This window comes from Bufo gargarizans, chromosome 9 (genome assembly GCF_014858855.1).
Source record: "Bufo gargarizans isolate SCDJY-AF-19 chromosome 9, ASM1485885v1, whole genome shotgun sequence".
NCBI lineage: Eukaryota > Metazoa > Chordata > Amphibia > Anura > Bufonidae > Bufo > Bufo gargarizans.
This window is the reverse complement of record NC_058088.1, coordinates 196,790,067-196,934,245: the sequence shown is the minus strand read 5'-3', so window position 1 is coordinate 196,934,245 and position 144,179 is coordinate 196,790,067.

Genomic DNA, 144,179 nt, shown 5'->3' with positions numbered 1-144,179 from the left:
TCTTTTGTTTGGAGAGTTGGTTATTTTGCAGTCCACCTAGGCTAGGGAGTGGGGGGGGGGGGAGAAGCAAAAGTAATGTACGGGTATGGGGTTAGTGTGTGGAAAGATGCAGGTAGTAACTAAGTGATTAGTGGAGAAAGCGGACGTATGAGCCCTGCTGTCAGGCAGGGGTATGTGAGAGTGAGTTACCTTCAAAAAGAAAAGGGGGGGGGGGGGTGTAAGCAAAGACAATAACTGTCCTGACCAACAGTGCACAAGCATTGCCTCCTAAGAAGCAAACAACATGTCTGAAACAGACCATATAAACTCGGTATAAAGATCATATTTAAAGATGTCGCCCACACTCCTCATATCTCCAAATGCCAAAAATATATTAATGGTGTATCGTGAAATGAGCGATGTGAAGAGCCACTCCACCTGGCCGGCTATTGTGGGATAGATGGTATGGTGTAATAGGTTTTCTGATGGGCTCAAAAGATTACATAAGCCCTTTTAAAAAAAATCCATTTGTCCGTAAATCGGATGGCAAATTGGACATCAAGTGGACAATATGAGGCCATCAGCATACATCCCAACATCCCTCAAAAGCAGGGGCTAGAAATAAGGAGAAATAAAAAGAACTAAAAAACTAAAAAAGAGAAATATGACTAGTCATACATGCAAATGTGAGAGAGCTAAGTCAGAGTCAGAGCTAAGTCAGAGTCAGAGCTAAGTCAGAGTCAGAGCTAAGTCAGAGTCAGAGCTAAGTCAGAGTGTTCTTTACCCAAACTGATAAATGTAACAGTAGTATGATTTGTGGTCAATATAAATGCAAACCGTTCATCTGTCTACAGAAAACAGGCCGTTGTGACAGATTAACGTTGAGGATTGGTGTAACCCTCTAGACCTCAATCAAGTCATGGTGGCAGTATGATACCTTTAGTAAAACCAACAGTCCCATTCAAGCGGGGTCGAGGGTGTTTTGAGGAGTGCCTTGTCCTGGGCGTTGGCGCTTGCTCTTGGAGGCCCGCTGCCATGGTTCCTGTATCGGTATCGCAGGCGGCATGGTGATGTTCGTCTCCACTGGCCTCCAGGATGGGATCTCGATCGGCTCTATATCCAGCAGTGACCACAACTTGGTAAGGTCTTTAGGCATGTGAATCCGTATCCGTCGACTGTTGTGCGTAATGGGGACTAAAAGGGTACAGCCAGGAAAAAGCTATGTTTTTCTGGCATAGCTGTTCAAGGAGGGGTCTAAGGAATCTCAGTATGGAAGGAGCCACATTTTGGTAAAATGTAAGTTCTGGGCCTTTTCTCTTGGCTGTGTCCACATATGAGAGAAGGCCGCAAATCACATCCCTGGGGGGTTCGGTCAGAGGCGGCTTAGGTTTGAGGGATCTGTGGATTCTTTCAATGGTTACCACTTGGGCCGCAGTTTCTCCTATTAGACCCTCGAATAGTCCGCTGACCACGATTCAGGTAGCCCTTTAATGTGAATATTGCGCCTCCGGTTTTCTTGATCCTCAATTAGGGTTAGCGCTTTGTTGATATGGGCCAGATGCTCTGAAGCTCGTGATTCCAGGGCTGCTGAGTCTGCTATCATGGCGGCGCTCGTGTACTCCAGGCCCTCCACTCTTGCTCCCACATGTTTAATTTCGGTCATAGTCTCAGATAGGTCACGCTTACGCAGCTGCTAAGCTGGTCTGTGTCTTCTTCGCTCTCAGGTACTGCCAAGTCACTAGGCGCCATCTTGGGTGGCCGCGTCTGCGAGCTCCTGTTTTTTTGCTGCAGGAATTTCTATGTGTCTGAGGAGTGCTTATGAGCAGGTGGTGTATCGGCAGTGTCCACCCGCCGGTCCTCGCCACACTTGACCATGTCAATTCCAGGCTGCTTGCAGGGACTGCAGTGGAGGAGCTCGCCCCTCACACGTCTTCCCCCATGCGCCCCCCCCCCCCCCCACATTCAGGGTTTACACTGTGAAGTGAACATTGTTACAAACACATGTAAAGATTGTATAATGTTCCACGGCTGAAGGAGTGATGACGGACGTGAATGACGGACTGAAAAGCTCAGAGTCTCCGCCGGCTCAGGAAGGTTTCCTCACATCATGTGAATCATGCACAGACCATAATACAGAGCGGCTTGGATGCAGGCTCCCAGTAAACGCCATACATAGCGCTCCGCTGGTGTCGGGGTTCACATACTTTTGAATGCACTTTATATGGTCCATTGGTCTATTACAATCTGACGTATCATCTGACGGATCCATTGGTTTTTATGTGGCCCTTTCTGCTTGCTCTGATATTTGGTTTTGGAAATGCAGACTGTGGTCTGACCTGCTACACTAAATGGAAATCCTTCTGCTGTCCCATCAGTGGCTCAGGGTGGCATTCTATCCTCCATGCTTTATACTCCAGCTCTGCTGTGAATCAGGACACGAAGAGAACATTAGAGCGAAATTATAAAACAACTGAACTTCCAGAAAGGAAAACATCAAGAAACCTCTGCAGACAAGTAGTGTTGAGTGTGAATATTCGTATTGTGAATTTTAATCGAGAATATCGCCACTTCGAGAATTCACGAATAGTGTTGAATATTCTAATCGCGAAATTATCGCAAACATATTACATTGCCAATTTTCGCAATCGAGTAAACAATGCCTGGAGATCACGAATTCTCAAATTTGCAAATTTATGCCGAATATTCGGACAAACATTTGCTAAATATTGCGAATTAGAAAATTGCCTATGCCGCTGCTATGCCGCTGAGACAAGCAGGTGAGAGGAGCCGGGGACATGACGTTCACATGACACTATAGAGGACTCTTCAACGTAATGTAAAAGATGGGACCAGAGATGTGTCTCAGCCTTAAAGGGATTATCCAGCCCTTTAAAATGGATGGGTTATGCTTATCCCTTCTGGGGGGCGATTTCCATTCCTTGTGTTATTTGCTTTAGTGGACGGATCAGCCGGACGCCCAGAAACTGATTTCCACTTCCACCCAACATGATTAATACACGATGGATGCAATAAAAATCAAACCCAGGAAGGAGCATGAAGAATAAAAACAAGAAAACAGACAAGTCCTGATTGAAAACCCGTCCACATGGATGAGCGGAGAACGAGCTCTGGTGACAGGGAACAGATTACTCAGGAGATACTCGCCTACCTGCTCCAGCCTGGTCCCAATTGCTAGAGCTAGTGTTATACGGCTCCTGGATCCTGCAAGGGCTGAGAAGGATGAGCTCTTCCCTGAGGATTCATTCTTCAAGACACAGCTCCATCCTTCTGTTCCCCTCCAACATCCTGACTCCAGGTGAGAAATCACAGCTGACGCCGAGAATCAATGCATCTAAGCAAGACAAATGCTGCTGGCCAGGACATGACCCAGCCGGAGGAACGTAGACCAGCAATGGGGGGCTAGGTGTCAGGGGACCTCACTACAAGTGGGAATGTCTGAGGGTCTGTAAGACGTAGACCAGTAATGGGGGGCTAGGTGTCAGGGGACCTCACTACAAGTGGGAATGTCTGAGGGTCTGTAAGACGTAGACCAGCAACGGGGGGCTAGGTGTCAGGGGACGTCACTACAAGTGGGAATGTCTGAGGGTCTGTAAGACGTAGACCAGCAATGGGGGGGCTAGGTGTCAGGGGACCTCACTACAAGTGGGAATGTCTGAGGGTCTGTAGGATGTAGACAAGCAATGGGGGGGCTAGGTGTCAGGGGACGTCACTACAAGTGGGATTGTCTGAGGGTCTGTAGGACGTAGACAAGCAATGGGGGGGGCTAGGTGTCAGGGGACGTCACTACAAGTGGGAATGTCTGAGGGTCTGTAAGACGTAGACCAGCAATGGGGGGCTAGGTGTCAGGGGACGTCACTACAAGTGGGAATGTCTGAGGGTCTGTAGGATGTAGAGAAGCAATGGGGGGGCTAGGTGTCAGGGGACGTCACTACAAGTGGGAATGTCTGAGGGTCTGTAAAACATAGACCAGCAATGGGGGGCTAGGTGTCAGGGGACGTCACTACAAGTGAGAATGTCTGAGGGTCTGTAGGACGTAGACAAGCAATGGGGGGGGGGGGGCTAGGTGTCAGGGGACGTCACTACAAGTGGGAATGTCTGAGGGTCTGTAAGACGTAGACCAGTAATGGGGGGCTAGGTGTCAGGGGACGTCACTACAAGTGGGAATGTCTGAGAGTCTGTAAGACGTAGACCAGTAATGGGGGGCTAGGTGTCAGGGGACGTCACTACAAGTGGGAATGTCTGAGGGTCTGTAAGACGTAGACCAGCAATGGGGGGCTAGGTGTCAGGGGACGTCACTACAAGTGGGAATGTCTGAGGGTCTGTAAGACGTAGACCAGCAATAGGGGGCTAGGTGTCAGGGGACGTCACTACAAGTGGGGGTCAGGTCTGCATTCTGGACCCTTCTTCTACTCAGTAAAGCCCAGCCCCAGTGGACCTTGTTTCTCAGGAAAAGTCATCAATATCAGTTAGGCGGGAGTCCAAATCCTGGCAACCCCCGTCGATCAGGGTAGGTCAGGGTAGGTCATCAATATTAGAAAACTAGACAATCCCTTTAAGACTGGACATCCGGTATTCCTTCCTTCAGAACCCCCTCTCGGCCAAGCATGCATGTGTTTTCTATACTAAGAGGGGAATAAGCTGCTGTTAGACTTCTATTTCCTGCTCCAGACTTTACTGACCCCTCCTGACTCTTGTGTCGTTCCCCCTCCACCCAAACACTCTGTCCTCCTCTGGACTTCTCTGTCCCCTCCAGACTTCTCTGCCCCCTCCAGACTCCTCTGTCCCCTCCAGACTCCTCTGTCCCCTCCAGACTTCTCTGCCCACCCAGACTCTTCTGCCCCTATCCAGACTCCTCTGTCCCCCTCCATCCCCTCCAGATTCCTCTGTCCCCCTCCAGACTCCTCTGTCCCCTCCTGGCTCCTCTGTCCCCTCCAGACTCCTCTGTCCCCCTCCAGACTCCTCTGTCCCCCTCCAGACTCCTCTGTCCTCTCTAGACTCCTCTGCCCCCCTCTAGACTCCTCTGCCCCCCTCTAGACTCCTCTGCCCCCCTCTAGACTCCTCTGCCCCCCTCCAGACTCCTGTCCCCTCCTGGCTCCTCTGTCCCCTTCTGACTCCTCTGTCCCCTCCTCCCTCCTCTGTCCCCTCCAGACTCCTCTGTCCCCCTCCAGACTCCTCTGTCCCCCTCCAGACTCCTCTGTCCCCCTCCAGACTCCTCTGTCCCCTCCTCCCTCCTCTGTCCCCTCCTGGCTACTCTGTTCCCTCCAGACTCCTCTGTACCCCTCCAAACTCCTCTGTTCTCTCTAGACTCCTCTGCCCCCTCCAGACTCCTCTGCCCCCCTCCAGACTCCTCTGTCCTCTCTAGACTCCTCTGCCCCCTCCAGGCTCCTCTGCCCCCCCTCCAGACTCCTCTGCCCCCCTCCAGACTCTTCTGTCCCCTCCAGACTCTTCTGTCCCCTCCAGACTCTTCTGTCCCCTCCAGACTCCTCTGCCCCCCTCCAGACTCATCTGTCCCCCTCCAGACTCCTCTGTCCCCCTCCAGATTCTTCTGTCCCCTCCAGACTCCTCTGCCCCCCTCCAGACTCCTCTGTCCCCCTCCAGACTCCTCTGTCCCCTCCTCCCGACTCTTCTGCCCCTTCCTCCCTCCTCTATCTCCTCCAGACTCCTCTGTCCCCTCCTAGCTCCTCTTTCCCCCTCCAGACTCCTCTGCCCCCTCCAGACTCCTCTGTCCCCCTCCAGACTCCTCTGTCCTCTCTAGACTCCTCTGCCCCCCTCTAGACTCCTCTGTCCCCCTCCAGACTCCTCTGTCCTCTCTAGACTCCTCTGCCCCACTCTAGACTCCTCTGCCCCCCTCCAGACTCCTGTCCCCTCCTGGCTCCTCTGTCCCCTCCTGGCTCCTCTTTCCCCCTCCAGACTCCTCTCTCCCCCTCCAGACTGCTCTGTCCCCCTCCAGACTCCTTGGATGGATGAATGCTACATGATGGATGCTGGGAGGATTAAGGACTCCCTAGTATGGAGTCCGGCGTGGGTGACTGCACGCAGTGTACTGCTGAGATACCAATTGCTTGTTACGCTATTCAGATATCGCCATCTTCTATACCAGAGAGCAGTGTATTGCTGGAGCCCAGTTAAGCTGTGCGTGCAGCTCTGGATGTGATTGGAGGATAAGAATACCACTCATAACCTGCACAAGTAAAGCATTTTCTTCAAGGCGAGGAGCTCTGTATATAAACATTGTAATGCTGATACCTGCGCTCTTACAATCTTGTCTCCTCTCAGTATGAATCCCCAGGTCCTGGCGTAATACATCAATATTAGAATAAGTGAGCAGCGGATCCTGGATGGGGATTGAACCTTATAACGCTATCCTTCACTCCACCGACCTCAGTGCTGCGGGCACAATCAATACCCCATGTAGGTTCGCAGCCCTTTACATGATAATTATGTATTTTTCCGTTAACCAGGCAGACAGGTCTGACCAGCAGCAACGTTTTTCTGCTTTTCTGTTTTACATTGATTTCCCATTACGGATGAAGCTGGAAAATCAGCAGCATTCTGTGGACGTCCTTAACGGGCCCAAAAATGCTGAAAATAAGAAGGAACAAAGAATTCCGGGACTGTGGGTGCAGGACCCCCAAATGGAGGAGTCACTGCCAGCTTTACTACCAGGATGGAACCGAATCCAGTCGGCACTGGATCTTGGAGTAAACTCCACGTGGACTGTATGAAGGAATCCGGCAACCGTGTCTTGCTTCAAAGTATATTCTTTTTGTTTTTTAATCATTCAGTGTGTAATAAAGACGCGTTTCGGCACAAAGCCTTTCTCAGTCAGTACATAATCAACGTAATACAACGCCTTGATATATAAAACACAATGGATCGCTCCCGAGTGACGTAGCGCCCCCAGCAGTAGGCGGTGATTATCACAACACAAATCAGTAACAAGGTTTCACTTTCATATGTAGCAATAATGAACAAAGGATACAGTGTTGTCATCCATAGAGATGTTCAGCGCGACGATAAGGTCTACGGAGAAAATGAACATCTCAAAAGAAAGACAATAAACCAGAAACATCAACAGAAAAAGTATTTTTTATAAATCTGTGTTTGAGACCCTTGGGATGTGTCGTATTCAATGTGTGAATCCAATATGCTTCCCTGCGTAATAAAAGTTACGGTAGATAAGTTTAATAAGGTTTGGCAACCCTGGGATACTTTCTTTGATAACAGCGATTAATACCCTCTTCCCCTTTTTGTATGTCTATCCTTAAGTGTCTTGTCTCCTATTTTTGTCTTTATAGTATATATTATCATATTAGAGTGTGGGTATTAGTTACCCGGCTATCAGGATTTATTACGACATGATGACATTCGATTGGGATTGTTAGGATTACTACTTTGAAGATATATCTGTATTGTCATTCCTGCTACTTTTTCCATTTAAAATGTTTGATTGTCAAATGTTTACATGAAAAAATTGTAAACGTGTACTTTTATTACTGTACCTTTTCTTCAATAAAAAGACAGATATGCAAAAAAAAAAGTTTCTTTATGTCACCTCCGCTTCTTGGTCTTTTGATTTGCATCAAAACTTGGAATCTCAGTTGTGACACAGAGTTTATATTTGTCAAAGTGGTGGGGAAGCGGTAATAATTAGATTTGTGCTTACATGTCCTATCTCTCGCTGTCTGCATTGTTTCCCCTATGTACAACAGACCACAGTCAAATAAATGACATTTGTGGACTCGCATGTGAAAAAACCTTCCATCTTGAAGGCTTGTCCCGTGTGGGGATGATAAAATTCCGGGCCTTTAATGACATGAGAACATTGAAAACAATGGAGGCACGGAAATGTGCCTTTTTTATTGTTCTCAATGTACTTTGTCTCGATGTTTTCTTCTTACTTCCCAAATCAGCATGTACTAATTTATCCCTAAAACTGGGGTTCTTTTTATTACAAATCAATGGAAGATTTTTAAATTCTTCAACATCAGGATAGGCCTTGGTCATGCCAATGTTTTCTAACCATTTAATAAAAACCAGCATTGTACGGATGAAATGTATGTATAAATGTTATCCTCTGCGGTTTATCCTTTACGGAGACATGAGATTGTAGATCTGATTTTGCCTTGTCCAAAATGGATTTGGGATAGCCCCTCTCAATAAATCTCAGTCATCTCCTCTAATCTAAGGCCCAGTCCCATTGGGTCAGAGACTACACCTTTAATTCTCTGGAATTGGGATTTTGGTATCGCCGAAGGGGGATGAGCACTAGGATAATGGAGAATGCTGTTCCTGTCAGTCTCCATTCTGAACAGATCAGTTGACAGGTGACCGTGTTCTTTTTTCATTACAGTGGTGTCCAAAAAACTTACCATCTGCTTGTCAAAAGTGATGGTAAATTTCAGACCTTCACATACAGTATTTAAATAGTCAAAAAAGGAAAGGAGGGACTCTGTGGCCCGGAGCACACGCAAAAAATGTCATCAATATATCTCTTCCATTATATTGTTCCGTGGTATATACATATGACTCCTCAAAAGATTAGCGTAGGGCGGGGCCACATTAGAACCCATCGCGGTCCCGCGGCGTTGCAAGTAATAAGTGTCCTCTAACATGAAATAATTCTCAAACAAAACCAAATGCAACATCTGTAGAAAAGAATTCTTGTAGTATGCCCGAATACTGGTTCGCAATAACTCCACCACTGCCTGTATTCCTCCCTTATGTTCTATCGACGTATAAAGACTCACAACGTCTATGGTCCCCAACCGGCTTTCGGGAGGGATAGAGTGAAGATCCGCAATGGCTCTCAAGAAATGTGATGTATCCAATAAGAAGGATCGCGTGCTCTTAATTAATGGTGTCAATATCTTTTCCAAAACAATTGACAAGGGAGACAACATTGAATCCACCGAGGCCACAATCGGGCGACCAGGGGGGTCTCCAATAGTGTTTTGTGCACTTTTGGAAGTACGTATAGTACCGGAGGAACAGGTGATTGATTCATCAGGAAATTCTGCATCTGATCGCCAATGACACCCATATTGCCATAGTGAAAAATAGGATCTGATAAGTTTCCGTGTCCGATAACTGACGCATCACTTCCTGCACATATTTATTCCTGTCCATAACCACTATGGAACCCCCTTTGTCCGCAGGTTTTACAATCAAGGGTTTATCCTCCATCAATGCTCTAATGGCTCCTCTCTCTTCTGCAGTTATGTGACATTTGTAATTCGCCTTGCTTATCAGAATACATCAGCCTCTCAGCTTCCTTAGAAACGAATTGTATACGTGTCTCCACCGGATGGTATGTTTTCGGTGGCATAAAGGTACTCTTCCACCGTAAACCTAAGTCTGTTAGACTTAATCGTCCTCTTACCATATCTTCCCCGGTATTAGCTGATGCATTCATTATCCCTGCTCTGGGCTCAGAGACATGGGCCTTGAGTCGAACTTTACGAAAGAACTGTTGCAGATCAGCGTCTGGTTGGAAGCGATCAAAGTGAGTGTCAACGTTTCGTGCAACGCCCTCATCTGATCAGGGTCAAGATTCTTGGATGATAAGTTTATGACCAATGATTTATTCATACCTGGGAGCGGGTCTGCACCCATCATCACAGCTGTACCACCGGTGTTCGCGGCCCACCCTACGCCTCTTCCTTGCGGGCGCCTCTCCGGAAAAAAGGACGGGATTCTTGTGAGCCAGTCGATTCACTCCCAGAGCTGGAGGAATAAGATCCCGGCTTCGTGAATCTTCTGTATCCAGGGCGCGTTCGGGCCGAGGTGTCCTGCCATCTGTATACCCCGCTAAGGATATAATCCTCGTTGTCGCGCAAGAACTTGGTTCTTTTCTTTTCCTCGGTGTCCTTTTTATAAATGGCAATATGAGCATCCACTGTTTCTTTCAATGTATTAAACTCCTCAGTCGTCAATGAGTCTATCTGTTCTTTAATCTCCGCAACTGACTTCTGATTCCTCTCTATTGTTATTAGCATCAAGTCTCTTCAACATTTATTGATAATTTCTTTCAAAATCACTAGGATATTTAGTGTCCTTCTGAAAAAAGGTCGGGCGCAAATGAACCCGCAAACCTCTAGGGATCCTATTCAGTTTACAATACTCCGCTAATGTGCTGGCGTGCAATTCATAGGAGGTCAACCTCCTGAGTTCCCTCTCCCAGCTTCTTTTTTCTATATTTAGAAAGTCCGTAGAAGATGTCACTTGTGAAAGGATCCTTGTAACATCCGCATCATCAAAGCTCAAAGTAGATGGTATAGTCGTCATCTGTAAAGATCGGTGCACGAACTCAAAAGGTACAAAGTGGAACAGAATCCAGTCGGCACTGGATCTTGCGTTTGTGTTGCAGCAGAAAGGATTAAACTCCACATGGAATGTATGAATCGCGGCAATTTTAATCATTCAAGGTGTAATAAAGACGCATTTCGGCGCTTCCCCACCATTTTGACAAATATAAACACTCAGTGTCACAACTGAGATTCCAAGTTTTGGAGCAAATAAAAAGACCAAGGAGCGGAGGTGACATAAAGAAACTATTATTACGCAGGGAAGCATATTGGATTCACACATTGAATACGACACATCCCAAGGGTCTGTCACGGATGGTGTAACAGAAAACAAGAAGTTACAAATGAGGATCCGACTGGCTTGATCCGAAACTAAAGAACAAAAGGGTGACCCCTATTTAAGCCCTGAAACTCTCCCTGTCTTCTCAGCCCATGCAAAGATCTCTATGATAGAAAATTGCATGCCCTCGTGCCTCGACTGTATAACACCTGAACACCCTATAATAGTGAGGGGACACGACCACCGGCTCCCTACACTCAATACGGAGGGAGTCAGGGTCACCTGGGATCAAGCAAACAGGAAAACACAAATAAATGAACAGACTTATCTGTAGAAGCATCAGTTGTAGCATCCAGCATGGGCACACTCCAGGAAGTTGTAAACCGCCCGCATACCTGTTGTCGGCGGCAACCGCACTTGAGGCAAACAACTAAGTGCCCCCAGCTGCGGTTGACACAACACCCAGACCGCGGGCAACTGCATGCGGCTCCCAAGGAGTCATGACCATAACCATGGGCGTGACAGGATCTCAACCAGGATTATGAGATTACACGTTTATAAAAAATACTTTTTCTGTTGATGTTTCTAGTTTATTGTCTTTCTTTTGAGATGTTCATTTTCTCCATAGACCTTATCGTCGCGCTGAACATCTCTATGGATGACAACACTGTATCCTTTGTTCATTATTGCTACATTGTACCTTGTTACTGATTTGTGTTGTGATAATCACCGCCTACTGCTGGGGGCGCTACGTCACTCGGGAGCGATCCATTGTGTTTTATATATCAAGGCGTTGTATTACTTTGATTATGTACTGACTGAGAAAGGCTTTGTGCCGAAACGCGTCTTTATTACACACTGAATGATTAAAAAATAAAAAGAACATACTTTGAAGCAAGACACATTGAAGCAAGATACATTGAAGTACACAGCTTTACTACCAGGTCCTAATTCCAAGGTGGCATTATGGCCACATTTCTATTTTTATTAAACATACTTGCCACAAAAAAAACCTTTTGGATTTATTAATGTCTGGGACGTTTTCAGACAAAATCATGGGTTTTGGCAAAGGTTCTTGTGACTGCTTCCCCTTTAACAAGCCGCTCCGGCTGTGCAGAACCATTGTCCACTTCATTAAGGGAATGAGATTGGCGAGAGCTCGTCGTGGCACGTGGGGAGCCTTGTAGTCATCAGATGCAGACAGACCTACTTTACTTGACTGATTACACGCGGAGGAGCTCGGACTAGAAGCTTTGCAGCCGCCATGGACGATGACAAATAAATGAGTTTTGGGAAGAGGCTGGATGGAAAATTACCTGCTTTTTGTCTTCTTTGACCTTTTAAAATCAGCACTAATAAAGCAGGAAGAGCAGGAAGGTGGGAATCAAAGAGCGGGTGATTAATAGGCGGCAGCCCCATGCTGCGGTCACCCCCAAGCGTTCTCCACCACTATACAGGAAGGTCTCGGCTGTTTTCTGATGATCAAAAGACAAACAACCCAAAGCCAATGAGGCGGATACAAAGACGAGGGAAGCTGCGGCTCCGATCTGTCGCTTAAAGGTGTCTTTCACACAAATGGAATGAAATGAAATTCAGCTCTGCTACATCTGTCACATCACAAAGGAGAGGAGATCTGAACACAGGGGTGACACGTCAGGGTGGCTGAATGCAGGGCCAGGTATTGTAAGAGCTGAGAAGTACAAGACTGATGTCATCACACTATACAATGACCTAATCCTGCAGACTGAGCGTGATGTCATTAATGGCAGTATTTGACATTGTCTGTGGTTTGGACGTGTCTGCCGGACCATGCTAATATATTTCCAATCAGTAATGGCTAATGACCCATTTTATGCTTCAGTACTGGTGAGTAGTGATGGATGAACATCGGCCGGGACGATTTGCGGTGGGCCCCATTCACTTTAATGGCAGGTGAACCTGAAAAACCTTCAGGTCATATTTGCAGCCACCAAATACTAGAAGTGCACAAATCGTCCCACAACATGGACAGTGACATACCAGAGGGGGATCAATAGCAAAAATTCCCTGATTAAAATGTATTTTAATCAGGGTCCATTTTTATGTGTCTTAAAGGGAAACTCTCAAAAATGTGCCCTTCTGGAGACTAGAAAATTTTTATTTTAGGCCACGGGAGTACAGGTCGCAAACATTAGCCATTCACCAGACAGAAAACATCAAGTGAATATGTGGCTGGATGCCTATTAGACAGTCATTGGAAAACAATTTTACTGCAGGCCAGTGGAGTACAGGCCCCAAACGTTAGGCATTCACTGGACAGAAAATATCAAGTGATTATGTGGCTGGATTTATATTAGACGGTCATTGGATATTAATTTTACTGCAGGCATAAGTTTAAAAAAACTAAAAATATAAAATTGGATTAAAAACATGGCTAACTAAATCCCCCTCTTGAATAAACCCCAAATGATAATAGGTGAAATTCGATAATATGTGGTCGTCACAGGTGTTGAATTCCTTCGAGGCCCCAACAATTAGGCATTCGCCGTACAGAAAAGATCAAGTGATTATGTAGCTGGAGGTCTATTAGACGGTCAATGGATATCAATTTTACTGCAGGCCAGTGGACTACAGGCCCCAAACATTAGGCATTCACCCGATAGAAAACATCAAGTGATTATGTGCATGGAAGAACATTAGGCGGTCACCATATAACAATTTTACTGTTGGCCAGTTACATTACAGGCCCCAAAAATTATGCATTCACCGTACAGAAAAGATCAAGTCATTATGTGACTGGAGTTATATTAGACGGTCATTGGATATAAATTTTACTGCAGGCCAGTACAAATACATGTCAATGCTCTTCTTGCTCTTCTTGCTCCTACTCCCCCCCCCCCAGGTACCATCCTCCTCTGACTCCTCTTCAGACTCCTGCTGAGTTGTCTCAGATGGAGTGGCCCCCCTGGGAATTCATTCAGCATTGCGACTTCCTCATCTTCCTGCTCCTCGACGGCTTGATCAATGACACGATGCAATGCAGAAAGAAGGTGTAAGGTGTGGCAGGCGCCGCACTATGAAGTGCCTTTTGCGCTGTGGTATTAGAAGAACTCTGATATCTCTGACTTTTAGTCTAACCAGACCGTCTGTTACTCTGCAATTCCTCTAGCTCCGTTCTATGGAAACAGTAGGTTTAAAGTGCACACCAAATGCTTGAAATAACTTCATTAACTTCAACTTTTCTTCATATAACACTGCCGCCTCAGCAGCAGATAGTCCATGTACTAAACACGTGTTGAATAAAGTATCACAAAATGGCGGTATGCATAAGATGGTGGTTCAACTGTTCAATCTTGTCATTCAACATAAAATGGTGGATATATTTCTCTCTTCAGCATCTGTACTCTCACTTTAAGTTATTTAAGCACTTTATGATCTCTCTGACAGGTATATCTGAGGTCTAATAGTTTACTTGCTGAATTTTGTCACAATTTGCAATATGCAGTTAGCAGTAACTATTTGCATATACAAGGTGGCGTTCCAGTGCGTCGGGCAGTCACAAATCAAACGTCTGATGGGCAGGTGGTGTCGCCACTGAACATCAGCAAGGCGAGCCATGGCCGTATAAGAACTTCTAAAATGGGCAGAGATTTTCCTGGCCTGCCGCAATACGTCCTGGACCCCGGGGTATTTGGCAACGAATCGTTGCACGACTAACTTCAGGACGTGTGCCATGCACGGCACATGTGTCATCTTGCTCTCTTTCAGCACGCTCAGCAGATTGGCACTGTTGTCGCACACCACTTTACCAACTGTCAAATTGAGCGGGGTTAGCCACTGATCGGCCTGTGACCGCAGAGCTGAAAACAGTGCAGGACCGGTGTGGCTCTTGGCTTCCAGGCACAACAGCCGCAGCACAGCATGGCAACGTCTCTCACCTGGCACATCGAATAGGTTCTGGAGAGATTGGGGGGTACAGCCGAAGAGGTGGTAGCAGTGGAAAAGAAGGAGTCAGCCGAGGAGGAGACTGAGGATGGAGTAGGAAGATGAGAAGAAGAGGCAGGCCCGCATGCAATCCATGGCGGTAACACCAAATCCCCACGGGTGCCACGGGTTACATGCTTGACAGCCGTCAGAAGGTTATCCCAGTGGGCAGTAAAAGTTATGTACCTTCCCTGCCCATGTTTGCTAGACCACGTTTCTGTGGTCAGATGTATCTTGGCACCGACACTGTGTGCCAGAGATATATTCACTTGCCCCTGAACGTGTCCATATAGCTCCGGGATGCCCTTCTGGGAGAAATATTTCCTTCCGGGCACCCTCCATTGCGGTGTGCCAATGGCCACAACATTTTCTAAAGGCCTCCGAGTCCATCAGTTTATACGGCAGTAGTTGGCGGGCTAGCAGTTCTGACAAGCCAGCGGTCAGCCATTGGGCAAGAGGGTTATCCGGCGTCATCAACTTTTTACATTTGAACATTTGGGCCACGGAAGCCTGCCTTGTGCCAGATGAACGCGACAACGGCACGGTGGAAGGTGGAGGACAAATAGAAGGAGAGAGGAGAAGAGGCAGGACGTGGAGCACCGGGAGTGTGGCTTTGTGGGTTCTGACGGCGTTGCTCCCATTGGGCTTGGTGGTGGGAGGCCAGGTGCGTTCTTGAGGAGGTCGTCCCTAGGTGAGTGTTGGGCTTACCGCGACTTATGCGTTAACAGCAGAGGCTGCAGATGGAAACACTATTGTCAGAAGCTGACACGTTAAAAAAAGCCCACACTGCAGAGCCATGTGCCGGCGTCCTGGGAGCGCCAGATGTGCATGGTGGATGGCTCGCTCCAGATACATTTGCAGTCTGCTTTTTGCCTCCGGTGCACTGTGAGTTCTGCCTGCTTCTCCTCCCTATCTGCTGCTCCGTCTCTCCCTTTGAACTCCCATCCTCTTCCTCTCTTGTGGGCACTCACGTGACGTCCATTGACACGTCATCATCGTCCCCTTCACCACCACTGACGTTAGAGATCTCGGAGTAGGCAGCAACAGCGGGGACCACCCTCCTTGGGCTGATCTGGGTACTGTCGTCAGACCGCTGGGTGGCGGCCGGTGCTACCTCCTCTTCCTCATCCGATGCCAAGAATGGCTGCGCATCGGTAAGGTATAGGAATGGATGGGAAAATAATTCCTCTGGCTCGAGTGGAGGGGCTATGGTGGTGGTGGTGTCTTTGGGGGTGCACACAGCAGAGAGTGAGGAGGGTGCAGATACAGAGGATGAGGAGGGTGCAGAAGCAGAAGGCTGAGTGAGCCACTCAACCAACTCTGGTGCGTCCTTTGACGCACCTTCTCCAACTTCCACTTAGTCTCCGGCCCGGTGCACCTGCCCGACCCCTACTACCCCTGTGGAACGGCCTTTCCTCTGCATGTAATTTTCAAAATGACCATGTGACAAAGTCCCTATAGAAGAGCAGTGTTTGTGGAAGCTGATATATAGAACCCTTTAATGATTATTTGCTGAAAGCAGGTATATCAAACCCCTAATTAGTTTTTTTGGGCGCAACAGGTATATCACACCAGTTGCAATTAGTTGTTCCAATAGCGTTTGTCCCTCTATATCGCTGCGGTATCTCAGCATAACCGCACACAACTGCTGCACAATACACATGCACTATAATATACTTTCTATGTTAGAAGTATATTATAAGTATATCGCACCCCTCTGTGTATCACACCTATCGATAGCACACCTATACCAGTCCTTAAAAGGACTTTTGTGGCCCTATTAGCCAGCGTTTGGTGTCCCTAACAGCCTGTCCCTGCCCCACACAGCAACCTCCCCCTACACTGGCAAAACACTGAATGTAACATGGCGGCCAGATCAGGTTTATTTATAAGGTGGGGGGGTGTCCATGTGCTGGAACGTCTCCATTGGCTGTCCTGTACCACTTGATGGATGTGTCATGGGTCAAAGTTCAGCACAATGCAAAAGAATATGGCGCCGGCGGACATAACCATATGTTCGCCTGTTCGGCGAACCGCGAACGAGCAAAGTTTGCCACAAAACCACCGCTGGGTGAAACGCAAGGCCATTTCTACTGGTGAGATGTTCAGTATCACTCAAGTCTATTCAACCATCATGAAGATTGGGTCTAATTTTCACAAGAAGCATCGTATTTTCTGAGTGTTGGTAGAAGAACCTTAAAGGGGTAGTTCAGGATCAGATAAATATGGCTGCTTATTTTTTCTTTGCAGAAACTGTGCCATGCCGGTCCTCTGGTTGTATGTCGCATTGCAGATCCAACCCATTCACTTCAACAGAGCTGAATTATGGAAGCTCTCATTAGTACATAAGGAACGGGCGCGGTGAATGCAGCGCTCCTTGTACGGGCTCTGTAGCCGCAAGCTGTGACATGTGCACGGTGTGAGGACGTCGGAGAGCTCTGGGACCTCACACTGTGTGTCGTCGGGTCACTGCACAACACAGCAGGACGAGCAGGAGCGGCGGCCGGACCAGGAGAGGCAAGTTGATTATTATTTTTTCCCCCTGGTCTGAGGTTTGATTGGGGGTCTTATAAACATTTGAGGTCTCATCTGAGATGTCTTATAAACATTAGGGGTCTGGTCTGAGGTCTGATTGAGGGCTTTATTAACATTGGGGGTCTGATCTGAGGTCTGATTGGGGGTCCTATTAACATTGGGGGTCTGATCAGAGGTCTGATTGGGGGTCCTATTAACATTGGGGGACTGATCTGAGGTCTGATTGAGGGCTTTATTAACATTGGGGGTCTGATCTGAGGTCTGATTGGGGGTCCTATTAACATTGGGGGTCTGATCAGAGGTCTGATTGGGGGTCCTATTAACATTGGGGGACTGATCTGAGGTCTGATTGAGGGCTTTATTAACATTGGGGGTCTGATCTGAGGTCTGATTGGGGGTCCTATTAACATTGGGGGACTGATCTGAGGTCTGATTGAGGGTCTGGTCTGAGGTCTGATTGAGGGCTTTATTAACATTGGGGGTCTGTTCTGAGGTCTGATTAACATTGGGAATCTAACAGGGGCTCTAAGCTGTGGTTTGTTGAAAAATATATTTTTTCTTATTTTCCTCGTCTAAAACCTACCTGAGTCTTATGGTCAGGTGCGTCTTATAGAGCGAAAAATGTGGTAATCATCCTGGAGTCTTGTAGGAGTCACTCAACCCTCTAATTCTCTCCTAGCTATTGCAGGAGACAGAGGCTGAATAAAGCGATGCAGTGCAACGGCTACAGACATGGATAGGGCAGAGTCCGGTGCATTCTGGGCAGCAGCCATGCTGTCTCTGTATTGAGGCTGTCAGTGTGCGCCCGCTCTAAATCAATCGGGTAATGAGACAGATACGGGGTAATTACACACTGGGTTTGTTTGTCTTCTCCAGCTCCTGTCTCGCTTTAATAATAAATAAAAACCGCTGGTTATGAATATGGAAGACGCTTCACATTGTGCAGCTCGCTGTCTGCTCTTTGTAGTCTTACAAACAAAGCCGAAGCTGCTGCATCTTCTTCCAGAAAGCCTGTGTACAACCGGAGGCTCCATGGAGAACAGACATTGCCCAGAGTGACGGGGATTTACAGAAGCCTCTCTGAAATTCACACTAGACTCTTCTGAGGAGACAACAAAGTCACTAAGATACAAATCTGTAATTCTTCACTTTCCTGGGACACGTCTTGAAAGTTTTACACAGAGCCAGAAGTTGGAGGATGAGAATAATTCAGGTGAAGCTGTAAGTTTGATTCACACTGGCTCCAAAGTCAACAAATCTAAATTCTACCTAGTAGAAGATTGCTATTATTTAGCTGTTTTTACGTTTTTTTTTTTTGCTATTTTTTAAAGTTTCTTGTCACACTGCTTCTGCATGGAAACTGTCAAAAAGCTGCTGTTGACAGATTTACTATTCGTCTGTTACGACTGTAGGTAGAGACAGACAAGGACAGTGAGGCCTAAGGCTAGAACCCAGCCTGCTTTCCCTACCTACTTGCAGTATTAGCCCTAGAGAGCTAGACTGCAACTGGTTGATGGTCCCTATGCTATTTAAGTGCAGAGATGGACGAACAAACAAAGACAGACAAACGCAAAACCAGAGTCGTATCAAAATGGGTCAGAACCAGACGGGCTATACCAAACGAGAGACAGAGAGTGGTTAGAAGACAAACCGAGATCAGAACCAGACGGAATACGCAGTACCAAATGAGAGATAGAGAGTGGTCAGAAGACAAGACGAGATCAGAACCTGACGGAATACGCAGTACCAAATGAGAGACAGAGTGGTCAGAAGACAAGCCGAGATCAGAACCAGACGGAATACGCAGTACCAAATGAGAGACAGAGTGGTCAGAAGACAAGCCGGGGTCAGAACCAGACGGAATACGCAGTACCAAACGAGAGACAGAGTGGTCAGAAGACAAGCCGGGGTCAGAACCAGACGGAATACGCAGTACCAAATGAGAGACAGAAAGTGGTCAGAAGACAAGCCGAGATCAGAACCAGACGGAATACGCAGTACTAAATGAGAGACAGAAAGTGGTCAGAAGGCAAGCAGAGATCAGAACCTGACAGAATACGCAGTACCAAATGAGAGATAGAGAGTGGTCAGAAGACAAGCCGAGATCAGAACCTGACAGAATACGCAGTACCAAATGAGAGACAGAGTGGTCAGAAGACAAGCCGGGGTCAGAACCAGACGGAATACGCAGTACCAAACGAGAGACAGAGTGGTTAGAAGACAAGCCGGGGTCAGAACCAGACGGAATATGCAATACCAAATGAGAGATAGAGAGTGGTCAGAAGACAAGCCGAGATCAGAACCTGACAGAATACGCAGTACCAAACGAGAGACAGAGAGTGGTCAGAAGACAAGCCGGGGTCAGATGCATGAGCAATCTGGGGTCAGTTAGCTAGTCTACTACCACTAGTAATGGTACATGGCCAGGAAGGGATTCTACATCTGTAGAGCACAGAGTCCCTGGATCAGAACCTGATAGAAACACTAGCACAAAGAAATCGAGCCTCTGAGCAATCAGCCCACTGCTACTCTCCCCCAGCACACAGCCTCTGCAGGGATAAACAGAGCATTGCATCTTGTTGCTAAGGATGCGGTTGCGCCATCAGGGGGCGTGGCTAAGCAGCGCGGCCATGCTGAGGAACGCGCCACTGGAGTCCAGATAGCTAAGTATGAAGACCTCAGTAACACAGATATATGGTTGCTAACACGTAGATACCCAACACAATATATATGGGTTCAGGTATTTAAGTGTAAATTAGTTGAATTCTCTTTGGTCTTCACATAAGCCGCAATTACAATAAAAAGAAGTTATAATAAGACAAATAACTACCCTACTTGTTGATAGTTTCCAAGTATCATAAAAAAAAAAAAAATAATGAAATGCCATACAGATAGAGGTGGTTACATTTTCCACCTCTGCAGCCATAATTATTTGGACATGAAACATCCGGGAAGTTAAGTTTGTAGGGCATCTGTCAGCAGTTCTGTCCCTCCGACACTGGCTGACCTCTCACATGTGCTCCTGGCAGCTGAAGGCATCTGTGTCGGTCCCATGTTCATATGTGCCCATATTGCTGAGAAAAATGAGGTTTTAATATGTGCAAATGAGCCTCTAGGAGCAACGGGGGCGTTGCCGTTACACCTGGAGGCTCTGCTCTCTCTGCAGTTGCTGTGCCCTCTGCACTTTGATTGAAATGGCTGCCTTCCTGTCAATCAAAGTGTAGGGGGTGCAGCGGTAGCAAAAAAAGGGGGAGTCTTTAGGTGTAATGGCAACGCCTCCATTGCTCCTAGAGGCTCATTTGCATAAATTAAAACATCATTTTTCTCAGCAACGCAGGCACATATGAACATGGGAAGATGCCTTCAGCTGCCGGGAGCCCATGTAAGAGGTCAGCCGGTGTCAGAGGGACAGATCTGCTGCTATGTGAGGAAATCGAGCCAACCCTGAAGCTATCCCCAAGATACAATATACGTACATTAGAAACTTTGTAGTTAAATATAATGGAAGCTTGAAGAACATTAAACAATGTAATTCCCAGATCTGCAAAAAGTGATTGCATTCCCTTTATCAGCAATTTCTTGGAGGCGGGCATAATGATTGGCATGGAGTGACCACTGTCCCCGCTAATGAAGCTCAAAGCCGACCAACGGAGATGGTTTGGTTGCTGTAGATACTTTACAGCTTTATTCATGAGATTCCTAGGTGATGTGGCTCCAGCAACCAGTCCATTTCACATCACTTGGGTCTGCAGCTCCAGCACAGAGCTGGTGGCAAAGGATGGGTGAGGACTTGGCAGTGCCAACCAAATGAGAAGATACAATAATCAGCATTTCATAGCGGACAGTCTATCCTCAACATCATTACTTCTTTAACCTGCAAAACTGGGGACGGAATTAGCTTTTTGAAGACTGAATGAGCATTCCCAAGACCCAAGATGTCCTGTCTCCTCAGTCGTCCCTTGGTGTTGAGATCCTCGAGGCCGCAGGCTCCGAACGTCTCCCTTTCTTGTAGATGTCAGACCTAACACACTGGTAATTTGCAATTGATCGCTGTAAGCAAGTCCCTTGATGTCTTCCCAACACCCCAACGGGCTTTTGATCAGACTGTCTTGTGCAGCGTGGATGTCAGCAAGAATCCATGTTTTAATGGCAGAATTAATCTTCCAGCCCATTGATCTTCTGAGGAGCGGATGTCACCATATTAACCACGTGCGGCGAGATATTTACTAATCACCACTGCTCTGCTTTCACGCTTTTTTCAAATCGCCGGACACCTCCGCTCCCCCGATTACAGCGAGGCCTATGAATCATTAAGCACAGCTCGTAGCGGCACGTCGTAATTCTTGTCCTCTTGTTAACCAGAATTAGATTCCAGCCTTTTATTGTGATCAAGATGAGGCAGAGATAAAACTGAAAAGCAATGAATGTAATTATAAGGAGACGCTGGGAGACATTCGCATCCTACTCAAGGCTTTGCAGGATAAATGATTCGCACCCCAGATATTAATGGGAAATTGTAGGGAAACATCAATGGGATATGCTGATATATATTACCCAGCATGCCTTGCCGTAACTCTCTGTAAATCATACTTGGACATAGTGGGGTAAACATTGCTGCGGTGCCTCCCCTCACAGCCCCAATCACCTTCATTTCATCGCCCTATTTAATATCATCTTTGGTAATTCTTCAGAAACCTCTCCATGGAGAACGTGGTAATCCAGCGCGGTCATCTGATTCATGGAGCAAGGAAGAGTAAGAAGCCGGAGGCTCTAAGGGGGATAGGTCATCAATGTCAGATTGGTGGGGGTCCGACTCCCAGTACCCAACTGATGAGCTTCAAGGGGACGCAGCGCTAGACCACAGACATGTTTTTCTTCGTCTGCATACTCAATGTTCCAAGTAATTAGGCACCAATTGCAGCAAATCTGCCAATTAATTTAAAAAGTTGCAGGTTTCGGGAGCCAGGAAGTCCAGCAGGACATGGATTACCATCGACAGCACTTGAGAATCACACACTATGTGAAGCCCACTACTCCATGGAAAGACCTAATGGTCTGTGAATAATTGAGGGAAAACTGCGAGCTCCGGCGCCGCCTGGATGAATAACAGAGACATTTGAGGGCACTGTGGTGGTGTCGTCTCTACATCTGTCCATGCTTGCATCTTATGCCAGGTGATTCTTCCCGAGCCAGGATCTGCTTCCAAGACGTGTGATTTACAAGGCAGGAGCCGTGCCATTGTTCTACGAGACAATACCAATTTGCCTGATTAAAACCTCAATGCCATCTGCTTGTGGTACCGTCGGCGGACGGGAAACTTGTTGGTCTGGAACAGATGGATCTTAGCTACTTGTACTGTGTACAGGTAGTCAATGTCACATGGCGCTGGACATATGACAAATGAACAATACTATATGGTGCAGTGACTTTACAATATACTGTTCATCTTTACCGAGATGAAGGCGACATAAGCGTCTGCATTAGGGAACTGCTCATACAGCAACTTCCTATTGTACTGTGATGACCAGATTCACCCCGTTACGAGCCATCCGAGAAGAGAGCCAGGCTGCGGTCAGTGCTCTACACAGCACAGGTCACCATTTATGGCAGCCTGTACTGTGTCTACTGGGCAGAAGGTAACACCGTCTATCTGCTTGTGAGCGAAAAGCAGAATCTCTGGGAATGAGATTTTCTTTTCGACATATTCCTCAATGAATGCAAGGCTCGGAATTCTAATAGGAAGACTTGGTTAAAATATGATCCACAGGGACATATCTTAAGGTTATGTCAAATTTGTATTGTTTCAATGTATCTAAGATTAAAATTGAAACAACTTTACATACACTCACCTAAAGAATTATTAGGACCACCATACTAATACGGTGTTGGACCCCCTTTTGCCTTCAGAACTGTCTTAATTCTATGTGGCATTGATTCCACAAGGCGCTGATAGCATCTTTAGAAATGTTGGCCCATATTGATAGGATAGCATCTTGCAGTTGATGGAGATTTGAGGGATGCACATCCAGGGCACGAAGCTCCCGTTCCACCACATCCCAAAGATGCTCTATTGGGTTGAGATCTGGTGACTGTGGGGCCATTTTAGTGCAGTGACCTCATTGTCATGTTCAAGAAACCAATTTGAAATGATTGGAGCTTTGTGACATGGTGCATTATCCTGCTGGAAGTAGCCATCAGAGGATGGGTACATGGTGGTCATGAAGGGATGGACATGGTCAGAAACAATGCTCAGGTAGCCCATGGCATTTAAACGATGGCCAATTGGCACTAAGGGGCCTAAAGTGTTCCCAGAAAACATCCCCCACACCATTACACCACCACCACCAGCCTGCACAGTGGTAACAAGGCATGATGGATACCTGTTCTCATTCTGTTTACGCCAAATTCAGACTCTACCATTTGAATGTTTCAACAGAAATCGAGACTCATCAGACCAGGCAACATTTTTCCAGTCTTCAACAGTCCAATTTTGCTGAGCTCGTGCAAATTGTAGCCTCTTTTTCCTATTTGTAGTGGAGATGAGTGGTACCCGGTGGGGTCTTCTGCTGTTGTAGCCCATCCGCCTCCAGGTTGTGCGTGTTGTGGCTTCACAAATGCTTTGCTGCAGACCTCGGCTGTAACGAGTGGTTATTTCAGTCAACGTTGCTCTTCTATCAGCTTGAATCAGTCGCCCATTCTCCTCTGACCTCTAGCATCCACAAGGCATTTTCCCCCACAGGACGGCCGCATACTGGATGTTTTTCCCTTTTCACACCATTCTTTGTAAACCCTAGAAATGGTTGTGAGTGAAAATCCCAGTAACTGAGCAGATTGTGAAATACTCAGACCGGCCCGTCTGGCACCAACAACCATGCCACGCTCAAAATTGCTTAAATCACCTTTCTTTGCCATTCTGACCTTCAGTTTGGAGTTCAGGAGATTGTCTTGACCAGGACCACAACCCTACATGCATCGAAGCAACTGCCATGTGATTGGTTGACTAGATAATCGCATTAATGAGAAATAGAACAGGTGTTCCTAAGAATTCTTTAGGTGAGTGTATAGTCTTGGTCATAAATGTCCTATTGCATGAAGCTCCAGTGCAATTCTATGCATCTCCAGGGTAACAGACTACAGACTGCAGTGCAGTTATACTTTCTTTCATCTGTCCCCCACTTCTTGCTAACCTACTGGAGGACTGAAAATAACAATTTTTGGAACCTATGCACATTTAAGTAGCAGGCTATGACTATACTATATGAACAGTACATGATATACAGAAGTTATAATCCTGGTACACAGTGAGGAACAGAAGTATTTGAACACCCTGCCATTTTGCAAGTTCTCCCACTTAGAAATCATGGAGGGGTCTGACATTCACATTGTAGGGGCATTCCCACTCTGAGACACAGAATATAACAAAATAAAATCAGGAGATCACATTGTATGATTTTTAAAGGATTTCTTTGTCTTGCTGAACAGAAGTATCTGAACACCTGAGACGATCCGTGTTAATATTTGGTCCAGAAGCCTTTGTTTGCAGTTCCAGAGGTCAGACGTTTCCTGCAGTTCATCACCAGGTTTGCACACGCTGCAGCAGGGGTTTCAGTCCTCCACACCGATCTCCTCTACATCTGTCAGGTTTCGGGGCTGTTGCCGAGCAACACAGAGTTTCCGCTCCCTCCTAAGAGGTTCTATTGGATTTAGGTCCGGAGACGGGCTAGGCCACTCCAGAACCTTGATATGCTTCTTACGGAGCCACTCCTTGGCTATCCTGGCTGTGTGCTTCGGGTCGTTGTCATGTTGGCAGACCCAGCCACGACCCATCTTCAATGCTCTGACTGAGGCAAGGAGGTTGTTGCTTAAAATCTCCCAATAAATGGCCCCATTCATCCTCTCCTTAATACAGTGCAGTCGCCCTGTCCCTTCCACAGAAAAGCCCCCCCAAAGCATGATGTTACCCCCCCATGCTTCACAGTAGGGATGGTGTTCTTCGGATGCAACTCATCCTTCTTTTTCCTCCAAACACGATGAGTGAAGTTTAGACCAAAAAGTTCTCCTTTGGTCTCCTCTGACCACATGACTCTCTCCCCGGTCTCCTCTGGATCATCCAGATGGTCATTGGCAAACTTCAGACGGGCCTGGACATGTGATGACTGGAGCAGGAGAACCTTCCGTGCAATGCAGGATCTGAAACCATGACGGCGTAGTGTTCCACCGACAGTGACCTCTGACCTGTGGTCCCCGCTCTCTTCAGGTCATTGACCAGCTCCTCACTTGCAGTTCTGGGCTGATTCCTCACCTTTCTTATCATCAGTGATACCCCACGAGGTGAGATCTTGCATGGAGCCCCAGTCCGAGGGAGACTGACAGTCGTCTTCAGCCTCTTCCAATTGCTCCAACAGTTGATCTATTTTCACCAAGCTGCTTGGCAATTGCCCCGTAGCCCTTTCCAGCCTTGTGGAGGTCCACAATTTTGTCTCTGGCGTCTTTTGACAGCTCTTTGGTCTTGCCCATGTGTCACGGATGGTGTTACAGAAAACTAGAAGACACGACTTGATCCAAAACTAAGGAACAAAAGGGTAAGCCCTGTAACAGCCCTAGCTCTCTCCCTTACTGCTCAGCCTATGCAAAAATCTGAATGGTAGAAAATTGCATACCCTCGTTCCTCGACTGTATGACACCTGGACACCCTATAATAGTGAGGGGACATGACCACCGGCTCCCTACAATAATTAATACTGAGGGAGTCAGGGTCACCTAGGATCAAGCCCACAGGAAAACAGAAATAAAGAAACAGACTTATCTTGTGGATGCAGCAGTAACAGCTTCTAGCATCAGCACACTCCAGGAAGTTGTATAAACCGCAAGGTAAGGCAGTATGCGGAGGAGATATATAGGGAGGCAATCACTGCTAATAGATGACAGCTGGGAGAGGGAGGAGAGATGTCAAAACGAAAGCAAAAAAAAAAGAAGATTATGCAGAAGGTACTGAAGAACGTCTAACAGAACTTCTCAAAGATCTGGTGGTGACACCATGGTAGTAGTTGGCGTCTGACTGACTGTAGGGTGGACAGGGGTCATTACAGAGCTCAGACGGGTGCGACTAAGTTAGATTAATGAGTGGAGTAGAGGTGGGCTTTATAAAGGTGCAGTAACAGGTCTTTGGGGGCCAGAATTCTTGCTGTTTCTCAGGTGTTCCGATACTTCTGTTCAGCAGCAAGACAAAGACATTCTTTAAAAATCCTACAATGTGATTTCCTGATTATTTTTTTTATTCTGTCTCTCAGATGGGAACGCACCTACAATGTGAATGTCAGACCCTCCATGATTTCTAGGTGGGAGAACTTGCAAAATCGCAGGGTGTTCAAATACTTCTGTTCCTCACTGTACATTAAAGACCATTGAGCAAAGGTTTCCAGATTTAAAGGGTTTTTTCAACCTTGGGCGCTTTTCTGGCACACCCTTCAGTGTGGCCTGATCTCTGGAGGGAATCATATTTACCTGATGCCCGCAGTTGGGTTTTTTCTCCTTCACCGCTGCTGCAGATTGCCAGTCTCCCTGTGTCAACATTCGGTTTGATGCATGTAATCTGCAGCCACTGACCGGCCACAGTGGTGATGTGTGCCCCATGCGTCATATGACCGATTGACAAGATGCATGGAGGACACAAACAGCAAGAAAAGCAAAATGCGGATGCAAGGGGGGTGCAAAGGAGCTGGAACCCAGCGGCAGGATCAGGTAATATGATTCATTCCATACAGATGTAGCAGGGTTAACACACAAACTCTTAACTCAACTTTATTAACTCATCGCGTTATCTTGAAACAAAAGCCATTGGAAAGCAATTCAAGGTGTTTGCTTAACTCACTTAGTTTAGATAACACGTCTCATAAACCATGTGTTGTATGTCTGACCACAACAGGGATCTGTCTGAAAAGCCCCCGAGGGTGAACAAGGAAAATGACAATGTTTATTAGGTTACACCCCCGAGCTTGCAGAGTTGCTTTGCACTTGACCTATAGATGTTTATAGGGGAAACCTCCCACTTGGTATAAATCTATAACTTTTTAAAGGCTATGTAAACCTTCAGAGGCAATTTATTTATGATTGCATGTTACTCATTTTTGGCTAAAAATCTTTTTTTTTCAATTGGCCTTTATTAAAAATATTGAGCTGTTCTGTCACAAAGGGTTAACTATTTTTCTAACTGTCTGACTGGTACTTTCACTTTGTGAGGTCATCTAATAAACCTGCTAAACTACTAAGAGGTCATAAACACTTATGTAAGCCACAGTCTCAGCAGTAACAAAAGAAATGAGCTATAAAGAGTGTTTAAGAGGTCAGATATCAGAGATAAGGAGTCAGTCTGCTCATGGCCTGACGGAAAAGACAGAGAATCCAAAAGGTGTTTCTAGAGCATGTCAGCGCTGTACAGAAAAACGGGAGCCATATTTTTAATAAAGAACAATTTAAAAAATTATTTTTAGCTCAAAATTAGTACAATGTAATAATGAACAAAATTGCCCCAACGGTATACGTAGTCTTTAACGTTACATGCTGTTCAGTATGAGAGGCGCTAATGTTAAGGGTAATGTCACGACTGAGGATGGGGGAAACCCTCAGCCGTGCGATGCTCTGAAGATGTCCGGTCGCTACTCGGCCAGGACGACAGAATTAGGGAGCAGGTCACTTCCTATTGCGTCCCTAACACTGACCCTGTCTCCTAGCCGTATGAGCCGACCCCGATGGTAGGAGGGCTCATACTCTGGAACCTAATAGTCCCTAGAAGCCCTCAGGCTGGCCCTGAACTAGGAGGAGGGTAAGACTACCTATTGCTCCTAGGCACGGAGGAACAGGAGTCTCACTGGCCAAGCAGCAAGGAGAAGGGGAACATGAGCAGACCTATGAATATGACAGGTGAACCAAACAGTTCCACACTAACCTGCCACAGCCTTGCTGACTGGAACCCGTGCTCAGAAACGCTGTCCACACAAACATTAGACAAACAGCACACACATAAGGACACACAGGAACCAGGACATCCATAGCTGCAATAAAAACCAAAAGCATAGGACATCAACTAAACATCAGGGATTTGGATTTATGACCGGAAGGGTGGCCTTTACTGGAAGGATGGTAACAGGATACCAGGAGGACGACTCCAGCAACATGCATGGAGTACCCCCACCAGCTTCTGCCATCCAGCAGGAAGCTAAACAACCCAAGCGGCCACACCCACACACACACTAGGAAAGGAGTTTAACCCTTCCATCACCAAACCAGGTGTCACTTAAAGGGGAAGTGTACAGACAACAAACTCCCTTTCACCAAACAAAAAGTGAACACTAAAACCACACGTTGCCAGAGGCAACCGCATGCTGTGACAGCGAGTGCCTAGCAACCGCTCAGGCCACTCCACTGCCAACAACCTTATGTTGCCAGCGGCAACCACACGTGAGGCAAGATACAGAACCCACACGTGTGGAAGACAACATAAGACAAACCGCTGACAACAGCATGCGAACCAAGGAGTCACGACCATAACCAAGGTCGTGACAGGTAAATGATCCTAAAAAATCTCATGGGACGAGGGACGTTCAATAAGTTATCTACCTGAAAAGTTTTCAGAGAAAACTGAATTTACTAATTTTCAATGTAATCCCCCTTGACTTCAACACACTTATTCCACTTCTCCTCCAGTGATCGGATGGCCTCAGAATGGAAGGAGACTTCTTGCTGCTGCAGGAACCCTGGTACCACCCTTTTACTGCATTATCATCAGGAAATCGTTGCCCACTCAGATTCCAAGAGAAAGTAATCACTGGGAGCCAGGTCTGGATGGTAGGGGGGATGGTTAATGACTGGGAGCCAGGTCCGGACTGTAGGGTGGATGGTTAATAACTGGGAGCCAGGGCTAGACTGTAGGGTGGATGGTTATTGACTGGGAACCAGGTCTGGTCTGGAGGGTGGATGATTGATGGAGAAGTGAATATCATTCAGTTTACCTTACTCAGCTTCTGCTGAAAAGAACAGAACAAAATGGCTTCCACAGACAAAATGGCTCCCATATCTGGCTTTAGCTTCTGTTAACTTCAAGCAAGCATTTTCAAGCAAACAAAGACTAACTGCTTCACCCATCTGGGAAAAGGGGTGGGGGGCGGGGGAAACTTCCTCTCTGCACACGGATGTGGCAGAAAATAGATATATGTATCTATGCAGTGCTTTCGGCCAACAGTGAAGATATACACCACCCTACATTTCCCCCACTTCTTCCTGTTCTATATTTGCTACCCTATATAATGTCTGTTGTTCCGCAATAAAGTGAAGTTACTTTGACCATACCTGAGTCAGTGTGATTTCTTCTGTGCATGCACATATACCAGAAAAAACATTCTAATTTGGAATAACAGACCAAATCCTTGCCCTGTTTAGGGGTAACTTTAACATGGTTAATGACTGGGAGCCAGGTCTGGATGGTAGGGTGGATGGTAATGACTGGGAGCCATGTTTGGACTGCAGGGTGGATGGTTAATGACTGGGAGCCAGGTCTGGACTGCAGAGTGGATGGTTAATGACTGGGAGCCGGGTCTGGATGGTAGGGTGGATGGTAATGACGGGGAGCCAGGTTTGGACTGCAGGGTGGATGGTTAATGACTGGGAGCCTGGTCTGGACTGTAGAGTAGAAGGTTAATGACTGGGAGCCAGGTCTGGACGCTAATGTGTGGATGGTTAATAACTGGGAGCCAGGTCTGGATGGTAGGGTGGATGGTAAGGACTGGGAGACAGGTTTGGACTGCAGGGTGGATGGTTAATGACTGGGAGCCAGGTCTGGACTGCTGAGTGGATGGTTAATGACTGGGAGCCGGGTCTGGATGGTAGGGTGGATGGTAATGACGGGGAGCCAGGTTTGGATTGCAGGGTGGATGGTTAACGACTGGGAGCCAGGTCTGGACTGCAGAGTGGATGGTTAATGACTGGGAGCCGGGTCTGGATGGTAGGGTGGATGGTAAGGACTGGGAGCCAGGTTTGGACTGCAGGGTGGATGGTTAATGACTGGGAGCCAGGTCTGGACTAAAGAGTGGATGGTTAATATCTGGGAGCCAGGTCTGGACTGCAGAGTGGATGGTTAATGACTGGGAGCCGGGTCTGGATGGTAGGGTGGATGGTAAGGACTGGGAGCCAGGTTTGGACTGCAGGGTGGATGGTTAATGACTGGGAGCCAGGTCTGGACTAAAGAGTGGATGGTTAATATCTGGGAGCCAGGTCTGGGCTGTAGGGTGGATGGTTAATAACTGGGAGCCAGGTCTGGGCTGTAGGGTGGACGGTTAATAACTGGGAGCCAGGTCTGGGCTGTAGGGTGGACGGTTAATGACTGGGAGCCAGGTCTGGACTGTAGGGTGGACGGTTAATGACTGGGAGCCAGGGCTGGACTGTGAGGTGGATGGTTAATGACTGGGAGCCAGGGCTGGACTGCAGGGTGCATGGTTAATGACTGGAGCCAGGTCTGGACTGAAGAGTGGATGGTTAATAACTGGGAGACAGGTCTGGGCTGTAGGGTGGATGGTTAATAACTGGGAGCCAGGTCTGGGCTGTAGGGTGGACGGTTAATGACTGGGAGCCAGGTCTGGGCTGTAGGGTGGACGGTTAATAACTGTGAGCCAGGTCTGGGCTGTAGGGTGGACGGTAAATGACTGGGAGCCAGGTCTGGGCTGTAGGGTGGACGCTTAATGACTGGGAGCCAGGTCTGGACTGTAGGGTGGATGGTTATTGACTGGGAGACAGGTCTGGACTGTAGGGTGGATAGCTAATGACTGGGAGCCAGGTCTGGACTGTAAGGTGGATGGTTAATGACTGGGAGACAGGGCTGGACTGTAGGATGGACGGTTATTGACTGGGAGCCAGGTCTAGACTGGAGGTTGGATGGTTATTGACTGGGAGCCAGGTCTGGACTGTAGGGTGGATGGTTAAGCTGCATGAAGCCACATGCCCTGATAGCAGCTTGTGATTTGTGAGACTTAGGAGCTGGAGCATTGTCGTGAAGCAGTAACACACTTGCCGACAACTTCCTGCAGTGTTTTTCTTTAATTGTCTCATGTAATGCCTTCATTGTTGAAGCATAGGTGTCTCCAGTAATTGTTGTCTTGTGTGTCATGAATTCTAGCAATAAAACGCCTTCTGTATCCCAAAAAACTGCTGCCATGATTCTTCCAGTTGACTGCTGCACACAAAATTTCTTTGGATTTGGTGACCCCTTGTGCTTCCATTGCTGGACTCTTATTTGGTCATGGTCATGGACCCATGTTTTATTACCCATAATAATTTGAGAATGGAAGTCTCCTGGATTTTCTGTCTAAATTCTCTTGGCTAAACAAGTTTTTTGCTCAGGCATCAACATTTGTGGCACCCACCGGGAACTGACCTTTGACATCATCAAAACATCATGATTAATATTGGAAACTGTGACAACTGAAATGCCTAATTCATGAGATATAACACTGACTTTGACCCGATAATCTTTCCAAACTATGGCCTCCACTTTACGGCACATTTCCTCTGAAGATCCTTTAATCACAGAAAGAGGCTCCAAATCTCTCACTTTCTTTGTAGACCCACACTGTACTGCACTAGCCATCCTGTCACTTCCAGTGCTTTCATCAGACTGAACTGCTGCTGTGTGTATTGCATGTCAAGACATGTCTCAACCTGCACAATGACCGAACATGCAGGGGTTGTGTAAATCCTGTAGGTAGTGAGCCCTGACCTAGAACCCAGTCCGCTTTCCCTATCTACTTGCAGTACAAGCCCTAGGCAGCAAGACCGCAACAGGTCAACAGCTCCTGCACTACTCACGTGCAGAGACAAACACCAAGAGACAAAACAACACAATAACAGGGTCGTACGTAAATGGGTCAGAACCAGACGGATAACAAGCTGAGATCAGAACTAGATGGATAATGCAGTACCAAACGAGAGACAGAGAGTGGTCAGAAGACGCTGTCTGTCATGTCACCAGGGGGCATGGCTTGGCAACGCAGGTAAGTTTGTGACAGGTAGATAACTTATTGAATATCTATCGTAAAACAAGAAATAACCCAGATAGGAGTCCTTGACTCTCTTATGTAAGATCAAACATGGCATTAATTATTTAGCCACCCCCACTGATTTATTAATGGTCTTTTCCTAATAAGGGAGCAGAGTACTGACATCTCTATTCTTATCTGTCCCTGTCATTTAAAGAGCAGTGGTTAGTGGGAGCAACCCTATTACACAGGCATACTGCCGGATAGGGCTGATCCTGTCGATTAAAATGCTACCAGTCTTGTGAAAGTCATTTGCAGCATTCCTGAGAAAGATTAAGACTTTTATTCTTTATCAAAATTAACACTTCAGTGCACCAAGGGGTGGAGCCTAGCCGCTGGGTGCACTCAGCTCCTCAGCTCTCCAGGGCAGCCCATGTCCTCAGCCCATCCCTCAGAATAAGAATAAGTGTCCATGTCACGGTGGGGAGTGAGGGAAACCCCCCACCGTACAATGTAAAGAGATAACCGGTAGCTGCTAGGCCAGTACGCCGGAATAAGGGAGCAGGTCACCTCCTAAACTCCAAACTGTATGAGCCGACCCATAAGGTAGGAGGGCCCATACGCTGGAACCTCAGAACCCTGAAATCCCTGAATTTCCCTGAGGTTAGGAGACAGGGACAAGAGACAACCAGGTTCATCTAAGACACGGATAACCCACAGTCTCCACAGGCCTAGCAACAAAGGGAAAGGGAGAGACCGTACACAGCAAGAGGATCGGCAGGTAAGAACAACAAGACAACTCACTTACCTGCCGAAGCCTCCACAACTAGAACCCAAGCATAAGTACAGGAGCCCACACACCAAACAGGACACCGTACAGACAACACCGCACACAGGAATCCAGCATACCTTATACTGCCGGGCCCCATACAGCACTGCATACAGACTAATGGTTAACCCCTCTGGGAAACCAGCCGCCTCACGGAGGTATCAGCATACTGGGTAACGTATAGCATACATGCAGGGACCAACACCAACAACAGCCTAGACATGTAGCAACCAACAAAACGCTACACACACCCAGAACATAAACCCACACCACACATACAACAAGTGAGGGTAAAGGTACAAGGAGGGTACATAAAGGAGGACAATTTATGTTCCATAGGGTGGCCCTCAAGGACTGGGCTGGAACATCCAGGCAAGGAGCAGAGCTCCAACACCAAGCCAGGCTGTAGTACAACTGCACCCAGCCAGCAAGCCACAGGTATATAACAAGCCTGCGGCCATGCCCAGGACACACTCTTATCCCCACTAGCTAGAAGATTAACCCCTAGCACACCAAACAGCAGGGAGGCACACCTTAAAGGGGAATTGCATGTGCAAACCAAAAACTACATGTTGCCACCAGTAACGAGTCTGCACAGCAATCTTGTCACGGTCAAACAACAATATGACCGTGACAGTCCACAACCGATGTACACAAGACCAGTATCGCTGTAATCAGCAGAATCAGCCCTGCCAGGTAGCATACTTAGTTTAATAAGATTGATCCTTCTGGAAGATGAAGTTGAGTAGATGTCCATACCTTAGAGCTTTTTGGACGATATTACCCTATAGTGATCTAAGTTTACTTAAGGAGAACTGCTAGAGGAGGGGGTTTATTGTATTTTGTCCTTGGCTGGAAGATATAATACAGATGCATTATGCCCTGGTGACACTGACCAAAAAGACCATTCAGGGTTCAGTCTGATTCAAGAATGGACACAAGATGCACAGAGGACATTTCTCCACAACGAGGGTATGAGACTACTGAGGCTTTGCGTCATATAATAAGGCCAAGACAAAAGTTTACTTCTCAGCCTGCAATTCCCTCTCATATACCAGACGGCTCGCCATTCATTATCAAGAAAATCTCTGGATGGCTGGAAAGTGTCCTTAAACTCCTTCAGGACACATCGCACCTACTAAATAAACTTTCTAAAACAGGCAGAACTATGCTGGCCACCATGGATGTGGAATCTTCATATTCCAATATTCCACACCAGGATGGATTAAAAGCCCATAAGGTTTTTATGAAAAATAAAGGAATTTGCACTGAATCTGTGGTGGAACTTACAAAACTCATGCTCATCCATAATTACTTTTCATTTGGTGACATACAGAAGACTGGTACAGCAATAGGAGGCAACATGGCACCACAATATGCAAACCTGTTAATGGCCAAGCTTGAAGGTGACTTCTAATCATTTGGCCTATTATCATAATCACCTGGAATGAATCTGAACGGCTAAAACTATTCCATGGACGCTTCAATCAGTTTCATACCACCATCAGTTTAACACTCAACTACTCCTTTACTGAAATAAACTTGTTGGACACCATCATCAAGATACAGAACAAAAAACAGAGACATGGCTGTACCAAAAAACCAACTGGCTGCACAACAGGGACAGTTTACACCCCAAACATTCAAAAACTCCATCATCTAAAGTGAAGGTATCAGATACAATTGCATATGTTCAATCCCTACAGACAGGGAGGAACATCTTAGAAATCTCAAAAAGATATTTTAAATCAGGAATACCTTCCAACTAGAGTGGAAAATCAAATTACCAGAGGCACTAGATTACCCAGGAGTGAGCTACAATACAATACAAGAAAACCATTGGGTACCTCTAGTAGTCACCTACAACCCAAACCTGGAGAGTCTAAGGAGGGATGCTCAGAGACTACATCCAGTACTACAAAAAGATGACTGTTTGAAATCAATATTTTCAGACCCCCACTCCTGTGCAGCCCCATAATCTCAGAAACATCATTGTCAAATGCTCACTGCCCTCTCCAACAGTAGGATTCCCCTCCAACCAGACCAAATGTAAGACCTCTCGATAGATAATGACCACTGACAAGGTACATGTCCCCAATACACATCAGAACTACAAGATCCCAGGTACCTTCACCTGCACCATGCCAAACATGGTCTACTTGATTATATGTACCAAATGTCCTACTGGGCGTCTCGGTGTTGGTGAAACTGGCCAAAAACCTGACCTCCGATGAATGAACTCTCATCGCCACATAATAAAAGAAGATAGGAAAGATCTGCCTGTATCGAAACATTTTTGCAACTTTGACCACAACATCATCACAGACAAGAAAGTCTTGATATTAAAATGGAATTTCAAATCTAAGGAGGACAGGATGGCCTGGGAGTAAAGCTCACGACGCCCTTAGATACACTCCGATCGGGAATGGATGTGTCTCATGTGGCTTCTTCACATTCATGGACTGGATATACATCAAGGTGTAATACAACTTTCACACTCCTTATCTGTAACTGCTACAATGTATCACTGCAAATGTTTCCTCCTCCACTCATACTGATCTGATGTGAATCTACAGATACTGTGTAATAACCTGCCTGAAAGAGAGACCCGAGCAGTCTCGAGAACTTGCAATGTTGTCATCATCTTTTCAGTTAGCCATTAAAAGGTATCAACCACTGAGGAATCTAATCAGACAGCTCACCATACACTCTCATACATCAGACAGCTCACCATTCACTCTCATACATCAGACAGCTCACCATACACTCTCATACATCAGACAGCTCACCATACACTCTCATACATCAGACAGCTCACCATACACTCTCATACATCAGACAGCTCACCATTCACTCTCATACATCAGACAGCTCACCATACACTCTCATACATCAGACAGCTCACCATACACTCTCATACATTAGACAGCTCACCATACACTCTCATTCATCAGACAGCTCACCATTCACTCTCATACATCAGACAGCTCACCATACACTCTCATACATCAGACAGCTCACTATTCACTCTCATACATCAGACAGCTCACCATACACTCTCATACATCAGACAGCTCACCATTCACTCTCATACATCAGACAGCTCACCATTCACTCTCATACATCAGACAGCTCACCATACACTCTCATACATCAGACAGCTCACCATACACTCTCATACATCAGACAGCTCACCATACACTCTCATACATCAGACAGCTCACCATACACTCTCATACATCAGACAGCTCACCATACACTCTCATACATCAGACAGCTCGCCATTCATACATCAGACAGCTCACCATTCACTTTCATACATCAGACAGCTCACCATTCACTCTCATACATCAGACAGCTCACCATACACTCTCATACATCAGACAGCTCACCATACACTCTCATACATCAGGCAGCTCACCATTCACTCTCATACATCAGACAGCTCACCATACACTCTCATACATCAGACAGCTCACCATACACTCTCATACATTAGACAGCTCACCATTCATACATCAGACAGCTCACCATACACTCTCATACATCAGACAGCTCACCATACATACATCAGACAGCTCACCATACACTCTCATACATCAGACAGCTCACCATACACTCTCATACATCAGACAGCTCACAATACACTCATACATTAGACAGCTCACCATTCATACATCAGACAGCTCACCATACACTCTCATACATTAGACAGCTCACCATTCATACATCAGACAGCTCACCATACACTCTCATACATTAGACAGCTCACCATTCATACATCAGACAGCTCACCATACACTCTCATACATTAGACAGCTCACCATTCATACATCAGACAGCTCACCATACACTCTCATACATCAGACAGCTCACCATACATACATCAGACAGCTCACCATACACTCTCATACATCAGACAGCTCACCATACACTCTCATACATCAGACAGCTCACCATACACTCTCATACATCAGACAGCTCACCATACACTCTCATACATCAGACAGCTCACCATACACTCTCATACATCAGACAGCTCACCATACACTCTCATACATCAGACAGCTCACCATTCACTCTCATACATCAGACAGCTCACCATTCACTCTCATACATCAGACAGCTCACCATACACTCTCATACATCAGACAGCTCACCATACACTCTCATACATCAGACAGCTCACCATACACTCTCATACATCAGACAGCTCACCATACACTCTCATACATCAGACAGCTCACCATACATACATCAGACAGCTCACCATACACTCTCATACATCAGACAGCTCACCATACACTCTCATACATCAGACAGCTCACCATACACTCTCATACATCAGACAGCTCACCATTCACTCTCATACATCAGACAGCTCACCATACACTCTCATACATTAGACAGCTCACCATTTACTCTCATACATCAGACAGCTCACCATACATTAGACAGCTCACCGTTCATACATCAGACAGCTCGCCATGTGCCCTGATGCATATTATTGGCTGCCCATCTGCTCTCTTAAAGGGACATGTAGGCCATGTGATTATGACCATCATGCTGCATTCATAAAACATAAGCATATTATTATACTCCATGGAAGGCTCGTCTCCTACCAGCTGCATCTCTTTCTGGTATTTACCGAGATTACAGATTTAGGGGGAAAAGAAGGCATCACTGCAATTTCTATGGAACATGTTAAACCAGTGAAATCTCACAAGCAGAACATCTTCTGGAAGCGGCGGGCAATTCACATTAAGGGTGTCGCTAAAATGCCATTATGCCGCGCTACACTGGTTTATGGCATAGCTCAGTAGAGTAGTTAAGCTTATGAACAAGTACGTAGAGCTATGAAAAATGCAATAACCGTTCACAAGAACAGTGTGGCTGCTTTTATGGAACGCGTCTCGGAAGATATTCCACCTGCAAGAAACCTCACCCAGGGCTGCAAAGATCTGGAAAGAATCAATTACACATAACTGGGCTTAGAATACCCCCTACAGCTACTGCCGGACTCAACATCCAGGCAGGTGGAGGACTTTTGGAACAGTCGGACCACTTCACTACTGGGCACTACTGAAGAACATGGGACTTGGAATGAGTCCTTAGAACAGGGAACTGCTATACGGCTATTCTCTGGGTAACCCAGAGGGTAAGATGCAGCCCTTGCACATGGCACATGCTAATTCTGACCTCCACTATGACCCCTGGTTTGTGCATTTTTTCCCCAACAAAATTTTGGCGCAGTTTGGCACATTTAAGCCCCACCTCCTTTCCACTAACCCCACCCCTTTTTCAAACAAGTTACCCTTGTGCCAAATTACACCACTTTTATTTTAGATAGGTTCTAGGCACAGACACATTAGTGAATCTGGGCCTCTATCTTTAATGTTAATGGGTTTGTGACACAAAGAGACAAATTCCTAAAAATGATCCCTTTTTCCATTGAGTCATATGAAGCGGAATCAATCAGTTATTCTCACAAAGCAGACACTGGGTATTAGAAGCTGCGGCACGCTCTTTACAGGACGAGACACAGCCCAGACACAAGCACAAAAATCCCAAATCTCCAAGAATCTACTGCAGATGAGAAATCCAAATGACACAATATCTTGGGAGGAATGAGAGAAGTGGAGATGTAAGCAGCAGATCCGTGCTCACAGGCGCCTACACAGGGAGCGTTGGCTGCGCCAGGGATCACCGCTGCGCTAATACAGCAGCTGAGCTGAATTTTAGGAAGCCTGTGTCTAGACTCAGCTCTGCCCACGCACATCTTAATTCATCCCAAAGAAAAGATGGGGCTTGACGAAGAAGATCTCGTTCCTTCTGAGGAAATTAAATCCCAGGCAAACAAGAAAATGTTTCAGTCTGAAGAGGTTAAAAGACGCCTTGATTTTCAGAAACATTTTTCTAGTCTTGCAGCATCTGCTAGCTTCAGCTGTGTCTGACAGTGCAGAGAATGTGCTGAGATTTTATTTAGACTTTCTTTATACAAGACAATATGGTCCCGGGGATTATATATACAGTCTTGGCTCAATGTGACAAGTTGTGAAAAATACGAGCTACATTGTCCGCACCACAATCCATGTTCTGTACACTTACCGACACTGCCAACATGGACACCTAGAACTTCTTCTTACAGGTTCCTCTCAACGAGCCTGGAGACTGATGGAATAGAGACACTGCCAAGATCGAAACCTCGAACCTCTTCTTACAGGTTCCTCAGAACGAGACTGGAGACTGATGGAATGGAGACACTGCCAAGATCGAAACCTCGAACCTCTTCTTACAGGTTCCTCTGAACGAGACTGGAGACTGATGGAATGGAGACACTGCCAAGATCGAAACCTCGAACCTCTTCTTACAGGTTCCTCTGAACGAGACTGGAGACTGATGGAATGGAGACACTGCCAAGATCGAACCCTAGACCTTTTTCTTACAGGATCCTCTGAACGAGACTGGAGACTGATGGAATGGAGACACTACCAAGATCGAAACCTAGAACTTCTTCTTACAGGTTCCTCTGAACGAGACTGGAGACTGATGGAATGGAGACACTGCCAAGATCGAAACCTAGAACTTTTTCTTACAGGTTCCTCTGAACGAGACTGGAGACTGATGGAATGGAGACACTGCCAAGATCGAAACCTAGAACTTCTTACAGGTTCCTCTGAACGAGACTGGAGACTAATGGAATGGAGACACTGCCAAGATCGAAACCTAGAACTTCTTCTTACAGGTTCCTCTGAACAAGACTGGAGACTGATGGAATGGAGACACTGCCAAGATCGAAGTCTAAAACTTCTTCTTACAGGTTCTTCAGAACGAGACTGGAGACTGATGGAATGGAGACACTGCCAAGATGGACACCTAGAATTTCTTCTTACAGGTTCCTCTGAACGAGACTGGAGACTGATGGAATGGAGACACTGCCAAGATCGGAACCTAGAACTTCTTCTTACAGGTTCCTCTGAACGAGACTGGAGACTGATGGAATGGAGACACTGCCAAGATCGAAACCTAGAACTTTTTCTTACAGGTTCCTCTGAACGAGACTGGAGACTGATGGAATGGAGACACTGCCAAGATCGAAGTCTAAAACTTCTTCTTACAGGTTCTTCAGAACGAGACTGGAGACTGATGGAATGGAGACACTGCCAAGATCGAAGTCTAAAACTTCTTCTTACAGGTTCTTCAAAACGAGACTGGAGACTGATGGAATGGAGACACTGCCAAGATGGACACCTAGAATTTCTTCTTTCAGGTTCCTCTGAACAAGACTGGAGACTGATGGAATGGAGACACTGCCAAGATCGGAACCTAGAACTTCTTACAGGTTCCTCTCGACACTGTCATGTGACACTGCAACCAATCATTGGTCACAGGAGTGCTGCGATACAGATGGTGATTGGCTGCATCAGGCACATGTCCGTGCCAAGAGGGATCAGGAAAGAGACTGCTAAGCAGCATGGAATCAGTACGGTCATTTTGACTTCTTTTACACCATTTTGAGTGTTGTTTTTTACATTATGAGGCTGGATAACCCCTTTAAGGACAAATTCCCTGGGTGATAAGGAATAAAGGCCATTCCATAAGGGCCAGCAATGAAGATCCAAACTAAATCCCAGTGTATTCACATTCATAGGAATGGGTCACGTATGAATGACCAGAGATGCAAGAAAGGAGTATACAAAGCGCATTACATGCAGTCCAACATTAAATCCATTTGTCTAATTTGTATTTGCACCAAGAAAATGGATTTCGTCAAGTGTTTGAGCACGGTACCCCGCATTTATATATCTGCCTGATGTCACTATGTGATCAGTCCAGAGTAGTCGGCTTGTAGCAGGCAAACAGGATGACTCTTTGCAGTCGTGACAGGGACCAGCAGAGGTAATAAGCAAAATGAAAAGTCTCCATTAAATGCCTTGTTGCTAATCTAAAGGGTGCTCTCACCATGGTCCTCTCATCCAATCCATTGATTTCTTGCAAGGGATCATTAAGTATTTAAATGGAGACTGATGTGCCGTCCTCGTCTTCAGCGCGAAGTCTTAATTCTTCGTAACTACCAGAAAAATCATTAGTCCAACCACAGTCATTAATGAAGTCATAAATCATTATGGGAATAATTCTCTCTCAATTGGATTAGATTTTCAATGATTGTGTTTCCGCATCACCTACAGAAGATAGAGCCCCGCTCATTATGTCCATGGTTCTAGAGGATTCTCAAGATACTACCTGTAGATAACCTTCCTGGGCCACGCTGAATGATTGCACGGATAGCGAGGGAAGATAATCTCAGCCATGGATGTGGATTAGAGGTCACCAACCTGTAGCTCTTCTGCTCTTCACTATGCAGTTTTAATGGGAAGAATAACTACCCTGGAAGCCACAGGTTACATACCACTATGCCAGAATTGGTTTTCTTTGGGGAAATAATGAAAATATCACCTATCCTTTGAATGTGTCACCTAGTTCCCTTGGTTCTTCTCTTGGTACTGACTCTTGGTCTGCCTTCTGACTACAATTCCAGCTCATCCTAGTTCCATTGATGACCCCAGGCTATGTTCCTCACCCTGATAAAGAGCACCAGCAGCAATCAGAGGATTCTAACCTGATAACCCGACTGGGAAAAAAAAACTATATCTCCTTGCAGGGATTATCGGTGAAAAATTGGGAGATTTTTTTAAACACTGGATCCCAGTCTAGCCAGCGTCAAACCGATTGCAGCATAGAGCATCCACTGCTCTGGTAAGAATGTAAGACAGCCTGAAGAAAAAAATTAACAGACACAAAACTAAGTCCACCGTACGGGCTTTCTATCGCCCTTGTTCTGCAGTCTATGGCATATTCCTGTTTGGGGTAACAGAGACATCCAATGTAACATATTTTAATAAATTTGAGGAACTTTCCATAGGAAAACTGATGTGACTGTAGCAGACCCGTGTGCATGTATATGGGTATCCACAAAACTCGAAGGCTGTACGGAGCAGTTATACGGCCTCGTGCATGAGGCCTGGAGATGTCAGATTTGGCTTAAATTCTTCTTCTTGAAATACATTATTTTTGCAGTTTTCTTCACTTATTTGAACAAAAGCTAAACTTCAGACGAGATGAAAACCAGATGATCTGAGCGTCCTGTGAAGAGTCTCGTCGGCTCATTAACGTGGGAGAAGTTATGAGAGATTTATCTGACTTCACGGCGCAGAGCGTTAACCTTGCCAGTGTCAGAGACATGAAACGTCTGAGCGAGGAGCTGAAGGAACGCTTCTGAATACAAGAGCGGACTCAATGTCCACATCACAACCTCTGACACGTTGCATGGAGCTGACAGCTCTTCATTTCACACTTTCCTTTGTCTGGAAACAATTTGGTTCTATTTTAGAAATCGTCAGAAAGATAAAACGTGTTACGAGCGGTTCATACCCACGTTTTCTATAACAGCGAATACTGGATAACACGACACAAAAGAGAAGATAATAAAGCTCAGAGCGGCCAGTACTATCCATCCACTGATATAAACATGCCATCTACTTTGTCTCAATTCAACCTTTGCCTTGCTGGCTCAAAACCATCAGATCTGGTCCTGAGGGTCTGTTACAATGTATCAGTGTAGACAACCCTCTGAGATAAGAGTAGAAATACCTGTTCAGTCCTAGAATCCAGGCGGAAGTCATCATTTACCCTGATACAATCTACCAACAAACTAGGCGGCACTTAGAGCAGGAGAATGGTTATATTCACTGACAGCAAGAAGAGCCTGGAAACAGTGAGAAACAAACCCAAAGGTGGGGATTAATAAAAGGCTATATACTACGGGTCAGCAACCTCCGGCACTCCAGCTGTTGTAAAACTACAACTCCCAGCATGCTGCATTCAGTTCAATGTGAGTTTCAAGAACAGCTGATAAATGTGCATGCTGGGTGTTGTAGTTCCACAATTACTGGAGTTCACTGGCCCCTTTTTACACACTAGATATTTTGCGTACAAAGGTTGCAAATATTTTGGCAAGTGATATTTTGCAAAAAAAGTTTTTGACTTCTTTTCAATTCTATCCCACACTTTTTTTTTTTTAAGGATAGCAAATGAAATCTTAGGCTTAATAAATCCGGCCCCAAAGATGAGAAAACCGCAGGACTCTACATGGAATAGCGAATAAGAATTATTTACATAAATGGGGTTTCTAACCTTGATAAATGGTTGGAGTCCGAGCCAGGAGTAGGTAGACTGAAGCAGCTGTTGAGCATGGGCCCTCTGCTCTCTTCGGGCCCCCACCAGTCTAGTGTTTACCACCCATCCCTTGGAGTCATCTTTCAGTCTGGAATACCCCTTTATGACTGGATGAACTTGCTAATGCTTGGGCAACATGGTGGTATACAGTTTAAGCAAGTTGTGCAAAAACTGCAGAGTAGCCAGGATCTCGATGCTTCCATGTGGTAAAAACCGATGTGGTCAACCCTGCAAACATCACAAAAAGTCCTTTGCATAGAAAAACACTGAAGCTGATTTGTGCAACTTGACTACAATGCTGCATTGCCTTCATCCCGTCGGCAAGGTGGAGGTTACCGTTGGGTAAGTGCAGGTATAATTCCCGCTTTTTATGTGCGATTTCTTACATAACTTCTTTTTGCTGTTTCTGCTACGGTGAATAACAGAACATGTTCTTCAAGCACTCGGAGCATTATTATTTCATAGATAAAAGCTTTCCAACCAGGCATTTGCCAGACACATTTAATAAAGCACTTGGCAGTCAACGGGGCTGCCCCACTTCTGAAGTACAAAAGAAGACACTTACGTATCAGAGCCAAGGAAATTAAGATTTCATTCTGGCCATAGCCCGTCGCTGATTTATAATAGAATAACTGCTGCAGAACAAAAAAAAATCTTTGATGCCGACATAATATACTCGGTCAATGGAATACATTAGCGGAGAGCTGCCAAACCACCATAGAGAGAGGGGACACACTCACAGGAGGGGGACATGTTTGCCAACTCAATTTACATGAAAGCGGGCTGAAAGCATTTTCTAGTAGCCACCAAAGTGGGCCCCCAATCAAATCCTCTACACACAGTGGAGGGACCAGATGACCATGGGTGCTTCCACTGCTGCATCGCTGTAAGCACAGCAATCCTTAACAGGACACCTTATACGGGGGGTTTCTAGGCACTGGTTGTAGAAAGCGAAGTTGTTAAAGCTGTCATCCTGACTATGGGCCCAACATAAAATGGAATGAACTTCAGAGAAAACTAAATGCCATTGATTTCTAGTTGGCAGCAATACATTTAGGGCTAAAGAGTTAAAACCTGATTTGTTTTGACCCTGCAGAGCTGCTATATTTCCTCCATAGGCCAAGAAACCGGCATCATCAGCCCAGCATGTTAAGGACACCACAAACCTCATCTCATATCTCAGTCTCCAACTGATGTGAGTGTCATGGTGGGAGAATAAGAAGAAGCTGCTGTCATGGTGTTGGGGTGGAAGAATAAGATGAAGCTGCTGTCATGATGGGAGAATAACATAAAGCAGCTATCATGGTGTCAGGGTGGGAGAATAACATAACGCTGCTGTCGTGATGGAAAAATAAGAAGCAGCTGCTGTCATGGTGGGAGAATAACAGGAAGCTGCTGTCATGATGACAGGGTGGAAGAATAAGATAAAGCTGCTGTCATGGTGGGAGAATAAAACTAAGCTGCTGCCAAGCTGGGAGAATAAGAAGAAGCTGCTGTCATGGTGGGAGAATAACAGGAAGCTGCTGTCATGATGACAGGGTGGAAGAATAAGATAAAGCTGCTGTCATGGTGGGAGAATAAAACTAAGCTGCTGCCAAGCTGGGAGAATAAGAAGAAGCTGTTGTCATGGTGTCAGAGCGGGAGGATAAGAAAAAGCTGCTGTGATAGTGTCAGGGCGGGAGAATAAGAAAAATCTGCTGTCATGGTGGGAAAAAGCTGCTGTCATGGTGGGATAATAAGAAGCTACTGTCATGGTATTAGGGTGGGAGAATAAGAAAAAGCTGCTGTCACGGTGGGAGAATAAGAAGCTGCTGTCATGGTGTCAGAGTGGCAGAATAAGAAAAAGCTGCTGTCATAGTGTCAGGGTGGCAGAATAAGAAAAAGCTGCTGTCATAGTGTCAGGGTGGGAGAATAAGAAAAAGCTGCTGTCATGGTGGGAGAATAAGAAGCTGTTGTCATGGTGTCAGAGTGGGAGTATAAAAATAAGCTGTGGTCATTGTGTGAGAATTAGAAGCTGCTATCAGGGTGGGAGAATCAGACCATGCTGTCAAGGCGTCAGAGTGGGGGAATAAACAGAAGTAGTTGTCATGGTGGGAGAATAATAAGAAGCTGTTGTCAGGGTGGAGAGAATGTGAGAGTAGTTTAGCAATTTGGGTGAGGAGAAAGGTAGCCCTCATAGTTCACTTGCTGGTTGCCAAATTGAGGTGCTACAGTATACCGGACAGAAAGGACACAGGAGACAGACATCGAGTCCTCCTGCCTTAGAGCAGTTCTCTGCATCCAGCTTTATTTATACCTCTAGTTGTGTAACAAGTCATTCAACTAGATATAGTTATAGTGTATGAATGCATCATAATAACTGTCACATTGGCATGTACCTAACCTGTGAGCGTATCCAAATCTTGATTTGGTAGAGTGATCTTATCTACCCTTTGGAGAACAGGATCTGGTAGAGTGATCTTATCTACCCTTTGGAGAACAGGATCTGGTCCTTGGGAAGCTGGATTTTATTAACCAGAGTCAACAGAAGAAACATCTGAAGAATCTACTGTAACCCCTTAGTTACTCTCACATAGAATAAGAAGCAGCAGTTGTCATGGTGGGAGAGTAATAAGAAGCTGCTGTCATGGTATAAGGGTGGGGGAATAAGAAGAAGCAGTTGTGATGGTGGGAGAATAAGAAGAAGCAGCTGTCATGGTATCTGTGGGGAATAAGAAGAAGCTGATGTCATGGTGTCAGGGTGAGGGAATAAGAAGAAACTGCTGTCATGGTGTCAGGGTGGGGAAATAAGAAGAACTTGTGGTCACAACAAAGTTTTATAAATTACCTTTAGCACAGAAAAGAAACACATGAAGTCTATGCGGAGCCACGCGTTGTCTTCTAAATAGTAACTTTCCTGCACCCAACAATCACACTGGAAATCAGAGGCAACCACGAAGGTCACAGAGCACCTACAGCCGGCGGGGCTCTCCGTAATCTGGGACTCTTGTATTCCTCCTCCTGTTTCCTGGTTTCTGGATTATTTACATATGTACAGAGAGGACCTCGGGAAGCATCAGCGCCCTACATTTATTTCATCCTTCAGCTGCTTTAATATTTAATTACATAGGGCACCTTTTAAGAAGCGGCAGAGGAACGGATGTGCCGCCCAATAAGAATAAAATAGTGCCAGATAAAAGATGTTTATTAGCCCTGAGACTCGTATCGTATGTAAGGAACTCTGCAAGTGAAAACCTATTTATTGAAGTGTATTTCACATGGTAATATACAGCGATGGAGAGCGCGATGCAGGGAATGTATACTGAATAAAGATGGAGAAAGCGAGAACGCGGCGCCAAACTTTATTAAATTATCAGCCTAATTCTGATTTATGAAGAGCAGTACTGGGGTGAAATGATTACATCTGCAGAAGTTACTAAAACGCTACAAAAATATTTTCTACATAGATTTATCTCACTGCAAAATCCCATATAAAGCTACATATACTAAAACAGCCGCTCCTCTTCTCAAAACCCAAGACATTTATTGCATTTTTTGGGCCTATAAAACTTTTTTAACATCTAAATTTTAGTGAGTTTTATCATCAAAAACAGAATGTAGTTTTGCAAAATACTTTACTAGTCATTTCTTAATTAAAGGGGTATCACCACCCCAGGCACTCTTGCCTGAAATCAGAATACACATACTATGTGGCAGCCAGCGGACGCTAGGCTTATAATAACAGATGCCCGGCTGTTGACAGTTTCTGTAACCCCAGCCACCTCAGGCCACCGCATATGATGGCGGTATTCCCCTTTAATCCACACACCTGCAAACATTACAGGCTAGATAACAACCACCAACATGCAATATGTCACTCAGAATGGCAAATTTGCTATCCAAATATTCACAAGTTCTGGAACCAGGCAGCTCAGGATGAGCAGGAACCCCAGTGAAGGCCTTGTGCACATGGCAGATGTATTACAGACCCGCTGGCACATTGTGTGCTCCAGGATGACGTCTCCAAGGAGGACATAACTCCGCTGCACAGTTCAATGTGGTTCACTGGTGCAGCCATGTGACAAAAACTGTATCATGATAAACGCATCTGGGTTTTTTGCAGTGCAGTTCGGGTCTGCAAATTAACTATGTAGGCATGGACCACACTGAATTAGGCTACATGCACACGACCGTATGTGTTTTGCGGATTCATTGTAATAATGCCTATACTTGTCCGAAAACTAGAAAAAAATAGGACATGCACTTTTTTTTGCGGAGCAACGGAACGGACATACTTATGCGGACAGCACACGGTGTGCTGTCTGCTTTTTTTGCGGACCCATTGAAATGAATAAGTCTGCATACTATCCTCAAAAAAAACAGAACGGGCACAGAAACAAAATATGGTCGTGTGCATGAGGCCTTATGCTGCTGACTGACACTGAAGAAGGTGATAGCGGGCAACGTTAGCCACGTGCTTGTCACGGCAAGTGGGGATAAGAGGAACACCAAGTAAACAAACAGCAACAGGTAAACAGACCAGGCCCCAAAGCTAGGGAGGAGGGAATGGTAACCTCCTAACAATCCCTGAGCCTCTCCCTGACTGCTGACAGTATGAGCAAGTCCTGATGGTGAACGAACTCATACGCTGGAACCTAAGCACTGCTGACACTGAAGCAAACCCTAACTTAGGGAGCGGGGAATGAGACAGCCGCTACCTTCCACCGTGAAGGGACCAGCGTCTCCCTGAGACCTAGAAGCAACACACGCAGAAAGGAAACAACAGGGAGGACTTAGCTAGAGACGAGCGGGAAGTAGAGGATCCACAAGTAACCAGTATAGAACTCCAGAAGGAAAATATAAACCGCAAAGTCAGCAGTAAGAGGCGGACTTCAATAGAGTCTCTAAACAGCTAACGAGCAGAACCTGTGGAGAGGTGGGATCCTGCCCTCAACAACAAACAGAAAGACCTGTCAGATAGACTCACGTGCTGCAAGTCTATCCGATCTTCTCAGATCTCTCACAGGGCCGGCAGCGACAGTGCTGTGCACCAAGGAATCCACCCGCCGGGCCAGCTCCATGAAGGAGAAAAAGGTGGTCTTTGATGAAGACCTGTAGATCAGCATAACACAATCTACAGGTCCAGATAGTTACGCAAGAAGATGAATCGATGGATCTGGAAAGGACTCAAAGACTCTTCAGTCCTGCAAGATGACCACTCCGAATTGGCCCTGGTTATGCTCTCAGGTACCGGTCAGCTATAACCAGGGCCTCGCTCCCAAGTCACTGCTCATTCTCCGCAGCTTAGGGCTGAACTGTATGAAACTCATTCATGTCACCAGTGATATATGGGGTTTCTGCAGTGGTCATTCCCCTCCATGTAATCAATTCATTAATTATAATAGCCTCATTTAAAGCTAATTTGTCAAAAAATGAGTTCTGATTACAATATACGATTAATCACGGTGACAGGGAGATGTGACTTAGACGCCAAACAGCATTCTCATCCATATTTCATTGGCATGTTCCTCCCATATAATAACAATCCCACAACATTGGCACCAGTGTAATGACAGGTAGGGAAAAGTGCGGCCCCCTACTCCCCCCACACCACTGTTCCTACCTACTTACACGATTCCTCCTAAATGATGGCCACGACTTGGCGATGGTCACTGACTTGACTAAGAGCAGGGGCCTAAACCTAATGCGTTAAAAAAGTAGTCAGACAAAGAGGTCAAAACCAAACAGGCAAAACAAGGACCAGATCAGAACCCAAAAGCCAAAAGTCAAATACACAGCCAAGTATAGAGAAGAAATAGCCAAGAAATAGAGTCGGAAACAAAGTCAGCCGGCATCGCAAGGTCACAAACTACCAGAGTCTAATACTAAGCAGGGTACAATGTCAAGCAAGGTCAAATACCAGGAGGTCATGTTAGAGGCAAAATCAGAAGACCTTGGCAAAGTCAGAGAAACAGGCAAAATGTCTGTGATAACAAACACACAAATAGCCAGCGAGGCAGAGAAGCCAATCAGGCCAGCAGCTGCCCGTCTAAACAGCCCACCCTCAAGACACACCTTGATAGGTCAACCAGCCCCACTCTCAGCGGGACTGGTGGCTGTAGAAACAGGGCGACACCGGTGGTGCCACCACAGTGTGGCAATGCTGTCATGGGAGAGCAGATTGGCGAGTACATGACACAAAGGTCTAGTATGACCTCATGGGGGGAACAAAGTGTAAAATAAAAAAAATTTAAGACAAAAAAGATAATTAAAAACCTGTCACCACATATTGCACCTGCAGTGGCCGGGTTTGGGACGGCCCCAACGCTGCGCTGGGTCCCCCAGACACCGTTGAGGTGTCACCACGTGTTGCTGCTCCCCAGAAGGGATGGTAAGGCATGGTGCACCCCAGTGGGAAATGAGTCCAGAGAGTCGGGGTCTGCAGTATCCAGTGTGCTTCTTTACTGGAGGGATTCAGGTGCAAAACAACACACAGGTGAAGCATAGGGCTGTCTTCTCCGGTCTCCTCCCTGAGACGAGGCATAGGGCTGGCTTCTCCAGTCTCCTCCCTGAGACGAGGCATAGGGCTGCCTTCTCCAGTCTCCTCCCTGAGACGAGGCATAGGGCTGGCTTCTCCAGTCTCCTCCCTGAGACGAGGCATAGGGCTGGCTTATCCAATCTCCTCCCTGAGACGAGGCATAGGGTTGGCTTCTCCAGTCTGCTCCATGGCAGAAAAAGGGTTTGATGCTGAGAAAAGGCCTGAGCTAGCTGTCCCTCTCTCTCTCTCTCAGAAGGCTGGTGCCCTGATCAAAAGCTGGAAGCCCATGGTCTGTAGCTCAGCAGTCCGGGTGGCTCCTTGGTCACAGGGCTAGTGATCCATGGTCAGTGGCTCAGCGTTCACATCTCAGCGTCTTCTACTGGTCACTCAGTAGACTGGCAGAGTCTCCCCTCCAAGCACTGGTCCCTGACTGCAGAACACTAGGCGCTCTGACTGCTCTCCTTATATACCATTTCTAGCTAGACTAGAACCTTCTAGTGGGAGGGGTGGAGTGGAGATACTCGGCACAAACAGATACAATGTTACACTTTCCATCTGTCATAGACTTACAATAGCGCTTTAATGATACTCAATGGCAATGAAGCAGCAGATTTTCCAGACAAAAACAAGTTTCCAGACATAAGAACTGAGCTAAACCAAGCATTCAAAAGGCCAGTCTGTCTGGTTTTGGTGGTAAACATCGTCTGGCTTTTGCCATCAAAAACATGCTCTTCTTCAAACCCTATGTATGGCAGCTGTGGAAAATTACCAGTTTCCTATTCAAAGTCCTAGCAGTCTCTCAGTGTTCATTAACCCTTTCCACTGAGTCATGTAAATACAGTGATAATGAAGAAGATATATATCACAGCATACATATAAAATGTTATTACACAGTACTAACCAATGCAAGTTAACCTTTTTCAAATGAAATAAAGTAAGAAGTTTATACCTTTGCATAGGGAAAATAGACAAATGTCCACAAATGTCCAAGTACCCCCTGCTCCAGGGCACTGCACACCTACTAGCCCTGCCCCCAGCCATCATAACCCACAACTCAAGTGTAATGGAAAGGGGACATAAAAAAATATATATTTTGGGTCCACGTTGTGCTAGTAACAAAAATTATAATGTGAAAAACAGACCCAAAAAACATTTCCCCCCCCCTTTTTTCCTAAAAAAAAAAAAATTTCAAAAAAATAAAGCCTCAATAAAGCCTCATGTATTGCCAGAAAAGGTGCAAAAATTATTTACATAACTGAACAGAAACAAAGTTATGGGTTTCAAAGACGATCATGTTTACTTGTGAAGGGAGATGTTATAGACCATCCAATGAAGTAAGTGAAATGAGACTGATATCAGGAGGAGGAGAGGCTCTGAGGGTGCCGCAGATGATCAGCTAGCCCGGGTCACTGAGATTAATGGGACAGGGCACATGGTAATTACCAGGGGATTGATCCGCCGTTTCATTACTCGCAGTGCAGCATATGGAAATTAATTAAAACTAAATTAGATTTTAATTATTAGGAAGTGCAGTCCTTATAAAATCCTCTGCATGTGAGGGCATTGCTGCAGACGATGTCTTTCTGGATTTGTCTGGATGGTTGGATGTTTTTACAGTAATGGAGGCAGCGATTCCACATGGGACCAGGATTTACAATCATCTCCTTACAGGGTTACTAAACTAACTAAACCAGTGGCAAATATATAAACCCACGAACCGTGGACAGTGATCCCGAGTGGCATCAGGACAATAAGTGCCAGTGAACAGGACTGAGACGCCCCGGATTGACAGAAAGATCCAGAATTATATGAAAATGTATACCTAACCTATATACAACATACAGGCGATCGGAGCAGAGGCCGAGCGCTGACACTTATTACATTCCCTGCTCACAGCGCTGTCATTACATGCCAGAAGCAAAACATTAAATGTGCGCTACACAAAGGTCACTGACATCAGCGCGTACTCTCGCGCTGTCTTTTAAACAACCTGGGTGCGGTTGCCATAGATACATGTCAACAAACACCTCCTGGTAAACATCATTAAAACCAACCAACTGTTGTAATTCTAAATCAATAGTAGAACCCAGAATTCACAGGAAAACGCTCAGATCATTTCTACCCCTCAGACCGCACTTCCCTAAGGCCTCTGTCCGTAGGACCCATCTGGCTTCCTTCTGCAGTAATAGACGCCTGTCCCCCCCTAGTGGTGGATGAGGGACTAGTTCAATGCCAGCAAACTTCAGTGTTTTACAACTACCGTCATGTGTGATAAATCTAGGGCAGCCTTCTCCTGATTGTACAGAGTCAGGCTACTCTCACACTGGCATTTTGGTTTCCGTTTGTGAGATCCGTTCAGGGCTCAGCGGTCAAAAACGGATCAGTTTTGCCCCAATGCATTCTGAATGGAAAAGGATCCGCTCAGAATGCGTCAGTTTGCCTCCGATCAGTCTCCATTCCGCTCTGGAGGCTGCTTGCAGCGTTTTGGTGTCCGCCTGACGATGCGGAGGCAAAACGGATCCGTCCCCATCGACTTACATTGTGTTACGTCTTGGCTATGTTATACGTCTTGGCTATGTTACAGATAATACTAACGGATCCGTTCTGAACGGATGCATGCGGTTGTATTAACGGTGCGGATCCGTCTGTCCAGATCCAAGACGGATCTGCACCAAACGCGAGTGTGAAAGTGGCCTTAACGTACCAAATTGTCCATATGGGACAGATCTTTTAACACTCGCAGGCTGAAAGCTGTTGTGGTGTACTAGGGAGTTGGTCGCCGTGGGTTTACGAAAACCCCTAGTGACCAACTCGCCACCCACCACCTCTACGGACACATCCAAAAATTCAAGGCGCTTACCTCCATAATTAAGGGTAAAGAACATGCCCATACTATTACTTTCATTCAAAAAAGGAACACAATCAGCCCACGCAGCCTTAGTGCCGACCAGACCATGACGATGTCGTCCACGTAGCGTAAGAACAATTTAATATGACAAAGGTGTGGATAACTGGTGGAAAATATGTAACGGTCCTCTAACCTAGCCAAATAAAAATTGGGAGTATGCATAGCGGTACCGCACCTCTGCCGATAACACTGATTCCCAAACTTAAAAATGTTGTTGGTTAAAATAAAACATAATGCCTCCCTAATAACATTTTACCTGCGTTCTCCAGGACGTCGAGGACCTCCTGCCACTGACAATCACCAATGACAGGAGTAAGTCGTTGGTATCCCGTAGATAGGCAGGGGCACTAACCAAAAGGGGCCTCAATAACCAATCAATATACTTGGCAAGCGGTTCAGTCACTGAGCCAATACCCGCCACGATGGGGTGGCCGGGAGGTCGGCTCCAGGACTTGTGAACTTAGGCAAGAAATACCAACAAGGTCTAACGGGAAACAGTGGTATCAGTTTCTCGTCTTTTTTACTAGAAATACAATCCTTCATAACGTACTTCTGTAATAAGCTCCTCAGCTGTTGTTGTACACCCGGTAAAGGGTCCTCCCGTTTCATTTCATGCGTCTTTTCATCTCTTAGTTGTCCATGGGCCTCCATAATGTAATCATCTCTGGTCATCAGAACCTCGTTCCCCCTTTATCGGCAGGCTTCACCACCATATCCTCATAGGACATAATCCAATTCAAGGCTAATTTTTCCTCCTTACTGATATTATCAGAAACGTTGGGGTATAATAAAGCCTTTGTGTCCTTCAGGACATGGTGGTGAAAGATGTCTACATTACTTCCAGCCGGTATCGGGGGACAGAACGTGGATCGGATGCCACCCCGGAATTCCTCAATATCCTGTTCTCCCTGGGGCTCTGAGACAAAAGGGAAATCTGTCAAAAATTCTAGACATAACCGTTCTTCATCTTTTCGGAGATATTAAACCCTAAAGGGTCAGGCTGCACTGGGATATCACTGTCTAACTCGTTCCATTCTCTGGGGGACATCCTTCAACATCTTATGCAAGTACATTTTTCGTACAGATTTAAACAAGTCGATCTCAAAACCCACAGGGTTGAACTGTCTCCACGAGGCTGTATCCAAGCCCTCGATTGAGGACTGAGATACAGCCCGGAGTCCAATCGTACCCGTGAGGTTAATCACCACATTGTCATCTATATCAGGTATCACTGTCTCCACGAAACTTGCTTCCTTCTGCGAGCCGACTTTCTGACCGCCTTCTGTTTTCCTCCGGCCCCTTCTGATATTTCTTCTGAAGGGCCTGGAGGCTGGGCAGCGCCACCAGGACCTATATGGTTACCCACGTCATCCGACAGATCTGAATCCGTGGTCCAGTATTCACTCCTGGTATGGTTGCGGAATCTCTTTTTAAACTGTGTCTTTCTATTTCGGTTGAATACTCTCCCCGTATCATGATCCTGCTTATCTCTTGAAAACGTGTCTTTTTCCTTTCTTTGACCTCTGCTTGTGTAACCACCAGCTTCTTATTCAGCTTCTTATCAAAGTTGAGTGATTGGGAATCAGTTAGCCGTGTTTGTAACTGGCTCCGGGCTTTGTTCGGATCCTCTTTTATCTGGATATATTCCATCTCATCTCTGCGCAACACCAAGTCCAACACTTGAGTTCTATCAACACTGGAAATGCTTTCTCTCCTGATGACCTAAATCATTTTACTGCACGATCTGACAAAGACAATGAGCTGCCGATCATCGGATTAGCCCAGAAGAGGCTCCATCATGTTCCCTGATGCTGAGAGCACATGAGGTCGAATGGGCCTTAAGCCACATTAATCCCCACAAAGCAGCCGGCCCAGATGAAGTTCCTGGAAAGGTCCTAAAAACTGTGCTAAACAGCTGAAAACTGTGTTTACCAGTATGTTTAACAGCTCACTAGAGACGGCCATTGTCCCCACTTGCATGAAGTCCTCCACAATTGTCCCAATTCCAAAACAGGCCGGGGTGAAGACCCTAAGTGATTATCGCCCGGTGGCGCTCACTCCTATTGCTATGAGGCACATGAAGAGCAGGATCTGCACCTCCACGGACCTATACCAGTCTGCTTACAGAGCACAAGGGTCGGCTGAGGATGCTGGCCCTTCACACCTGGAGCAGAGACACAGCGATGTGCGGACGCTGGTCATTCATTACAGCCCCACCTTTAACACCATCCCTCCCAAAGACTTGGGTCTCAGCTCACACCTGTGCAACTGGATACTGGATTTTCTTACAAAAAGACCACAAATCGTACAATGGGCAGCCCTTCTCTTCCTCCTGAACACTAAACACCGGGGTCCCACCGCAAGGCTGTGTGCTGAGCCCTCTCCTTTACTCCATCTTCACAAGTGACTGCAGACCTATTCAATATACCAATGACACGACCGTGATGATAGGCCTAGTCTCCAACAATGATGGAACAGCCTATAGGAAAGAGGCCGAGAACCTAGGGAGACGGAGGAAGAACCTCACACTCAATACCAAGAAAACAAAGGAGCCGATTCTGGGACACAACACCATTAGCATTAATGGTGGAAACGTGGAGGTAGTTAGTTTTAGATTCTTGGGAGTTCACCTGAGACCTTGTAACACTAACGAGTCACATGACACCGGGGAGGGAAAATGGCTAATTGGGCACATTTTGTCAATTTTTACTTAGGAGTGTACTCACTTTTATTGCCAGCAATTTACCAATTACCGGTAATGGCGGTGTGTTTACTTATTTTCAGGACACACCACATTTACACTGTAAGGGTCCATTCACACGTCCGCGGACCGCACATGGCCGGCACTTTAAATAGAAATGCCTTGTCTGCGGACAAGAATAGGGCATGTTCTATTTTTTTCCGGCCCCATTGAAAATGAATGGGTTCGGATCGGAAAGTGGAGTCCGGACCCATTTTGCGCACATGTGAATGGACCCTTATACAAGCTGTACACTGACTACTTAACATTGTATCAAAGTGTCCTATCTTCAGTGTTGTCCAAAAAAAGATATGATAAAATATTTCAAAAAATGTAAGGGGTGCACTCACTTTTGTGAGATACTGTAGATCGAGTGTACATAGAAAGTGAAGTCACTATATATATGTATGTATAACTTACTTCTCCTGTATTATACTCCAGAGCTGCACTCACTATTCTGCTGGTGCAGTCACTGTGTACATACATTACTTATCCTGTACTGATCCTGAGTTACATCCTGTATTATACTCCAGAGCTGCACTCACTATTCTGCTGGTGCAGTCACTGTGTACATACATTACTTAACCTGACCTCAGTTACATCCTGTATTATACTCCAGAGCTGCACTCACTATTCTGCTGGTGCAGTCACTGTGTACATACATTACTTATCCTGTACTGATCCTGAGTTACACCCTGTATTATACTCCAGAGCTGCACTCACTATTCTGCTGGTGCAGTCACTGTGTACATACATTACTTATCCTGTACTGATCCGGAGTTACATTCTGTATTATACTCCAGAGCTGCACTCACTATTCTGCTGGTGCAGTCACTGTGTACATACATTACTTATCCTGTACTGATCCTCAGTTACATCCTGTATTATACTCCAGAGCTGCGCTCACTATTCTGCTGGTGCAGTCACTGTGTACATACATTACTTATCCTGTACTGATTCTGAGTTATATCCTGTATTGTACTCCAGAGCTGCACTCACTATTCTGCTGGTGCAGTCACTGTGTACATACATTACTTATCCTGTACTGATCCTGAGTTACATCCTGTATTATACTCCAGAGCTGCACTCACTATTCTGCTGGTGCAGTCACTGTGTACATACATTACTTATCCTGTACTGATTCTGAGTTATATCCTGTATTGTACTCCAGAGCTGCACTCACTATTCTGCTGGTGCAGTCACTGTGTACATACATTACTTATCCTGTACTGATCCTGAGTTACATCCTGTATTATACCCCAGAGCTGCACTCACTATTCTGCTGGTGCAGTCACTGTGTATATACATTACTTATCCTGTACTGATCCTGAGTTACATCCTGTATTATACTCCAGAGCTGCGCTCACTATTCTGCTGGTGCAGTCACTGTGTACATACATTACTTATCCTGTACTGATTCTGAGTTATATCCTGTATTGTACTCCAGAGCTGCACTCACTATTCTGCTGGTGCAGTCACTGTGTACATACATTACTTATCCTGTACTGATCCTGAGTTACATCCTGTATTATACTCCAGAGCTGCACTCACTATTCTGCTGCTGCAGTCACTGTGTACATACAGTACTTATCCTGTACTGATCCTGAGTTACATCCTGTGTTATACTCCAGAGCTGCACTCACTATTCTGCTGGTGCAATCACTGTGTACATACATTACTTATCCTGTACTGATCCTGAGTTACATTCTGTATTATACTCCAGAGCTGCACTCACTATTCTGCTGGTGCAGTCACTGTGTACATACATTACTGATCCTGTACTGATCCTGAGTTACATCCTGCATTATACTCCAGAGCTGCACTCACTATTCTGCTGGTGCAGTCACTGTGTACATACATTACTTATCCTATACTGATCCTGAGTTACATCCTGTATTACACTCCAGAGCTGCACTCACTATTCTGCTGGTGCAGTCACTGTGTACATACATTACTTATCCTGTACTGATCCTGAGTTACATCCTGTATTATACTCCAGAGCTGCACTCACTATTCTGCTGGTGCAGTCACTGTGTACATACATTACTTATCCTGTACTGATCCTGAGTTACATCCTGTATTATACTCCAGAGCTGCACTCACTATTCTGCTGGTGCAGTCACTGTGTACATACATTACTTATCCTGTACTGATCCTGAGTTATATCCTGTATTATACTCCAGAGCTGCACTCACTATTCTGCTGGTGCAGTCACTGTGTACATACATTACTTATCCTGTACTGATCCTGAGTTACATCCTGTATTATACTCCAGAGCTGCACTCTCTATTCTGCTGGTGCAGTCACTGTGTACATACATTACTTATCCTGTACTGATCCTGAGTTACATCCTGTATTATACTCCAGAGCTGCACTCACTATTCTGCCGGTGCAGTCACTGTACATACATTACTTATCCTGTACTGATCCTGAGTCACATCCTGTATTATACTCCAGAGCTGCACTCACTATTCTGCCGGTGCAGTCACTGTGTACATACATTACTTATCCTGTACTGATCCTGAGTTACATCCTGTATTATACTCCAGAGCTGCACTCATCTATTCTGCTGGTGCAGTCACTGTGTACATACATTACTTATCCTGTACTGATCCTGAGTTACATCCTGTATTATACTCCAGAGCTGCACTCACTATTCTGCTGGTGCAGTCACTGTACATACATTACTTATCCTGTACTGATCCTGAGTCACATCCTGTATTATACTCCAGAGCTGCACTCACTATTCTGCTGGTGCAGTCACTGTGTACATACATTACTTATCCTGTACTGATCCTGAGTCACATCCTGTATTATACTCCAGAGCTGCACTCACTATTCTGCTGGTGCAGTCACTGTGTACATACATTACTTATCCTGTACTGATCCTGAGTTACATCCTGTATTATACTCCAGAGCTGCACTCACTATTCTGCTGGTGCAGTCACTGTGTACATACATTACTTATCCTGTACTGATCCTGAGTTACATCCTGTATTATACTCCAGAGCTGCACTCACTATTCTGCTGGTGCAGTCACTGTGTACATACATTACTTATCCTGTACTGATCCTGAGTTACATCCTGTATTATACTCCAGAGCTGCACTCACTATTCTGCTGGTGCAGTCACTGTGTACATACATTACTTATCCTGTACTGATCCTGAGTTACATCCTGTATTATACTCCAGAGCTGCACTCACTATTCTGCTGGTGCAGTCACTGTGTACATACATTACTTATCCTGTACTGATCCTGAGTTACATCCTGTATTATACTCCAGAGCTGCACTCACTATTCTGCTGGTGCAGTCACTGTGTACATACATTACTTATCCTGTACTGATCCTGAGTTACATCCTGTATTATACTCCAGAGCTGCACTCACTATTCTGCTGGTGCAGTCACTGTGTACATACATTACTTATCCTGTACTGATCCTGAGTTACATCCTGTATTATACTCCAGAGCTGCACTCACTATTCTGCTGGTGCAGTCACTGTGTACATACATTACTTATCCTGTACTGATCCTGAGTTACATCCTGTATTATACTCCAGAGCTGCACTCACTATTCTGCTGGTGCAGTCACTGTGTACATACATTACTTATCCTGTACTGATCCTGAGTTACATCCTGTATTATACTCCAGAGCTGCACTCACTATTCTGCTGGTGCAGTCACTGTGTACATACATTACTTATCCTGTACTGATCCTGAGTTCACATCCTGTATTATACTCCAGAGCTGCACTCACTATTCTGCTGGTGCAGTCACTGTGTACATACATTACTTATCCTGTACTGATCCTGAGTTACATCCTGTATTATACTCCAGAGCTGCACTCACTATTCTGCTGGTGCAGTCACTGTGTACATACATTACTTATCCTGTACTGATCCTGAGTTACATCCTGTATTATACTCCAGAGCTGCACTCACTATTCTGCTGGTGCAGTCACTGTGTACATACATTACTTATCCTGTACTGATCCTGAGTTACATCCTGTATTATACTCCAGAGCTGCACTCACTATTCTGCTGGTGCAGTCACTGTGTACATACATTACTTATCCTGTACTGATCCTGAGTTACATCCTGTATTATACTCCAGAGCTGCACTCACTATTCTGCTGGTGCAGTCACTGTGTACATACATTACTTATCCTGTACTGATCCTGAGTTACATCCTGTATTATACTCCAGAGCTGCACTCACTATTCTGCTGGTGCAGTCACTGTGTACATACATTACTTATCCTGTACTGATCCTGAGTTACATCCTGTATTATACTCCAGAGCTGCACTCACTATTCTGCTGGTGCAGTCACTGTGTACATACATTACTTATCCTGTACTGATCCTGAGTTACATCCTGTATTATACTCCAGAGCTGCACTCACTATTCTGCTGGTGCAGTCACTGTGTACATACATTACTTATCCTGTACTGGTCCTGAGTTACATCCTGTATTATACCCCAGAGCTGCACTCGCTATTCTGCTGGTGCAGTCACTGTGCACATACATTACTTATCCTGTACTGGTCCTGAGTTACATCCTGTATTATACTCCAGAGCTGCACTCACTATTCTGCTGGTGCAGTCACTGTGTACATACATTACTTATCCTGTACTGATCCTGAGTTACATCCTGTATTATACTCCAGAGCTGCACTCACTATTCTGCTGGTGCAGTCACTGTGTACATACATTACTTATCCTGTACTGATCCTCAGTTACATCCTGTATTATACTCCAGAGCTGCACTCACTATTCTGCTGGTGCAGTCACTGTGTACATACATTACTTATCCTGTACTGATCCTCAGTTACATCCTGTATTATACTCCAGAGCTGCACTCACTATTCTGCTGGTGCAGTCACTGTGTACATACAGTACTTATCCTGTACTGATCCTGAGTTACATCCTGTATTATACTCCAGAGCTGCACTCACTATTCTGCTGGTGCAGTCACTGTGTACATACATTACTTATCCTGTACTGATCCTGAGTACATCCTGTATTATACTCCAGAGCTGCACTCACTATTCTGCCGGTGCAGTCACTGTACATACATTACTTATCCTGTACTGATCCTGAGTTCACATCCTGTATTATACTCCAGAGCTGCACTCACTATTCTGCTAGTGCAGTCACTGTGTACATACATTACTTATCCTGTACTGATCCTGAGTTACATCCTGTATTATACTCCAGAGCTGCACTCACTATTCTGCTGGTGCAGTCACTGTGTACATACATTACTTATCCTGTACTGATCCTGAGTTACATCCTGTATTATACTCCAGAGCTGCACTCACTATTCTGCTGGTGCAGTCACTGTGTACATACATTACTTATCCTGTACTGATCCTGAGTTACATCCTGTATTATACTCCAGAGCTGCACTCACTATTCTGCTGGTGCAGTCACTGTGTACATACATTACTTATCCTGTACTGATCCTGAGTTACATCCTGTATTATACTCCAGAGCTGCACTCACTATTCTGCTGGTGCAGTCACTGTGTACATACATTACTTATCCTGTACTGATCCTGAGTTACATCCTGTATTATACTCCAGAGCTGCACTCACTATTCTGCTGGTGCAGTCACTTGTACATACATTACTTATCCTGTACTGATCCTGAGTCACATCCTGTATTATACTCCAGAGCTGCACTCACTATTCTGCTGGTGCAATCACTGTGTACATACATTACTTATCCTGTACTGATCCTGAGTTACATCCTGTATTATACTCCAGAGCTGCACTCACTATTCTGCTGGTGCAATCACTGTGTACATACATTACTTATCCTGTACTGATCCTGAGTTACATCCTGTATTATACTCCAGAGCTGCACTCACTATTCTGCTGGTGCAGTCACTGTGTACATACATTACTTATCCTGTACTGATCCTGAGTTACATCCTGTATTATACTCCAGAGCTGCACTCACTATTCTGCTGGTGCAAGTCACTGTGTACATACATTACTTATCCTGTACTGATCCTGAGTTACATCCTGTATTATACTCCAGAGCTGCACTCACTATTCTGCTGGTGCAGTCACTGTGTACATACATTACTTATCCTGTACTGATCCTGAGTTACATCCTGTATTATACTCCAGAGCTGCACTCACTATTCTGCTGGTGCAGTCACTGTGTACATACATTACTTATCCTGTACTGATCCTGAGTTACATCCTGTATTATACTCCAGAGCTGCACTCACTATTCTGCTGGTGCAGTCACTGTGTACATACATTACTTATCCTGTACTGATCCTGAGTTACATCCTGTATTATACTCCAGAGCTGCACTCACTATTCTGCTGGTGCAGTCACTGTGTACATACATTACTTATCCTGTACTGATCCTGAGTTACTATCCTGTATTATACTCCAGAGCTGCACTCACTATTCTGCTGGTGCAGTCACTGTGTACATACATTACTTATCCTGTACTGATCCTGAGTTACATCCTGTATTATACTCCAGAGCTGCACTCACTATTCTGCTGGTGCAGTCACTGTGTACATACATTACTTATCCTGTACTGATCCTGAGTTACATCCTGTATTATACTCCAGAGCTGCACTCACTATTCTGCCTGGTGCAGTCACTGTTACATACATTACTTATCCTGTACTGATCCTGAGTTACATCCTGTATTATACTCCAGAGCTGCACTCACTATTCTGCTGGTGCAGTCACTGTGTACATACATTACTTATCCTGTACTGATCCTGAGTTACATCCTGTATTATACTCCAGAGCTGCACTCACTATTCTGCTGGTGCAGTCACTGTGTACATACATTACTTATCCTGTACTGATCCTGAGTTACATCCTGTATTATACTCCAGAGCTGCACTCACTATTCTGCTGGTGCAGTCACTGTGTACATACATTACTTATCCTGTACTGATCCTGAGTTACATCCTGTATTATACTCCAGAGCTGCACTCACTATTCTGCTGGTGCAGTCACTGTGTACATACATTACTTATCCTGTACTGATCCTGAGTTACATCCTGTATTATACTCCAGAGCTGCACTCACTATTCTGCTGGTGCAGTCACTGTGTACATACATTACTTATCCTGTACTGATCCTGAGTTACATCCTGTATTATACTCCAGAGCTGCACTCACTATTCTGCTGGTGCAGTCACTGTGTACATACATTACTTATCCTGTACTGATCCTGAGTTACATCCTGTATTATACTCCAGAGCTGCACTCACTATTCTGCTGGTGCAGTCACTGTGTACATACATTACTTATCCTGTACTGATCCTGAGTTACATCCTGTATTATACTCCAGAGCTGCACTCACTATTCTGCTGGTGCAGTCACTGTGTACATACATTACTTATCCTGTACTGGATCCTGAGTTACATCCTGTATTATACTCCAGAGCTGCACTCACTATTCTGCTGGTGCAGTCACTGTGTACATACATTACTTATCCTGTACTGGTCCTGAGTTACATCCTGTATTATACTCCAGAGCTGCACTCACTATTCTGCTGGTGCAGTCACTGTGTACATACATTACTTATCCTGTACTGATCCTGAGTTACATCCTGTATTATACTCCAGAGCTGCACTCACTATTCTGCTGGTGCAGTCACTGTGTACATACATTACTTATCCTGTACTGATCCTGAGTTACATCCTGTATTATACTCCAGAGCTGCACTCACTATTCTGCTGGTGCAGTCACTGTGTACATACAGTACTTATCCTGTACTGATCCTGAGTTACATCCTGTATTATACTCCAGAGCTGCACTCACTATTCTGCTGGTGGAGTCACTGTGTACATACATTACTTATCCTGTACTGATCCTGAGTTACATCCTGTATTATACTCCAGAGCTGCACTCACTATTCTGCCGGTGCAGTCACTGTACATACATTACTTATCCTGTACTGATCCTGAGTCACATCCTGTATTATACTCCAGAGCTGCACTCACTATTCTGCTAGTGCAGTCACTGTGTACATACATTACTTATCCTGTACTGATCCTGAGTTACATCCTGTATTATACTCCAGAGCTGCACTCACTATTCTGCTGGTGCAATCACTGTGTACATACATTACTTATCCTGTACTGATCCTGAGTTACATCCTGTATTATACTCCAGAGCTGCACTCACTATTCTGCTGGTGCAGTCACTGTGTACATACATTACTTATCCTGTACTGATCCTGAGTTATATCCTGTATTATGCTCCAGAGCTGCACTCACTATTCTGCTGGTGCAGTCACTGTGTACATACATTACTTATCCTGTACTGATCCTGAGTTACATCCTGTATTATACTCCAGAGCTGCACTCACTATTCTGCTGGTGCAGTCACTGTGTACATACATTACTTATCCGGTACTGATCCTGAGTTACATCCTGTATTATACTCCAGAGCTGCACTCACTATTCTGCTGGTGCAGTCACTGTGTACATACATTACTTATCCTGTACTGATCCTGAGTTACATCCTGTATTATACTCCAGAGCTGCACTCACTATTCTGCTGGTGCAGTCACTGTGTACATACATTACTTATCCTGTACTGATCCGGAGTTACATCCTGTATTATACTCCAGAGCTGCACTCACTATTCTGCTGGTGCAGTCACTGTGTACATACATTACTTATCCTGTACTGACCCTGAGTTACATCCTGTATTATACTCCAGAGCTGCACTCACTATTCTGCTGGTGCAGTCACTGTGTACATACATTACTTATCCTGTACTGATCCTGAGTTACTTCCTGTATTATACTCCAGAGCTGCACTCACTATTCTGCTGGTGCAGTCACTGTGTAGATACATTACTTATCCTGTACTGGTCCTGAGTTACATCCTGTATTATACCCCAGAGCTGCACTCGCTATTCTGCTGGTGCAGTCACTGTGCACATACATTACTTATCCTGTACTGGTCCTGAGTTACATCCTGTATTATACTCCAGAGCTGCACTCACTATTCTGCTGGTGCAGTCACTGTGCACATACATTACTTATCCTGTACTGATCCTGAGTTACATCCTGTATTATACTCCAGAGCTGCACTAACTATTCTGCTGGTGCAGTCACTGTGTACATACATTACTTATCCTGTACTGATCCTCAGTTCCATCCTGTATTATACTCCAGAGCTGCACTCACTATTCTGCTGGTGCAGTCACTGTGTACATACAGTACTTATCCTGTACTGATCCTGAGTTACATCCTGTATTATACTCCAGAGCTGCACTCACTATTCTGCTGGTGCAGTCACTGTGCACATACATTACTTATCCTGTACTGATCCTGAGTTACATCCTGTATTATACTCCAGAGCTGCACTCACTATTCTGCTGGTGGAGTCACTGTGTACATACATTACTTATCCTGTACTGGTCCTGAGTTACATCCTGCATTATACTCCAGAGCTGCACTCACTATTCTGCTGGTGCAGTCACTGTGTGCATACATTACTTATCCTGTACTGATCCTGAGTTACATCCTGTATTATACTCCAGAGCTGCACTCACTATTCTGCTGGTGCAGTCACTGTGTACATACATTACTTATCCTGTACTGATCCTGAGTTACATCCTGTATTATACTCCAGAGCTGCACTCATAGCTCCCAGTATGCAAATCACAAGGGCAAGCTCTGTGCAGACAAGGAGACAATGTTGGCAGAGTTCAGCTCTGAAGCCTGTAGAATTTACATTACATGCCGGTTTCCCTATGATTAGGCCATGGGCATTGCTAGGGTCTCAAAAGATCTGGGGCCCAAGCCCCAATGCATATGGCCCAATTCTCTGAGTCGACCAAACGCCCTCTGCAGTGCCCCCTGTAGTTATATTCCTCTGTTTACTGTCCTCAGAAATTATAATTCCCCAGCACCACCACCATGAAGTCCCATGTAAATAACATCACCCCCTCAATATTCAGTCCCATGTAAATAACATACCACCCCAGACACCTTTAACATACAGTCCCATGTAAATATCACTCCCTCCCACAGCCACCTCCAACATGCAGTCCCATGTAAATAACATCACTCCACCTCACTGCCCCATATAAATAACTTTCCCCCCTTCAGCCCTAACATACAGTCCCAGTTAAATAACTACAACTCCCATCATTGCTCTGCCTCTCCCTTCACTTCCCTCTCCTCATGTAGCAGACCTCACCTCCGCCTCTTCCCAGGACTTCTCTTCACTGCTGAGCCCTCCTCTCCTGCACTGGTCACATGACGGTGACATCATCCCGGGTCCTTTTCAGCTACTGCATTCAGCACTGATCACATGACCTGTGACGTCATCACAGGTCCTTCAGCTCTTGCAGGGCATTAGATTCCATTGCATTGCCGTCCTGAGGCAGGCAGGACATTTGGGGCCTGGGACAAAACATCAGGGGCCCGGGCCCCGAATGTTTTGACCTAGCAATGCCCCTTGATTAGGCAGCATATGAGACACTAGTAACATACTGTACGTTTTCATGTGTATATGTGTTTCTATTCTGTGGCGCTCTTCCGGAGTCGCAGTCATGTCTTCTGCACATCTATCCGGATGTCGTGCGCCCATCGCACAGTGTGGCATTAGAGGATATCTTCTGCCAGGTGTTGGCACGTGCCAGCGCACTGGTCAGACGATTTGGTGGCAGAGACGCTCCGCAGCAGCCGTTACGTAGATTCCATTTATAAAACCTTCTATAAACGACTGAAATGCGGGAGTTCAGAGAGAACACAATGAACTCCTCCGATGAGTGGACAATCAGACGTGTGCGGAGCCGTCTCGCACAGCTTCACACCCCGATACTTGGCTTTCAGAACACGGACACATTAAGCTGTGTGTCCTCGGCACAGAGGTGACACTTCCGCGCACCGAGTCTCATGGCTCCGGGGTGGATCAGCGCATCTGCAGAATAAGAGCTTCTCCTGTACGGCGAGGGTCAACGAGAAGCCATCACTACGCTGCACATTGACCGCGGCGTAATACAGCACCCGCAAAGTAAATCCGATCTGCCCGATCTCCTGTGTGCAGCCGGCGAATTGTCTGGGTGACTCCGCCCCTTACATATAGCTGTCCTTCCCATAGACTTGAATGGGGTTGTCAGCATCAACTGAAAATCTGCAACAAAAACCGCACTAAAGCCACGAAAAATAGTGAGGATTTTTGTGCTGTTTTTTTTCAGATTTCTTGTGGATTTTCTGCACCCAAATCTACATTGTGTGAATGTACCGTAAGAGTGCAGAGAGCGCCATCCAGCTCCGATATACCGCCTCCAACGTGAAGAGGACGGGTCAGACCTGATATAACACACAGTTCACACCTGGGCCTCTCCTTCTAATGGCAGCGGAGCGTCCAGAGGTGATATAACACAGCAGCAAATGATGGAATCAATAAGCGGGTGCACGGGCTGGGGGCGCAATGCAAAAGGCGAGAAGACCATCTGCCCTGGCGCGGTGGCCCTCACTCCAATGGGCCCCAACGCTATTCCGCTCTGGAAGCAGCCTTGGACAGAAGAGAGCACGGACATTAGGGTTTGTTCATACGACCGTGCAGTATTTTTGCGGTCCGCAAGTTGTGGATCCGCAAAACACGGATGCCGCCTGTGTGCCTTCCGCAATTTGCGGACCGGAACAGGAGGCCCATTATAGAAATGCCTATTCTTGTCCGCAAAATGGACAGGAATAGGACAGGACTCAAATTTTTTTGCGGGGCCACGGAACAGAGCAACGGATGCAGACAGCACACAGAGACCCATTGAAGTGAACGGTTCCGTATACGGATCGTATGCAAAACGCAGAAAACGGCCTGTATACGGAACGCAAAATATGTTCATGTGAATGAGCCCTTAAGGAGGTGAGACTGGTGGGGATCTAACCACTCACTCACCTGTCATCACGCCTATTACATTTAGGCCTCATGCACATGACCGTTCCGCAAAACACGGATGGCGTCCACGTGCGTTCCGCAAATTGCGGAACAGCACAGACAGCCATTGATATAACTGCCTATTCTTGTCCCCAAACAGACAAGAATAGGACAGGTTATATTTTTTTGCGGACCACGGAACGGAGCAACGGATGCGGACAGCACACGGAGGGCTGTCCACTTCTTTTGCAGCCCCATTGAAGTGAATAGGTCCGCACCCAAACCGCAAAAACTGCGGCTTGGATGCGGACCAAAACAACGGTCGTGTGTATGAGGGCTTGTAGACATCTGCTGGAGGGACCGTCCACAGAAACCACCACGGCTCACAAAAACATGGTCTCCGAGGGGTGTAAATGAGCCGTCACCCTGACACGGTGTTATCTGCAGCCGGGAATCCTCCATGGTGGCTCCGGTGTCCACACTGCTCCATACAGTCCTGGGCCCCCCGCGTATGATCTAGGGCTTTCACGCCACATTTGTTGCTTTCACGCCACATTGGTTGAGTATTTTCTTTTCTACAATAACCTTTCTGGATCATTTCCGCGGAGATGTCCTGGCAGTAATACTTGACGCGTTCATGCTCGGGGCGACCTCTGCCACCAGGGATATTGTCGGGGGACGTAATCCTGCACACGAAGATGGAGAACGGAGATGTCATCCTTAAAGGAGGCTGGTCCTTCATGTGGACTTCTTTACAACATGCCCGAGCTCCGGGCCTCCTCCGCGGTTGTCTGCTGACGCCCCGAGCGTGGTTATTACTCTAACAACCCGTACATTGTGTGCCAGCCTCTACCGCCTGATAGAACCCCCCCCCCCCTTATTTCCTCTACTTTTTACAGTTGCAGAAAGTTTCGCCTCCATCGGAACCTCCGGGATTTGTTGGTAAAGGCGCGGCGAGCCTCGGCCTAATCCTTCCTCCAGCATCTTCTAGTCGGAGCCCCTCTCCCTCTATGTGGAATGTAAGCCAGGAAGTTTATTTCAGCATCTGCTGCTTCGAGTGCGGGTTACCATGGAAACAGCATCTGGCGACCAGCGCGCATTTCCCAGCCAATAAATAAATAACAACAGCAGCGCGGACGGCGGAAAACGCTTTTGTTGAAATTGTGTAGGAAAAAAAAAAAGGGGAATTAAATCCTCGGATGACAAAGTAATTTTATTTTAATCCCCCGGAGCCTGAGGGGGGGTTCTAATAATTTACGGCACGCCGTCGGCACCGCCTCCCGGTGTTTGTATTTTGGTGGAGATATCTGCGCTGCCGCTGCCCGCTGCTCCAGCCGCTTCATGAGGGATTGATCTGATTGTAAAGCCTCCCCTGCAGAGAGCGCAGGCCATTAAGACTGAATTAAAATGTGTGAGGGGCGAATGCCTCCCACCTGCCGGAATCCTTCACGGAGCACGAATCCCACCGCTCGCCGCTCTGCACACGTTTCCTATTGTCGAGCTTTTTTTTTTGTCTTTTTTACATTTGTATTCACTTTTCAAGGAAACTAGTAATACCGCAGTATAGAAGTGTGCGCATTGGGTTACGGCAGGAACTGAGCGGAGTTGTAAGAAGTAGAGGCTAGCCATCCAAATACCGAGGTCAGGACACCAAAGCCCATCAGGGCGGGCACCCGGGGAGGGGCGACGACTGTACAGACCGGACATTCATACACTGCCGCAGCAAACTTTCATTAGAATCACGGGTTATTAACTTAAAGGGGGTGTCCGAGTTATTTTTATTGATGACCTATCATCAGTATCAGATCGGCGAGGCCCGATACACGGCACCCCCACCGATCAGCTGGATGAAGAGAAGGCTGCGCTCGTGTCTGCGCAGCCGCCTCTCATTGTTTACCTGTTCACCGTCCACATTGCAGCGGCGATCACTGTAAATACATCTAAGCCATCCTATTCACTTCCATGGACGGCTCTGTAGTAGTCACCTCTACGGACGGCTCTGTAGTAGTCACCTCTATGGACGGCTCTGTAGTAGTCACCTCTATGGACGGCTCTGTAGTAGTCACCTCTATGAACGGCTCTGTAGTAGTCACCTCTATGGACGGCTCTGTAGTAGTCACTTCCATGGACGGCTCTGTAGTAGTCACCTCTACGGACGGCTCTGTAGCAGTCACCTCTATGGACGGCTCTGTAGTATTCACCTCTATGGACGGCTCTGTAGTAGTCACCTCTATGGACGGCTCTGTAGCAGTCACCTCTATGGACGGCTCTGTAGTAGTCACCTCTACGGACGGCTCTGTAGTATTCACCTCTATGGACGGCTCTGTAGTATTCACCTCTATGGACGGCTCTGTAGCAGTCACCTCTATGGACGGCTCTGTAGTAGTCACCTCTATGGATGGCTCTGTAGTATTCACCTCTATGGATGGCTCTGTAGTAGTCACTTCTATGGATGGCTCTGTAGTAGTCACCTCTATGGACGGCTCTGTAGTAGTCACGTCTATGGACGGCTCTGTAGTAGTCACTTCTATGGACGGCTCCGTAGTAGTTACTTCTATGAACGGCTCTGTAGTAGTCACCTCTATGGATGGCTCTGTAGTAGTCTCTTCTATGGACGGCTCTTTAGTAGTCACCTCTATTGACGGCTCTGTAGTAGTCACCTCTATTGACGGCTCTGTAGTAGTCTCTTCTATGGACAGCTCTTTAGTAGTCACCTCTATTGACGGCTCTGTAGTAGTCACCTCTATTGACGGCTCTGTAGTAGTCTCTTCTATGGACGGCTCTGTAGTAGTCACCTCTATTGACGGCTCTGTAGTAGTCACTTCTAAGGACGGTGTCAAACAAATAAACTCTAGTGGACACTGTAATGATGATAGTGGTTGTCAGCCGCCTGCATTCTTTACAGCTTGACAGAAAGCAGTGATCTTACGATGGGGAGTAACTGAAGCACAGAGCTCATTAGGACGTTGCAGAACTTCTCGTTCCACTGTGTTTTGGAATAAGTGACCTAGGACTGAATGGCTGGTGCTGCGTCCGCGGCCTCTTCTATCTTCCCTGCCTGTCCCTTTTCCATTTTCCAGCAGTGCAGAGACATGAGAACAGAGATTATTATTTCAATATCATCTCATGAGTATTCTGCAGACTCCTCCATGAATCCCTCGCCGGCAGAGCTCCGGCAATATGGTGCCGGGCAAATCCTTCTAAAGCCTTTTATTTTAGATTACAAAAAACCTGGCGCACAGCTCGGGGAGGCAGCCGCTGCGGACGGATAGAAGTAATCATTACCACGGGCCCCACAGAGGGGTTAGCGAACAGCCAACATAGTAAAGCGCCTAATACAGGGGGGCTCCGAATACTCCCCGGACCTCAGGGTCGGACACAGCGGGAATCTGAAGGATCCTACATGATGCACGGACACAATAAGGAGCATTTATCCAATACTATATTATGTCAGGCACAGACCCTAAAACAGTCGCATCACTAAAGTCGCCGTCCGCGCTGGCATCATCCAATCACAGCTGACTATATGGGAACTACCTGCCCCGGCGAGGAGACCTCCGATAGATGGGACCCTCCTAGGTCCAGAATACGTCCCCACAATCTGCTCTTTATTTACATGGTGCACACGACTGTCATACTCCATATGTTCGGTGCTTGCCGAGCGCCATCACGCGCTGTGGGGGACAAGTCTGGAGAGGCGAGCGCTCCTGTGATCACCCAGCTTTCCCAGAACCATGAAGGACACACCTCGCTCATTACATAACGAGGCACTCGGTGAGAAGCCATGTAAACGAGGACAAGTCAAGGACTTCTGCCGATCCTTCTGTTTTATGGGGTCGCCCATCGCAGGTGATAAACCGCCTGTGCTGGAAATGCAGATCCTCACCAGGCGAATGAGGCTGAACGGCGACTTTTAAGAGTTCATCAACCGCCGCAGGGAAAACACTTACGATGCACAGAAATTAACGGGCGACTCTGAATCGCTGCGTGAGATGAGGGTCATAACACTTTTACTGCACATGCCGTAACCCAGGAATTGGATGCGTGCAATGTACGGATGCCTGGACCATAAACGGCCTGTGATTCCCTGCACCGTCCGGGCGCCGTTACCGTCTATTTCCAGCTCACGTCTGCGGACAAACAGGAGAAGCAGAACAAGTTTATTACTTTCGGTTATGGATTTAATGCTGCAGGACTCACAATGTATTTCGTGGGGTCAGGTGGGGGCAGCCAGCCAATCAGGGAGCTCTCCGCCACGGCCGTTACTGGAAGGCCTTTACTTTTATTGATTATAATAAAAAAAAGATGCAGCGAGTGACAGAGCGGACGACACCACCGGGAAATCCGGCAGCTAATAAACACATCAAAAGCAGTGTTTCCAGCCGAAATGAAGCCATAAATATGGATATATCTGTACATAATGTACAGCGGATATAGGTCAGGGGACTGCGGCGCGGAAATCAATTACTGCTTTATTGATGCTCCTTGGCATTTATGTCCCGGGGTCGGCAGAGGCGCCCGAACATTACCAGGGGTTGCATTTTAAGAGCATTTGGTCGACCTGGCAACAAAACCTAGAACAGCGGCTCCGTCTCTGCTCCAAAAGATTAATGCTCCGAGGAGAAGAGACGCAACACCTTTCATACCCGGCAGGGTTATCCATGCAGATGGGTGACCTAAATTCACCGCCCTGAATACGGAGGCGAGGACTCGGTGCACAGAGCAGACCTCGCAGGCTCGGCTATCACATATAAACCAGAAGGTCACATACACTATATAAAAGACACTAGGCATGTTCTTCTCAATATCTGACATGACACTAGAATGAACCTTTCCCGGTTTTGGTCGGTTAGGATTACCAGAATTATTATTATTTGCCAAATGCCAGAATAATGAGAGAGAATTTTTTAAGGCATTTTTATTACTTTCTGCAAAGTCAAAAGTTTACATACATTTCATTCATATTTGGTACCATTGCCCTTAGACTGTACGACTTGGGTCAAACATTTTGTATATCGTTCCACAAGCTTCTCAATAGTTGGTCGGTATTTGGGCCCATTCCTCCTGACGGAACCGGTGTAACGGAGCCATGTTTGTTGGTCGCTGCCTTTTCAGCTTTGCCCATACATTTCCATAGGATGAGATCAGGGCTTTGTGATGGCCGCTCCAGAACACTGACTTTGTTATCCTTAAGCCGCTCTGTAACCAGTCTGGCAGTACGCTTCCGTCATTGTCCATTTGGAAGACCCATTTCTGTCCAAGCTTTAACTTCCTGGCTGATGTCTTGAGATGTTGCTTCAGAATTTCCACATAATCTTCTGCCATCTATTTTGTGCCCCTGTCCCTCCTGCAGAAGCACAACCCCACAACATGATGCTGCCGCCCCTAATTTCACAGTCGGGATGGTGTTCTTAGGCTTTTCCTCCAAACGTAACCATGGTCATTATGGCCAAAAAGTTGAATTTTTGTTTGGTCAGACCACAGGACACGTCTCCAGAAATGTAGGTCTTTGTTCCTGTGGTCATTTGGAGACATTGATCTGGCTTTTTTCTGTTTCTTTTGGAGTAATGGCTTCCTCCGGGCAGAGTGGTCTTTCAGTCCAGGCTGATACAGTCCTCGTTTCACTGTTGATGGTGACACAATCTCACCAGCTTCCACCATCATCTCCACATGGTCTTTTGCTTTTGTTCTTGGGTTGATATGGACATGTCGGACCAAAGCACGTTCATCTCTGGGACACAGAAGCCGTCTCCTTCCTGAGCGGTATGATGGCCGGACATTCCCATCTTGTTTGCACTTGTGTAGAATTGTTTGTACAGATGAACGAAGCATCTTCAGGGTTGAGCCAGACTTGTGCAAGTCCACAATTCTCCTCCTGATATCGTGGCTGATTTCTTTAGACTTTCCCATGATGCTGCATGAAGAAGCAGTGTGTTTCATGTCTGCATTTAAAGGGACTCTGTCACCAGTTTCTAACCCCCCCTTTTATAACTATTGTTCTCTCCATGGTGCCCTTGTCATTACAAAGCTGTTGTTATAAGATAAATCCGCCGTGTAGTTTTGATAAAAATCGCTTTTATCTAACCTGTCAATCCTCTGGATAAGGTGCCCAGGGCGTTTCTGAAGGTCTGAATCTGCCGCTCTCCGCCGCCGCCGTTGGTGCCCAGCTCCTCCCATGATCCTTTCAGCGCCACCTCGATGTAATGAAATCCGCCTCCGGCTCTCCTCAGTGCCCCCTCCTCCTTTTCAAAGATCCCGCGCGTGCGCACAGGCCTGTGCCTGATGCGCCCGTGCGGACTTTTAGATTCTGCCTCATGGAGCGAAGTGTGCATTCGCGCGCGTTTGCGCATTCGCGCGCGTTCGCGCATGTTCGCGCGCGTTCGCGCATTCGCGCGCGTTCGCGCATGTTCGCGCGCATGCGCACTTCGCTCAACGAGGCAGAATCTAAAAGTCCTCACGGGCGCATCAGGCACAGCCGGAGGCGGATTTCATTACATCGAGGTGGCGCTGAAAGGATCATGGGAGGAGCTGGGCACCAACGGCGGCGGCGGAGAGCGGCAGATTCAGACCTTCAGAAACGCCCTGGGCACCTTATCCAGAGGATTGACAGGTTAGATAAAAGCGATTTTTATCAAAACTACACGGCGGATTTATCTTATAACAACAGCTTTGTAATGACAAGGGCACCATGGAGAGAACAATAGTTTTAAAAGGGGGGGTTAGAAACTGGTGACAGAGTCCCTTTAAATACATCCACAGGCGTGTCTCTAACCAACAAACAGAAGCTTGCAAACACATGACATCTGTCACAAATGGTAGGGATAAGTGCAGCCCTAAGCTCGGCCCACACCACTATCCCTACCTACTTGCACGGTCCGATGGTGTACAACTGGGCGGCGGTCCCTAGCTTAAGTACATGCAGGGGCTTACAGGGAGGAACAACAGTGGAGAAAACAACAAAGCTAGGACAGAACTCACAGAAGTGAACACTAAGCAGAACACAACATCAAGGTCAATACTCGCCGAGGTCAGAACCAGGAGACCACGTCAGTACTAGGGGAAACACTAAAATCAACGTCAAATACAAGCCGAGGTCAGGAGTCAGGAGGTAACACAGGATCAAGAGTCAAATTCAAGCCGAGGTCGAGTTCACAAAGTCACACATGCAGGCAAACGCTAGTGAGGTTGAAAGACCAATCACAGGCAACCAACAGATGAGTCACGTGACGTGGCCAGCATCACGTGACTCTCATCAAGCACCTCAGTGCAGCTGAGCACCGATTCATTCCCATCAGCGATCAGCTCCCGAGCTGCTCATTGCCTAGGGGATGGAGAACGCTGGCCACGCCGAAGAGGTTCTCCCCGCCGTCACCATGGGAACGAGGATGCCGGCCACGTCCTCGCTCCACACAGACGAGGTGCCGGCGGCGCTGTAAGGAGAGCGCGCGTCGCCGTCTCCCCTTTACAAGATCATCATATGGGCAGTCCAGAATTGTTTAAAGGCACAGTAATCTTAGTGTATGGAAACTTTTGACTTTGCAGAAAGTAATAAAAATGCCTTAAAACACTCTCTCATTATTCTGGCATTTGGCAAATAGTAATAATTCTGGTAATCCTAACCAACCAAAACCAGGAAAGGTTTATTCTGATTTCATGTCAGATATTGAGAAAAACATGCATAGTGTCTTTTATATAGTGTATGTAACCTTCTGGTTTGAACTGTATATGTTCCTACTATAACCAGGACACGTATAACACCCCCCATCCTGGTCCTAGCTGGAGCTTCATTACTCTATGGGGGAGCAGACTGGAGCCGCACCCAGGAGTGACGGACCCCAACGGGGACCCTCTACTGAATCCACATAATCCCAGCGATGCACCTTCCGAGCCACCATTCTGACAGCCAGGAAGCTGAGATTCGGTGAGCTGCTAGGTTTAAGGAGTCATGGTGATACTTTTACCCGGCATAGACAAACAACCCCCCATATCTCAGCTTCCTGGAGGGATATGAGGACTTACAGCAGTCGTATTGAATGTGGCGGCTGCAGTTCTCTACGAGGCAGAGACAGCGGTCGCACAGTAAATCGGCACTGCGGACCCTTCATTCTCAGGACCCCACCGATCATACACTGACGGACTGTCCTAGCAACAGACCATCACTTTATATCATGGAATAACCTTTTAATTCCATGACGACGACTTCCCATTAAGTGTATGAAGCAGTTCTTCTCATTTGGTCGCCTCGTACTAATTGCCCGTCTGGTTACGGCCGCTCGCGTCGTACATCACAATCCATAGTCATGAGGAGTGACGGTAATGCTCCTATTAGCCGCTAATAGCCGTCCTTTCTCCCAACTTCCATTTCCCAAACCCATAGAAGAGTATTTTTGCGAAAGTCGCAAAAATGTAAAGTTCGCCATTAATCCCCAGTCGCTTCTCTAACACGCGGCCGTCCTCTTCTGGGGCGTCTTTCGTAGCTATAGATGACGTCCAATTACAATGAATGACTGGAGATCAGCCCGAAGATATCCCATCGCTGTAATCCACGGGCCGAGTTCAGCTCAGACAGGATCTGGCCGTTCCGGGCTCACGGCTTCAGTCTCCCTGCTGCAACTCCGGGGGAAACAGACGTGACAACGGCTGACACTACCGTCACAGGGCAGAATAAGACATGACCCGCTGACGCCATCTGCGTCATCGCCAAGCAGAGCGAGATGACCAAAACCAAGACATGGCCCCTAATGAATAACCAGGAGCTCACAGACTCCACAGGACGTCACTCTCATCACCAGGCTACAGAGCCTAAAGGCCACCTGCACACGTTGCGGACCGCAATGTACCGCAGCGCATTACAGTATCAGCAAATCTTGAGCATGGGAGCTCTGGCTGGTGCACGGCCGCCCATGGACTTCCTCCATCGAAAGGGGCTAAATCTGCAGGAAGATGCAGTTCATAATGCAAAAGGGCGTCAGCCTCGACCTTCGAGTAACAGCAAAGAGGATGAGATTTTACAGAATATCCTCCACGCACAGCAGAAGAGATCTGTGGTGGACACTAGTGTGGATATGAAATCTGCAGCTCGACAGTTTATGCCGATTATTGCGCCCTTAAAGGGGTTGTCCCCCGAAAATTTTTCTACAGTTTTCAAACCAGCACCTGAATACTTTTGCAATTGCATGAAATTAAAAACTTTGCATAGACACCAAACTATTCAATAAAATATATCTGTACAGCGCCACCTGCTGCTTGTCTGTGACTTATTTCTTTGTCCTGCTCACTGGGCTGGCCGCACGTGCTCAGATTCATCCTTTATTGCCTCCTGAGCTGTGATAGGCAGAGCATGGACACGCCCCCAGAGCTGCAGCAGAAAAGACACTCCCCCAGAGCTGCAGCAGAAAAGACACGCCTCCTAAGCTGCAGCAGAAAAGACACGCCTCCTAAGCCGCAGCAGAAAAGACACGCCTCCTAAGCCGCAGCAGAAAAGACACGCCTCCTAATCCGCAGCAGAAAAGACACGCCTCCTAAGCTGCAGCAGAAAAGCCACGCCCCTAGAGCTGCAGCAGTAAAGACGCCCCCAGAGCTGCAGCAGAAAAGCCACGCCCCTAGAGCTGCAGCAGTAAAGACGCCCCCAGAGCTGCAGCAGAAAAGACACGCCCCCAGAGCTGCAGCAGAAAAGACACGCCTCCTAAGCTGCAGCAGAAAAGACACGCCTCCTAAGGTGCAGCAGAAAAGACACGCCTCCTAAGCTGCAGCAGAAAAGACACGCCTCCTAAGCTGCAGCTGAAAATCCACGCCCCTAGAGCTGCAGCAGTAAAGAGGCCCCCAGAGCTGCAGCAGAAAAGACACGCCCCCAGAGCTGCAGCAGAAAAACACGCCTCATCAGCTGCAGCAGAAAATACACACCTCCTAAGCTGCAGCAGAAAATACACACCTCCTAAGCTGCAGCAGGAAAGACACACCTCCTAAGCTGCAGCAGAAAAGACACGCCCCCAGAGCTGCAGCAGTAACGACACGCCTCCTGAGCTGCAGCAGTAAAGACCCTCCCCAGAGCTGCAGCAGAAAAGACACGCCCCCAGAGCTGCAGCAGTAAAGACATGCCCCCAGAGCTGCAGCAGAAAAGACCTGCCCCCTGAGCTGCAGCAGAAAAAGCCCGCCCCCAGAGCTGCAGCAGAATGGACACTCCCCTTGAGCTGCAGCAGTAAAGACACGCCCCCAGAGCTGCAGCGGAATGGACACTCCCTCTTGAGCTGTCAGCTGGATATAAATGTAGCAGAGCAATGAATGGGGAGATCTCTGGATCCGTGTGAGGTCCAGGGCTGGATCCATGTGAGGTCCAGGGCTGGATCTCGCTTTATTAGAGGGTGTTCTGTATGATGTCTGATTTTCATTTTGTACATTAGTCATGGGATCCCCCCCTTTAATTGCACAGGCCCTAATTGAGCTCCCATATTGGTACATGGGCATTCTCAATAGGATGCTGTTTAGATGCCCCATACTTTAAACTCTCACTCTTCTGCATTAGGACACAGCTATAATCAGTGGCACCAGCTCAGACGATTATCATTTGGATCCTGATGCCACCTCCCTCTTGATGCTTTACACTGCAGCTCTGCTTCTTCAGACTGGCTCCTCCAAGCTCAGCAGAACGGACAGAATGAGCATATAGTACAGATGTGGAGCCTGAGCAGTCGGCCCCATCAGAGGGAAGCTTCTCGTGTTATCGCTTCTGCAGCTGCGCTCTGCGACGTCTCCGCTGGGCTTTTTTTCACAATCCCATTTACAGAAGTCGTATGTGAGCAGCACTGTGACCCCCATGATCAGTAAAGCTGTCAGAATGGGAGTTATAGTACAGCATCGCTCCGTGCAATGTGCTCCCAAGCTGCAACGCAAAGTGTCCCTGCAACTTTAATTAAAATGTTGGCAGCTGCGGACGAGGGTCCTGCTGCGGCGTCTAATAAACTCGGGAGGTGAACAAAGTTCTGAATGTAAAGATATGAACTTGAAATTGACTAAAAGAAACAAAAAGTTTGAATCCTGAATAATGTGCGGAGGGGGTTTGTACAATGGCGGTCCTTACCACAGGGACTTACGGATTATCCCTGCCGTGTCGGCTGCACTGAATGCGGATCCGAGGAACATCAAACTGCACATCTGTAGACAAATCCAACACGTGTGAACATGGCCTTATTCAGAGAGGACTGATACATTGTAACAGAGTGCAGCAGTGATGGATGCCACGTGTCACCGCCATTTCCTGCATCCACTATTATTTCAGAAATCCTCATCCGTTCTCTGGACACGAGGCAGCAAACAACCTGGTCACTGACCTGGGCGCGGTGGACGTGGAGGGGAACATTTCGGAGGTGGGAGCGCCGATTCTGCTATTAGTAAAGAGGCGGAGAACCCCTTTAATTACAAAGGTATATCCAAGTTGGTACTTCAGCGTGCTCGCCAACAACAAGGAGACCGGCGCCAATACCCAGGGGTGACGTAGATCAGTGTAACACGCTGGGCCTCATTAATCTAAATACAGCTGCACGACACGAGCGGCCATCAATCGTTACGGCCGTGGGAGGCAGATTTATTCTGGGCCGGTAAACGCTTCTCTCCCTGTGTGAATACCTAAGGCCGCTCGGCCGCTGGAAATCACATGATGGGGGGGCGATCCCGGGACGAGGCAGACATGACAGGTCCTACAACAGGCCCCGGGACACACAGCGAGATCTCGCCCTCCGCCTCCTGCGCTCTCAGCGCCCTGGTAAATGCTGCTGCGAGAAGCCACAAGAACCAGAGGACAACACTGCGGAGCCGCCGCACGGAGGGGCGGGAAGGACTACAGCCATTACAGAAGGTGTGCGGCCAGGAACCTGGGACCGGTGACCAATCAGCACCTCACGTACTATTCTGCAAGGTGTGCGGCCAGGAACCTGGGACCGGTGACCAATCAGCACCTCACGTACTATTCTGCAAGGTGTGCGGCCAGGAACCTGGGACCGGTGACCAATCAGCACCTCACGTACTATTCTGCAAGGTGTGCGGCCAGGAACCTGGGACCGGTGACCAATCAGCACCGCACGCACTATTCTGCAAGGTGTGCGGCCAGGAACCTGGGACCGGTGACCAATCAGCACCGCACGCACTATTCTGCAAGGTGTGCGGCCAGGAACCTGGGACCGGTGACCAATCAGCACCTCACGTACTATCCTGCAAGGTGTGCGGCCAGGAACCTGGGACCGGTGACCAATCAGCACCGCACGTACTATCCTGCAAGGTGTGCGGCCAGGAACCTGGGACCGGTGACCAATCAGCACCTCACGTACTATTCTGCAAGGTGTGCGGCCAGGAACCTGGGACCGGTGACCAATCAGCACCTCACGTACTATTCTGCAAGGTGTGCGGCCAGGAACCTGGGACCGGTGACCAATCAGCACCTCACGTACTATTCTGCAAGGTGTGCGGCCAGGAACCTGGGACCGGTGACCAATCAGCACCGCACGTACTATTCTGCAAGGTGTGCGGCCAGGAACCTGGGACCGGTGACCAATCAGCACCGCACGTACTATTCTGCAAGGTGTGCGGCCAGGAACCTGGGACCGGTGACCAATCAGCACCTCACGTACTATTCTGCAAGGTGTACGGCCAGGAACCTGGGACCGGTGACCAATCAGCACCTCACGTACTATTCTGCAAGGTGTGCGGCCAGGAACCTGGGACCGGTGACCAATCAGCACCGCACGTACTATTCTGCAAGGTGTGCGGCCAGGAACCTGGGACCGGTGACCAATCAGCACCGCACGTACTATTCTGCAAGGTGTGCGGCCAGGAACCTGGGACCGGTGACCAATCAGCACCTCACGTACTATTCTGCAAGGTGTACGGCCAGGAACCTGGGACCGGTGACCAATCAGCACCTCACGTACTATTCTGCAAGGTGTGCGGCCAGGAACCTGGGACCGGTGACCAATCAGCACCTCACGCACTATTCTGCAAGGTGTGCGGCCAGGAACCTGGGACCGGTGACCAATCAGCACCTCACGTACTATTCTGCAAGGTGTGCGGCCAGGAACCTGGGACCGGTGACCAATCAGCACCTCACGTACTATTCTGCAAGGTGTGCGGCCAGGAACCTGGGACCGGTGACCAATCAGCACCTCACGTACTATTCTGCAAGGTGTGCGGCCAGGAACCTGGGACCGGTGACCAATCAGCACCGCACGTACTATTCTGCAAGGTGTGCGGCCAGGAACCTGGGACCGGTGACCAATCAGCACCTCACGTACTATTCTGCAAGGTGTGCGGCCAGGAACCTGGGACCGGTGACCAATCAGCACCTCACGTACTATTCTGCAAGGTGTGCGGCCAGGAACCTGGGACCGGTGACCAATCAGCACCTCACGTACTATTCTGCAAGGTGTGCGGCTAGGAACCTGGGACCGGTGACCAATCAGCACCTCACGTACTATTCTGCAAGGTGTGCGGCCAGGAACCTGGGACCGGTGACCAATCAGCACCGCACGTACTATTCTGCAAGGTGTGCGGCCAGGAACCTGGGACCGGTGACCAATCAGCACCGCACGTACTATTCTGCAAGGTGTGCGGCCAGGAACCTGGGACCGTTGACCAATCAGCACCTCACGTACTATTCTGCAAGGTGTGCGGCCAGGAACCTGGGACCGGTGACCAATCAGCACCTCACGTACTATTCTGCAAGGTGTGCGGCCAGGAACCTGGGACCGGTGACCAATCAGCACCGCACGTACTATTCTGCAAGGTGTGCGGCCAGGAACCTGGGACCGGTGACCAATCAGCACCTCACGTACTATTCTGCAAGGTGTGCGGCCAGGAACCTGGGACCGGTGACCAATCAGCACCTCACGTACTATTCTGCAAGGTGTGCGGCCAGGAACCTGGGACCGGTGACCAATCAGCACCGCACGTACTATTCTGCAAGGTGTGCGGCCAGGAACCTGGGACCGGTGACCAATCAGCACCTCACGTACTATTCTGCAAGGTGTGCGGCCAGGAACCTGGGACCGGTGACCAATCAGCACCGCACGTACTATTCTGCAAGGTGTGCGGCCAGGAACCTCGGACCGGTGACCAATCAGCACCTCACGTACTATTCTGCTCGGTGTGCGGCCAGGAACCTGGGACCGGTGACCAATCAGCACCTCACGTACTATTCTGCAAGGTGTGCGGCCAGGAACCTGGGACCGGTGACCAATCAGCACCGCACGTACTATTCTGCAAGGTGTGCGGCCAGGAACCTGGGACCGGTGACCAATCAGCACCTCACGTACTATTCTGCAAGGTGTGCGGCCAGGAACCTGGGACCGGTGACCAATCAGCACCTCACGTACTATTCTGCAAGGTGTGCGGCCAGGAACCTGGGACCGGTGACCAATCAGCACCGCACGCACTATTCTGCAAGGTGTGCGGCCAGGAACCTGGGACCGGTGACCAATCAGCACCTCACGTACTATTCTGCAAGGTGTGCGGCCAGGAACCTGGGACCGGTGACCAATCAGCACCTCACGTACTATTCTGCAAGGTGTGCGGCCAGGAACCTGGGACCGGTGACCAATCAGCACCTCACGTACTATTCTGCAAGGTGTGCGGCCAGGAACCTGGGACCGGTGACCAATCAGCACCTCACGTACTATTCTGCAAGGTGTGCGGCCAGGAACCTGGGACCGGTGACCAATCAGCACCGCACGTACTATTCTGCAAGGTGAAATCCACCGACATCACCTGCTTGTTCAGTGTCTGCAGACTAAAGGGAATACTGTGCACCATCAGAAAACGTATAAAGTAAGTACCAAGTACCTGAGAAATCCCCAACAGCTGCCGCTCTGGTGGTCACCGCCGATCATGCAGTGATGATGTCACACACCTCATACACATGACTGCAGCAGCCACTCAGCGATTATACAGTGATGATGTCACACACCTCATACACGTGACTGCAGCAGCCACTCAGCGATTATACAGTGATGATGTCACACACCTCATACACGTGACTGCAGCAGCCACTCACCAATTATGCAGTGATGATGTCACACACCTCATACACGTGACTGCAGCAGCCACTCAGCGATTATACAGTGATGATGTCACACACCTCATACACGTGACTGCAGCAGCCACTCAGCGATTATACAGTGATGATGTCACACACCTCATACACGTGACTGCAGCAGCCACTCACCGATTATGCAGTGATGATGTCACATACCTCATACACGTGACTGCAGCAGCCACTCAGCGATTATACAGTGATGATGTCACACACCTCATACACGTGACTGCAGCAGCCACTCAGCGATTATACAGTGATGATGTCACACACCTCATACACGTGACTGCAGCAGCCGTTCACCGATTATGCAGTGATGATGTCACATACCTCATACACGTGACTGCAGCAGCCACTCAGCGATTATGCAGTGATGATGTCACATACCTCATACACGTGACTGCAGCAGCCACGCAATGGCCTCACTGATTATGTGCAGTCAGCCTGATTCTGCCGGAAAATGTCAGGATTGTCGCCTGCTCTGTAGCGGAGGAGACCACAGCTATTACATGCAGCAATCTCCTCCACAGCATGGGGGGAGCAATCGTTATAACATCGTCCCCACGCCATCCAATTGTCAAAAGATTTGGATGGGAGTAACCGGTGGCGGTATCACACTGCAAGATGATTGCTAACAAGCGTTCCTACGACAATCGCCTGGTGTAATACTTCTGAGGCCAGTGGTCTGCTGCAGCCATCAATGTGGGGCTAGCAGGGACCACCAGAGATGAGGCGCTGCAGAGAGTGGTGATTTATCAGGTTACGGTTATTTTTTATTGTTTTTTTTTTACGTTTTTCCCGCTCATAGACAATTAACCTTACGTCGACTTTGAAGGCGTGTACCCACTAAAACACTCCAATCACATGCCATAAAGTGCGACCGGCGGATTCCGGGGCAAAGAAAACCACAAGGATCCACAGGACGACGAGACGACACGTAACGAGCACAGCCCCGATCAGCAGGATCAGGCGACATTATCTGCGGTGAGAAGCCGCATCTCTCTGAATAAACATGGCAGCGCTGAGCCCACGGACTCGGAGATCTCTGGACTATAAGACGCAGCCTGCTAATAAATATTCTGTGGCAGCACAAGTCTGTTGTAGCTTTCCGTATCTTGGGCTCCTGACAGCCACCTGGTAACGGCTGAGAGGCCCGCCATGACAGCCGTGACGCCGCCACCGATGACTGCAGGGGAAAGAGAACTGAGAATAAACGAGCCCATCCCATGAACGGCACATTCACGCCTGAGCCCCTCCATAATGGAAGGACGTCGTCTACCGACTGCGTGTTCAGGGCGCGGCGCCTGCACAGCTGCCTTCTCCTTACAGGTGGGGACGGCAGAAACTCATGCAAATGCTCTGAACTGAATTACACGGCCTCCATCTGTTCTGTCAATGCATCCATTCCTCTAAACCACTTACTGCGCGTCCGTGCTACTCGTAATCGCATTCCACGCTGGAGCGGAAAGGTGTTCTGCTCGGTGGACGGCGCTGCAGATCGCTGCGCTGCTGGAATCAGGGGAGCAAACAGACTCAAAAAATGCATTTTCATATTTCCGATAAAAAAAAAATGACAATCTGGTGATGGATTAACGCACAGTAAGCCCCTGTCACACGAGCGAGCTTTCCGCGCGGGTGCAATGGGTGACGTGAACGCATAGCGCCTGCACTGAATCCTGACCCATTCATTTCAATGGGGCTGTGCACATGAGCGTTGCGTGGTAATCGTAATATGTTCTATATTGTGCGGGTTTTTACGCAGCTCTGGCCCCATAGAAGTGAATGCGGCTTCAGTGAAAAACGCAACTGATTGTTGCTGAGAGATGTTGTTTGTAAACTTTCAGTTTCTTATCACGCGCGTGTAAAACGCATCAAAACGCATTGCACCCGCACGGAAAAAGCTGAACAGCTGAACGCAATCGCAGACAAAACTGACTGAACTTGCTTGCAAAATAGCGCGAGTTTCACTGAACGCATCCGGCCCCAATCCGCTCACGCTCGTCTGCAAGGGGCCTAATAGCTGCCACTGACTTGTCCTAATGAGTTACCCCCAGGATTTCCCAGCTACTCCGCACGAGGCTCGGCAGCTATATACCGTGAGCACACAAAACGCGGCCATTATGAGTGCGGAACGCGCCTCTGTGTCTGGCGGAAAACAAAGAAATGTCCGTTACCAAATGATTAGAAACAGCAAAGGATAAGAGGTCGCCAGCCACACGAGAAAGCTCCTTCTCCTGTCCTGAGACACTCCACAAACCATTCCATGTACCGGATACTATCGTGTGCTTCTCAACAGGCAGGAGCCCCCGGAACGCAACGCCGGCTCCACAGACTGGTCAGCGAGAGACCAAACACATGGCGCTCACAACCTTCACACAGACACAGAGGACAATGTGACCCCGGAGAATATTCCTCAATACAGCACAAACATAACAATCAATATTTTACCATTTATATACATATATACTATACATAAAAAGCAGTTACATCCTGTATTATACTCCAGAGCCGCACTCACTATTCTGCTGGTGCAGTCACTGTGTACATACATTACTTATCCTGTACTGATCCTGAGTTACATCCTGTATTATACCCCAGAGCTGCACTCACTATTCTGCTGGTGCAGTCACTGTGTACATACATTACTTATCCTGTACTGATCCAGAATTACATCCTGTATTATACCCCAGAGCTGCACTCACTATTCTGCTGGTGCAGTCACTGTGTACATTACTTATCCTGTACTGATCCTGAGTTACATCCTGTATTATACTCCAGAGCTGCACTCACTATTCTGCTGGTGCAGTCACTGTGTACATACATTACTTATCCTGTACTGATCCTGAGTTACATCCTGTATTATACTCCAGAGCCGCACTCACTATTCTGCTGGTGCAGTCACTGTGTACATACATTACTTATCCTGTACTGATCCTGAGTTACATCCTGTATTATACTCCAGAGCTGCACTCACTATTCTGCTGGTGCAGTCACTGTGTACATACATTACTTATCCTGTACTGATCCTGAGTTACATCCTGTATTATACTCCAGAGCTGCACTCACTATTCTGCTGGTGCAGTCACTGTGTACATACATTACTTATCCTGTACTGATCCTGAGTTACATCCTGTATTATACTCCAGAGCTGCACTCACTATTCTGCTGGTGCAGTCACTATGTACATACATTACTTATCCTGTACTGATCCTCAGTTACATCCTGTATTATACTCCAGAGCTGCACTCACTATTCTGCTGGTGCAGTCACTGTGTACATACATTACTTATCCTGTACTGATCCTGAGTTACATCCTGTATTACACTCCAGAGCTGCACTCACTGTTCTGCTGGTGCAGTCACTGTGTACATGCATTACTTATCCTGTACTGATCCTCAGTTACATCCTGTATTATACTCCAGAGCTGCACTCACTATTCTGCTGGTGCAGTCACTGTGTACATACATTACTTATCCTGTACTGATCCTGAGTTACATCCTGTATTATACTCCAGAGCTGCACTCACTATTCTGCTGGTGCAGTCACTGTGTACATACATTACTTATCCTGTACTGATCCTGAGTTACATCCTGTATTATACTCCAGAGCTGCACTCACTATTCTGCTGGTGCAGTCACTTTGTACATACATTACTTATCCTGTACTGATCCTCAGTTACATCCTGTATTATACTCCAGAGCTGCACTCACTATTCTGCTGGTGCAGTCACTGTGTACATACATTACTTATCCTGTACTGATCCTGAGTTACATCCTGTATTACACTCCAGAGCTGCACTCACTGTTCTGCTGGTGCAGTCACTGTGTACATGCATTACTTATCCTGTACTGATCTGGAGTTACATCCTGTATTATACTCCAGAGCTGCACTCACTATTCTGCTGGTGCAGTCACTGTGTACATACATTACTTATCCTGTACTGATCCTGAGTTACATCCTGTATTATACTCCAGAGCTGCACTCACTATTCTGCTGGTGCAGTCACTGTGTACATACATTACTTATCCTGTACTGATCCTGAGTTACATCCTGTATTATACTCCAGAGCTGCACTCACTATTCTGCTGGTGCAGTCACTATGTACATACATTACTTATCCTGTACTGATCCTCAGTTACATCCTGTATTATACTCCAGAGCTGCACTCACTATTCTACTGGTGCAGTCACTGTGTACATACATTACTTATCCTGTACTGATCCTGAGTTACATCCTGTATTACACTCCAGAGCTGCACTCACTGTTCTGCTGGTGCAGTCACTGTGTACATGCATTACTTATCCTGTACTGATCTGGAGTTACATCCTGTATTATACTCCAGAGCTGCACTCACTATTCTGCTGGTGCAGTCACTGTGTACATACATTACTTATCCTGTACTGATCCTGAGTTACATCCTGTATTATACTCCAGAGCTGCACTCACTATTCTGCTGGTGCAGTCACTGTGTACATACATTACTTATCCTGTACTGATCCTGAGTTACATCCTGTATTACACTCCAGAGCTGCACTCACTGTTCTGCTGGTGCAGTCACTGTGTACATGCATTACTTATCCTGTACTGATCTGGAGTTACATCCTGTATTATACTCCAGAGCTGCACTCACTATTCTGCTGGTGCAGTCACTGTGTACATACATTACTTATCCTGTACTGGTCCGGAGTTACATCCTGTATTATACTTCAGAGCTGCACTCACTATTCTGCTGGTGCAGTCACTGTGTACATGCATTACTTATCCTGTACTGATCTGGAGTTACATCCTGTATTATACTCCAGAGCTGCACTCACTATTCTGCTGGTGCAGTCACTGTGTACATACATTACTTATCCTGTAATGATCCTGGGTTACATCCTGTATTATACTCCAGAGCTGCACTCACTATTCTGCTGGTGCAGTCACTGTGTACATACATTACTTATCCTGTACTGATCCTGAGTTACATCCTGTATTATACTCCAGAGCTGCACTCACTATTCTGCTGGTGCAGTCACTGTGTACATGCATTACTTATCCTGTACTGATCTGGAGTTACATCCTGTATTATACTCCAGAGCTGCACTCACTATTCTGCTGGTGCAGTCACTGTGTACATACATTACTTATCCTGTACTGATCCTGGGTTACATCCTGTATTATACTCCAGAGCTGCACTCACTATTCTGCTGGTGCAGTCACTGTGTACATACATTACTTATCCTGTACTGATCCTGAGTTACATCCTGTATTATACTCCAGAGCTGCACTCACTATTCTGCTGGTGCAGTCACTGTGTACATGCATTACTTATCCTGTACTGATCTGGAGTTACATCCTGTATTATACTCCAGAGCTGCACTCACTATTCTGCTGGTGCAGTCACTGTGTACATACATTACTTATCCTGTACTGATCCTGAGTTACATCCTGTATTATACTCCAGAGCTGCACTCACTATTCTGCTGGTGCAGTCACTGTGTACATACATTACTTATCCTGTACCGATCCTGGGTTACATCCTGTATTATACTCCAGAGCTGCACTCACTATTCTGCTGGTGGAGTCACTGTGTACATACATTACTTATCCTGTACTGATCCTGGGTTACATCCTGTATTATACTCCAGAGCTGCACTCACTATTCTGCTGGTGCAGTCACTGTGTACATACATTACTTATCCTATACTGACCTCAGTTACATCCTGTATTATACTCCAGAGCTGCACTCACTATTCTGCTGGTGCAGTCACTGTGTACATACATTACTTATCCTGTACCGATCCTGGGTTACATCCTGTATTATACTCCAGAGCTGCACTCACTATTCTGCTGGTGGAGTCACTGTGTACATGCATTACTTATCCTGTACTGATCTGGAGTTACATCCTGTATTATACTCCAGAGCTGCACTCACTATTCTGCTGGTGCAGTCACTGTGTACATACATTACTTATCCTGTACTGATCCTGAGTTACATCCTGTATTATACTCCAGAGCTGCACTCACTATTCTGCTGGTGCAGTCACTGTGTACATACATTACTTATCCTATACTGACCTCAGTTACATCCTGTATTATACTCCAGAGCTGCACTCACTATTCTGCTGGTGCAGTCACTGTGTACATACATTACTTATCCTGTACTGATCCTGAGTTACATCCTGTATTATACTCCAGAGCTGCACTCACTATTCTGCTGGTGCAGTCACTTTGTACATACATTACTTATCCTGTACTGATCCTGAGTTCCATCCTGTATTATACTCCAGAGCTGCACTCACTATTCTGCTGGTGCAGTCACTGTGTACATACATTACTTATCCAGTACTGATCCTGAGTTACATCCTGTATTATACTCCAGAGCTGCACTCACTATTCTGCTGGTGCAGTCACTGTGTACATACATTACTTATCCTGTACTGATCCTGAGTTACATCCTGTATTATACTCCAGAGCTGCACTCACTATTCTGCTGGTGCAGTCACTGTGTACATACATTACTTATCCTATACTGACCTCAGTTACATCCTGTATTATACTCCAGAGCTGCACTCACTATTCTGCTGGTGCAGTCACTGTGTACATACATTACTTATCCTGTACTGATCCTGAGTTACATCCTGTATTATACTCCAGAGCTGCACTCACTATTCTGCTGGTGCAGTCACTTTGTACATACATTACTTATCCTGTACTGATCCTGAGTTCCATCCTGTATTATACTCCAGAGCTGCACTCACTATTCTGCTGGTGCAGTCACTGTGTACATACATTACTTATCCAGTACTGATCCTGAGTTACATCCTGTATTATACTCCAGAGCTGCACTCACTATTCTGCTGGTGCAGTCACTGTGTACATACATTACTTATCCTGTACTGATCCTGAGTTACATCCTGTATTATACTCCAGAGCTGCACTCACTATTCTGCTGGTGCAGTCACTTTGTACATACATTACTTATCCTGTACTGATCCTGAGTTCCATCCTGTATTATACTCCAGAGCTGCACTCACTATTCTGCTGGTGCAGTCACTGTGTACATACATTACTTATCCAGTACTGATCCTGAGTTACATCCTGTATTATACTCCAGAGCTGCACTCACTATTCTGCTGGTGCAGTCACTGTGTACATACATTACTTATCCTGTACTGATCCTGAGTTACATCCTGTATTATACTCCAGAGCTGCACTCACTATTCTGCTGGTGCAGTCACTGTGTACATACATTACTTATCCTATACTGACCTCAGTTACATCCTGTATTATACTCCAGAGCTGCACTCACTATTCTGCTGGTTGGTGTCCGCAGTTATACTAAGTCACACTTCATGACGTGTGCAGTGTCAGGTCGGACATTCTCCAGAGCCTCCAGCTTTTAGACTCTGCGATGTCCTGGATTGCAGTTGCTTTGTCGTGCTGTGGTTTGTCCCCATTTGTTGACACAAGTCATTACAGTCCTGAGTCCGTTATTAGAAGATTATTAATGATCAGACAGGAGTCTGCAGTCTGCGTGGTCCATACCTAGTCCCGGGAGAAGTCGCTCAGAGGCATCTGTCATTGCTTTAGGTTTTCATTAAATGTAATGTTAGAGCCTGAAGCCATTCCTGTGATGGAGTAAAGCAGATCGGGGCCCGGGGCTAAGGAACGGGGCCCCAACCTCTTCCATTCAAATGCTCCTTTTAATCGCCTCATGAACAACACTTATCTTCAAAGAGCCTCAGAGGTGAAGCGGCGGAGCCTGGTCTCATTCCGCCAGACAATTCTCACCTCACCGCAGTCAGTGACCGAAATAATTAGCTTCACTTCAATTAATACTTACTGTAGACGGCACATACATTGATCCAGTGAGTGCAGCTCTGAAGTATAATACAGGATGTAACTGGGGATCAGTACAGGATAAGTAATGTATGTACACAGTGACTGCACCAGCAGAATAGTGAGTGCAGCTCTGAAGTATAATACAGGATGTAACTGGGGATCAGGATAAGTAATGTATGTACACAGTGACTGCACCAGCAGAATAGTGAGTGCAGCTCTGGAGTATAATACAGGATGTAACTCAGGATCAGTACAGGATAAGTAATGTCTGTACACAGTGACTGCACCAGCAGAATAGTGAGTGCAGCTCTGGAGTATAATACAGGATGTAACTCAGGATCAGTACAGGATAAGTAATGTATGTACACAGTGACTGCACCAGCAGAATAGTGAGTGCAGCTCTGGAGTATAATACAGGATGTAACTCAGGATCAGTACAGGATAAGTAATGTATGTACACAGTGACTGCACCAGCAAAATAGTGATTGCAGCTCTGGAGTATAATACAGGATGTAACTCAGGGTCAGTACAGGATAAGTAATGTATGTACACAGTGACTGCACCAGCAGAATAGTGATTGCAGCTCTGGAGTATAATACAGGATGTAACTCAGGGTCAGTACAGGATAAGTAATGTGTGTACACAGTGACTGCACCAGCAGAATAGTGATTGCAGCTCTGGAGTATAATACAGGATGTAACTCAGGATCAGTACAGGATAAGTAATGTATGTACACAGTGACTGCACCAGCAGAATAGTGATTGCAGCTCTGGAGTATAATACAGGATGTAACTCAGGGTCAGTACAGGATAAGTAATGTGTGTACACAGTGAATGCACCAGCAGAATAGTGAGTGCAGCTCTGGAGTATAATACAGGATGTACCTCAGGATCAGTACAGGATAAGTAATGTATGTACACAGTGACTGCACCAGCAGAATAGTGAGTGCAGCTCTGGAGTATCATACAGGATGTAACTCAGGATCAGTACAGGATAAGTAATGTATGTACACAGTGACTGCACCAGCAGAATAGTGAGTGCAGCTCTGGAGTATAATACAGGATGTAACTCAGGATCAGTACAGGATAAGTAATGTATGTACACAGTGACTGCACCAGCAGAATAGTGAGTGCAGCTCTGGAGTATAATACAGGATGTAACTCAGCATAAGTACAGGATAAGTAATGTAATGTACACAGTGACTGCACCAGCAGAATAGTGAGTGCAGCTCTGGAGTATAATACAGATTGTAACTCAGGATCAGTACAGGATAAGTAATGTAATGTATACAGTGACTGCACCAGCTGAATAGTGAGTGCAGCTCTGGAGTATAATACAGGATGTAACTCAGGATCAGTACAGGATAAGTAATGTATGTACACAGTGACTGCACCAGCAGAATAGTGAGTGCAGCTCTGGAGTATAATACAGGATGTAGCTCAGGATCAGTACAGGATAAGTAATGTAATGTATACAGTGACTGCACCAGCTGAATAGTGAGTGCAGCTCTGGAGTATAATACAGATTGTAACTCAGGATCAGTACAGGATAAGTAATGTAATGTATACAGTGACTGCACCAGCTGAATAGTGAGTGCAGCTCTGGAGTATAATACAGGATGTAACTCAGGATCAGTACAGGATAAGTAATGTATGTACACAGTGACTGCACCAGCAGAATAGTGAGTGCAGCTCTGGAGTATAATACAGGATGTACCTCAGGATCAGTACAGGATAAGTAATGTATGTACACAGTGACTGCACCAGCAGAATAGTGAGTGCAGCTCTGGAGTATCATACAGGATGTAACTCAGGATCAGTACAGGATAAGTAATGTATGTACACAGTGACTGCACCAGCAGAATAGTGAGTGCAGCTCTGGAGTATAATACAGGATGTAACTCAGGATCAGTACAGGATAAGTAATGTATGTACACAGTGACTGCACCAGCAGAATAGTGAGTGCAGCTCTGGAGTATAATACAGGATGTAACTCAGCATAAGTACAGGATAAGTAATGTAATGTACACAGTGACTGCACCAGCAGAATAGTGAGTGCAGCTCTGGAGTATAATACAGATTGTAACTCAGGATCAGTACAGGATAAGTAATGTAATGTATACAGTGACTGCACCAGCTGAATAGTGAGTGCAGCTCTGGAGTATAATACAGGATGTAACTCAGGATCAGTACAGGATAAGTAATGTATGTACACAGTGACTGCACCAGCAGAATAGTGAGTGCAGCTCTGGAGTATAATACAGGATGTAGCTCAGGATCAGTACAGGATAAGTAATGTAATGTACACAGTGACTGCACCAGCAGAATAGTGAGTGCAGCTCTGGAGTATAATACAGATTGTAACTCAGGATCAGTACAGGATAAGTAATGTATGTACACAGTGACTGCACCAGCAGAATAGTGAGTGCAGCTCTGGAGTATAATACAGATTGTAACTCAGGATCAGTACAGGATAAGTAATGTATGTACACAGGGACTGCACCAGCAGAATAGTGAGTGCAGCTCTGGAGTATAATACAGGATGTAACCCAGGATCAGTACAGGATAAGTAATGTATGTACACAGTGACTGCACCAGCAGAATAGTGAGTGCAGCTCTGGAGTATAATACAGGATGTAACCCAGGATCAGTACAGGATAAGTAATGTATGTGCACAGTGACTGCACCAGCAGAATAGTGAGTGCAGCTCTGGAGTATAATACAGGATGTAACTCAGGATCAGTACAGGATAAGTAATGTATGTACACAGTGACTGCACCAGCAGAATAGTGAGTGCAGCTCTGGAGTATAATACAGGATGTAACTCAGGATCAGTACAGGATAAGTAATGTATGTACACAGTGACTGCACCAGCAGAATAGTGAGTGCAGCTCTGGAGTATAATACAGGATGTAACTCAGGATCAGTACAGGATAAGTAATGTATGTACACAGTGACTGCACCAGCAGAATAGTGAGTGCAGCTCTGGAGTATAATACAGGATGTAACTCAGGATCAGTACAGGATAAGTAATGTATGTACACAGTGACTGCACCAGCAGAATAGTGAGTGCAGCTCTGGAGTATAATACAGGATGTAACTCAGGATCAGTACAGGATAAGTAATGTATGTACACAGTGACTGCACCAGCAGAATAGTGAGTGCAGCTCTGGAGTATAATACAGGATGTAACTCAGGATCAGTACAGGATAAGTAATGTATGTACACAGTGACTGCACCAGCAGAATAGTGAGTGCAGCTCTGGAGTATAATACAGGATGTAACTCAGGATCAGTACAGGATAAGTAATGTATGTACACAGTGACTGCACCAGCAGAATAGTGAGTGCAGCTCTGGAGTATAATACAGGATGTAACTCAGGATCAGTACAGGATAAGTAATGTATGTACACAGTGACTGCACCAGCAGAATAGTGAGTGCAGCTCTGGAGTATAATACAGGATGTAACTCAGGATCAGTACAGGATAAGTAATGTATGTACACAGTGACTGCACCAGCAGAATAGTGAGGCAGCTCTGGAGTATAATACAGGATGTAACTCAGGATCAGTACAGGATAAGTAATGTATGTACACAGTGACTGCACCAGCAGAATAGTGAGTGCAGCTCTGGACCAGCTGTTCCTGAGCTGCGATTACCTGTGGGTGTGGTCGCCTGTGGCTGTGTGTAGCTGCTGCTGCTGCTCCTGAGCGTTTGGAGGAAAATCTATCCACCTGAGGCCGGCTCTCTCCTCCCCAGGGGGAGAGTGGGTTCTCAGGCATGAGCGAGGGAAGCAAGCCCCAGGCTCCTGTTCCCAGCGGCAGGCCTTCAGGGGACAGGAGAAGCCAGCGTTTGGCCTGCATGGAGGACTCAGGGGTAAGAAGATCTGGCAGGAGTCGCAGTAATGTGGCTTCTGTCTCCCCTGAGTCTGAGGGTAGTAGGAAGAGCCGCAAGGCTGGATCCGCTAAGGAGGACCCGAATGCCAGCATGGGTGAGAGTGGCCCTTCCGGGGCCCAGCAAAAGCCGAGTGTTCACGGAGGTGAAGCAGATCTTGAGGAGGAAGGCTGGGGCGTACTGAGGGCCCGGGAGTCCATTTCCACCTACGGATCCCGGGTCATGAGCCACCTCCGTGAGTACGAAGACGCGACTAAGACCCTGAGGAGGCTCCGGGAGGAGCTGCGCGGCTTGAGGTCTTGTGTTGGAGTGGCCCCAAAGAGGAAGAAGCAGGGGCTGGAGAGCCAAATAAAGCAGCTACAAGCTGACATTGGCGAGATTGAGCAAAGGCGGACTGTACTCCGAGATAAAAGCGGCCCGTTTAAGGAAAAACTCCTAAACGAGGAACGTTTTCGGAAGATGGCGGAGGAGAAGGGGCAGATGGGGCAGCAGCCTGACAGCCAGGTGGAGAAGGAACCAGTCGTGCAGGAGGAGGATGATGATGATGACCAGCAAGATCCACCTGGCAGCCTGCAGGAGCAGATTCCGTACAGTGGGCCCCCTGCACGCCAAATAGCAAGGTCACCCAGCTGCGGCTCGGGGGATGAGTATGAGACCTGCGGCCCGGGAGGGGCCCTAGTGGAGGAGATCCAGCTCCTGGAGTCCCCAGTGCGTTTCCAGGACTTATGCTTTGGTGATGAGTTGCCACCGGAGACGCCTGGGGAAGGAAAGAAAAAGGCTAAGAAGACCAAGCTCCAGGAGCAGGTAAGATATGTATACACCCCCCTCCCTGGGACCCCCGGGTCGACCGCAGGGCCGGCTCACTGTATTAGCCCCTCTTCTCAGCCCAGCCCGTGTCCTGCAGTGGACTCGGTGCAGGAGAGAGGGGAGAGCGAGGTATCCGATATGGTGGTGAGCTCCGTCTCTGTTTGCAGTAACGGGGATGGAGCTGGTGCGACACCGGCTGAAAAGCCGGACAGGAAGGTTACTGCGGAGGATGAGAGAAAAATCTCTGGCGCTGGAGTTTGCTCCCTGATGGGAGGAGGGGGTGGCTCCACGCCACAGATGGCTGCAGGAGCTCCGATGGCTCCAACCGCTGATGACGCTGTTCCCTCGGGCCAGCAGAGGCATGAAGGAGCTGTCGGAGCTATGACGGTTACGCCTCCCAATGAAGGTCAAGAACTGAGGCCAAAGCCTTTGTTTTGTATTGGCGCTGCTGGTCCAGATGAGCGGCGCCATGAAAGAACAGATCAGCAGCGTTTGGATCAGCGGCGCCCGGTAATGGATCAGCGGCGCCCAAAAGTTGTAAATGGTAGTACTGAGGAAGCGGAGGGCAATGATAAAAGTGGGGTTGGGGCTGTGGTCCTGTCTTTTGGGGGCAGCTCCGACCCCAGGGCCCAGTGATGCTGAGGTACCAATAATTACACCAAAACACACCGGTTCAGCCAGTATGAGTGAGGGAGCAGGTGGGGGGCAGAAAATTATTTTTAATAAAAATATGTCTGGGGGTTTGGATGGTGGAGTGAATGGTGTTAGGAGGGAAGGAAGGGAGGTCGCAGAATCTGTTGTAAGTAAGGCTGGTTTGGGGATGGAAGATATGGAAGTGGGTGGTGGAGGGTCTTTGGTAAGCGGGGAGGGTGTGGAACCTGGTCCGGTTGCCCCCCCGGCTGTGGCAGCCCCTGTGCGCAGTTTTGCTACTGTCACAGCCGGGGTGAGTAGGGGACCCTCCTTGTCCTCTGGCTCTGGGGACGGCGTTTTGCAGCGGCGTCTTCTGGAGGCTCTAAAGAGAGGGGAGAGCACAATCAATGTAGAGGGGAGGGAGGTTGATCTATCCTTTTGGATAGATAGGCATGGCCTCTCAGCCTTCCGAGAGCAAAGGAGCGGGGAGACCACGTGGTCCCTCCCGACAGCTGGGCAGGGTGCTCTCCGTAGGAATGTGGTCCGTCTGAGGTGGAGGGGCAGTGATACATGTCCTTCAAGATCAGAAGTTGTTGAGCTCCTTCTAAAGATGGGCTTCAAGGCGACAGACATCTACGCCTTGATACATCCCTATGGGACCCCTGAGTTCGATGTCAGCTTTGTTCGGCCGGAGGGACTTGAGCTCTTCTGGTCGAACTATGAGATGGCAAAGGACGAGCCCAGCTGGCGAGATTTTGCCGTCCAGGCAGTGTCTCGTCAGAACAATGTGAAGAGGGTGACCGTTCTAACCCGTAACGAGTCACTCTCGTGTATTGACATCATGACGTGGCTCGGCCGATATGGGGAGGTGGTGGAGGTTCCCAAGAAGAACAGGGATGAACATGGCATCTGGTCTGGGGCCTGGACGTTCATGGTAAAACTTAGGCTTTTAGGAAACACAGTTACTCACATACCATCTGCCACCTTCCTTGGAAGGGATCGCATCCAGATTTTCTACCAGGGTCAGCCGAAGCTCTGTCACAGATGCGGCAGCCCCACACACTTCAGTGCTAACTGCACTGTACAGAAGTGCGCGCTGTGTGGGGAGATTGGCCACCTCGCTGCATCATGTGCAGAGATTAGGTGTCACCTGTGTGGTGACTTAGGTCACCCATTCAGTCGCTGCCCTCATTCCTTTGCCAATGCGGTCAATGCCCCGGCGGGAGGAAGCCGTGAGGCCAATTCTACTGGGGCAGGGGCTGGCAGAAGTGAAGGAACAGAGGGGCCAGGGAAGAAAAGTAAGCAAAAGACGCCTGCCCAACTGAGGCGTCAGGAAAATCGCCGAAGGGAGAGGGAGATGGGTGAATCCCGGGAACCTCAGGCAACTGGGGAAGCTGGGATGACCCCTGATCTCACCCCTGAGACTGCTGCTACTGCTGAGGCCCAAAGGGACAGTGAGCTGGATGAGGAAATTAGGAGGATCCAGGAAGAGGAAGGTGCCATCTCCTCATTATCCCCCCATGACGGGGGAAGTGGGGGATGGCAAAAGCAGGGTAATAAACGTACAGGGAAAAAGGGAGATTTAAGATCTTCTCCCACCCGCCAGATGCCAAAGGAAGGTACAACCAACCCCCCTCTGATTAGTCTCTCAAACCGGTTCCAAGCCATTGGTGACACCTCCCCCTCCTCAGGGGAGGGAGCCGGTGGGGAGGTTTCGGGAGTCGCGGTGACACCTGGGCCTGCGGGGGACGCCGAGCCTCCTTCTACTGGGGAAAACATGTCCTCAGGGGTGGGGGCTGGCTTGGAGTCAGAGCACAAGGGCAGAGGTGAAATGGACACATCTGTTTGTTTGAAGAGGGGTAAGCCATCATCTGATGAAAAAGTTGGTGGGGGCAGTGGGAAAAGAAAGCCATCTAATTCAATCACCCATGATGGCGGCACTCACTCCGTTGACGCTGGCGTCCATTAATGTCGCCAGCATTAAGTCAGATACGGCTAGATTTGCGGCCTTTGATTTTTTCAGCCGGGTTGAAGCTGACATTTTGTTTTTGCAGGAGACCAGGCTGCCAGATTTGGCATCTGTATTTAAAGCTAAAAGGGAGTGGCGACGCGGATCCTCCTACTGGTCTCTTGCGGCCGAGCCGTATAGCGGGGTGGCAGTCCTTTTTACTGCACCGGTAGAATGCCGACGGGTTATTGAATTAGAAATGGGGAGGTGCCTGATCCTGGATGTCCTCATGAGGGGACAAGAACTTCGTCTAATTAACATCTATGGTCCCCAGTCCAAGTGGGACCGTAAGTGTCTCTTCATGAGGATCAAGCCCTATCTTTTTACAAGTCGGCAGGTGGTCTTTGGAGGGGACTTCAATACTGTCACGAGGCCCCAGGATAGGGGAGGTTCCAGGGACAAGCTGACTTACGACAGCATTGCGCTTAATAAAATAGCTAGTGAGGCTCGTCTGGTGGATGTCCACATCCGGCACACCCCAGGCCACCCGGGGTTCACCTATCATAGGGCTAGTTGTAGGTCTAGAATAGACAGGTTTTATTTAAAGGAGGAAGCCGTCTCTTCAGCCGTGTCCGCTGTGGAGGTGGAGTTCTCCGACCACTGTATGATTTTGTTTTCTCTGAATGTTGCAGAGACCCCCCGAATGGGAAGGGGCTACTGGAGGCTCAATTCGTCTCTCTTGGAAGAAGCGGAGATAAGACAGTCCTTTGAGGATTTCGTTCAGAGCCAGGTACCATTGCTGGATCTCTGCGGCAGTAAGTCTGAGTGGTGGGAGATCTTCAAGGAAAGGGTGGGGAGATTCTTCCGCCAGCTCTCGAGCCTCAGGAGTCTGAGTAAGTATCGCCTGTATCAGGGCCTGAGGAGGAAACTCGAACGTCTTGTCTCGACTGGGGGTAGCCGTGAGGAGATCTCCAGAGTGAAGTCTTTGCTTATGAGGTGTCAGTACGATAGGCACGCATCTTTGGTTTTTGAGAGGGATTACGGGAAATACCGCTCGCCCGACCCTTACAAAAACTGCAGGATGTCAGTGAGTAGTAAGATTGTGTCAGGACTGATTGATAGTACGGGTTCTCTGAGAAGGTCCAGATCAGGGATCCTGGAGGTTGTCAGATCCTTTTACTCACATCTCATGGCAAGGAGGGATCTTGATCGTGATAAGATATCGGCTTTCCTGACTGAAACTGTCCCTGAACCAGGGGTAGACCCCTCTCTTGACGGTTTGACGGAAATGATCAGTGAAGAGGAAGTCAGTCTGGTGATTGAGGGGCTTGCTCCCAAAAAATCACCTGGTCCGGATGGCTTAACATCTGAGTTTTACAAGACCTTTAAGGACACCTTAGTTCCCCTCTTGACTGAGGTATTAAATGAGTGTCTCTCCTCGGGTACTCTACCAAAGTCAATGAGGAGGTCGGCCCTGATCATCCTGTCAAAGGGTAAAGATCCTTTCCACATTGAGAATTGGCGTCCCATAGCGCTCCTCGGTGTGGACAGAAAGATTTTGGCAAAGGTGCTATTTAATCGGCTGGTGAAGTTTGCACCCCAGCTCCTTTCTGGGGCCCAGCATTGCTCTGTTCCCGGCCACAGTACTTTTAGTGCTGTGCTCAGTGTCCGGGAGGCCGTGGAGCAGGGCAGGGCAGGTCACTGGAAGGGGTACATGCTGTCCTTGGATCAGGCAAAAGCATTTGATCGTGTTAACCACGAGTACCTCTGGTCTGTCCTTCTGAGATATGGCCTGCCCGGGGGGTTTGTTGATTGGCTTAAGACCTTGTATGCAGGGGCAGAGAGTTTCCCGCTTGTGAATGGTTGGATTGGGCGTCCTTTTGGGGTGGGATCTGGGGTTCGCCAGGGTTGTCCTCTGAGCCCGCTTTTGTACGTGTTCGCGATCGATCCCTTCCTTAGAGGGGTTGATCGTGGGCCGTTGGCGGGCATCGGGATGGACCGGGCGGCTCCGGAGACTACACTGAGGGTGGTGGCGTATGCTGATGACGTAACTATCTTTGTGTCTTCGAGAGGGGAGGCAGAGTGGGTACTGTCTGAGGTAGAGCGCTACTCAGAGTCATCTGGGTCCAAGATCAACCGAGATAAGTGTGAGAGTCTCTGGCTGGGAGGTGGAGATCCTGGTTTTGATCTCCCGGACACCCTTCCAGAGCCCCAGGAATCTACAAAAGTCCTCGGCATTGAATTTGGCCAGGGGGATTACCCCCATCAAAACTGGGATAGCAGGCTTAAGATTGCCGCTCAGAAGGTGGACCAGTGGAAGGGTTGGTCTTTAACCCTCAGGGAAAGGGTGAACATTATCAAAACCTACCTGATCCCTTTGCTGTTATATCTGGGCAGTGTGTGCGTCTTGCCGGAACCTTTCTGGACTCGGGTCTACAGTCTGTTCTTCCAGATGTTATGGGGAAACAGACTGAACCTTGTCAAGAGGGAGGTTACTTACCGTACGAGGAGACTAGGAGGGTTGGGTATGGTCAACCCTGTGGTGTTCCTGGTGAACACCTTTATTAAGATTAATCTCTCGAACCTCTGGCAAGAGAGGGCTCCTCTGTGGGTAGCCTCCTGTCGGGGATGGTTTCGGCCTTTCTTCCAGGAATGGGAGACAGGGGGGCAAGTGAAGGATCTCCGCACACCACATGGGCATCTCCCGGCTTATGCTGCCCTGGTTCTGAAGGTATTACGTCGGTGGGGTCTGGGGATGTGGGAAATCAGGACTCAGTCAAGGAGACTCCTTGACCAGAGGGTTCTGTTGACCCATTTCCAGAAACCTCTGGCCCTCAGGGACTGCCCAGGTCGGGATCTGAGGGTTGGGTTACGGCTTTTAAATTCCAATAGGATCCCCTTGAAGTTCTTTGACTTGACTTGGCGCTGCTTCCATGGGAAACTGTGTGTGAGGGACAATCTGAAGTGTAGGAGCTCTGAGGACAGGGGGTGTCCCCGTGAGGAGTGCGGTGGTGTGCTGGAAAGCATGGACCACTTCCTGCTTCATTGTCCCTTTAACACAGAGGTTTACACCAGGGTGGGGACCTCCATTGGCTGGCCTAGGCTGGTCACTCTCTCCTATGCGGAATGGGCCTATGGAGCATTCAGACACCTGGGTGGTAGGGACCTTTGCACTTTATTCCTAGTCAGCTCAGTGGTCAGGTACTACACGTGGCATGCACGGTGTTTAGTTTCGACGCAACGCAAAATCCTCCCCGAGGATGAGGTGGTTAGGAACATTCTCGGAGACCTGGTGAAGGTGCGCTCTCTGGAGTACGAGAGGTTGGGGGCGGGTAGAGCCTCTCTCCTCTGGAGGGGTTTTGCCTTTAGGGTACCCTAGCCTGTTGTCTCCCCTCCCGGTGGTGGGCTGAAGCTGACACTGTAGATTTTTGTTTTGTTTTGGTGGCTGTATGAGGACATAGGGCTTGCAGGCGCCAAACTTGGGCTTTAATGGGTTGTGTGTGGCTGAAAAGCCTCACGGTGGGTGGTGAGGTTAAGGTCTACTATGTAATGTACTATGTAATGTAGTTTATATGTCTTTATGTCTATATATATTTGTATATTTGTATAGGTTGAGTTGTCGGGTGTAGTGTTAGGTTGGGTGGTGGGTAAATGGGGGGAGGGTTCCATGGAACATTGGGGACTTTGGGACATATAAGAAAATCCTGGGCTGGTTCATGGACGTCTGTTATCATGTACTGGGGGCATGGGATGCGGGACCAGCTCAGGGACCAAAAAAAAAAAAAAAAAAAAAAAAAAATATATATATATATATATATATATAATATATAAAAAAATAAAAATAAATTGTGTGTTGCATTGGGGTGGTGGTGGGTGGGCTTTTTGTAAGTTTAACTTCTGTATTTGTTAAGTGTAGGTAGGTGCAACCGGATCAGGAAGGTTAGTACATGTACATAGATATTGTAAATATTGTACATAGCTGGTGTTCTGTGGCGAGTGGGCTGGACCGGTGCTGTCTGCGCCGCGCTGAGGAGCATCATGTCCTGTATGGTTGGTTTGGTCTCTGTTTTATATATTTATTTATCTGTTTGTTTTAAAATTTTTATAAAAGAAATACAGGATGTAACCCAGGATCAGTACAGGATAAGTAATGTGTGTGCACAGTGACTGCACCAGCAGAATAGTGAGTGCAGCTCTGGAGTATAATACAGGATGTAACTCAGGGTCAGTACAGGATAAGTAATGTATGTACACAGTGACTGCACCAGCAGAATAGTGAGTGCAGCTCTGGAGTATAATACAGGATGTAACCCAGGATCAGTACAGGATAAGTAATGTGTGTGCACAGTGACTGCACCAGCAGAATAGTGAGTGCAGCTCTGGAGTATAATACAGGATGTAACTCAGGATCAGTACAGGATAAGTAATGTATGTACTCAGTGACTGCACCAGCAGAATAGTGAGTGCAGCTCTGGAGTATAATACAGGATGTAACCCAGGATCAGTACAGGATAAGTAATGTGTGTGCACAGTGACTGCACCAGCAGAATAGTGAGTGCAGCTCTGGAGTATAATACAGGATGTAACTCAGGTTTAGTACAGGATAAGTAATGTATGTACACAGTGACTGCACCAGCAGAATAGTGAGTGCAGCTCTGGAGTATAATACAGGATGTACCTCAGGATCAGTACAGGATAAGTAATGTATGTACACAGTGACTGCACCAGCAGAATAGTGAGTGCAGCTCTGGAGTATAATACAGGATGTACCTCAGGATCAGTACAGGATAAGTAATGTATGTACACAGTGACTGCACCAGCAGAATAGTGAGTGCAGCTCTGGAGTATAATACAGGATGTAACTCAGGATCAGTACAGGATAAGTAATGTATGTACACAGTGACTCCACCAGCAGAATAGTGAGTGCAGCTCTGGAGTATAATACAGGATGTAACTAAATGATTTTCCTATTTCATGACGTAAAGTCATAGTTTTATTAAAGACACGGAGGCGAGTATTGCTATCTCCTTCTTTACTGAACCACCAATAGCAGCAAAGAGAAAAAATTAACATACAGGGAACCATAGCAACCAATGTCCCTCCCCTATGGCCCCTATAATAGGCCGCTCCTCCTATAGGCTCTTCCTCTTTCTTTGGGATCCTGGTGCCAACATCCCGAACAATCCAACGAACTCTGAACATCAACCGGAACGAAGAACTCCACTCTGTACGAAGCAGGAATCAGCAGTCGCCAACCTGGTCAACCACCGAAGAACTTTAAACCGGAACACGGTATACCATCCTTGAAGAAGCTTCAACCTGAAAGAGAGAACAGACCATGGGCCCAGGTGAAACCGGCATGTCAGGACAAGAGCATCGGACACCAACTGCTCAAACAGACCCGATAGGGGTTGAATGACCAACGGCAATAAAGTGCATTAAACAAACACTACAATGGCAATGAAATAATCCAACAGAGCAATAAATACAATGTCATTAATAAATAACAGGACAATAAATACCGTAAAGACATACATAAGCGAGCCCTGAAAGAAAACAACCCACCAAAAGACCCAAGGGAGGGAATCCAGGGTGGGCAATACTCGCCTCCGTGTCTTTAATAAAACTATGACTTTACGTCATGAAATAGGAAAATCATTTAGTTTTACATCAAGACACGGAGGCTCATATTGCAAGTTCAAAGCCTGTCAATAATTGAAGCAAACAAATTAGCTGGAGGACGGAAATAGAACTCCCTGAACGTGGTAACATTAGACCAGTCGGCCAGGCGCATCACGTCCTCCAACCTGGCCCCCGAAACCGCCAGGGCGGTGGCAGAGGCCCCCCGTGCGGAATGGGCAGTGAAGACAGAAGTGTCAACACCCGCCAACGACATAACCCACTTAAGCCAACGCGCTAACGTAGGGCTAGCCACCGGGCCAAACGGATGCCGAATAGAAACGAACAGCTGTGGCCTGGTCGGAGACCTGTGTGCCAGAGTCCTGGACTCGTACTCCCGAAGGCACGCCATGGGGCATAAGCTCGGAGACGTAGGAAAACTAGGGTAGGACACGAACCGGATGCTAGTCCTAGTGCGAAGCGAGATGTTAAAGGTAACCCCCTCCGGGGTAAACGAACGCGCGTCGTAGTCAAGGGCCCTCACATCCGACACTCTCTTACATGAAATGAGACAAAACAGTGCCAACAATTTTAGCAGACAATTGCCTAATGGACAAGAGCCGAATTCTCGGGCCAAGAGGCCAAAAAGCCCAAAACCAGGGAGACATCCCAAGTAGTGGAAAAACGAGGCCGAGGGGGACGAGACAACCGAGCCCCCCGAAGGAGGCGAGACACAGAAGGATGTCGACCAGCCGCGACACCCGAGTAGCCCTCGTGGGTAGAAGAAACAGCGGACTTGAAAAGGTTAATGGTCCGATAAGCCTTCCCCGCCTCAAAGAGAGAGGTGAGGAAACAGCAGCAGGTCAGCTACAGGTGCCGAAACGGGATCCAGGTCCCGTCCCACGCACCAATTAGCCCAAGTTCTCCAGGCTGCCCGGTAAGACTTTCGGGTGCCGGGAACCCACGCGCTGTCCAATAGTCGTCGAGTCGCAGCCGAAATTCCCTCGAAAGATCCAGGTGTCCTGAGATCCGGCACGCCAGCAGCCGTAGGGATCCGTCGAGGAGGAGGGGATGAAGTAGACCCTGAGGGTTGCGTAGGAGATCCAACCGGTTCGGGAGAAGCACAGGAACCTCCACCAGAATCTTCAACAATGAAGGGAACCAAACCTGGGATCCCCAGAACGGGACCACCAGAACCAGATCCGCCCGATGGCGGAGAACCTGCAGGAGAGTCCTCGGGATCATTGAGAACGGAGGAAACGCGCACAGGCGAGACACCGACCAGTCCTGGAGGAAAGCATCCACCGCCACCGCTTCTGGGTCCGGACGCCAGCTGAAGAACCGGGTTAGCTGCCTGTTGAGCCGAGAGGCGAAGAGATCGACGGACATCGGACCCCACACATCCGAAATCACCGCGAACACCAGCGGATCCAACTGCCAATCTCTGCCGTCTGACAGGAAGCGAGAGTTCCAATCCGCCTGAATGTTGCTCAACCCTGGCAAATACTCCGCCTGCGCCATGATATCCCTGGACAGGCAGAACGACAAAAAATCTTTGGCCAAACGCGCCAAAGTGGAGACACCGTTGCAATAGGCCCCCCAGCCCTGGAGGCTCGCGTCCGAATCGATCGTCAACCCCGGCAGGGACCCACAGATTGCTCTCCCGTACCACGCTTCCAGGTTGGCAATCCACCAACTCAGTTCCTCCCGGGCTTCCGAGTCCAGAACCACCGCGTCCGCAAAGGAGGCACCGGTCCGAAGATGGGCGATCTTCAGTCGCTGGAGCGCCCGGTAATGCAACGGGGCTGGGAACACCGCCTGAATGGAAGAGGCCAGGTGACGTAACGAGAGATGGGGAGCAAGGAGAGCATGTCTCAACTCCTTGCGGATCGCCCGCAACTTCGCCGTCGGCAGGCTGAGAGACTCCGAGAGGGAATCCACCGTGAATCCCAGAAACTCCATCCTCTGGGCCGGAGTAAGGCAGGATTTCTCTCGGTTGAGGAGGAACCCGAGACCCGAAAGCAGATCCGCCGTCCAGCGAAGATGTTCCAGCAATCCCGCTCTGGAACCGTGCATTAGCAGGATGTCGTCCAGATAGATGATGAGACGCACACCCCGAGTCCTCAACCACGACACGACCGGACGCAGCAACTTGGTGAAACACCAGGGAGCTGAAGACAGCCCGAACGGCAGACAGGTGAACCTCCAGACCTCTCCCTGCCACCGGAACTGAAGCAGGTCTCTGGAAAGGGCGGATACCGGGACCGTCAGGTAAGCATCCTTCAGGTCCAGTTTCACCATCCAGTCCCCAGGGATTAACAAGTCCCGAAGGAGATGGATCCCTTCCATCTTGAAATGACGGTAACGTACTACCGCATTCAACGAGCGAAGGTTGATGACCGGTCTCATCTGCCCGTCTTTCTTCTGTACAAGAAAGATGTTGCTGATCACACCCACCGAAGCCGGGGACGCAGGCTCTATTGCCAACTTTTGCCCGAGGGACTGTAATTCCGCATCCACCAACGCACGATCCGCGCGCGATAGGGGAACAAGCGGAGGGGAAGGAATCAGATAGGGGGAGCCCGTGAGCTCTATGTGAAATCCCCTGACCGTGGCAAGCACCCATGGATCCGCGGTAATGAGGCTCCAAGCGTGGGAAAAAAGCTGGAGTCGGCCCCCCTACACAAGGTACCATAGAATCCCCCATCAGGGGCGCACTTACCCAAGGGTCTGCGGTGACTCGGGTTGCCCCGGAAGGAGCGAGAACGCCATTGCTGTCCTCTCGTGGTGAAGAACGGAGACGCGCTGCGTTGTTCTTGGAACTGAGGACGATGTCCACCGGAACCTCTGGTAGCTCCGCGGGCCTGGAAATTAGCACGGCCGGACAGACGGCCCCTACCACTGCCGGCCCGACGAGAGACCCGTCCCTGGAAGACCCTGCGCATAGAGGACTGGGCCTTGTCCAGCGCAGTAAAGGTGCCCACGAACCGGCTCATGTCCTTGATGAAGGACTCGCCGACAAGGAGGCCCTGGGCATCCTTTCCAGCCTCAGTGAGAGCCAAATTGGCCAATTTGGGGTCAATCTTGAACAAGATCGCCTTGCGTCTCTCAATCGCCATGGCAGTATTGGCGTTTCCGGTCAGGCATATGGCCCGCTGGGCCCAGCCCCTCAATTCCACCGGGTCAATCGGGGTACCCTCCATTCTAGCCGCTTCGGCCAACTCTAAGATCCTAGTCAAGGGACCAAACCCATCTAGAATTTTGTCCTGGCAGTTGCGGAGCGCTGAATCCAGGCCCTTTTTTGCGTTCCAACCCGTTTTGGACAAGAACTGCGACATCTTGGGGTCCACCAACGGGGTGTCACAGACTTTATTGGGAACCACCGGCCGGGGACACTCGGCCCTAAGCTTATTGCGCGACTCGCGGCTAAGCGAGTGACGCACCCAGTGCTCCAAATAGGCCCCACGTGAGGGGAGGGAAGCCATTCCGCCGAACGAGGGTGATGTAACGACTCGGGAACGAACATCGGTTCGCCCGTCCTCAACCAGGCCTCAGAACCTGCAGGGCGGAAGTAGTCGCCGCTTCCTTGGCAGAGGAGGCCCGCATCAGCGGAGGTGAGGGGCCCTGAACTGGGGGGGTGAGATCCTCCTCCATGCCGTACCTCCTCGTCTGAACTCCATCGAGTCAGACAGGTTCGGTGATTGCGCTCTCGCGCGTTTCCATGTCCGCGCCCGTTCCTGCCTGGCGGGAAGGGCCCTTTCCCGTGAGCTAAGCACGGTCTCTGGGGTGGCAAGATGCGCACCAGTCAAAGTCCCCGTGTAAAACAGGGGGATCAATGGAGGTAGGCTGCGGGGCGGCAATGGGGTCTAGCAAGGGGAGCACTGGCGGAGTGTGCGACAGAGCCTGGCAATAGTTTGTGACAGAACCTGACGACATGGAGCCCATGGCTGCCATGATCGCGTCTGACACCGAGCGCTGCAGAGCTAGCGCTTGTGCATCAGCCCCAGCAGAGTTACATAACTCAGGGGAGGCGGGGCCTACTGGCAGCAGGAGGGGGGGTAGGGGCAGACCTAACCAAAGCCTATGGTCAGGAGGTAGCGCTACCAGGGAAAACAAAAGCCTTCAGGGTAAAGCGATGTCACCTGGAAAAAACAGCGGCGCTACAGAGCAGGTAGAAGCAGGAGCCGCCGACCGTGCCGGGAGAGGAAGGTGAATGGCCGGAAGTAGCAGCACACAGTAGGTCCGCCCCAAAAGCGCGCGAATCGCGGCCTCCGAAACCAAAATGGCCGCCGAGATCTCGCGAGACCTCACGGCCGGCCGATGCTGAGGGAGTCCAAGATGGCCGCCGAGATCTCGCGAGATCTCGCGGCCACCCGAAGCGCAGAGGCGCCGGGAACGGCGCCGCCAAAAGCAGCGATGGAGGACCCGCCCCAACAAACCGGGAAGCGCCGGAGGCTCCGGTAAGGCAACACGCCGTACCTAACAGGGCGGGGAGGGGACGCAGGCCACACAGGACCATTAAACGCTAAGCGCGGCCGGCATAATGGTTGGGAAACCAGGGGGAAGAACCGCAAATAGGCTCCAGCAAGGACTCCCACAGCGCGGGAATAAGCGCAGGGGAAGAAAAAATCGCCCGCCCCAAAGAGGCAGGGGGAAAAGCACAAGGGAAAACGCTGCGAGCAGGCAGGGTTAGTCACCCTGGGGTGCGCAGCGCAGAAGAAAACACCAAACAATTCAATGAACAAGACAGAACAGAAAAGAGGTGTACTTAGCTTGGCAGCAGCAAAGAAAGAGGAAGAGCCATAGGAGGAGCGGCCTATTATAGGGGCCAGTGGGGAGGGACCTTGGTTGCTATGGTTCCCTGTATGTTAATTTTTTCTCTTTGCTGCTATTGGTGGATCAGTAAAGAAGGAGATAGCAACATGAGCCTCCGTGTCTTGATGTAAAACTCAGGATCAGTACAGGATAAGTAATGTATGTACACAGTGACTGCACCAGCAGAATAGTGAGTGCAGCTCTGGAGTATAATACAGGATGTAACTCGGGATCAGTACAGGATAAGTAATGTATGTACACAGTGACTGCACCAGCAGAATAGTGAGCGCAGCTCTGGAGTATAATACAGGATGTAACTCAGGATCAGTACAGGATAAGTAATGTATGTACACAGTGACTGCACCAGCAGAATAGTGAGTGCAGCTCTGGAGTATAATACAGGATGTAACTCAGGATCAGTACAGGATAAGTAATGTATGTACACAGTGACTGCACCAGCAGAATAGTGAGTGCAGCTGTGGAGTATAATACAGGATGTAACTCAGGATCAGTACAGGATAAGTAATGTATGTATACAGTGACTGCACCAGCAGAATAGTGAGTGCAGCTCTGGAGTATAATACAGGATGTAACTCAGGATCAGTACAGGATAAGTAATGTATGTACACAGTGACTGCACCAGCAGAATAGCGAGTGCAGCTCTGGAGTATAATACAGGATGTAACTCAGGATCAGTACAGGATAAGTAATGTATGTACACAGTGACTGCACCAGCAGAATAGTGAGTGCAGCTCTGGAGTATAATACAGGATGTAACTCAGGATCAGTACAGGATAAGTAATGTATGTACACAGTGACTGCACCAGCAGAATAGTGAGCGCAGCTCTGGAGTATAATACAGGATGTAACTCAGGATCAGTACAGGATAAGTTAATGTATGTACAGTGACTGCACCAGCAGAATAGTGAGCGCAGCTCTGGAGTATAATACAGGATGTAACTCAGGACCAGTACAGGATAAGTAATGTATGTACACAGTGACTGCACCAGCAGAATAGTGAGTGCAGCTCTGGAGTATAATACAGGATGTAACTTAATGATTTTCCTAGTCTACGACGTAAAGTCATAGTTTTATTAAGACACGGAGGCGAATATTGCTTTCTCTTCCTTTACTGATCACCATAGCAGCAAGGAGAAACAAAAAAACAAATGCAAATGGTCACCATAGTAACCCATATGTCCCACCCCTACAGCCCCAATATAAGGCTGCGTCCAAGGTGGTACTTCCTCTTTCTCTGCGAACCAGTCCATAACAACCAATGAACAGCAACTCAGGAACAGTCCCAGAACAATCCGCGTCAACGAAACCCTCAGAATCCAAGCAGGAACTCTCCAGCGACAGGATCCACATCAGGAGACGGACTGGAACCAACATCCAAGACTCTCAGCACATCCAACGCGGAAGAAGCAGGAGCCGGAAGAAACAACCTCATCCAGAACAGGAGCAATCAAAGGCAGGAAGACTTAACCTGAAAGAACAAGAGAGAAAAACTCCGATAAAGTGAGGTCATGGCACCAGCCAAAACCCATCTCCAGCGGACACCCGAGGTCCAGGCCGATGGTAAGCATACATACAAGCATGAGCACATAATGGCGAACAACTGAACCCTCCCAGCGTAATAACAGTCCCAAACCGGCCTACCCACTAAATAGAGCTAAGCGGCCAAACACACCCCCATACTACCAGAGCCCAGGGGAGGGAAGGGAGGGCAATATTCGCCTCCGTGTCTTAATAAAACTATGACTTTACGTCGTAGACTAGGAAAATCATTAAGTTTTACATCAGACACGGAGGCTTCATATTGCTAGTTCAAAGCTGGTTAACCAAGGGAACAAACAAATGAGGGGGAGGACGGAAATAATACTCACGGAAAGTGGAGGCACTCGACCAGTCCGCCAATCGCAGGATGTCCTCCAGGCGAGCTCCCGAGACCGCCAAGGAGGTAGACGCCGCCCCGCGCGCCGAATGAGCTGTAAACACCGAAGTGTCCACACCGGCAAGAGCCATAACCCATTTCAACCAACGGGCCAAGGTGGGGCTAGTCACCGGGCCGAACGGGTGACGGATGGAGAGAAACAACTGCGGCACAGCCGGAGACCTGTGAGGACAAGTCCTGGCCTCGTACTCTTTCAAACAAGCTACCGGACACAAGGCCGGGGAAGCCGGAAAGCTGGGATACGAAACGACCCGGATGTTCGTCTTCGTGCGTCTCGAAATGTTAAATGACACGCCCTCCGGGGTGAAGGACCTGGCGTCGTGGTCCAGAGCCCGCACATCAGGACACTCTTTTACAAGAAATTAAGCAAAAGAGAGCGAGCAACTTCGCGGAAAGCTGACGTAAGGAAAGGTCAGCATTGGAAGGCCAAGATGACAAAAAGGTAAGCACCAGGGAAACATCCCAAGTGGAAGAAAACCTCGGGCGGGGAGGCCGAGATAGGCGCGCGCCTCGGAGGAGGCGCGAAACGGAAGGATGCTGTCCTGCCGGAACGCCAGTCGAACCCTAGATGCGACGAAGAAATCGCCGAACGAAAAAGGTTGATCGTTCTGTAAGGCCTTACCCCCCTCAAAAAGAGAGGTGAGGAATGGAAGCAAATGAGCTACAGGAGCTGAAACGGGATCCAGGTCCCGTTCCAGGCACCAGCCAGCCCAAGTTCGCCAGGCCGCCCGATAAGATTTTCGGGTGCCGGGAGCCCAAGCGTCGTCCAAGAGGCGCCTAGCTGCCTCCGAAATTCCGTCGACCGCTCCTGGAGTCCTGAGAGCCGGCAGGCCATCAAACGTAGGGATCCGTCCAGGAGCAGGGGGTGGGGAGTCCCCTGAGGGCAGCGCAGGAGAGAGGTCGGGTTCGGCAGAAGGACTGGAATGTCCACCAGAAGCTCCAGGAGAGACGGGAACCATACCTGAGAGTCCCAGAACGGGACTATCGCCACCAACTCCGCCCGATGGCGACGCACTTGGAGAAACATCCGAGGAATCATCATGAATGGGGGAAACGCATAGAGAAGGCCGGAGGACCAGTCCTGCAGAAACGCGTCCGCCGCCATCGCCTCCGGATCCGGGCGCCAGCTGTAGAACTGAGGGAGGTGAGCGTTGAGCCGGGAGGCGAACAAGTCCACGGAAAAGGGTCCCCATCTGGATGACACCTCCGCGAAAATCGACGGGTCCAACTGCCAGTCGCTGCCGTCCGTAAGGTGGCGGGAACTCCAATCCGCCCGCACGTTGTGAAGTCCCGGCAGGTACTCGGCTTGCACCATGATGTCCCTGGAGAGACAATACGCCCAAAAATCCTTCGCCAACCCCGCCAGGGTAGCAGACTGGGTTCCGCCCAAACGGTTGATGTAGCGAACCGCTGAAATATTGTCCATCCGGAGACGGATACATGCATTGGCCAAACCGTTGGTAAAACTCCTGACGGCCAAAGAGCCGGCCAGCAACTCTAAGGCATTGATGTGCAAGCGCGTCTCGACCTGCGACCAAGGTCCCCCGGTGGAGACCCCGTCGCAGTGCGCTCCCCAGCCCTGACGGCTCGCATCGGATTCGATGGTGAATTCCGGCTGGAAGCCAAAAATCGCCCTGCCGTTCCAAGCTTCCAGATTGGCGATCCACCAACGGATCTCTTCTTTGGCCTCCGAATCCAATTCCACCATGTCCGCAAAGGAGGCCCCCGAGCGGAGGTGCGCAATCTTCAAGCGCTGAAGGGCCCGGTAATGCAACGGCGCCGGGAAGACCGCCTGTATGGAGGATGCCAGCAGGCCGATGATGCGGGCTAGATGACGCAGGGACAGGTGGGCACTGGTCAACGCCCGTCGCAGTTCCTTGCGAATGGCCCGTAACTTGTCCCCCGGCAGGCTGAGGGATTCCGAGATCGAGTCCACTGTGAATCCGAGGAAGTCTAACCTCTGGGAGGGGGTGAGCCAAGACTTCTCCAGGTTGAGCAGGAAGCCGAGCGACTCCAGGAGATCCGATGTCCAACGGAGGTGTTGCAGCAGCGACGATCTGGATTGATGCATCAAGAGGATGTCGTCCAGATAAATTATGAGGCGTACCCCGCGACTCCTCAGCCAGGCCATGACCGGACGCAGGAGCTTGGTGAAACACCACGGAGCCGACGACAAGCCGAATGGAAGGCATGTGAATCTCCAAACCTCGCCCCTCCAGAGGAAGCGAAGGAGATCCCTGGAGTGGGGGGCCACCGATACCGTCAGGTACGCGTCCTTCAGATCCAGCTTCACGAGCCAATCCCCGGGGGAGAGGAGGTCCCGAAGAAGATGGATGCCCTCCATCTTGAAATGTCGGTATCGCACGATGCTGTTTAGCGCCCGGAGATTGATGACGGGACGCATCTGCCCCCCTTTCTTTTGGACCAAGAAAATGTTGCTTATCACCCCCCCTTGAGTGGCCGTGAGATCTCTCTATGGCCCCCTTGAGGAAAAGGGAAAAGAGCTCCTCGTCCACCCGAGCGGAGTCCGATCCCCTCCGAAGAGAGGCCGGCGGGAGTTGCACTGAGCAAGGGGTGTCTATGAGCTCTATGGAGAAGCCCCTGACCGTCATCAGAACCCACGGGTCTGATGTGATTAGTTCCCAAGCGGGTAAAAAATGCCGAAGCCTGCCCCCTACATAAGGTACCGAAGAATCCCCGTCCGGGGTCTGACTTACCGGATGACTTGCGGGGAGCCGTGTTTCCTCGGAAGGAACGGGAGCGCCATTGTCCCCCTCTGGATGGGAAGAACGTCTGGGAAGACCGCTGGTCTTGAAACGCAGCTCGCTGGGAGAAGGAGCCTCTGGATACACCCCTGCCTCGGGTGCTGGAGCGGCCGGACAGACGGCCCCTGTTGCTGCCGGCCCTGTGAGAGACCCGGCCCTGGAAGACTTTGCGCATAGTGGCCTGCGCCTTGTCCAGAGCGGAAAACGTGCCGACGAAGCGGCTGAGGTCCTTTATAAAGGAGTCCCCAAAAAGCAGGCCTTCCGCCTCTTTGCCCGTCTCCGTCTGGGCGAGATTAATGAGCTTGGGATCTATCCTAAGCAGGATGGCCTTGCGCCTTTCCACAGATAGGGACGCATTGGTTCCCCCGGCGATGCAAATCGCCCGCTGGGCCCAGCCCGTGAGCTCCTCAGGGTCAATGTGGGAACCCTCCTGTCTGGCGGACTCCGCCAACTCCATAATCTTTGCCAGTGGACCGAAAATATCCAGGAGCTTGTCCTGGCAGCCTCTAAGGGCCGAGTCCAAGCCCTTCTTGGCGTTCCACCCCGACCTAGACAAAAATTGGGTCATCTTTGGGTCCACGACGGGCGTGTCGCAGACTTTATGGGGTATAATGGGCCGAGGGCACTCAGCCCGTAGTTTACTGCGCGCCTCCTTGGACAGAGGACGGCGGGCCCAATGCTCCAGGTAGCTGCTAATCTGGGAATCGGGGAGCCACTCCGCCGATCTGGGATGGTGGAGGGCCTCAGGATCAAACATGGGAGTCCCGGAGGAATCCAAAGGGAAATTGTCAGCGGAGGCAGCGGAGGAGTCCTTAGCTAAAGGCATAGCAGGGGGAGTGGCAATGGGGTCGGACCCCCGAGGGGAGTCATCCTCCTCAGAAAAATCAGTAGCCTCTGCTGGATCCTCCGGGCCCGAACCCAGATCCGAGTCAGAGACGGCATCCGCTAGGGCTCTAGCGTGCTTCCACACCCGCGATTTATCAGCCTGGCGGGGACAAGCTCTCTTACGCGACCTCAGCGCGTCGTCTGGGGTGGTCATCAACACACCGGTCATCGTCTCCTGTCCAACAGGAGGTTCAGCAGCAAACGAGTGCTGTGCAGTCTCAGGTGGAGCAAGTCTGGCCCCAGCTAGGGGGTGTGCAGACAGGGCCTGGGAGATGGTCTGGGACAAAACAGTGGACATGGAACCCATGGCCTGCAGGATTGCATCAGACACAGAGCGCTGGATGAGCTGCGCCTGTGAATCTGAGCCATGGAGACTAACATTGCCAGGGAGGGGGGCGGGGGGGGATTGGGCAGAGGGGTCCATGCTGGCCCATCAAAATAGAGACAGGGTACCTGTAAGAGGAGGGCTGAGAGGAGAGCCGGAGGCAAAAGGAACGCAGCGCTAGCTAACTGAGGGGTTAATCACCCCAGGAGCGAGAGGAAGCGAGCGCAGCACAGGAGAACCGGCAGCAGGCACGCAGGAGACCGGAGGAAGCGAGATCTCGCGGGAACGGGAACCAAAATGGCCGCCGGATCTCGCGAGATCTCGCTCCAGCCAGCCAGAGAGAGCGCGAAAGCGGGGAGAAAAAAGGCGCCGATCCGGGCGGCAAATGCGCGCAAGACGAGGGGCGTGCCCAGCACAGGGGAGGCAAGATGGCGGTAAGGCCAGAGAATCTGCCCGGCACCAAATGGGGGGTCCCAAGTAAAAGTCCCAAGGGGAGAAGAGAGGGAACGAGCGGAATGGATCCCAGGGGAAACGCTGCGCGCGATCAGGCCCCAGTACCACTGGGGCAGTCAGAGGTTGCCCAGACAGGGGAAACCAAGGGGCAAAGATAAAAATATATATATCTATATATATCTATATATCGCTGCCCAAACGTAATCACCTAAAGGGAAGAAAACAAGCCCCAGGGGAGAATATCACCCGGGGAATAGGCAGAATTAAACACTTAGGGAATAACAGTCAGCAGATAAAATAACATGTCACTTATCTGGTGAGCAGCAAGAAAGAGGAAGTACCACCTTGGACGCAGCCTTATATTGGGGCTGTAGGGGTGGGACATATGGGTTACTATGGTGACCATTTGCATTTGTTTTTTTGTTTCTCCTTGCTGCTATGGTGATCAGTAAAGGAAGAGAAAGCAATATGAAGCCTCCGTGTCTGATGTAAAACTCAGGATCAGTACAGGATAAGTAATGTATGTACACAGTGACTGCAGCAGCAGAATAGTGAGTGCAGCTCTGGAGTATAATACAGGATGTAACTCAGGATCAGTACAGGATAAGTAATGTATGTACACAGTGACTGCACCAGCAGAATAGTGAGTGCAGCTCTGGAGTATAATACAGGATGTAACTCAGGATCAGTACAGGATAAGTAATGTATGTACACAGTGACTGCATCAGCAGAATAGTGAGTGCAGCTCTGGAGTATAATACAGGATGTAACTAAATGATTTTCCTATTTCATGACGTAAAGTCATAGTTTTATTAAAGACACGGAGGCGAGTATTGCTATCTCCTTCTTTACTTTCCACCAATAGCAGCAAAGAAGAAATTTACATAATCATAACAATAAAGGATCCACCCCTCTCAGATCCTATAATAAGCAGTGTCCTCTTAGTAACTTCCTCTTTCTTTGGAACCGAAACACCAACTTCATAACCGGAACTGGAACCGAAACCGGAAACTGGAACCGGACCCGAGAATGATGAACAACCGGTCCATCACGTCGTAGAACTCAAGCCAACATGGCTAACACCTCCGGAAACCGGGAACAACGCAGAAGTCCATACGTCGTGGAACCTCAACCTGAAACAAAGCAAATAATATAGCCAGTGTAAGAGTCAGGCAGAAATTGAACAAAAACCGACCCAGGAAACGGTCGTATATTATAAGGTCACTGAAAACAGAACCATAAACAGTCAGTAATACAACTAAGCAAGTATACGTAATAAATAACCATAAACGACAATGTAAACAGTCCAATAAATAAAACCACAAAAGGGCGGGCAGGAACAACCCAGGGCGGGCAATACTCGCCTCCGTGTCTTTAATAAAACTATGACTTTACGTCATGAAATAGGAAAATCATTTAGTTTTACCTCAAGACACGGAGGCTCATATTGCAAGTTCAAAGCTGATCAATAATCGATGAAAACACATGAGGGGGCGGACGAAAATAAAATTCTCTGAACGTTGTGGCCGTAGACCAGTCAGCCAAGCGCAAAATGTCCTCCAAACGAGCCCCCGAAACGGCCAGGGCAGTGGCAGCTGCACCCCTGGCCGAATGAGCAGTAAAGACCGCCGTATCAATCCCAGACAGGGACATGACCCACTTCATCCAACGCGCCAAAGTGGGACTAGACACCGGGCCAAAAGGATGGCGGATGGAGAGGAACAGTTGCGGAACGTCCGCAGAGCGGTGAGTCCTAGTACGCGACTCATACTCCCGCAAACAGGCTACCGGACAGAGCGCCGGGGAAGACGGGAAACAGGGATAAGAGACAGACCGAATATTAGTCTTAGTGCGCCGCGTAATGTTAAACGTGACGCCCTCGGGAGAAAAGGACCTAGCGTCATGATCCAAAGCCCTGACATCGGAAACCCTCTTACAAGAAATGAGACAAAAGAGGGTCAACAACTTGGCAGACAGTTGCCGAAGAGAAAGAGCCGTGTTCTCAGGCCACGCAGAGAGAAAAGAGAGGACCAGGGAAACGTCCCACGTAGTGGTGAAGCGCGGCCGAGGAGGCCGAGCCAAGCGCGATCCACGCAGCAGGCGTGACACCGAAGGGTGTTGACCCGCCGGAACGCCATCAAAACCCTGATGAGTCGAAGAAATCGCCGAACGGAACAAATTAATGGTCCGATAAGCCTTTCCCGCCTCAAAAAGGGATGTAAGGAACTGCAGCAAATGGGTCACAGGCGCCGAAACGGGATCAAGGTCCCGTTCCACGCACCAGCTAACCCAAGATCCCCAAGCTGCCCGGTAAGATTTTCGGGTGCCGGGAGCCCAAGCGTTGTCCAGGAGGCGTCGAGTTGCCTCCGAAATGCCTGCGACCTCTCCGGGAGTCCGGAGATCCGGCACGCCAGGAGCTGAAGGGAGCCGTCGAGCAGCAGGGGGTGAGGAGCACCCAGAGGGCCCTGGAGGAGATCCGTCCGACCCGGAAGGAGGAGAGGCACGTCCGTCAGGAGTTCCAGGAGGACCGGGTACCATGCTTGAGTCCCCCAGAAGGGGATCACCACCACCAACTCCGCAACCTGACGACGAACTTGCAGCAGCATCCTCGGGATCATGGCGAAAGGAGGAAACGCGTATTGCAGAGCCGAAGACCAGTCCTGAAGGAACGCATCCACCGCCTCCGCCTCCGGATCCGGGCGCCAGCTGAAGAACCTGGGAAGGTGAGTATTGAGCCGTGACGCGAAGAGGTCCACGGCGCAAGGGCCCCAGGTATCCGAGATCGCGGAGAACATCTCCGGCGCTAGCCTCCAGTCGCTGCCGTCCGTGAAGCAGCGGGAACTCCGATCCGCCCGGATGTTGTGTAGACCCGGAAGGTACTCCGCCTGCACTATGATGTCCCTGGAGAGACAGTAGGACCAGAACTCCTTCGCCAGTCGCGCCAAGGTAGCCGACTGAGTGCCGCCCAGGTGATTGACATAGCGGACCGCCGACACATTGTCCATGCGTAATCGGATGCAGGCATGCGCCATGCCATTGGAGAAACTGCGGATGGCAAACGAGCCCGCCAGGAGTTCCAGAGCGTTGATGTGAAGATGGCTCTCGGCCTCCGACCACCGACCCCCGGTGGAGACACCTTCGCAGTGGGCACCCCAGCCCAGGAGACTCGCGTCCGACTCTATCGTGAATTCCGGTTGAAATCCGAAGATCGCTCTGCCGTTCCAGGCTTCCAAGTTGTCTAACCACCAACGAAGTTCCTCCCGAGCCTCCTGATCCAGAATCACCATGTCCGCGAACGAGGCCCCGGAACGAAGGTGAGCAATCTTCAGGCGCTGAAGGGCCCGATAATGGAGAGGGGCTGGAAACACCGCCTGGATGGAGGAGGCCAACAGGCCAATAATGCGAGCCAGGTGACGCAGGGACAGGGACGACGCTGAAAGGGCATGTCTCAATTCCTTGCGGATCGTCCGCAATTTCTCTGACGGGAGACTGAGAGATTCCGCAACAGAGTCCACCGTGAAGCCCAGGAATTCCATCCGTCGAGACGGCGTGAGGCAGGACTTCTCGGGGTTCAGTAGAAAACCAAGAGCCGAGAGGAGGTCCGACGTCCATTGAAGGTGCCGAAGCAGCGCCGCCTGACATTGATGCATAATGAGGATGTCGTCCAGATAGATGACTAGACGTACACCCCGACTCCGCAGCCAGGCAACGACTGGACGCAGGAGCTTGGTAAAGCACCATGGCGCCGAAGAAAGGCCGAACGGGAGGCAAGTGAAGCGCCACACTTCGCCCTTCCACAAGAAGCGCAGGAGATCCCTGGACGAAGCGGCAATCGGGACCGTCAGATAGGCATCTTTGAGGTCCAGTTTCACCATCCAGTCCCCTGGGATCAGTAAGTCCCGAAGGAGGTGAATACCCTCCATCTTGAAGTGGCGGTAGCGCACCACAGAGTTCAGTGCCCGGAGATTTATCACTGGACGCATTTGCCCACCTTTCTTCTGAACTAGGAAGATGTTGCTGAGCACGCCCCTCGGGGCGGAAGGGGCCCTCTCTATCGCCCTCTTTTGAAAAAGGGAAAACAGCTCCAAGTCCACGAGCTCCCTGTCTGGTGGGGCTAGGGGAAATGGCGGGGGAGAAGGAATGAGGTTTGGTGAACCCGTGAGCTCTATGTGGAACCCCTGTACAGTGGTCAGAACCCACGGGTCTGATGTAATGCTGGACCAAACGTGGAAACAAAGACGGAGTCTGCCCCCTACACAAGGAACCAAAGAAGCCCCCACTGGGGGAAGACTTACCGAAGGACTTTCGGAAATTGGGATTTCCTCGGACAGACCTCGAACGCCACTGGCCGCCTCTGGCCGGAAAGAACGGAGGAGGATTCCTTTGGTCCTGGAAGGGCGGTCTCTGGTTGAAGGAGCCTCTGCCCGAGCTGCGGGCCTGAAAACTGGAACGGCCGGACAGACGGCCCCTACCACTGCCGGCCCTAGTGGAGACCCGTCCCTGAAAGACCCTACGCATTGAGGACTGGGCCTTGTCCAGGGCAGTAAATGCTCCCACATATCTGCTGAGGTCCTTAATGAAGGAATCCCCGAAGAGCAGGCCTTGTGCGTCCTTCCCTGCCTCAGTCAGAGCCAGGTTGGCCAATTTCGGGTCAATCTTAAACAATATGGCTTTACGCCGTTCAATGGCCAGGGAGGAGTTTGTGCTGCCCGCAATACAAATAGCCCTCTGAATCCAGCCTGTAAGCTCCTCCGGATCTACCGGAGAGCCGTCCACTCTGGCCGATTCGGCCATCTCAAAAATTTTGGCGAGGGGGCCAAAGATGTCAAGGAGTTTATCCTGACAACTCTTAAGTGCGGAATCTAGCCCCTTACGGGGATTCCAGCCGGTCTTAGCCAAAAACTGTGTCATTTTTGGATCCACAGATGGCGTTTCACAGACCTTATTGGGGACCAATGGTCTGGGGCATTCAGAACGGAGTTTGCTGCGCGCCTCCTTACTAAGGGGGCGGCGCACCCAATGTTCAAGGTAATCGCTCACATGAGCTACCGGCAACCACTCAGCCGACCTAGGGTGGTGGAGGGCATCAGGATCAAACAACGGGTTGCCTGAGGGATCCACCAGAGTAGAAATCGTGTTAGGGGCAGCGGTGGACGCGCCCACGGAACCAGAGGTGGATGGTCTAGGACCAGAGGCACCTGGCAACTCAGATTCCATCTCAATCTCTCCTTCGGAGTGGCCGCTCGCCTCCGCGTAAGCCTCCATATCGGATTCAATATCCGAATCCACATCACTAGTCTGTGCTCTAGCACTTTTCCACGTTCGCGTCCGTTCTGCCTGACGCGGCAAGGCTCTTTTGCGCGATCTAAGCGCGCTATCATGGGTGGCTTGGGTCACACCAATCATAGTCTCCTGGGGTGCAGGAGGTTCAACAATGGTAGGCCGCGGGCTAGTAAGAACAGGCGATTGAGCAGAGGGGCCAGGGGCATGGGCAGCAAGGGCCTGAGAGATGGTTTGAGAGATCATAGAGGACATGGATCCCATTGCCTCAATTATTGCGCTGGAGACCGAGCGTTGAAGCTCTAGGGCCTGCGCACTCATGGCCGGAATACTGGGGTCCCCAGTGGATGGGGGGGGATTAGACCCAGAGGGGGAGCGATCAGATGACATTATATGGCTAGATTTATATAATAATCGGAAGGCCAAAACCTAATGGGGAGGTCTAATATATGATGGGCAAAGAACTGGCCAGGAAGATCTAACCTAACGAGGGGTTAATCACCCCAGACGCCGCCGAACCGGAGCAGGAGCAGGAGCAGCCGACTGACTGAACACAGGAACGGAAGAGACGACCGAAATCCCGCGAGAGGACGGGCGGGAGGTCCCAAAATGGCCGCCGAGATCTCGCGAGATCTCGGAGCCGCGGGAAGCGAAGCGGGACCTGCCGCGGACACCTGTAGCGCCGACAACCAGCGGGGAGGAACGGAGCCGTGAGGGCAGGTAATGCAATGGGAGGAAAGGAGGGGAGGCGCAGAGCACACCCCAAGGGAAAACGGCGGCGAAAAAACAATGGAGACAAACGCAGGGGATGAGAAGGGAGCGCAGGGGGAAAACAGGGGGGGGGGGAGACCCCCAAACGATAAACGCGATAGGCGTAGGGGCAATAAAAGCACAAAGTAGGAAATATACCACAATGAGGGGAAAAAACAAACCCTGCAAAAGGGCAGAAGGCTATGTATTATAGACAAGCCCTAATAAAACACAGGGTAATAACATTAATGGCATTCATACACCATGTGATAACACAGACCCCAAAATACAGAAACAACTTATCTTTGGTGGAGCAGCAAAGAAAGAGGAAGTTACTAAGAGGACACTGCTTATTATAGGATCTGAGAGGGGAGGGGCCTTTATTGTTATGATTATGTAAATTTCTTCTTTGCTGCTATTGGTGGAAAGTAAAGAAGGAGAAAGCAACAGGAGCCTCCGTGTCTTGAGGTAAAACTCAGGATCAGTACAGGATAAGTAATGTATGTACACAGTGACTGCACCAGCAGAATAGTGAGTGCAGCTCTGGGGTATAATACAGGATGTAACTCAGGATCAGTACAGGATAAGTAATGTATGTACACAGTGACTGCACCAGCAGAATAGTGAGTGCAGCTCTGGAGTATAATACAGGATGTAACTCAGGATCAGTACAGGATAAGTAATGTATGTACACAGTGACTGCACCAGCAGAATAGTGAGTGCAGCTCTGGAGTATAATACAGGATGTAACTCAGGATCAGTACAGGATAAGTAATGTATGTACACAGTGACTGCACCAGCAGAATAGTGAGTGCAGCTCTGGAGTATAATACAGGATGTAACTCAGGATCAGTACAGGATAAGTAATGTATGTACACAGTGACTGCACCAGCAGAATAGTGAGTGCAGCTCTGGAGTATAATGCAGGATGTAACTCAGGATCAGTACAGGATAAGTAATGTATGTACACAGTGACTGCACCAGCAGAATAGTGAGTGCAGCTCTGGAGTATAATACAGGATGTAACTCAGGATCAGTACAGGATAAGTAATGGATGTACACAGTGACTGCACCAGCAGAATAGTGAGTGCAGCTCTGGAGTATAATACAGGATGTAACTCAGGATCAGTACAGGATAAGTAATGTATGTACACAGTGACTGCACCAGCAGAATAGTGAGTGCAGCTCTGGAGTATAATACAGGATGTACCCCAGGATCAGTACAGGATAAGTAATGTATGTACACAGTGACTCTTCAGCCACAGATTGGCAGAGTTGGCATTTTAAGGCACTTTTTATGTGCTGCGACAGTATCTGGAAGTAAAGAGGAACAGGACCCGGGAGACATCAGAATGACATTAGTGGGGGGGATGTCGGAGGTAATTTTTAGGGGTTCATGTAAATCACCTCTGTACATTGCACAGAGATGTTGGAAGGATTTTTTCCAGGTAATTTCCATCCGGTCTCCAGCCGTCAATAGTAATGAAGACGTAGCTTTCCTCCTAGATCTTTCTTCTTGAGGTGGAAGAGGCAATGTAGAAGGTCAGGCACAGTGGAGAATGGGCTCCATAGGCTGCAGACTGGGCAGAGACACCGTCCACCCTGGGCAGAGTACAGAGCGCACTGTCCATCGTCCACTGCGCTCAGCACCGGGCAGTACACGGCGGCCGCGCCTTATAGATTGATGGACGGACAGGATAATGAAAAAGCTTTCAGAGAACGTTGCATAGAAATGTGAATATTTTCCTTCTCCTGGATGGATGGAGCGGGAGCTCTGCAAAGGTCAGGTGGAGTCCACAGGACACATTCATGCAAGGACAGCGCAGGTCTCTAGTAATTATACTGCTAAAGACCCACTGGGGCCGCGGACCATGGGAGCCATGAAACCCAGCGAAGTCACCGCTTCTCAGTAGTCTGAGGGTTATTGAGGGTTAATCAAAGGTGTTCAGTTCCTGGAAACCCAAAGAACAACTCCCACCCGATCCCTGCTACTGAAGGAAAGGTGAAGGAGGATGGGGGTCCTGTAGACTAGTCACTCCGGCATTATGTGGGAAGCCCCCGTCCCAATCACAGCCCATTGTCTGGTCCATAGCCCCTTCGTTCCCGCTCCCTCCCACAGAATAAGACTGCACTTGTGATTTACTATGGACTTCACGGCAGTAAGGGTTAAATCTAAATTAAAAAGCAGTGAAAGCCTTCCAGCAATCTATCCCGCGGTGACACAATACCTTCCAATGACAAATAACCGCGGCCGCTCCACTTTATTTCCTCGTCATATATCTTCCTGTCACGCCAGGCTCCATATTATACAATTATTTCAAATAGCAAAGTTAAAAACAAAGAAATCGGATCAATCATTTATTTGGCGGGGTAACCAGTGAGGTCCGTAATTTTCCTGTCAGTGGTGATGACAGAGAAGGATGGAAGAACTGGGAATCATTTTACTGTAAAAGGTTACAGGAGACGGCGTCCAATCTTCCCCACTGGTTGAGTAATAGCTTAACATGGTGTTAGAAACCCGTCCTACCCCACCGGGCCCAATACCGGGGAAGAGGCCGAAGGATCAGAAGGATGGGGCCCAGAGAGCAGGGCCACGCCAAGAAGTACTCAAGGGCTCCTGCTGTTACAAGTCCTCATGCCCGGGCAGCGGCACTTAGCCCTTACCACCCATCACTGCCGCCGAGGGGTGGCATACTCTTTCCCTGTCTTTATCCAGAGCGGCCAGAGGGAAGGGGCACAGGACCCGCGGAGCTGTGCATTGTATGTGCACCGGTTCTCATCCCTTTATAAAGTCTCCGATTCAGTCTTGTCTGCATTTTCCAGGTCTCCACAGACTATGTGACAACCACTATTATAGTGTCCGCACTGGTAAGACTCATACTGGGAAGAAACAATCAAATCTGATTACACAGAGATCATATGGGATTTACCCCTCGGCCAAGAATTACAGAACCGATACTAAAAACCTCAACTGCACAGCAAGGATTCTGCAGAGAGACTTTAGAAAGACAGAGAGAACGAGTACCACAACCCCCATCATTGCTGCTATCCATCCATACATTGCTATTGGGAATGAACTGCTATTCTGCACTTTAGTAAAAAGAGATCTATTTATTTGCACCATCTGACCTGCTCACTGACTCAATCACTATTCACTAGCCATTGCACCCGCGCCCATACTGCCAAAACACTTACCACTAAGGGCACCCCGACCATCACCGGGCAGTAGCCCCAACAACAGGGTGTGACCCCAGGGAAGACAGAGTGTGTGCTTCTATCACTTCATGGCCCTAGTAGGGTATTGGTGTGAGGATTGCCACTGTGATCTGCATGCACTACCATCCTAGCAAGGGCAACTACCATGCTTATCCTCTGCTTGCTCATCCTAGGCTGCTGCCACACTTGTAGCCTGCCTACGCTTCATACTTACCTGCCATCTGCAGCTCCAGTCCTGTGCACTAGCTTCTATGTGTCTATCTTCTGTATGTGGCTCGTTTACTTCTTCTTGGGTATAATCATCTGCTCCTCTGCAGCCAGTGACTGGATTCCGCAGTGATGTGTCCACACGAGAGTCATCACCACTGATGGAACTAAGCACTGTGCACTGTAATTAAGGGCCTTGGAGCAGGATTAAGAAACTGTATATAAGGGACAGGCAAGAACACAGGAGAGGTAAGAACTGATTATCTATCATCACTAGAACATCCTGCTAATAACTGTGTATAGTATAAGGACAGGAGAGAACACAGGAGAGGTGAGAACTGATTATTTATCATCACTAGAACACCCTGCTTATTACTGTGTATAGTATAAGGACAGGAGAGAACATAGGAGAGGTAAGAACTGATTATTTATCATCACTAGAACACCCTGCTTATCACTGTTTGCAGTATAAGGACAAGGGAGAACACAGGAGAGGTGAGAACTGATTATCTATCATCACTAGAACACCCTGCTTATAACTGTGTATAGGATAAGGACAGGAGAGAACACAGGAGAGGTGAGAACTGATTATTTATCATCACTAGAACACCCTGCTTATCACTGTTTGCAGTATAAGGACAAGGGAGAACACAGGAGAGGTGAGAACTGATTATCTATCATCACTGGAACACCCTGCTCATCACTGTTTACAGTATAAGGATAGGGGGAAAACAAAAGAGAGGTGAGAACTGATTATCTATTACCAGTAGAACACCCTGCTTATCACTGTTTATAGTATAAGGACAGGGGAGAACACAGAAGAGGTGAGAACTAATTATCTATTACCAGTAGAACACCCTGCTTATCACAGTGTATAGTATAAGGACAGGAGAGAACACGGGAGAGGTAAGAACAGATTATCTATTACCACTAGAACACCCTGCTTATCACTGTGTGTAGTATAAGGACAGGAGAGAACACAGGAGCGGTGAGGATTGATTATCTATTACCAGTAGAACACCCTGCTTATTACTGTGTGTACTATAAGGGACAGGAGAGAACACATGAGAGGTGAGAACTGATTATCTATCATCACTAGACCACCCTGCTCATCACTGTTTATAGTATAAGGGACAGGAGAGAACACGGGAGAGGTGAGAACTGATTATCTATTACCACTAGAACACCCTGCTTATCACTGTTTATAGTATAAGGACAGGAGAGAACACAGGAGAGGTTAGAACTGATTATCTATTACCACTAGAACACCCTGCTTATCACCGTTTATAGTATAAGGACAGGAGAGAACACAGGAGAGGTAAGAACTGATTATCTATCACCGGTAGAACACGCTGCTTATTAATGTCTATAGTATAAGGACAGGAGAGAACACAGGACAGTGTACAGTATTGGACAAGATTGGCTTAGACACACAACACACCAGACAGTATTGTACAAGATAGTATTAGATACAGAACTTAGCAGGCAGTATCACACACAACAGGCTATTTATCAGGCTCAGCAAACTGTATTGTATATGATAGACTAAGCTACAGATCTGTTTTGATGTACCTGCTTATTCAAGCTGTTTACTGTACTACTACATAGCTGGCGAGGGAGCAGCCTATGGACAGTCAGTGATGTGATGCAGCAAAAGACAATACACTAGCAGGATTCATGGGTGGGTGTAGTAACATGGCCACAGGAGGTGTAGTGGGCGGAGCTTCTGCAGACTGAACAGTGTTGGGGCGGGGTCAGCCTGTGACCCATTACTCTGCAGAGCAGCTAGGCTTGGTTATAAATAAAGTTAGGTCTTGAAGAAACCAGGAAGCTCTGAATGTAAACTACAAGGAGAGTCTGATGCCCAGACAGGGGGAAGAGAAGCACAGACATGAAAAACTGTTATTGGGGGATTGTCTAAGAAGCACATAAAAAGAATTTAGATTTTGGGACCAGACAATAGTATATACAAAGGATAGAGAACTGAGTTAAAAGGGTTTTTCAAGAATTATATACTGATGACCTACCCTAAAAAGTATCGCTCCTCTATAATAGATCAGTTCATATAATAGTACTCGTCAACCATCTCATCCATGCCTTTTGACCAATCATCTGTCTCCCATCTTTACAGGTAATAACAAGTAACGAGTGAAAGGCAAATGAGTAACGACCGCAAGTACAAACGGTTATCTATGTGTATAATAAGCGGAATTTCCATTGTTAACGAGTCGCTTCATCTTCCATTGTTTCTCGTGATCTGTATGACATCTGCTGGAGTAACAGCACCTCCGCTCCTTGTTCATTTACAGGTCGTCACATACATTGGACAGTAGTCCTCAATTCATTCATATGTCAGGATCATTTTATCAGACACAATGGAGTCCAAATGATCCGAGGCTCCATCTTCAGACTTTAGCCGTGCACTCGAATAATAGTCATGAAAACATTATAAAGAGGGGTTTGTGTATCCATGAAGAGAAAGTGCGCGTGTTTACAATCGGCCATATGCCTCACACCTAGCAAAAGATCTAAGAATAATCCTAATATGTCACTAATCTGCTGAAACTACACTAATTAACAAAAACCTCAAACGAAAGCCGATGAAAAGACAGCTGACAGCAGATAAAAATCCAAAATAACCGCCAGATGGGCGTTCTTTACACCTTGTGCCGCTACATACTGAACCTAAATAAATAGCAGAAAAACAAATCTATCCCGTGCGATCAGCGGTGTAAATGTGTATACCGAGACAAAATCCTGGTACTTTAAAGAGCCAGTGACCCGCTTTATAAATCTAGAGATAATGGCGCAGGAACATTTCAGTGGCGGTAATGACAACGTTGAGGTCCTGGGCAGGTTTCTCTCTTCACTATAGCTCATCCCTGTAAATTACCTAACATGGTGGATAACGGGGAACAACAGGTTACATTTAACTACACAACAATGGAGCCGTCTTTTTAAGAAGCTAAAAATGTATGCAAGTGATGGGCACTAACACGTCGCACATATTCCTGCCTCGGCACGTAGAGGCAAGTAAAATCCTCCATCCTCTGATGTAACTTGCATCTAGTACTTAGCGTTCTGCAGCGATAATAATGTTGGAAGGAAAACAGCGGCGCCCAGCTGTGCCACCATCCACAGGAACATTTTCATTCTGCAGTCAATAAGTCCGCGCCGTCGGTTACCTCCATGTCCTCACTGAATGTCTGGTAAACGACTTGGTCAAGCAGTAACCTGCTGCGATACGGGAGCTATATGTGGTCACACATCTTCTACTAGATAAAACGATGACACCGGGGAAGGCGAGCTTCCAATCTACACTAATAATCCCTGATTGCCTGACTCCGTTATCAGATGCCCGGCGTCTGGCAGATCGTACGCCGGCATCAAGCTGGAGCGGAAAACAAGTCTATCCAGTCCTGGAAATAACAACGCGCAGGAAGCCGACACCTGAGCGGAGGCAACGGGGCAGAAAACCTTCATTAGATGAGATGTAGATTAGAGGCATGTAGGCACCTACACGCACCTTCTTAAAGAGATGCAGCTATAGGCACGCATTCAGTGGCGGACAGACCCTGTCCCCTCAGCATACAGAAAAATCCGCCAACACTGTTATACCATATGACAGAGGCTTTGCGGGGTCCCTGACTGGACGCCCCCTCCATTCTTCATTCTCCTGACGTGCAGGAATCTTTCCTTTGCTATAAATTGGCTTGTTTGCCCCATCGGGGGAGATTTATCAAACTTCTGCTGTAGAAAAGGCACAAATTTTGGTAACTCCTGGCTTGCGACAAAATTTGTGCAACTTTTGCAACACTATGGGCAGGGAGTGGGCAGAAGGAGGTTGCCCAACTCACGTAACAACATCCGGGCCAGAAATCTAGTAGATTTCAGCTCCGACAAGCACCACAATTATTAAAAGCTGAGGAACCTATTAATCAATTTGCTTCATTTCATGCAAGAACAGGACAAGTTGAGATCGGCGTCTAGGCGGTGCGCCAGGGGCAATGTCCAGATTTTGCTGGACACAAAAGGGGATAAAGTCTGTGGTGAAAATGTGCAACCAAAATGAACACGCTGGAGAATTTAAAATCTGCGTTTCCATATGGAAAAATTCTGCAGCATGTGGATGAGGTTTGTAAAATCTGCGCAAATCTATCCTGCGTGGACTCACCCTAAGAAAGCGTAGACAAATGCGGTGTTAGCATGGGCGCGCAACGAGACAGCAGCCTGACCGTGTGGATTTAGACTCCAACAGCCAGTGGCGATATGCTGGAGTCGCTGATTATAGAGGAGTCCTAGAGAGAAGGATAAGACGGGGGGTGGACATGACTTCTCTGTTTGATCCACTCCGAGTTCTGGCCTCACAAAGTGCATCAGGAAAGCTGAACGTGTGGCCGAATGTCAAGAGCCCAGCGGGACAACGGCTCTGTCAGCAGAGGATATAGCCGTGTGACGCTGGAGAGGCGTTCAGTAACATTGGGTATCGCACAATAGTTTCCTTCTCCACCAGGTTGACCACATGCATGCACTTCTCTCTCTACAAGACGATGGGGGGCACCTCCAGTAGCACATAAGTCATGGTGGAGGCGTCTCTTCTTCCATGGTCCAGTGCTCTGTGGACGTGCTTAATGCGGCTCTGTCAGCAGAGGATATAGCCGTGTGACGCTGGAGAAGCGTTCAGTAACATTGGGTATCACACAATAGTTTCCTTCTCCACCAGGTTGACCACACGCATGCACTTCTCTCTCTACAAGACGATGGGTGGCCCCTTCAGTAGCAGATAAGTGGTGGTGGAGGCGTCTCTTCTTCCATGGTCCAGTGCTCTGTGGACGTGCTTAATGCGGCTCTGTCAGCAGAGGATATAGCCGTGTGACGCTGGAGAAGCGTTCAGTAACATTGGGTATCACACAATAGTTTCCTTCTCCACCAGGTTGACCACATGCATGCACTTCTCTCTCTACAAGACGATGGGTGGCCCCTCCAGTAGCACATAAGTCGTGGTGGAGGCATCTCTTCTTCCATGGTCCAGTGCTCTGTGGATGCGCTTAATGCGGCTCTGTCAGCAGAGGATGAACCCGTGTGACGCTGGAGAAGCGTTCAGTAACATTGGGTATCACACAATAGTTTCCTTCTCCACCAGGTTGACCACATGCATGCACTTCTCTCTCTACAAGATGATGGGTGGCCCCTCCAGTAGCACATAAGTCGTGGTGGAGGCGTCTCTTCTTCCATGGTCCAGTGCTCTGTGGACGTGCTTAATGCGGCTCTGTCAGCAGAGGATATAGCCGTGTGACGCTGGAGAAGCGTTCAGTAACATTGGGTATCACATAATAGTTTCCTTCTCCACCAGGTTGACCACATGCATGCACTTCTCTCTCTACAAGACGATGGGGGGCACCTCCAGTAGCACATAAGTCGTGGTGGAGGCGTCTCTTCTTCCATGGTCCAGTGCTCTGTGGACGTGCTTAATGCGGCTCTGTCAGCAGAGGATATAGCCGTGTGACGCTGGAGAAGCGTTCAGTAACATTGGGTATCACATAATAGTTTCCTTCTCCACCAGGTTGACCACATGCATGCACTTCTCTCTCTACAAGACGATGGGGGGCACCTCCAGTAGCACATAAGTCGTGGTGGAGGCGTCTCTTCTTCCATGGTCCAGTGCTCTGTGGACGTGCTTAATGCGGCTCTGTCAGCAGAGGATATAGTCGTGTGACGCTGGAGAGGCGTTCAGTAACATTGGGTATCACACAATAGTTTCCTTCTCCACCAGGTTGACCACATGCATGCACTTCTCGCTCTACAAGACGATGGGTGGCCCCTCCAGTAGCACATAAGTCGTGGTGGAGGCGTCTCTTCTTCCATGGTCCGGTGCTCTGTGGACGTGCTTAATGCGGCTCTGTCAGCAGAGGATATAGCCGTGTGACGCTGGAGAGGCGTTCAGTAACATTGAATATCGCACAATAGTTTCCTTCTCCACCAGGTTGACCACACGCATGCACTTCTCTCTCTACAAGACGATGGGTGGCCCCTCCAGTAGCACATAAGTCGTGGTGGAGGCGTCTCTTCTTCCATGGTCCAGTGCTCTGTGGACGTGCTTAATGCGGCTCTGTCAGCAGAGGATATAGCCGTGTGACGCTGGAGAGGCGTTCAGTAACATTGGGTATCACACAATAGTTTCCTTCTCCACCAGGTTGACCACATTCATGTACTTCTCTCTCTACAAGACGATGGGTGGCCCCTCCAGTAGCACATAAGTCGTGGTGGAGGCGTCTCTTCTTCCATGGTCCAGTGCTCTGTGGACGTGCTTAATGCGGCTCTGTCAGCAGAGGATATAGCCGTGTGACGCTGGAGAAGCGTTCAGTAACATTGGGTATCACACAATAGTTTCCTTCTCCACCAGGTTGACCACACGCATGCACTTCTCTCTCTACAAGACGATGGGTGGCCCCTCCATTAGCACATAAGTCATGGTGGAGGCATCTCTTCTTCCATGGTCCAGTGCTCTGTGGACGTGCTTAATGCGGCTCTGTCAGCAGAGGATATAGCCGTGTGACGCTGGAGAAGCGTTCAGTAACATTGGGTATCACACAATAGTTTCCTTCTCCACCAGGTTGACCACATTCATGCACTTCTCTCTCTACAAGATGATGGGTGGCCCCTCCAGTAGCACATAAGTCATGGTGGAGGCGTCTCTTCTTCCATGGTCCAGTGCTCTGTGGACGTGCTTAATGCGGCTCTGTCAGCAGAGGATATAGCCGTGTGACGCTGGAGAAGCGTTCAGTAACATTAGGTATCACACAATAGTTTCCTTCTCCACCAGGTTGGCCACACGCATGCACTTCTCTCTCTACAAGACGATGGGTGGCCCCTCCAGTAGCACATAGGTCGTGGTGGAGGCGTCTCTTCTTCCATGGTCCAGTGCTCTGTGGACGTGCTTAATGCGGCTCTGACTTTCTGCATAATTCACATTATCAGAGAGAAGAGATCACAGCGGCATCTCCTGTGATTACATCTGGCTGTGAACACGTTCCGATGTCTGAAGGCCAAGTACAGAGAAGACAGACAAATCCCACTGACCTGGAACCTCGTGATCAGAAAGATGGGAAAGAGAATAAGCAGGAGCAGGAATAATTCCCAGGGCTCCCCAGCTTCTCTTCACAGCAGAGATCCTTCACTGAAGCTTCAGAGGCATCTCCGCCATGTTTTCGCCCATCCTCCGGCAACACTACAAGGCTCTGTTCACATCTCGTTTTGTGCTTCCATCTGGGGCATACGTTGGGAGGATTCCCCAGTGTCGCGGTATAGACCTACAGTAACATCCATCGACTACAAGTCATTCGGGTTTTCTTTACTGTCCCTATATAGTGGTAAAAGGGGTTTGCCGGAACCTACCAGCCTAATGTGGGCCAACAAGACTGTTGCTGCGCGGGGCCTACGTGTCCGCTCAGCATTGCACATACTCTATGAGGATTTCCAGCCAATGAATGCTTACAATAAATATTTCTGTTCACTGACAGCAATCAGAAACCCTGAAAACTGCAGAATTAAGGCACAAAATGTGATGAAATCTGCGATAAGACGGTCAGTGATTCATTCACAAAGATTTCCCTGAAGAATCCGTCTTTAGACCGTGTGTCATTCGTGTCCCACTGAGGCCTGTTGCATAGGACCGTATGGCTTTTTCAGTCCACAAAAAACGGATCCGCAAAAAATACAGAAGATGTCCGTGTGCATTCCGTTTTTTTCAGAACGGAACAGCTGGCCCCTGATAGAACAGTCCTATCCTTGTCTGTTATGCGGACAATAATAGGACATGTTCTATCTTTTAACAGAACGGAAATACGGAAACAGAAGGCATACTGAGTACCTTCCGTTTTTTTTGCACATTCATTGAAATTAATGGTTCCGTATACAGTCCATATATGGAACGCAAAAAACGGAACGTAAACGGAAAAAAAAACGTTTGTGTGCAAGAGGCCATAGTCTATGGGTCAGTTTTTCACGGACCCATAGACTATAAAGGACGCGATGGCTCTGTAAACACAAACATAAATGTAGCATGCTTCCGTGCTAAAAAACGGATGTGTGAAAACACACATTAAGGGCTCGTTCATACGACCGTGTGAAGCCCGTGCCCATGCTATGGACTGCAAATTGCGGTCCGCAATGCACAGCTGCATGGGGATCGTGGACCTATTCACTCCGTTCCGCAAAAAGGGCATGTTCTATCTTTTTGCGGTGCGGAGGCACGGAACGGAACCCCAGAAACCACTCTGTAGTGCTTCTGCAGTGTTCCGTTCCATTGAAGTGAATGGGTCCGCATCTGTGATGCGGAATGCACACGGATAGGGGCCTGTGTATTGCAGATCCGCAAATGTGGTCCGCAATACGGCAACGGGCAGCACACGTTCGAGCCCTAAAATAAATGGGTACGTGCGCTGTCCGTGGATCACTGACGTGTGAATAAGGCCTTGTAGCGATTTCCCTCTGAAATGTTCTAATTCTACAGATATCTGTTCGGGCCGGGTTCATTATATACCCGGCGGTGTCTCGTCGGTGGTTTCATGTCGCAATGAACGACAAGTTGTGCGCCTGGGCTGTGATCATCGCTGGATAGGAGATGTCCACCAGCACAACAAACAGTAAGAAGCAGAACTGTGAATGCTGCTCTGGATGTAACAGCAGGATAAAGGTTCAGTAAAGCTAAATCTGCAAAAACTGTAAATCTCATGTAGATCGTCGCTGTAAAATGACATTGGTAAGAGAATGACACTTAAAAGAAAGCATCAAAAGTGCCGACATGCCAAGAACGACTTGAAGGCGTCGCATCCACGAGCGCATCCTCTCCTGTCGACTGCAGTTCATTCATTATGTAAATCTGGGTAAGATAAGCAGCGGAAGGTCCCTCCTGCGGAGATTAGCTGAGCTGTTAGCAGTATGACTGAACCCGTACAGACGTGCGCGCAGGTGATGGCCTGTGGACGGCGTGAGTGATGAGCCATAGCGTTCCCCTGCGGACACATTACCTTTGCATTACTTACACATACAGATGATTTGCAGCACGACTGCTCCCGACTTATATGGCTGAAGCCATTTCCACTGGATTAGCACTTAATGCGATGCCATAATTCTGAATGTGTCATGTGCTGCGATGGGTCGGACGCCAGACAAAGTCTCTGTTAGCATCTCCAGCAGCGATGATGCCGCTAATGCACTGACTGCACCATAAGCAAAACCCCCTCTCTAATATCATTACGGTACGCAGGATGCTGCTTTCAGCAGGCGCAATATTGAATTTTTATTTGCAGGTTTATTTACAGTCATTTGGGTTTTTATGATGGAGGATAGTGCTGATCTCAGTGCGTTCTCTTAGCTCAGGCAGAGAGCGGAGCAGGTCTGCGGCCAGTAATTATGAGGATGCAATGGCCGCCAACAGCAGCATTGCTACCCAGTGCCCTCCCTGCTATTAGCGAGGGCTAAACAAGTGTAACGCTTAACTCCTGCGATTCTAGAAAAGACTAATAATAAGCATTTTTCATGTCCTGATTTAGCGTGATGGGAGCAGCAAGATTCCAGATGCAATAACACCGCCATCTTACTGCCCGTCCCTCTGATCGAATGCAGAATAAATCAGAAGTAATGAAATCTGCTTGTGCCGTGCACCTCGGCGAAAGGTAATTATGGCGTCCTTACCTGCCGCTCTCACCCAGTTATTAATTTCTCCACTGCATCTTCAGGCAAAACTTATTTGCTTTCCGGCCATATTCTGCCTTGATATTGTCTAGGAAATGATTAGAAGCAAGGAATAGAAGGAACGTTCAGGTCACCGACTGCAGAGATAACGGCGACTAATGCAAAGCAGTGGTAAAACATGTCAGGCGCCATCCGATTATCGCAGGAAAGCTTTGTTATTCTGAACAAAGCAAAGTGGGTTTCCTGCAAACTGCAAACACAATTAGGTAAATTTATGAAGGTTTTGCACAGAGGATTGCACGCAGAGCGGGGTTTCATCATGTTAATCCGAAAAAAAGGCTCAAGATGCTAAAATTAGACTCTATTAGCGGGGTCTGTGCGCGGCTGTACGTGCGGGTGTGATTAACACCGTGGGCGCTTCTGCTGCGGGGAATTACAATGTCATTCTGGGCGGCATCGCTGCGGCTACAGTGCGCCATCCGCCCGAAAGCATCGCGGTCGATGAAAATAAACCCAGGACGGATGGGACCCGGTGTCCACGAGAGCAGTGCCACCTGCAGAACTGACCCGATAACAGGACGGCCTCTCGTAAGCGCCTCCTGGTTAGTGCTAGGATCACGTCAAACATTTCACTAGCCATCAGCAAAGGTTGGCAGGAAACGCGTGAGCAGAAAGGACGGCGGCGGCTGGAGAGCGAACCTAGGGGTACAGACCAGACCGGATATGAGACGGATTAGGAACATGGCTGGCCTTCCCATCTCCTGTACTTCTGATTATTACAGCGCCCAATCCTATGGCAGTCTGTCAGAGCGATGATGAAGGCCATCCAGGACCAAGCCAAGAAGGAGAAGCCAGATGGTTAGGGTTCTGCACTGCCGCTAACTCCCCCGGCACAGCGCAGGCGCCAGGCAGCGCAGGATAATGTCAGCGCTGTTTGCACAGACTCCTCATGGAGCTGTATTCATTTCCTGACCCCCCGGGGGTGCAAATTGTAGCACTAAAGGAGACCCCAAAAACGTCCTAAATTCCATCCCTTATCTACAATTATCAGGCTTAATCTGGTCCAGACAATAAACAGCTTTCACTTCCTTTGAGGGTGTGTACACTTATGCAACCATAGTATCTAAAATAAGAAGAAAAAAATAAGCAAATCTCCAGTCTTCATTTAAAAAAGATATTCTGTTTCTGTAGATTGTGTGCTGACCTGTGTGTCTCCATGGTTACAGACTACAGAGCGTTTGTGTAGTCTGATCCTGCCCCGTTCTATGGCCGGAGGTCATCAGGAGGAGAATCACACGGTAGATATGCCCTGCAATCCTGCTGGAGCCGTCCTCCGGACCCCGGCAGACACCGCCGCAGGTAAGTGAGCGAGGAGATGTGTCACCCCGGCCAGCACCCAGGATCCCGCATCAAGAAACTTCACTGTGAAGAACAAAAATGGATTCGAGACGTGAGAATAAGAAATCACAGGATGAATAATTCATCGGCCGCAGCAAATTACCCGAATAGCATCTCCGTCATTTCTTATTATAGGAAGATTCCGACTGAATGATCGGCCCCTGAACTGCAGATTTCATTATAACCGACCAAGGAGACGACGGAACGACGTGCAGACATTAACAGCGTCTTAAAAGGCGCCACCGCCAAGGAAATAATCCGCCTCTGACACCGCGAGAGCAGAGCGCGGAGCACAAGGCTTCTTGTTTCTGCAGACATTTCTGTCATTCGTGACGACGACGGAAACTAAATGATCAATGTGTAAGGCGGCCGCCATAATACTGTCCGCAAACCGCCCAGGGTTCAGGTACCACAAGGCTAACTATGCTTATTATGGCCCTGGGGCCTCCGACCAGAAGAGGTTGAGCCCCCCGCTTACAATAATCAGGACATGGTGGATAGTGACTTCAGAAGAATGGGAAAGACGCTTCCCAACCAGTAGAGCTTGGCCAGTTTGGCAGCGACACTTGTCCCACTGCCGGCAGGCAGGATCTGATCGTGGACGATACCATGCGACCAAACGCAGGCGACCGTTATATCATTCCCGCTGCACCATTACTTCTGGTCCCAAATCTGAGCAGAACGATAGTCGGCAGATTCATCTGTGGAGGTCAGCGCAAGCTCTGAGCTGTCCCAGTGAATACCGCAAGGTGTCTGCTTCTTCCATGCGCTCAGCCCGGATCTGCGGACGGTTTCACGGATCCCGCACTTACTGTATCTAACACCAGCTATTTCCTCCTAAATAACCAAACATGGCTTCTTCAGAGCAATTCTCTCTGAGTGACTGATCCCAGGAATACCACGCAGCCTTCCATCCCCTAGAAGCAGGGAATTATATACGGTACTAGTTATGCTGCGGTACTGAGGCAGCCGCCACTACTGTCCTTATGATCTCCCTAGTGTGCCCCGATGACGTGCACAGAAACGCACTGAGCCCTCTTTCTGAGAGTTAGATTTGGGGGGCACTTGTGTGTAAGGCTACCTTCACACTGGTGTTTTGGCTTTCCGTTTGTGAGATCCGTTCAGGGCTCAGCGTCCAAAACGGATCAGTTTTGACCTAATGCATTCTGAATGGAAAAGGATCCGCTCAGAATGCGTCAGTTTGCCTCCGTTCAGTCTCCATTCCGCTCTGGAGGCCGCCTGCAGCGTTTTGGTGTCCGTCTGACAAAACTGAGCCAAACGGATCCGTCCTGGCACACAATGTAAGTCAATGGGGACGGATCCGTTTTCTCTGACACAATCTGACACAATATAAAACGGATCCGTCCTCCATTGACTTTCAGTGGTGTTCAAGACGGATCCGTCCTGGCTATTACAGATAATACAACCGTTCTTGACGGATGCAGGCGGTTCTATTATTGTAACGGAAGCATTTTTGCAGATCCATGCCGGAGCCGGAAGAAACGCGAGTGTGAAAGTAATGTTATCCGGCTGTTACTCATGGCTACTTGGTCAGATGACTGCAGGTCTCCTACATAGGAGCGTTTACTACATCCAGAAAGGAGCCGATCTATATACGCCACATTCAGTCACCGAGCGCAGCAATGTACGTTACAGACTATCTCAGGTTTATGTATACAATGATCTGAGAGGACAGCGTTAGTGTGAGTGCTCACTCACTGCTTTCCACGTGTCTGCATTCAGACCTCAGAGAATACAGCTTCTGCCAGGACAGTGTGGACGTCTATGTGGGGGGGGCAGCAACATACCTGAGCGTCCTATAGTCCCGGCCCGAAACTACATGGGAATTGGTGTAAATCCATTCACCACCCAAATATTTTGAACCTCTCTGCGGCCTGTTGTTTATACTCCCCATGATTTAAATACATGAATTACCAATAAAGACTTTTTAGGATATTGTGAGCGTTGTATTTATAATACTGCCCGAGCCCCTGACCCCCCCCCCCCCCTACAGTGCCCTGCGCTCACGTCACCTGCAGCCTGAGAAGCCGAGCGTCCGACATTGAGGTTTGTTTTATTAAACTGCTGATACAGCAAAAGGCGGCTGAACGGAAACATAACAATAATACAATAAAGCCATTACAGCCGTACGAGGACTCCGCAGCCACAGGCGGGCAGGGGATCAATCACATTACAACAGGTTCAGCTGCATAATCGCAACCCCTCTAAACTATGGGTCTGACCTCGTGTCACATCCACAACATTCACTAGAGGACATTGTAAAAAACTGCCTGCAGAACCTCTCATAGGAGATGCATACAGCGCTCTCCTGTGCATCCGTCCTAATACAGCGCTCTCCTGTGCATCCCTCCTAATACAGCGCTCTCCTGTGCATCGTCCTTATACAGCGCTCTCCTGTGCATCCGTCCTTATACAGCGCTCTCCTGTGCATCCGTCCTTATACAGCGCTCTCCTGTGCATCCCTCCTAATACAGCGCCCTCCTGTGCATCCGTCCTTATACAGCGCTCTCCTGTGCATCCCTCCTAATACAGCGCTCTCCTGTGCATCCCTCCTAATACAGCGCCCTCCTGTGCATCCGTCCTTATACAGCGCTCTCCTGTGCATCCCTCCTAATACAGCGCTCTCCTGTGCATCGTCCTTATACAGCGCTCTCCTGTGCATCCCTCCTAATACAGCACTCTCCTGTGCATCCCTCCTAATACAGCGCTCTCCCGTGCATCCCTCCTAATACAGCGCTCTCCTGTGCATCCGTCCTTATACAGCGCTCTCCAGTGCATCCCTCCTAATACAGCGCTCTCCTGTGCATCCGTCCTTATACAGCGCTCTCCTGTGCATCCGTCCTTATACAGCGCTCTCCTGTGCATCCGTCCTTATACAGCGCTCTCCTGTGCATCCCTCCTAATACAGCACTCTCCTGTGCATCCCTCCTAATACAGCGCTCTCCCGTGCATCCCTCCTAATACAGCGCTCTCCTGTGCATCCCTCCTAATACAGCGCTCTCCTGTGCATCCGTCCTTATACAGCGCTCTCCTGTGCATCCCTCCTAATACAGCGCTCTCCTGTGCATCCCTCCTAATACAGCGCTCTCCTGTGCATCCGTCCTTATACAGCGCTCTCCTGTGCATCCGTCCTCATACAGCGCTCTCCTGTGCATCCCTCCTAATACAGCGCTCTCCTGTGCATCCGTCCTTATACAGCGCTCTCCTGTGCATCCCTCCTAATACAGCGCTCTCCCCTGCATCCCTCCTAATACAGCGCTCTCCTGTGCATCCCTCCTAATACAGCGCTCTCCTGTGCATCCCTCCTAATACAGCGCTCTCCAGTGCATCCCTTCTTATACAGCGCTCTCCCGTGCATCCCTACTTATACAGCGCTCTCCTGTGCATCCCTCCTTAGACAGCACTCTCCTGTGCACCCCTCCTAATACAGTGCTCACCTGTGCATCCCTCCTAATATAGCGCTCTCCTGTGCATCCCTCCTAATACAGCGCTCTCCTGTGCATCCCTCCCAATACAGCGCTCTCCCGTGCATCCCTCCTAATACAGCGCTCTCCAGTGCATCCCTTCTTATACAGCGCTCTCCTGTGCATCCCTACTTATACAGCGCTCTCCTGTGCATCCCTCCTTAGACAGCACTCTCCTGTGCACCCCTCCTAATACAGTGCTCACCTGTGCATCCCTCCTAATATAGCGCTCTCCTGTGCATCCCTCCTAATACAGCGCTCTCCTGTGCATCCCTCCTAATACAGCGCTCTCCCGTGCATCCCTCCCAATACAGCGCTCTCCTGTGCATCCCTCCTAATACAGCGCTCTCCCCTGCATCCCTCCTAATACAGCGCTCTCCTGTGCATCCCTCCTAATACAGCGCTCTCCTGTGCATCCCTCCTAATACAGCGCTCTCCTGTGCATCCCTCCTAATACAGCGCTCTCCAGTGCATCCCTTCTTATACAGCGCTCTCTCGTGCATCCCTACTTATACAGCGCTCTCCTGTGCATCCCTCCTTAGACAGCACTCTCCTGTGCACCCCTCCTAATACAGTGCTCACCTGTGAATCCCTCCTAATATAGCGCTCTCCTGTGCATCCCTCCTAATACAGCGCTCTCCTGTGCATCCCTCCTAATACAGCGCTCTCCCGTGCAGCCCTCCTAATACAGCGCTCTCCTGTGCATCCCTCCTTATACAGGGCTCTCCTGTGCATCCCTCCTAATACAGCGCTCTCCTGTGTATCCCTCCTAATACAGCGCTCTCCTGTGCATCCCTCCTTAGACAGCGCACTCCTGTGCATCCCACCTAATACAGCGCTCTCCTGTGCATCCCTCCTAATACAGCGCTCTCCTGTGCATCCCTCCTAATACAGAGCTCTCCCCTGCATCCCTCCTAATACAGCGCTCTCCTGTGCATCCCTCCTAATACAGCTCTCTCCTGTGCATCCCTCCTAATACAGCGCTCTCCTGTGCATCTCTCCTAATACAGCGCTCTCCTGTGCATCCCTCCTAATAGACAGCTCTCCTGTGCATCCCTCCTAATAGACAGCTCTCCTGTGCATCCCTCCTAATACAGCGCTCTCCTGTGCATCCCTCCTAACACAGCGCTCTCCTGTGCATCCCTCCTAATACAGTGCTCTCCTGTGCATCCCTCCTAATACAGCGCTCTCCTGTGCATCCCTCCTAATAGAGAGCTCTCCTGTGCATCCCTCCTAATAGAGAGCTCTCCTGTGCATTCCTCCTAATAGAGAGCTCTCCTGTGCATCCCTCCTAATAGAGAGCTCTCCTGTGCATCCCTCCTTATACAGCGCTCTCCTGTGCATCCCTCCTAATACAGCGCTCTCCTGTGCACCCCTCCTAATACAGCGCTCTCCTGTGCATCCCTTCTAATACAGCGCTCTCCTGTGCATCCCTCCTATTAGAGCGCTCTCCTGTGCATTCCTCCTAATACAGCGCTCTCCTGTGCATCCCTCCTAATACAGCGCTCTCCTGTGCATCCCTCCTAATACAGTGCTCTCCTGTGCATCCCTCCTAATACAGCGCTCTCCCCTGCATCCCTCCTAATACAGCGCTCTCCCATGCATCCCTCCTAATACAGCGCTCTCCCGTGCACCCCTCCTAATACAGCGCTCTCCTGTGCACCCCTCCTAATACAGCGCTCTCCTGTGCATCCCTCCTAACACAGTGCTCTGCTATGTATCTCTCCTAACACAGTGCTCTCCTGTGCATCCCTCCTAATACAGCGCTCTCCCCTGCACCCCTCCTAATACAGCGCTCTCCCCTGCACTCCTTCTAATACAGAGCTCTCCCGTGCATCCCTCCTAATACAGCGCTCTCCCCTGCACCTCTCCTAATACAGCGCTCTCCTGTGCATCCCTCCTAACACAGTGCTCTCCTGTGCATCCCTCCTAATACAGCGCTCTCCTGTGCATCCCTCCTAACACAGCGCTCTCCTGTGCATCCCTCCTAATACAGTGCTCTCCCCTGCACCCCTCCTAATACAGCGCTCTCCTGTGCATCCCTCCTAACACAGCGCTCTCCTGTGCATCCCTCCTAATACAGCGCTCTCCTGTGCATCCCTCCTAATACAGCGCTCTCCTGTGCATCCCTAATACAGCGCTCTCCTGTGCACCCCTCCTAATACAGAGCTCTCCCCTGTACCCCTCCTAATACAGAGCTCTCCCGTGCATCCCTCCTAATACAGCGCTCTCCTGTGCATCCCTCCTAACACCAGCGCTCTCCTGTGCATCCCTCCTAACACAGCGCTCTCCTGTGCATCCCTCCTAACACAGCGCTCTCCTGTGCACGCCTTCTAACACAGTGCTTTCCTGTGCATCCCTCCTAATACAGCGCTCTCCTGTGCACCCCTCCTAACACACTGCTCTGCTATGTATCTCTCCTAATACAGCGCTCTCCCCTGCATCCCTCCTAATACAGCGCTCTCCTGTGCATCCCTCCTAACACAGCGCTCTCCTGTGCATCCCTCCTAATACAGCGCTCTCCTGTGCACCCCTCCTAACACAGCGCTCTCCTGTGCATCCCTCCTAATACAGCGCTCTCCTGTGCATCCCTCCTAACACAGCGCTCTCCTGTGCATCCCTCCTAACACAGCGCTCTCCTGTGCACGCCTTCTAACACAGTGCTTTCCTGTGCATCCCTCCTAATACAGCGCTCTCCTGTGCACCCCTCCTAACACACTGCTCTGCTATGTATCTCTCCTAATACAGCGCTCTCCCCTGCATCCCTCCTAATACAGCGCTCTCCTGTGCATCCCTCCTAACACAGCGCTCTCCTGTGCATCCCTCCTAATACAGCGCTCTCCTGTGCACCCCTCCTAACACAGCGCTCTCCTGTGCATCCCTCCTAATACAGCGCTCTCCTGTGCATCCCTCCTAACACAGTGCTCTGCTATGTATCTCTCCTATCAAGGTTACCGGCCAGATAAATATTCTCTTTTACTTTCAAACTTCTTGCTAGGGATACAGGAGCGCATTTATTAAGACCGACGTTTTAGACCATAACGCCATAACTTCGGCGCATCCTCCGCCAGTTCTAAATGTAAGATGGCTTCCGAGCTTCCTTGCCGTCTTACATTTAGACCATTTTCTACACCTAAAACAGGGCCAGGTATGATGAGGTTTTCCCTGCCTGGCCCTGTCAATCAAAGTGCAGAGGGTGTGGCAGTTGCAGAGAGAGCTGAGCCTCTAGGTGTAATGGTAACGCCCCCGTTGCTCCTAGAGACTCATTTGCATATATTAAAACATCACTTTTCTCAGCAATGCAGGCAGATATGAACACGGGACCAACACAGATGTCTTCAGCTGCCGAGCGCGCATGTAACAGGTCAGCCAGTGTTGGAGGGACAGAACTGCTGACAGATGCCCTTTAAAACTATTCTTCTACCAGAAAGAAAAGCTAATTGCTATGAAGGTTAGACCTGAGAGCTCAGTGCATGGTGCAGATAGCACGGCCATAGAGACATCTGGTTTTGCATGTGACTCATTGAAAATGTGGATCTTGGCTTTGTGACCGAAGAGCCGCACTTGCAGATTTTAGATCTCGGGTTCTAGGATTTGGTTGAGACTTACATAATTCCCTCCTGTCATAAATACGGAAACTACCTGCTAATAACTTGTAACAGTCCAGCGTCACTTAGACATGCTCCGCCATCTCTCCTGATTATGTCATTAACCGTCTCTTCTCAGGAAACGCACACAATCCGAGGGTTGGAAGCTCTGAACAAACCTGCACATGGCTCCAGCGATTCTTACCGCACTCCAAGCGGCTGTTTACGGGGATGGATTTACGAGCGGGCTGTGGACGGCTGTATCTATAGCTCCAGGCTCCGTGACAGCGAGAGTCTAGATACAGCACAAGAATAAATCAGACAGAAATGTGCCGGGTTGGGCAATAAAGTTCAGTAAGCTATATCCTGTTCTATAAAGGGCCTTTTAAAGCAAGGCTCCGCAGCACGGCACGATTTACTCAGGAGGATCCAATTCTCGAGGCTCATTTTTATAGTCTTTCTGGTTTAGGGATTCTCATATTGCTATAGGCTGAGCAGAGTGGAAATGCCTGTGCACCCACCAATCCTCATAGCTTTACTCTTAGCTAGTGTTCAGCGAGCATGCTCAGCCGAACACCAGTTCGAGGCAAGGACTTTAACCACTCAGCTATAAAGTCAGAAAAACCTCATAGTAGTTTGTCATGTAGTAAGTATTCCTATACAGCAGATGTATCACTTCATATTTCACAGCAGGTTAACATGTAGCTGTGTAGCGTAGTGGTTAAGGTTCCTGGCTCCAATTGTAACAGGGCGCCGAAGGCGCACTCGTTCTCCCATCGGCCGCAGACCTGCTGCTTGGCTTCGGGAGCGAGGATCTGTGTTTGACCTCGTTCCCAGGGCGGCTTTGCTAGCTGGGAGGCTCCCTGCTCCTAGGTCTGCTGATCACTCGGTGCTCGACTTGTTTGTCTGTCGGTCATGTGACGCTGACCACGTCACATGACCCCCACTCCCCACTATAAATACAGGCGGCCTGCTGGCTACAGGTCGCCTGGGATTTTTGTCCTATAGGCTGTGTACTTTATTGTTATTAAGCTACCTCTGGAATTGAACCTCGATCCGCCTCTTGACACCTCTTCTGCCTGCTCCCTGCACGTTGACGCTACCTCTCGGATTTTGACCTCAGCTTGTTTACGGATTTGTCTTTGCCTCTTCCCTTGTTCTGACGTGACCTCCTGGACTAACCTCGGCTAGTTGACCCGCCTCGCCTTCCGTTTTTGTACTACCTCTTGTCTGCTTATTGTAACTTCTCAGTGGCTGTCCTCTTCCCTGCTGTCTCTTTCTCTCTGCTTGCACTTAGTAGGTTTGGGACTGTCGCCCAGTTGCGCTCCGTCACCTAGGGCGGGTGGTGCAAGTAGGCAGGGACAGCTCAGGGGGTGCACCTCCGCTCTATCTTGTTTCCCGTGACACTAATGTAGAAGGAGATGTGAACCTCCTGGCACTCTGGGGAATGTTGCATGGAGTCGGGTTCCCACCCCATATAATAATAAAGAGAATACTCCAGCACTGTGAGTCAAGGCTTGTTTATTTGGAATGCGGCGTCGAAACAACGTGACGTTTCGGCCAGAACGGCCTTTATCAAACAAGTGCCGCTGAAAGGAAAAGCGCCAATGGATGCTGCGCTGTAAAGTCCTCCATCCAGCATGTGGATACACGCTACGACTTTACAGCGCAGCATCCATTGGCGCTTTTCCTTTCAGCAGCACTTGTTTAATAAAGGCCGTTCTGGCCGAAACGTCATGTTGTTACGACGCCGCATTCCAAATAAACAAGCCTTGACGCACAGTGCTGGAGTATTCTCTTTATTACTAATGTAGAAGGTTGTGAGTTCAAATCCCAGCAGAAACATTTCAGAAATAGAGGCTAAATTAGATTAAATACACTGGGTGCCCCCAAGCACCGACTCCATATATGGATATAGCTATATATGGAGTCAGAGCAGGGACTCCTAAGCCGCGGACTCACACTGGGGGATTCCCTCACTGTACAGCGATCATCTGCATGGACCTCAGTGGGACCCGGCACCCTCCCCTCTTCAGAGCCTGGTTTATTGCTCGGTTTCTTCCATTGACTTCCATTGTCTACAGAGCACCCGAGCATGGCAAAGTGTTCTACTCGAGCAACTGAGCACTTTGGTGCTCGATCAACGCTACTCTTAGTGGGATTATTTGGGGGAGGCAGATGGATTAGTATTAAAAAATAAATAAAAGCATACAATATCGCTGCCACCCCCCACTGTAGAATAGGTAATGAATGTCTGCTTACTGGGGTACCACAGTTGAGATCCCTCACTTTACTCTCCCATTACTCTTCAATGCATGACGTTTACATGGAGCTGG